Source organism: Acipenser ruthenus, chromosome 23 (assembly GCF_902713425.1).
Source record: "Acipenser ruthenus chromosome 23, fAciRut3.2 maternal haplotype, whole genome shotgun sequence".
NCBI lineage: Eukaryota > Metazoa > Chordata > Actinopteri > Acipenseriformes > Acipenseridae > Acipenser > Acipenser ruthenus.
Genome location: NC_081211.1, coordinates 26129566 through 26273744, shown reverse-complemented (window position 1 = coordinate 26273744; position 144179 = coordinate 26129566). Strand labels below are relative to the sequence as shown.

Below are 144179 nucleotides of genomic sequence, written 5' to 3'. Positions count from 1 at the left end.
AAGAATTCTTAGACATTTTCACTGTTCTTGCCAAGTATTTGACAAATGCTGCCAAATTGTAGTATTACTTTGAGAGCAGCTGAGTGGGTATGGACCATAGTACTCAACAAATGCTTCTAACAAGATCATGTTTTTGGTTGCAGCATTCAACTTTACACATTTAATGTAACACAAAACTGTACTAATCCCTTTGGTTAGGAACAGTACATAAAAGCTCTTCATTCAGGAGAAAATGTAACAATTTGCCATCTCGGAAGAAAAACTAAACAAAAGTAGACTGTGTGGTATTCATCTCAATCACGAGGTACAAAATGTAATTGTGTTTTTGGGTCAGCCAGATGGTATCTACACTGAGAAGATGAATTAGTCTATTAAAAACTTTAATACAGCAAATATTCCAACAGTAATGCAATTTGTAAAGATGCAGGAACCAGGAATGGGGTTATTTGTATCAACAGCCCAGCAGGTTTTCAGGATGTTTCTTGTGATGCTAATAATAAAACAATCACTGATCGTTACATGTCGTAGCGGAGTGGCGGCAGCACTGTTCAGGGCAGCGCAGTCAGAGACAGCAGCTGTGGCACAAGGAGCAGGGGGGCATGGCCCCGGGACTGTGGACTGAGTGTGTTAGTTCTCATGGGTGGTGTTGGGTCTGTTTTCTGTGTCTAATTTACGCATACTTTGTTTCTGATTTCATGTGTGGTTGTCCCCAGCCAGGTCCTCCTGAGCTGTATATAAGAGAGTGGGGGGCCTGGTTGGGGGTGGAGTGTGTTGTTGGTCCCTCACCTGTGTGTATGCTGAATAAAAGTGCCTGTTCATGTCACACACTCCTCGTCCTTTCCTTCAGCACCATAATCCACTGCAATATAAAACAGTAACATACAATTGAGACGCATGGGGGATGTCTGGGGACCGCTCACCTGAGTGCGCATCAATGAATCTGGAGAGACTGTTCAGACTGGGCCCCAGTCTCCAGGGTTCAGTAGCTTAACGAGGCAATTGGCTTGACAGGGGGAACAGAGGTCACCCCCTGATCTTTAGTCCTTCTGACCAGTAAGTGGACATTTGAAACATCTGAAATATTTTGAGTTGTGTTAGTAGCTGTAATGGTACCACGTCATTACAATGATCTGTAATTGCAGTCTCTATTGATTCAACTAAGGTGAAGGTGTTATTTAATTGCACATCACTTCTTCATCATACCTCAGTGTACTGCTTATCAAATCTGAATTATATCTAATTTCACTTGGAGAGCAGTATAGATTTCAAATGTGGTATTGGGCTGGTCTATATTGGACCAAGGAATAGCTGGTGTGATTGAATGCGACAGAAAGAGAAATATTACAGTTGCTATCAGAATAAGACGAAACAATACAATCTAGAAAGGAAAGGGATTCTTACAAAAGCCCAGAAAGCAGAGAACCTGCAGAAACGCAGAATAGGGAGAAGCCAGTACAAGAAATGAAGAAAGAGGATATTTGACTGGACTTGAATATAAACCATGAAGAGAAGAAGAGAGGAAATCCACCAGGCATGAACTTAAAGATCAATGAACTGAACAAAATGAAAGTGAATCATAAGAACATGCATGATCCCACGGAGAAACCTAGAAACAAAATGGATAAGACGACATCACTCCATTGTTATAGAGTGGTGAGAGATTGAAAAGTGTCAACTTCAAAAGCTACAATGGCATTTAGATAATAGCAGAAGTGAACTACAAAGTATGTCTTTCTGCATTTGACAGATAAAAGGGTCCCTAAGGGAAAGCCAGACAGGCTTCTGGGAAGTCTATACAGCACACCACTTTGCTTGGTTTGGGTGGCCGTCTGTGAAAACAACACATGCACAGAACATCAGCGTAGAGCCCAATTCAATTAACATTTGCTGGGGAAAGTCAATTTTAATTCAAGCACTACCTATTTGTTTGCATTTGCTTAATCCTGCTGCTTTCCTGGATTCAACGTATCATTTTTGCCTTTCTGATTTTTATTGCTTGCTGATATTTCCTTTAAAATGAAAAAAATGCGATATCCATTTGAAATAAACTTCAATTCAAAATACGGTGCACATTTATTCAAACCCAGCACTTGGCAAACAGGTATGTCTCTTGCAAGCTATCGTCTTGATATTTTTCAGGATTTAACCTTGAACACACCGTTCTTCCAAAATAGCTGGCTCAACACAGGGTACATCTTAGAAGTCATTTTGTTGGGCCAGTAGGGAAATGTGTTTAAAATGCTAGCAATCAGTAGTTCCCTTCAGTGAACAGAGGCTGTCTGTTGGGGAAAAAAAAAACACAACCAAAAACTCCTATCACCTTGTGACAAAGCTGGTGTAAACACTCTCCTCATCTTCTGTTCCCTTGTGCTCCCATTGATTTCTAGATCTTATTGTGGCTCAATATTAAATCATCTAATGCTCTGCAGTGAATTTGTTATAGTGCTTGTTACACTCTGTCTTTGTTCAACAGAATACCTCCTATAATAGAAGCCTTTGTGCACCAGGGACCTGAACACAATCAAAGCTTTTTTTCTCTCTTCTGTTTAAGCTCATTGTTTGTAGTCGTTTGTTGAATTGATGGAAAAGGCCATTTCTTTACAAAAGTCACTCTTGCTCTTCTTCTTGGACATCAAATTGACTTTTTTTTTTTAAATAATAAATGCATTAATTCTATAGAGGTAATGTTAGTGTTCTCAGTCTTTTGGTTAGGCCTATCTAAACATACTTTGAAAATATGGATCTTAAGAGTTGCCAGTTTTTTGGCACAGAACTAGTGTAATATGTAACCCACTCTAGGGTGTGTGATAAGACCATTCGTACTGCACGCCCCAGGTATATTTGTGGGGCACAATATGAAGAATAGTCTCTTTGTTGTTAAGATCCAACGCAACCGCTCTCCACCTCGATTTTAGATTCTGCAGGTCTGCTAAATTTGCTCCCTCTTTTGTATCTGTCTTGAAATTGTGAAAGGCTCTTATACAGCAAATTATAGAACACAGCAATGTTCTGTATACCTAACCGTGAATTGTCAAATCATGAAATAACATCAGAGCTCTGTAAAATGATAAAAATTGATGGTAGAGCAAGATAGAGTAATTCATCATAGTTATATGTTTTTATTCCCTATACAATCTGAAAGGGAAAGCTTATCAATCAATATTTCTGCATTATAGGCTTCTTCGAATACAGTTAGCACTCTTTTTTATGTAGCGTCCACTGAAAGAAAATCTATTTACATAATGTTATATACTGTTGGTCAACTGTATGTTAATGCAACATGCCTGTATATAGAATGCAATATATTTCTTGTTTCATACATATATGGTATGTACAGTACTGTATGTCATTCCATATTAAATGGATGTTGCAATGGATGTATGCAAGGTGTAATAAACATACACTATCCTATATGAGGCATGCATGCCTGTTCAATATGGGAATGACTGCATGACTGAATGCCCAAACATAAAAAGACTAATAAATGTCAGACTCAAGCATTACAGCAGATTTATTGAAATTCACTGTTTCCTGAAAGCCTTATAAATGGAATGACTATAGAGACTGGGGTCACATGGTTGTGTGACCCCCTGAAACAGGACAGCAGTGTCAGCTCTTATTCGTTCCACTTCAATACCACCAGGCTACTGCAAATTACCTGATAAGGGAAACAGGCTCTTTCCAGTCCATGCCTCTGCATGTCATTGCTCAGAAAAATACATGTGTGTGTATGTATATATATATATATATATATATATATATATATATATATATATATATATATATATATATATACATATACACATAAAGAAGAATCAATCTGCAGTTTATTAAATAAGCAACGAATGAAACCATACAGTAGTTCATCTACTCTCAGAAGTAAAGCTAGGGCAGGACGAGTCGGTGGGCAGATGAGTAAAATAGAGAAGGCCAGTGGCAGGGGCATTGGTCTGTCAGTAGGAGGCACTCTAGACCAAAGCTCCAATAATGCCCCAGCATCGCTGTAGGCTACACTGTGCTGTAAAAGATGCTGTCTGTCAACTGACGAGCCAAACTCCTGTCTACTGTAAGGAAACTAAATGTAGTTAGATGTCCTTCTCCCATTGCTGTTAGGTCAGATGCATGCTTACTTTAAAGGTTTTGCTGCTTGACTGACTGTTCCTTACAATTAGGTCTGTTACATACTTTAAGCGTTCTTTCAGTGCTCAAGCATTCTCTACTAATATAATTGCAGATATCCACCGGGGACATGCTCATTCTGTCTCTTTCGATCTCATACACTTCATGCTGTGTTAGTGATTGTGGGCCCTATTCATTAAACTTTAACTTTGTTTATTAAGGGCACGTTCAAACCTGCTTCTGAGGGTCTGTGCAAATCCAACACTTAATAGGAATAATGGGGATGTTTAAAACGGATAAATAGTGGAATATTCCTGTACAACCCAGCTGTGCCAGCAATGCTGATCTTCCCCTGCCAAACACAGCTTGTAATTAGTGAATAAGTGAAACTCAGAGTACTTCTAAGTATGAGAGACATATCCCAGCAAATCCAGTGAGTGAGTGTCTCAGAGTTTGACAGACCACTCTGTCCATTCTGTAGTCTGGTTTCTGTTTTTCTCTGCATTTTACAGGGATTTGAAACAAGCTATTAAGGTATTTTATAAATGCACAGAATAGCCTACCAGGTGAAGTGGATGGGACAAATGGCCTTTTCTTGTTCTTATGTTGGTTAATATTGCACAGCCAGCTATATTGCAATGCTGTCACAAGACAGCATTGTCTCATAATCACTCAAAGAGGTCCGTAGAGCTTTTACCTGCCGGCTCTCCCTTTTCCAGAAAACACATTACCAAGCATGTTTATAGATTACATTTACAAACATGGTTAAAAGGTTAAACGCTTTAAAACCATGAATGCTGATGAGGCCGACTCTGTGGCACTGTGGTTAAGAAGCTCACTTGCAGTGTGCAGGGTCGCCTGTTCACGCCCAGCCTCAGCCCTGTTACATATATTGAGATATATGATGAAGAGAGCAGTCGATTGATATCACAGGAATTACTGAGGAATGAGACTCATTTATTTTAGGAACTTTGCGGTCTCAATTTGAGCAGTCTTGCTTGTTAAAGAAAAACAATGACAATGCATTGTAAAGGAACGTCACAAATCACATTTGGATGATTTACTTTGGAGGATCATGCATCTCTGCACTACGTGTGTACTTGCATGTGGCGTATGCACTAAAGAAACACAGTGTGGTCAAGAACAAAAGGCCAGGCGCTCGGCTACTAACTCATTGTCTGACCTGCGGAGGGAGGTCATCTGATCTTCTTGTACCTCTGTCCCATCCAGCTGAACAATGAGTAGAAGCAGGGCCTTGCTGGGAAAGGTAAACTGCTCCTCAGGTGACCTTTTCTGGGTAAGCGATTCCTAAATAGGTCATTTTCTGAGAATGCTCCTGTAGACTTCCGATTTCACTTTAGGAAAAGACTTTCAAAACCACAGTCTTTCCCTCTTACCATCTACTTCACTGGGCCTGATTCAAAAACTTGCACACAATTATAATAATAATAATAATAATAATAATAATAATAATAATAATAATAATAATAATAATAATAATATTTTACTGTACAATTGCCAGCTGCAGTCTTTAATTTTAACTGAAAGCATGCTTTGACTGTTCACCTCTATAGACCATCAAATACATTAAGCTACCTCTTCCACTTATTGGAAATTGCCTTCCTCCAAGCGAATAAAATTGCCATTGCTTTATAAATAGACCTTCATAACCCCTTGTTATCCCCTTTCAAGTACTTCTGGTCCTTCACAATTAGACAGAAACCATTATAAAGCACTACATTAGCATGATTGTGGCAAGGTGGGACTATTACCCCGAGACAAAGCTTCATGATGCTCAGTCTAAGGTCCAAATTCAATTACATTTTTAGTTGGGAGGGAATCATCTTGGAAAAAATACAGATTAATTTTATTAATGGTGGATATGCAGGGTACATTTTGATTAAAGTAATGCATTATCAATGATAAGAAAATGTAATCTAAATAAATATCTTTTGCTGAGTTTTATTGCGTTCATGTATAGATTTTGGTCTGATTGCAAATGACAGAATAAGCATAAATATCACAATTTCTATTTACTCCTCCAACAGATTGGCTCCTTTAACCCATCTGAAAAGCTCTGCCATTTGTAAGCACAATAATACACTCAAAATGCCATGTGAATTTTCCATCAAAACCCTACCTTGAAGAGCGGTGAACAAAATGTGTGCGCTAAAGATCACATATAGCTGGGAGATACATTCCCATTCCATAGCCACCCTGCAATCGATTTCACATCAGAAATCCTATCTGTCGAAAAAGAAAGACACACACAGCAACCTCGGTCACACCTATGTCAAACCACACAGCATTCAGAGATTTCATGCAGGCACATTTTGAAAGACTGATAACTTTCTAGGGTAGGAAATACTGCTAGCCTCCACAACTGCAATATCAAAATAAAAATAAAAATGATTACATTATATGCTGCCCCAGATTCCCTAGAAGGTATTCACCACATTACTGTACCTTGTACCATCATGAACAAGCAAAATAAAAAAAGCAGACATTGTAAACCTTTGTGCTTTGTATATGTTTAGCATTAACATTGTATCACTGTACCTCATCTCTCTTGTTTACTCCCTAATAACATCTCCCTTTCAACACCCATCTGACAAATGCTTCTATACTGTATCGCTCAGGAGATTGTGAACATACATGTACAAGAGTCTTCATACCATAACAAAAGAGTTATATCTAATAATGGAAGCCAAAATAAAACACACACACATTAATCCAATCTATCCTACCAACACAGATTAAACACCAAATTGAACAATGGTATTGTATTCGCAAATACGACAGGAGATTAGGTATTTGCTTTTGTGCATCCCACACTGCAGCAGAAATGTGAGCCTTGACTGGTACAAAACACATTTGAATACATACTATGGAAGAGGGCATGGTCGGGGTTAGGGTTAGAGGAGGGCATGTTCAGAGCAGGTGTATGGGTTACAGTCAGTTTGTGTGTGTGTGTTTTTAAAAAAGAGACCATTTCTGTTGAGTATTTACATGACATCCCCATGAATGAAAGCAGAGGAAAATGGAGCAGTGAATTACAGAGACTGTATAAATAATGACAGTGATCTTTAAAATCAAATATCAGTCCATCCACACTTCTGTGATGCCATTGCATTATCATTTTAATATTCTCTCCATTTGTAACTCCCAATTCCCTTTCTATATTCTTGAAATATTCTTGAGCCCTTTACGTTTCCAGAGCTTGTTACCCCCTCTATCTTTATTGTCACCAATTTTAAAGTGTTTGGTGAAGAAAGGGTTATGTTGCCCACAGCTCTAACATTACACAGTGTCACTCAGCCCCCAGTCTTCTACACCTTTCCTCCCCTTTCTGACACATTCTAAATGATGTTAACTTATTACTACCCATTGGGTATTACTATGTTTGCCCAAGTTGCGTATGAGCCAACAAGCTTTGCTATTCATCACATAGTGGCACTAAGCCTCCTGGTATTTTATAGTAATTTCTGCGGAAGATCTGGAGACTGGAAGTAAGAAAAAAAAAAGTGAAATGGAGAGCAGAAAAGGTTAATTGGTTTGGTTGACCATCTGTTTTTAAATCGTAGCAGTGCCATGAATTATCAAAGTGGGTGCTGCATAAAAAATAGCACCTACAAGGATTAAATAAATCAATTGGAGGGATAAGAGGTAACCTGCAGATTGTGTTAATGGAGCAGGAGTTCAAGTAACAAGCCTCAATGAGAATAATTAAGTGAACTGCAACTACAAAACACACACACACACACACATACTAGAAACAGTGAACTAGAATAGGGGTTCTGGAGCTCAATCTGCAGATTGCTTACCTGCGTGTCCTTTCTTCCAGGTGCATGAATGGGACAGGGAGCCTGAGCCACTGTCAGGGGCAGCTTTTGAACAAAGCTGAACATTAACTCCAGAAAGTGTGAAATCAACAGATATGAGAACCAATGATCTACACCACTATATAAAATCAGCAAGTCATACATTCCAAGTGGATGAAGAATGTGTAGCCAAACACGTGGCTAAAAAAAAATGGAGTATGGTATTGTAGTAGTGAAGGAGTCCCATGAGGTTTTGCACATTTTTACAAAGTAGAATTATTTTTTTTAATGTACTTTAGACAACAAAGCCAGCCTACAATCACTCTAGTGGTTGATAGGCAAACATCCATTGCCCCCTCACATCACACTCCAGCGTGTGCTTCATTCCGGTGGAAATATATGTTAACATATATTGACACATTGAAGTGAAAACTATTGCCCCTTGAAAAGTAATCTCGAGTGAACAACAGTGTCCCACTTATATATAGTACACTTTGGTGTTTTTGCTAGAGCCGTAAAATGGCATTCAGTTGAGGAGGCTGACATTGCTTGTGAATCAGTGTTTTGATTTTCAGAGTGGGTGTGCGAGCGAAAGAGAGACAATTATTTCAGTCAGGAAACTCATGCAATAGATTATTTAGTAAAATATAGACTAGACAACACTACTGCGTTATATTTACACTACCCCGCCAGAACCACACTGATTTGCTTAATTAATGCACCATTGCCATTCGACTTTGACCTTTTCCCCCCAATCTTACACACTTCCATTCTCTGAGATACGAGTGTAAAGTTCCGTCATTTGTTCAATGCTTTTGTGATTAAATTAGCTGTGCTCCCAATTTGTCAAGTTAGCATACTATTGTAACTGTGGTATAATATGGGAATAAAAAATGCAGTTTAATGAACAACACAAGATCCTCATGATAATTAAGGAGTTCAGATTAATTGCAGGCAAACTTTATTTTGCATAGATAACTAAAAACACAATACAGGAATGAGCATAAATCACACAACAGAATAACATATACGTAAAGTAGTAGGCTAAGCACATTTTAGGTTAAAAAACATATGCGGTGCAGTGCAATGTGAGACAGTTGGGTTCCTAATTACTGGTACATAGACTTGCTTTAAACAATGCTGGACGGTTGCTGTGCAGTGTTATTCAGAAGTTTTAAAAATTATAACACTTTTTTTTTTAATATAATTTTTTTTTTTTAATAAATGTAAATATTGTGTGTAACTGTGACAGGCAAAATGATTCTTGGTGATACATCTCCCTGCCAACCTGTGAGGGCGCTGTGTAAAGGGAACAGAGTACCCTGGACTGGATGGCCAGACAATTCATTCCCAGGGTTGGTCATCTAGGAAAGGGGCGGTGCTCCGGTGCACTAACTCATCGACCCGGAAGGGAAACAATGTGGCAGCCGCAGATTGGAGGAGCTGTTGCACTCGTTAACCAAGGGGTCATGATTAATGTTACAAAAGGGGACGGAGCGAAGTGATCTGTTCCTTTGTAATGGTTAAAGCAAAACCAAAAGGAGACCTGTGTTGTGAACCGTGAGTGTTTTGTTTGTTTTGTTTGTCGTGTCTAAAGTGTACTTGTTTGTTATTTAGACGGCTAACACGATCCGGAGCTGTCGCCAAAGGCCAGCCCTTAACCCGGACAACACTGCACTATTTCACAGAGAACTGTAGCGCTCACTGTGTTTGTGTTTTGTGTTACGTGTGGGTGTTTAGGAAACTGGACTGTTTATTATTTCGGGACCAAACCCATGGATTACAATAAAGTAATACACACCGCTGTATTGCTTCTCATTATCATTGTTTATTCTTTACCGCTGTATTTGGGTCATCAGACCAATTGGATTGTAAAAATAAACATCATTGCACCTGGATTATCGTTGTCTGTCTGTTCATTAATCACTGCTGCATTCATGCACCAGCACACTGTTAACCACTTTGCCACAGTAACCCACCACTGTTGTCACCTTAGGCACCCCCCACCTCCACCCCACCCCCACCTTACTGTATCATAGCTGGAGCTAACAAATATAAACCGCTTTACAGTATCAAAGGTCTCCATCACTGATTGGGGCTATTGATTGAATACACTTAGCATTAGAGGCACCACTGGGAGTCGAGACAGTCTACTTAATATTGATCCACATGACTGTAAATTTACAGATTTGCTGCGCATTGAGGCAGCCCGCCCACGACATGCAGTACATTATCAAAACAGGAGCATTGTAAATGAACTCCTCGGAGTGAGAATCACGATGCTGTGTTGAACACATGCTCTGATTGTTATCAGCCTCTTCAATGCAACATTATCATAGGTTAGCCTTGCACTGGTATGTGCCAGTAGGTACCTACAAGCACTTGTCTAAGGACGGCATCTCACATTCAGATATAGTATTGTAATCAGCCCTCATCTATATTTAAATTAAGAATGTGCAGTTGTTTGTCCTGATAGGCTCCGACGATGGATTGCAGTTGTTTTAAGACTTATTTTGTGCTGCTAAAGTAGTCACATCAATTTATTACCACCAACAGGAACAGAGTTATAAAGGGGTGGTGTTTAGATGAGCCCCTTTTTCGATCATTAAAATAAAATTAACAACAAACATGAACATCACTGTTTCACTGGAGTATGTTGCCATTGGAAAGACAGTGTTTTGTGGCTCACTAATACTGTATTATGTGCCTTTCTTGTATAGATTATCTCTTTAGATGCAACAACAACAATAACAAAAATGAATTTAAAACATGTGGCATCATAAAACTGGTAGCTGAAAAAATCCTTCATGTTTCTGGTTGAATGTGAAAATGTCAGATAATCTAAAATATTAATCCACAGTAGGTCATAGTAGGTCACCATGTAAAATAAACACGGCCCATAACTTTAGAAAAAAAAAAAAATTGTTTGTATTTTGATGGATAATTTATCAGACATTTCATAAGCCAATCTTTTCTCATGGGCTCATACATCACCTTTGTTTGGGAGTATTGGAAAATAAAATACCACCAACTCTGGACTTATCGATTGAATGATAATGCGGTAAACAAGCAAAGCATTATTGGAGCTTTCAGATAGCCAGCTATACCTGTAAATGCATCCGCAAAGCGCAGTTATTATATTATATAAGTCTGAGAATGCTTACTGAACTACAGCTAGTGTTCCCAAAGAAGACCCAGGTTTGATATCCTTTCTGATTCCTGTCACTCTCTAAAGTCTCTCCAATTCCCCAGACAACTAAAATGTAGAAACTGGCTGTGTGTTTGGGATCAGTCATCTCATGTACAGTTGTATAAATACATTTCTAAACATAAAACTCTACACTAACCTGTATATGAAAGACAAGCAGTAGGTCATTCACATTTAAAGAAAAAAGGTGAATCAGACTTCAGATAATAATGCCTTCAGATGAGTTTCAGGGCAGGCTTTTGTAATTTTAAGAGTGCTGGTTCTAGAACAGAAGACAAACATTGTGGGACTTACAAACTGTGCAACAAAATGTACAAGGCATCCCAAGAGATCACCATATAACACTTAATTATACATATTATTATTTCCATGCAATGAGATGCACCGTCAGTCTGGATCTCATGATATAAAATAGCTAAGAACCTGCAAACTCTGTGAAACTAAACCTTACATGCATTTTTATTTTAAGGCTTTCTCTCTGTGTTTTTGCTGAACACTGAGTCACGCTCTGAAATGACTGAAACAGTAAAAAAAGCCAGCCTGTTCTCATCCAGTTATCTTTTCATTCATGACATTTTCTATAAATAGAGAAAGAAAAAGTTTTATGGACACTACGGATTGCTTAAAATGCTAAGGGTAGACAACAACTGGAGTATTTAAAATGCACATTATCAAATATAAATAACAGTCAGATACCATTAAGGCCCTTTTTTGAATTAGATAGATTGAGCTATTAAAAAGGGGACGTAATTAAGTGTCTTCTCCTGTTCTCTCAAGACTCAGCAATAAATTTAAACGAGGAACAATTTCTTTTGTCCATTACATTAAATTACCTTCTTCATTCCCGAGAAGCGTCCTAAAATAAAATTAAAAAAAAGTAAAACCTTTTTTTTTTATTTAAAATGTATACATGACATGACGTTCTGTAGATTGTGCGGGTTGATTCTATGGTAATATTAAAGCAGGTTGATTCTATGGTAGTATTAAAGCAGGTTGATTCTATGGTAGTATTAAAGCAGGTTGATTCTATGGTAGTATAACCCACCCCCCAACCCCCCCTCCCCAAATGTGCAAAATATATATATATATATATATATATATATATATATATATATATATATATATATATATATATATATATATATATATATATATATGTGTGTGTGTGTGTGTGTGTTCGTTTTTTGTACATGTTCTTTCAAAGGGGAAAGTAAATCACAACATTAGTTAAATGTAGTTTGCTTAAGCATTCAGTAAACAATAGTCAAGCATTACATTTCTGCTAGACACGAAGCACTCAGTTTTCCAATCATATTAACGTTTGTTCCTCTAACTATAAAAGCCTGTAAGTTCAGTGCAGGCATCTGTTTATAGCTTTCTGTGCAAGTGTAGCAAATAAAAATAAAGCACAAAAAAGGGAAACGCTGGAAATCCATCACTAGCTGATTGCTATATTTTCTACAATGTTGTGTGTGTGTGTTCTGGGAATGTTCTATGTAACTATAGAAATGTTCCTCTCAGGAGCACTATAATATAAAGCTCTGTATATGAAAGCTATATATTCTTTACATGCTATGGCATTGTGAAATGCTTAGGTTGCTAAAGCCAGTTACATATGTAATAAGTCAACTTACAGCAGAGGCCTGTTTGTCAAGATAACCCTGGGTCTTCCACCCAGGACAGACGGGCAAGCTATCCTGTGCAGTGGCTTCTTTTTGGAGTGTGATGGGAAGCAATCACAGAATTCAGTATTTTGAAGACATTACTGCACTGTTGCACTGTCTGCTCTGTTTAGTGTTCTAGGCAGGACCTGACTGTAAGCTTTGCAGGATGTCCAGATTGATCATCACCATGTAATCAAGAGGAAGCCATGGCAACCCAGATGGGAAGATTAATCACAATAATCAATAACAGAAATGATAAGTACAAGGCCCATGCCAAGGCGGTCGTAAAACAGCCAGAAAAGCAATGAGAAGTTCCTTTATAGGAGCTAATTTCATATAGCTCGGATTGGTTATTCAAATAAAGATTAGGCTAAATTATGGGATACATGAACAAAATGAGTTGTGCTTTTTTTTTTTTAACTGAGTCCACGTCATATTGGAAGGATGTGTGAGGATACTAATCCGTCCTTATTAGGGTCACAGCCCATATGTAGAGGGAGAAGCCCTGTTGATTTCAGTTGTTAATGGATGTTGAAAACCAGGTGAAATATCTGAGGTGACATTTCCATGGGCACACACCTGTTTCTGCCTCTCCACTAACATCTGCATTACTGTAGCACTGACAGGTGGGAGGGAACAATGAAACTCTGATTCTACAGACTTGATCTGTACGACATTGAAAGCCACTCTTGCTCAGTTTTAAACAATGTGAGTTTTAAAAGGTGAAAAAATAAAGAGTCAGCTCTGTTTTTGTTTTCCAAACATCAAAGCTTGACTAGCGATCCATTAGCGTTTGTATTTGGCTGTTTTGCTGCTTTGCTGCTCAGCTGGGGCTGGTAAATTGGAGCAGAGTCAGATAATGAGAGAGAGAGAAAATCATTTTAAAGACAAATTTCCCAGGCTTGTATACAATGTCCTCTCCGCTCGAGTTTTAAAAACCTAATAAAAACAAACAATCATTAATTAGAAACCATTCAGGCAAAGCATTGGAAATGCTCCCTTTTTGGAGAAGAGCGAGGTTATGTTATTGATTGTTATCCGTTTCTTTAACGTAAGAATTTTTTGCTGTGCTGAAAGCAATTTACATTTTTTTACTCTCCAAAGAATTAGGTAACACTTTACATTATGAGTTTCTAATTACTGTGTATTTACATAGTAGTTACATAGTAATTACATGTGTACTTACACATAATTAAAATGTTATTATGCATTGTTACGATGTACTTAACATGTCAATATTTTTGCATGATGTATATAAGTACACAATTGTATCAGAAAAGGGTAAGGGTTAGGTTTAGAGTTAGAGTTAATGCACATTATCAAATATGAATATCAGTCAGCTGTCATTAAGGCCTGTTTTTGAATTGGATAGATTTGGGCTATTTAAAGGGGAAAGTAATTGAGTATCTTCTCCTGTTCTCTCAAGACTCAGCAATAAATTTAAACGAGGAACGATTTCTTTCTGTCCATTACATTTAATTACCTTCTTCATTCCCTTATATACTGTTTCAAGGTTCAATGAGCTTTCAATATATTCACATCTGTGTTTTATGGCTTTTAAGAGAATGCATCTAAACTTAGTTTAAAAAAAAAATGACACATACACACACACACATATGGTAAAATGAGTTAAAACAAATACACTCAAATATAACGTTTGTCTCTTTTTGGTTGTAAATAATTGAATATATTAAATGCATAGAAATATAACTATTGAGAGAATGCACTGCCCTAACTTATCCAGATGATATTTCACTTGTTAAGGGTGATCCGTCCTGGAATGCAATTTACAAACTGAAATACCCTTAGAAGCAAACAAACAAAGAAGCTGCACTGAATAAGCTGTTCAACGAGTGTCCTCTGTACTTCTATTTACAGCTTAATGAGAGCATGGAGGCGTATTCCAAAATAAAGTGTATCAATTAAAGAACTGAATTAGAATGTGCAACCCTTCTTTCATGAAAAAGAGGGGTTCAAATATAATCCAGTACTTTGGTACAAATTAAAAGCAATACAAACGAAATGTCAATAAAAGAGAGAAAGAGAATGAAGGTGCCATATACACCACGACAATAACAACATAGAAAACTACAACCTCTTTGTGCATGTTGGGCTTAATTCAATTACCGTGTTTAATACTAGAGGGATAACACATTGATGTGGAATTAAAACTGCAATGCTAACTCTTCACTGAGGTAGACGGCATTGTCTTCAGTGTTTCAAGGTTAAGATGTGGGGAATTCAAGACTCAAGACTGTTAAAGGACTGCCATCTACTGTCACATTATGGTATTGAAGTTCCTTGCTACTGGATTGAGAGTATCAGATATTTAAATGAAAGTATTGAAAGTGCTTAGTGATATAAAGTAAATGATTCTCAGAAAAATGACTACAGCTGTTTTCTTTAACAATATCAAACTTATTTTAATCCACCAAATACTTTTTTACTCTGCAAATATTGAGATTCTAGAGGAAACGTGTTTCTGTGATGGTTGCAAAAGCGACAGACAGTGGGTAATAATGCTTGAGCGAACAGAGAACATTTTTCCAGAGTCAGATGAAAATCTGAAGCGTATTGTTCTGTGATGAATAATCACAACAATCCAGGGCCATGCCAGACTCAATGAGAAAAGACCACTCATGTATTACACTGTCCGTGTTGAAGAGTCATTACGAAAAAGATACCATTGTGTTAAACCTCATGAATTATTTAGATTTGCTTAAGCACTCAGAATAAGCCAACTCAAACTGATTAAAGCTGCTGCTATTAATTCTATATTACAAACATAATTGCTACATTCTACAGTATACACTGTATATAAGCATAACTGTTACATTTAATAGGCACAGTGGCACAGATTCAAGCAGAATAGCAACTATTTACTATTACAAATATCTAACATGTCTGGACACTACACGTTCTTGTCACTTTGGAGTAAATGGTGCTGTGAATTTCTCCAGCAAGATGCTGCTGTGAGCATATCTTGGTGTATCGGCCCCCTGAAAGCCATCAGTCTAATGCAGCCACATTACATTGTAAATTTAAACTACTTGTATTAATTAAGAAAGTCACACCGTACGTTCTTCCAGTCCATTTAGCTAATTGATAATCTCACTGTATCACATTCTCTTAGGTGTGTTAACCAGATGACTTTATCATTCCCAGGGTGAAAGCAAGACTTTGCAATGTCTAGTTCATTCATCCAAGAGTTTTTTTTTTCTTTTTACTAATAGCAGTTTATATTTGTTTTGCTTTAGAGAATAAATTACCTTTACAAGACATTTCTCATCCATTTTTTCCCCCCATTAGTTTTTCACAACTATGTACTAAAGCGATGCTTCATAAAGCGCATAGATCAATCAATAAAATTCAGCTATCTCATTTATTACATTCTTTTCAGAGCTAACTATAAAAATGTTCTTACCAATTTTTTAAAAAATGCTATTTTCCACTGTGTTCTGTATTGTAGATCTGTATTCTGGGCTAATGTTTGCTTAAGATGCCTCTAAAATAGCATGCAATAATGTTGAGTAGCTAATTTTAGTCATATATTCAGATTAAGCTGTTTAAACCAGACTTGTCAGTTATAATGAATTAGTGTCTCTTTTGTAGCAGTTTGGACAGGAACACTCTAGCAACTAGCACACCCAAGCTGCTTAGATATAGTGAGAATGACACCTTATTAAAATCCACAACTATTTTCAGTCATTGAATCTTGTAGCCTGGGAATTGCTGGTATTAAAACAAAACAAAGCCCTATCCACAGCACAAGTTGAATCATCATATAGATCTTTACTCTGCCTCTCGGTCCTTCTTTCTTTTCTTTAAGCAGTTTCTTAAATTGTCACTTGTTTTAACGAGCATCTGTGCAGCCATCTGCAGGCTATGTAAATTCACACTATGAATATTCAATCTTACTTTAATATAAGAATATTTTCACGCATTTTCACACTTTAAAGAAGGTAGTTTGTAAAGAAAATAAATTTACATGTGATTATTTTTCCTGTCGCTTAACAGGCAGATGTTAGATTGAAGCCTAACCCATTTTAAATGATTTAAGAGCTCAGACTACGAGATGAATACAAAAAAAAGCATTTGCACTAAATGGATACATTTCCACACATTTTATGCTTAAGGACTTCTGAGCAGTAAGGTTAAATGATTATAGGTGTGGAAAAGAAGGGATGGACCGCTGGCAAATCTTAAGTCTTTAAGTGTCAAAATATTGTCAATAAAGAGCTGATCAGCTGGCTCAGTATCATACATGCTATTAATCATTAAACTATCACAATGTAGGAAGATTGAATTAATCTGTGACTGATTAATCGTCAATGCCTGTTTATCTACTGACATTATATTCACAAATTTATAACACTAAAATATTTCCTAAAATATTGTCTCCGTATATCCTTGTTTTATAGTAATAAAAGGGGCACTTATTCATCTGATGTTGTTCTTCAGTTTAAATCTTTAAAGAATGTTATAAATACAGATGAAGATAGTAGTGAAGCTTTTCTCTAATGCCATTCCTGAATTCTGTAGCAATATCCCTGAAGGAATTGTACACTTGGCAGGACTGTGGATAGGTCTGCCTTCAAACTTTAATAGATAAACATTTACAGTAAAGGTATTATTTCTTCTTTGCTACAGGATTATCTACTAGTATTTACTTTTTAAGATTTAAGCTATTACAGAGGTCAGTAGAAGACAGATTAACTCAAAGCAATGCGAAGAAGTTAATGTCCCCAGTGATGTTTATTATCTGCCTTCACTGTTGTTTCTGGGCCTTGTAAAATATGCATTTACATTTCTTATTTAATCGAGGAACATCATGGAAGCATCTTCCTTCTGGGAAAGGATGAAAAAGTGAGTGTTTCAGCAGCTAGGAACCTTTATATTTCTTATCTGAAACCAAAGCTTTTTTTCCCCATCAAATATGTTGGTCTTTTGGAAGCTTGGCAGCTTTGCTCTGTAGAGATTGAATAATCAATGGATCTCACATCCAAGTTTTCAACTTCAGAATCGCTAATGATTCCTGACAACTGAGCCAATAAAAGCCATGCAGGTGATTCCCTGCTTCATAGACAGCTAGCTGCGCTTGTCAGTATTCAGGAAATATGAATTGCTAAGGACAGACCAGATCCACAGGAACAGATCCTCCATGGCGGTAAAATAAACTGGCACCTTCAAAGCAACCCTTTGGGTCAATAGCTCAGAGGTGTGGACACACTTCTAATCAGATCCATTAGTGAAAATCTATCTTAGAAATGAGATGTGGCTATTCCCTTATCATCTGACAAGCAGAGCCCTTCTCTCCTGACATCACCAGACCTTATGGGCCTTCTCTGGAGATTTACACCAACCAGTGTGTGCGACTGAGGGTTATCTTGTGTGCCAGGAGTGCTTCCCATTCCTGTAGACAGGGGCTCAGCTGAAAGCTTGATGTGTGCTGCTTAGATAAGTCTGACCGAATGCATATAGAGGTGTCTTGTTGTTTCATATACAGCTCGCAAATCTCGCAGTCTTTGCAGAGGCACAAAGAGTCCGATTTGAGGAATATTTTCTTTCTTTCTGTCTTATTTGACCCCCGTTTTTCAATCCAATTTCTACTCAAATTAAAATGTTGGAGGACTGAAGATCAGCCAGCAACCTGTGTTCCAACCATTGAACCAATCTACCTCCTTTCAGCCGCTAAGCCTAAATAATAGATATTACTAACCATGAATTCTCCGCCTAGACTCGTCAGGTGCCTGACTAGTAAGGGTCGCTGAAGGTGAACTATCCCCATTGGATTTTCACCCCTAACCCAATACAAAACAATGCAGCCCTTCCTGTGAGTCCCCAGTCCAGATGGGCAACTCAGAGAAGACAAAACCTGAACCACTGGGGACGCCCTATATCACTGTATATGTGTACAATTCATGTATTCCATTTTACTTAGCATAGTAACCAATTAGGCCATTCCTACACAAATACAACACCACATAGTGCCAATAAGTACAATAATAAAGGCACTGGTACAAAACCATTTTTTATCTTGGCTTTCTTAGGCTTTGTTCCTCACAACAAGTTATCTTCAGTCAGACACATATAATACAAGTTGCAGATTAATTTGCATTTAAATTCAAGCAAGCAAGTCTAGGCTTGAAATAAACATTAGTCAACAACAGTGCAATGAAAAATAACCTGTTCATTTTTTTTTTCTCCCAGGTTGTATGATAAGGCTCTACTGGTTGTGTTAGATGGATAGATAGAACAAAATACAAAAATAATTTCAAACCCAGCTATGTGAGAAAAATGCCTAATATCTGCAAATACGTGTTTAGTGTAGCTGTGGTTTCTTTATTCTTGCGTTTAAGAATACAGTTCTGAATCTCAATGGTAAATTCCAGTAGGCAATCTGCTGATACACCCAACAAACTTGATAGACTACAGCATGGAAATCAAAGGAGCTAGGAACTGCAGACAGCTTACACATTAGCCTGTCATTGTTTTAATACACACTCAAGAACAAATGAAATAGCTTGTTCTTAATCTTGCATGTGCATATCAGAAATATATATATATATATATATATATATATATATATATATATATATATATGCTGTAATCTGTTTTTAATTAATTGTGCAAGCCTAATTCCTAATGTCAGTATTTGTCACTGTATGTACCATATAGTTTCAAGCTTATATTCTGGAGGTCATGAGTTTGAAGTCTCCAGTCATTTAGTAACACCTTCTCAAATAATTAAAAAAAAAGTTTGGTTTTAAGTTATTAGATGATGTGTTTTTATTTATTATCCTGCTGATATTCCACACCACCCATGGCAGAAATTACACATTTCTTCCTGTTAACACTTTTCTCCATGCAGAGCTGACATTTCCAAGCTGGGCTTCAGGTGTTGTTAGAGAAGGTGTTGATTCTATTGTGCATTTCCCTGCTCTCTTTCCAATCACTGAGGTGTCGAAGCTGGTTTCCAGACTAATAAAAAGTTCATATGAATTTGAAAAAGATACTGCAGGTGTATTAACCCGAAAAAACAACTTAAGAATGTAAGGATAGTGAAGAGAAATCAGCATCAGCTGCTATATAATTTATATGCCAGTCTGAAAAATAAATTGATGAAAATGTTCCTTATACAGGGATACATTTCTAAAGTCCTGGAAAACATTATGTTCCCCATTGTCTGGGTAGCCTACACTTTCCCTTTGCTAGAGTCATGTAGCAGGGCAGAGGCTGGGTGTGAATCAGCAACTCTGCACACTGCAAGAGAGTGTCTTAAACACAATGCTAAAGAGGCAGGGCAGAATCTGTAACAGCAGTGTATGACACAACCCTGCCTGTTACACGCTTACCCCCTTTAACCTCAGAGATCGGCTGATACACTGCCGTTACGGATTCTGTCTTGTCCCCAGTCACTGAAATGAGATGAACCCACGAATGCAGACGAGCCTGGCTCTTTTGTATTGTGGTTAAGGTGCTTGCTTGCGGTGCGCGGGGGTTGCCAGTTCATGCCCAGCCTCCATCCTGTTACAGTACCATTTCCCATTATCCACGTAACTTGCACTTTCCCTATGATAGAAAATGCTTCCCCATTACCCAGGTAATTTACACTTTCTCTGTGCTAAAGCAATCTTTCACTTTATCTTTAACACTTGCACTTTTCCTTTACCTGGGTGACCTGCATTTCCCAAGGTAATTACTGTGATATCCCAGAAAACTAATACCAGGAGATCATTGAAAGTCATTTCAGACTAGTATCAGTATACTCATTACCATGGAGATTACAAACAGAACATTCTGGGAAATACCTGGAGTATAAATGTAATTAGCTGTTTATATTGTACATTGATGTGCACAGAAAATAAATCGGATTTGAACTCTACTGCACTCACTATCCAGAGCATGCTGGGACAGTAGCTGCTATAGAATTACATAACATTATATTCATTTGAATTATGCATGAACTGGGAATAAGAATAAAAGCATTAATGCTGTGATTAAACTCCTGTCAGAACTGGTTTGTAGCAGATCATTTTACTTATTTGTATTTATTTTATAGCCTAATAACTCATTTAATGTTGTATTCCCACTGGCCATTTCTTTAAAAGAAGTTGCATTAGCAGCTTTAAATATTCACACACACTCCTTTCTTTTGCGGGGGAGGAGCGTGCTCCTCTTTCCACCAGCAATCAATTAGCTTTCTGATGCTATGTTAGCAGCTCTGCTGTGTGCATCACTGAAGTCAACAGCAGAATAAATAAATGCAGACAAAAGCAAATTGAAAAAAGAGAGAGAAAGAACACTCTGCAGGTGTTCTCTTCCTGTATTTATTCCATTAGCACTTCACCCTAATAACATTTTTTTTTAATCCCAATTACTATTGTAGAAAACTCAAGCAGCTTTTGTATCCAGGGCTTTCAGATTACGATATCAAAGAAAGAACTTTTTTGCAGTTCAAACAAACAGGCTTACATAGACCCTTACGGTCTGGCAAGGAGAATTAAAAAAATTGTCAATGTGTAAACTAAGAAGGGCTGTAAACCCCATATTATATAACTTTGTGGCTTGTTTAAGAAGTCTGTTACAATTCTGAGACGTAATTGGTTTGTTAGCACCCAGGTTAAAGCTTGTTCTGTAATCTGATGATAAACTCATTTCTTGCATTTGTGTATTGATGAAACTAATTAAAGCGAATGCCCATAACAAACAAACAAAACATTCATCAACCAGCCATCAATACTGTTAAAGTCCAACAATAGAACAAATGCTCACCTCGTCCACAGTGCGGCCAAGGACTGCAGCACTGCATTGTATTAGAGCATGCAATCCGCTGCAGCAGGGGGATTAGTAATAACTTCAAAAGGAGTGGACCCAGCATGGTGCCTGGGGGGCTCCTCATCTCTCACATATATTCCCCCATGGTATCTTGTATTATACAAGTGGAGCTTTGACTCCAGCCTTTTTGAAGAGGCAGCCATGTGATCAACCAAATCAAAAGCCTCCTATGCTGTTTCTTGAATTATTACACTCTAGTAAGACGGTCTGCTTTGTGGAATGCTTTGTTTTAAAAAGCAACGGGGTAAAGAGAAAGAATGTGATCATTTACCGTTTGATATCTGGAAAAAAAAACTAAATAAGAACAAGCTTTAAAAAGCCTATAGCCTAGTCAACTCTTAAAATGCATTTCCACATTGTAAACTAAAGTCCACAAGATCATTTCTTATGCAATGTCATGTTAAAACATGTCTACTGGACTATGTTTAGGAGTTAATTGTTACATTTTCAGTATGTAACAAACCAAACTTTGACTCTTTTTTCTTTTCCTAATCCATTTGCTAGAGTCTCTGCGTACTTTCACACGGAGCCCGGGATCATGTCAGCAGCATTAGTGCTATACTTGACATTCAAGTCGCTCCGAAGCCCTTTAAAATTCTCCCTGTGTCTTAATCTGGCATTAGTATTCCATCAGCTGTCCCATGACAGAGCCTGAAAAAAAGATATTGAGCTTCAATGAGAGCTTTTGGAAAAGTCGCATTACACTTTAATTTGTCGCAAATGCTCCTGAAATGAAATCAAACAGATGCATTGGAAATCAAGAACATATTGATAACTTTCTCGTAATGCAATCACTTCTTATTTCTAATGCAATGACAAGTTGTTAAGATGCACTCTTAGTATGCACTCTCCTCCTTGTATTATTTTAAGACACTGTGAGTGTTTTAGTGTCATTTGTGTGTGTGACATGTTATTTGGAGGGTAGTGGGTGGTTACATACCAATCATTTTGCTCCAGTTTTTCTACCCATTTCGGTTGTGGCCGTGCAAACCCATTTACCAATCAGGACTGAAGGTCAAGGGGCTCCATTCCTGCTTTGTTGTAGAAGCAGCAGGAACAAAGTGTTTATTGATTCATTTTAGTATTGTTTTAAATCTGAACCGTGGAAAGTAATGCAGTTAGAAACAAGAGATGATTCTCGTTCTAATAAGCGGATCTAGAATCCCCCCCCCCCCAGTTCAATTCCAACACACACTGTTTGATGTATTTATTTGTGTTTTGTGTTTGGGTATTACTGCAGAAGTAGAAGAAAACACTGGATCATTTACATGTTCTCAGCCTGGTGTATAGCTACCCCCACCCGGGAAGCTGTCTAGGTGGAGAGATGTTGATTCCATGCTCAGCAGCATTTCAGAAGCAATTTCACAAATTTGAGAATCCAGGATGGCTTTGGACGAAATACAATTCAATCTGTGAACACTCCTAGTAAATGGATTTGATCACATAGGGTCTCCCACTGAGATGGGTGTGCTACTATCGAATGCTGCCGGGGCTTTAGAAGTTGTAAAATGTTTTGTTTTAAATAGCGAGCTATATGTTATTATCCCACACATGATGGCGTGAGAGGATTTCAAATACAAACTGTTTCCAAAGCAAAACTGTGGAAAACACATTAAAAACATGTTGAATAAATAAATAAAACAAATACCGGGAAGAAAAAATAAATAAAGCATAAGGGATGCCTTGAATTAATTCTGTGTGAATTACTTGTGTTTCCTTGCTGTAGGCTGGGTATTATCTTCAGGATGGTTAAACAACGAATGGTTTAAACACCCTTTTAATTCTGTCATTTGAAGCTGTTTACTGTTGAAATGCATTGAATATCACATCCTTAACACCACCACTGCAGCAGATTTATAAAACTCCTTAATTACAAATTCAGATAACTCAATCCTTAACAGACAAACTCACAACACCAAGCACCAAGCAACGGTTTTCTGGCTCCCTGGAGTCACACAGCACAAAGTAAACAAACTAATTACGCAGACGTTCACTGTGCTTCTGGGATGTGGAGTGAGAAGAGGAACAGTGTGTTAATCAGAATGAATGGATCCAGGTCATCACTGAACCTGCCCCAGATGAGCGTGCTTCAGTTCCCAATGAATGTCTAGACTGGCTCTGTCTGGGTCAGTGATAGAGGACTTCCTTTCTGTGAGTGTCTTTCAGTGCTGGACTCACAAACAGGCCATGAAAACAGACTGGAGTAAAATATGAAATAAGGATCAACAGCAAGTCACAGTGCTTTCATAGCGCTGTCAACCCACACCTAGCCTTAAAATCCATTCAGAGCCAGTTGCTTGCTTCAATACATTCATGTGCAGCAGGTTCCATACTTCCTGTATGAAATGTATTGTAGGTTCCATAGGTACAAATGTAAACTTATAAATAATGTCCAAGCCTTTTTGAAATGAGAAAAGCTACTTTAATTTATGTAACTAGATTCCGTTTCTTAGCCAGCAACACATAATGTTCTGCATATGACAAATTCTGGCTTGTGAGGCTGGATTTTCAAAAATAATAATACAGATGTTCTATTGTTTTATAGTGACACAGAGTCTGATACCCATCCAGAAGGTATTAAAGTAAGTATGTAATGCACAGCTAGATTCTATTGCCCTGAAAGTGATTTTCCATTTGGATTCTTTTCCTCCTACTGGCAGTCATTAACAAGAACACTATAATAACGATGGGCATGCAGGCCCCACAGATATATCAAGATTTAAAAACCGTCCCCTGTAACACAGCATATTAATGGAAGTAATGATCGGAGAGCCTCCATTTCACTTGGTATGTTGAGAGAACTGCTTACTCAGACAGTGGCATCTGTCAACCATCTAGCATAGCTGGAAAGGTCACAAACATGATGCTGAAGAAATGCGTTTTTTTGAGTATGGAAATACATTAAAAACCTGGTGCTCTGAGTACTGAATAGCTGAAGCCTGTTGCCATGTGTTTTGTAAGAATGGGAATGTTGACATTTTTTCTGATGCATTTGTTATGTGTATTTGTTATTAGTAAATATTAATATGCCTTTAAATATAAATATGCCTTTTTGAAGTTTCCAAGTAAAAGCATAGCAAAGTGCAATAAAGCATAGGTTTGTAAAGCCCAGAGAGGTACGGTAAAGCATATTAAAAATGGTGGCAAGCCAATGTAAACTATGCTAAATGTGGTAAAAGCAGGTATAACAAGTGAAAAGCATGGGAACACTGCAAGATTGCTGTGCAGATTTAAAGTGTTGTTTCAGAGACATATCCCCGGAGGGACTGGCCCTCCAGGTGTTTAAAAGAAATCATGACTGAACTAATTTATATCTAAATGGAATGTGGAATGTTGCCATGGAATGTGAACCGGTGACCATGCACTACCAAGTCAGCTTCTTCACAACTATGCAAAAGAGCCAGGCTTGTGTGTGGTTCTAGAGCTTTTAACCTCATCTCACCAACAGCGGTCGTCCCAATCCAGAACAGCGGGGTGTGGGGTAAAATAGAAAAAAACTAAATGTAACACAAAAAACTAGCTAAAGATATGGCACATTGAACTAATGACTTGTGTTCCCATAGTGAGAGCCCTTTAAATACCAGCAATAAAGAAGCTTTTTCAGAACCCTGGCCACAGACACAATGGCTGTACAGACTGTTCACTTACAGTACAGTATTCCTTGTCTTTAAAACTAACAATAAAATGGAACTGTTTTTAATTAAATCAATACAGCTATACATGTAATAAAGCCTGTCAGCTTAAGAAAAATGAAAATGCAGATGTGGATTTTATAGCCGAGGAAACCACTTGCTATCCCTCCGGATCCCAATTGTCTCATTAAGGTCTTAGTTAAAACTTCAGGGTATCAGTAGTGCTCCATGTTCCAGCTAATTGCCTCACTCCTCAGAACTACATTAACGATTTAGGTGAAGCATAGCCTGCTGCTAGTGTTGGCAAGGGATTAGCGAATTAGTATTAAAAAAAATAACAAGATGTTCTTACAGTTAATTGTATCTGCATGCACTGTGATGAATTACTCCAGCAAGAGCTGGGCTTCTGCGCGCTGGCTTAGCTGAGGAGTGTGCAAATGAACTGCATCCTTTTTCTTTACGCTATTCCATAGACAGTTAGATCAAGTCATCAGATTGTAGCGTGCAAGGCTGCCACAGTCCTGCTGTGCATCACTGTACTGAATCTCCTGGGTGGTATAGTGCGAGTTAACATGATTAAAGTGCCTAGATTTTAAGAGCCTGAAGATAGTTGCACTGAGTGTATTGAGCATGCCAATACAATTTATTCTAGTCTGTTTATGTAAGTATGTAAAGCACAGCCTATACATTATATATGCATCCCATTTCAGGTTGTTTGCCATTATTTTTAGTTGACAACCCACCAATTCGTTTCAGGTATTTGTAACCATAAATGATATTCAATGCATGTATTCAGAAACTGGATGCTTTCCTCAAAAAGCAAACTGGCACATACAATGCATTGCTTTGCATTTCTGTGGTATCATTTGCGTAGAATATTGCTTTTATTGCCTGTATTCATATTAAACACATTACAACTAAAACCCACAGAATTAGTGTACAAGTAAACTCAAGTAGAAAAGGGAGCATTTGGGCTTCAATTGGCACCCAATACCAGAGCTTTTGTTATACTATTTTGTAAGCATTCACTGCCCTCTACTTGTCAGTTAAAGTAGCGCAACTAGTTTATGTATAAATGAATGTTCTGTTTAAGTTAATTATCATTAGTGTTTTATGATAATTACTTGACAGTGATATTGTACACATATATGTCAAGTTGTCAGTACATTTCTCATGTAAATAGTTTGAGTGAATTGAATTAACCTTTTTTTATTAATTCTAGTAGCAATGTATTCAACTGAAGTACAGTAATAATTGAACCCTTAAAGTCCTGAATTATTTTTGTCGTGCTGAAGAATAAACTATTTGATTGAGTAGACATACACTGAGTCTACATATATTTATACACACTACCTCAGACTGGGACCTAGTATTCCTGTGAGATTCAAATGTGATTTCTGACAGCATATGTTAACATACAGTGCTAAGATAAGGAGTGGAAAAAAAGGACTGAAAGGGTTCAAATAGTTTACATCAACCAGAACAAACATAGCCTTCAGCTCTTCATGTCTTTCACACTACAGACCGTTTGCCTAATTTTATAACTTTTCTGAAAGCTTTTTTTTCTCTAGTACTACTGTATGTATTCAAAAGACTTCAGTGGTATGAACTACAGCAGCTTTAGGGTTACTTATTTGGCCAGGGGGATACAACATTGTTGTGCATCACACAGGGCCAAGTTAGACGTATTTATGCTGTATTTTAAAGTATTGAAAGGGTGGAATGTCGCATAACAAGATTTACAGGACAGGCTACAGATCAATCACCTAAAGAGCAATTTCAGTGGCATGCAGTTTATTTTTATGACAAAGAAAACAATTAACCAACATTATAATGACTGCTCAGGGTCAAACAGGTGCTTCACATTTAGAAAAATCAAAGCTTCGAAACGGCAGTCTCTGTAGACTGTTCCTACTTTGCTAGAGCTGCACATTTTATAAGCAGACGATTATAAAATGTAAGCAGTGCTAATTAACTTAAATTAATTGTTTATGCTTATCATCACTTCCCCCACCCACCCTCTTAAGACAAGAGATCTGGGTTGCATGTTCCGCCTCGTGGAAAAGTCTCCATTAGCCTGCTGATGTTTGAATGTACACCTCAATCTGCTTCTTCTTGTACTATTTAACATTCTATTATGTGAAACCTACAGCTCTGATTAAACAATTATGCACCCACTCTTAAAATCAAAGAGGACTCGACAGTCCTAGTCTGGCAAAGAGATTAGGGATCCCGAGAGCTGCCTCTCCACCCTCCTCTTATCTATTCTCATTCTTTACAGATTTGAAACAAATAACAGATTCTGTTCCAGCCCCATGTAAAACACGAGATGGGTGCTCTCTTCTTTGTATTTGTTTTACATGGTCTGCATGTACTGGTAACTGTGAAATTCGATTGAGTTGGTCTCCAAAACCCTAGGTGAACTATTCTAATCTATTTTATTATAATACATGAACAAATAATTAATTATATTAACACCATAAGACTATTGAGTATGCATTGTAATATCTGACATCTATCAATTCAAGTATATAGTATCTTTCATGTTATATCTGTCTAGGTGGACAAAATGGGTTGACCAAACTTATCATCCATCAGTGTCTGCAATTCGCACACAATCCTGAAAAAATACCTATTTTGTTCTACTGCATGTAGTATCTGTTAAACCCCTTATACTAGCAGCCTAGGGATCCGCATAGGTGGTGGCTTCGTGTTCAACTTGGTTTAAGAATTGTCATCCTCCAATAAACCTGCTACCTAGTTACATCAACCACTTTTACTTGCCACAAAGAGAAACAACAAGTCATAAATAAAGCATTGATTATATTTATTTGAAAAGAAAACACAGCTTTAAGATGTACTGTAACACATTTAAAGTCTCATTTACAAGTGTGCTTTTGTCAATATATTTTTAACAATTTAAACATTTCTTTTGAAAAGACTGCCCATTAAATCTGCTTTGAAACCTATACTGCAGTACCATGCACCACAAGTTTCATACTCATGCTAATTAACTAGAAAATATTGTTTTAATTTGTATTTACAACTTGTAGAAATACTATAACTTACACTACACCGTGCTTCAAATCTGCATTATGTACAATTGTCTTACATTTTCCACAATTTGAGCAGAACACAAGCATTAAATGGTTGTGTTATAAATAGAAAGTACATCATGAAAAAGAAAAAAAAAACAATGTACAGAAAATAGGAACTGTACTGATTACATATAATAAGTCATTGATAAGATGTTTAAATTTGTTTGCTAAGGCTGACTTAAAAAAAAAAAAGTATTCCAATATGGCCACAAATCACCTTGGCAAAAAAAATAAAAAAACATATTTATATAAAAACCAAAACATGTTTCCTACAATCCCAACAAAGTCCTCACATTAAAATGATATATATCTGTACCTCCAGAGGCATTACTCCACTGCTTTACCTTCACACCTTCATTTAATTACACTAGATCTCTATTGCTTTCTTATTTTATAGAACAGAAACATACAAACCCAAAATCCAAGTGTACTATACTACATAACGCCTTTACAACACTTCACTAATAAGGCAAACTGGAGTACTTTTTTATTCGATTATAATGTTAAATCTGGAAACGGTATTTAGAATTGTCTAACTGAATCTCACATAGATGTAGAGAAAAACAGATGTGTTTGACTTGGCAAAATGTTCTCGTTGCAACTCTAGTTGTAAAATTTGGAAGCCAATTGAAGCATTTGATATGCATATTATTCCGATTTATTTTGACGATAAAGAATCAATATTATACAGAAACAGGAATTCCATATTGCAAGCTATACATTTAGTAGTAACCGAGGTACATAGAGAGCTCAGTTTAAGAACTAAAAAGTAGTCAACTTTAACATCAATGTGTACTATTTAAAATTAGACCTCTCAGGTGCTTTTAACAGCTCCTGTCAAGTACAATGTAATAAATTAGCAACACCTTTAATTAAAGCAGTTTTTCACACTAAAAGAGAGCATTACAAGTTTGTCCAGCTGGTTCAGAAAATGTAATCATTTGTCATTTTGAGTGATGGCATGGCATCTTGAACATTCTGGTCCAGCCTGTGATATTCCACGCTCCTTGAGCATAAGCCATCTTTCCATCGTCTACTTTGAGCCAACAGCACAATCTGCAAAAGAAATAACATTTTTTCATATATCACTTCAGAGGATGCAAGGAAAACCATGACCTCAGACCATTCTGTCAAGTCTTACCTTTCTCTTGTTATGGTAAGTAATGTACACAATGGCAACCAGGAAGGCAATGATCACCAGGTGGAAAAAAAAGTGAGAGTCTTCGTCTTCAGAAGAGTAAATGGTGGTGTCCTTGATGTGGACTGCAATCTCAGGCAGGTCACTGCCTTTGTCCACGTCTTCAATAAGCTCACTCTTGGCATTTACGTCATTCATCTTGCCTATCTGCTCCTGGTCAATGGGCGACTGCAAACCCAGATAATCCTCTTCATAAACGTCAATATCTATGATGGTGGTGGGAGAACTGTCTTCGTAACCAGGCCGCGTTGGTAATAAGTTATCTTCCTTCAAAATCTTTGCTTCGGTTGCAGTAAGGATAGTGGTGAGGAGAACTGGGGGTTTCTTGGGTTTTGGTTTGGCAGTTGTTGTAGTGGTGGTGGTGGTGGTAGTCCTCCTAGTTGTTGTAGTGGTAATAGTAGTGCTCTTAGCTGTTGTAGGAGCTGCCACAGACGTAACTGGTGGTGGTGCTGGTGTTGTGGTGGTTATCTTTTTGTCTGTATTTGTAGCTTTTGCTGCTGGCTTGTTGTCTTTAGGTGTTATGCTTTGAGTTTTGTTGGTCACTGTTGATATATTTAAGGGTTTTTCTTTGTCTATGTTATCTGTTTTCAATGGCGGAGAGTTCACAGTCTTCAAATCAGTTTTGACAGTTTCATTTTTAGTTGCAACTTCAGGGATAATTGCCTTTACCGACACATTTTTTGGAGAGGAAGCTATTACGTTTGATGCTGTGAGAGAAAAAAAATATATATTCAAATGTTATAAACACAAATATCAGTGCCAAAGTGTGTCACGATTTGTTCAGAAAGCAACAAAACCTGGAATTTAAAAAACGAGCTATTAAAAACATAACAGATCTTAAATGCAACATACTTTTACTGTAGAATAAATATGGGGCAACAGATTCTTATTTATCCAAGCCCAGAAAAAAAAAGGCTGACCATTTCAATGAACCATTGACATGCAGGTCTAAAAGTAATTACGTTTGCTCATATATATATATATATATATATATATATATATATATATATATATATATATATATATATATATATATATATATACACACACTCTTACTGCTAAATTCTCCCGAGGTCAACAGTTTATATCAATGAAATGATTCACACTGAGGACACATATTAGACGCTGGAAAATGATTAAGACTGGCTGTTACAGAGCAGCACACTGCATGAGTTCTGGCTTTCAACAGGGCCATTCACATGTGAAATGGTACAGGCTATAAATGAAACACAACTAATTCTAGCTATTTCTGCAAAGACGTTTGTTGCTTGTTCATGGAATAGTTTTCGATGCTGTGACGATGAACATTTAAATGTGGAATAAAAGTGATCGATAAAAACAACCACAGCATAAAGCATGTTATTACCTACATTAGAACTAAAAGAAATCTATTTTTATGCGCTTTAAAAAAAACATAAAATGCAAATCACATTATGTAGTTCAATCCAAATAGCTCTTGGTAAAACCTTTATTTCAATCAGGTCACTAAAGCTGTTTGTTTTCAAGGAAGCGCACCTTCGTTAAGTATATGGAAAACTACAATGTGGCATGTAGTTCAATATATTTAACGTAATATTATTCTGCAGATTTCATTCGACTTTATGAAGCAAAATTAGTTATTTCTATAGTGATGCTAAACCTGTACTCATATCTGTACACACTGTTTCTAGACAAGCCCTGTCTGCTGTCATGAATAACCTGTTCTTGAACAACATTCTCCAATTCTGAAACATTTACACGTCTTTGATGTTTAGTACCATTACAGACAAGTCCAACATTAAGATCTGTATTACTTAAAAAAAATAAATAAATAAATAATAATAAAAAAAAAAAAAAAATGTAAGGTCCTGTTTAGAAATAGTTTGTTGTTACGGTAGTGTTCCAGCAGTATGACGAAACAAAACTGTTAATGTTGTTCGTACCAGAAAATTGAAACTAAAGTTTACTGCACTTGTTTGATTTATTCAACAAACGTGTCGGATACCGTATGTATAGTAATAATATAATACCACCGCTGAGAGAGATACGTGTCTTTTATTCAAATTAACAAAAGGACATAACCTGAAAACGGAATTTTGTAATTTCAATATTGCAGTACTTCCTATACCGAGCTGCATCACAGTACGGCCCCACCCCCTCGGGCAGAGTTCGTGGTTAATTTTCCTCAGTATTATTTTGACCTAGTGTGATTTATTGTTCAACCCTTAATTAATTAATCAATTCACTTACTATCGTTCGTTGAGCTCGAAGGAAGTAACAACGAAAATAGCAAAAATACAGAGAGACAAGTCAGACGACACTCCATTTTCCTACAGGCAGCCATCTTCCAAACGGCGAAAGCAGTGGGCGCGGTTAAAATCCACTGATTCACCCAGTGACGAAACAAATGACGTAAGACTGAAGGTATACGTGTCGTCACGCCTCCTGGCTTTTTTTTCATCAAAGGGATCGCAAATATATTGTATTTTGTTAACTATTAACTGAGCGCAGCAGGGATTCGAGTAAATGCATGCACATGGATTAGGGAGTGGTTAACAAGTTGAAAACATAAAGTACTGAATGGAGGGGAAACCTCAAAATGGAGCGAGGTATCCAGTGGAGTACCACAGGGATCAGTATTAGGTCCTCTGCCTTTGTTAAATTTTCAGACGACACAAAAATAGGAGGGTGGCAAACACCGTTGCAGCAGCAAAGGTCATTCAAAATGATCAGAACTGGGCAGACACATGGCAAATGACATTTAATATAGAAAAAGTGTAAGGTACTGCACGCCAGGCAATAAAAATGTGCATTATAAATACCGTATGGGAGATACTGAAATTGAAGAAGGAATCTATGAAAAAGACCTAGGAGTTTATGTTGACTCAGAAATATCTCCATCAAGACAATGTGGGGAAGCTATAAAAAGGCCAACAAAATGCTCGGATATATAGTGAAAGATGTTGAATTTAAGTGAATTTAAATCAAGGGAAGTAATGTTAAAACTTTAGAATGCATTAGTTAGACCTCATCTAGAATATTGTGTTCAGTGTTCAGCAAACGAGCAAGATGGGCTGAATGGCCTCCTCTTGTTTGTAAGCTTTCTTATGTTCTAATGTAATATGTAACCAGTCACGTGTGTAACCTTATGCACCAGAAAATCCAGATTTGAGATCCATTAAAATATGTGGTGAAATTACAACACATAGCTAACAGTTGACTATGAAAAAAAAAAAAAAAAACATTACAAGTGGACATTATATATATATATAAGGCAGGGGGGACTTGGTGAATCTGCAAGGAGGATTAAGACAGCATTTTGCTGAGGCATGCTGCTGTTCTATCCTGGCTGCTTCTGATTGGTCACAAACTCCTCAGGTAGTTGGTCAATATTCCGTATATTCCCTTTGATTCTATCAGATGAGAAAATGCTGAACTTTAAGTTGTTCCAAAAAATGGAACAAATCAGCTGGAGTCGGAGCTTTCTGCTGCTATGCTTCTCGTTTGTGGAACTCTATTCCGGTTGACATTAGGCAGGTTGAAACAATGGATTCTTTTCAGTCGTAATTGAAAACATTCTTATTAAATGTGCTTTTATGTAACTCAGTGTAACTCTAGTGTATTGTATATATGAGCTATCTTGTTTTTTTTTTAAATTTTGTACAGTGCGAAGGGCGTTGTATAAAAATACATTTGCACTGTGTATTGATTAGAGTTGACAGGAACACATCATTCTTGTTTTCAACACCCACGGGCACAAAAGGTAACCAGTTTTGTATGTACTCTGTTATGAAGACATATTTTGCATAGGGCAGCACACCTTGAAAGAAACAACCCTGGAAGCCTACAACGCAATGAAACAAGTCCTGTGAAAACCTGAAATACAGCGTTATATAATACCGATATAATTGTTATGAATGATAACTACTTTAGCTTGAAGCCAATTGAATTGACTCACAGTGATTTCCATTTAAATGTGTTGCCTCTGCGAGAAGCCAATTTCAACAGAATACTGCTAATTGCAATTTTGATCAATGAAGTGTTGTAATTGATTAAAAGGGGATTGGAACTGGGAATCGATTTTGAAAAGGAATTGACAAATGGAATTAGAATTGAAAAAAGGACTTGATCACAACCCTGCACAGAAATAACTACATACACTGAACACATGAAACCTATGAAAGGACAACATATACATGTGAAACCGATGCCATCTAGTGGTTCGTTTAGACTACAGCACTACTGTATAGCAAATGTTAAAAGGCTGCATGGTCAGAACCACCCACAGCCCTTTATTGCAATTTATATTCTACTTTGATGAGTATGCTTATATTTCAAAAAAGCAACCACAGACAATGTAAAGATAAAGTTATTTATTTTCAGGGTTTTGCAGTACTGTCAAGTAGAGCGTGTTGTGTACCTATTATACACCAACAATGGAAAATTACCATACATTTCCTATTGAAAGGTTGATGGTTATAGGGTCAGTTACAATGATCCTTCCCTTCTTATGGCTCTCTCAACAGCATGTTTCCCTTGTATCCTGGGGAATAGGACAAGCGTGCCTATAATACCATGATAGACCTCCGAGTACCAAAAAAGAGAAGATTTACATAAAAATATTACACACACGATTACTATTGAAACAAATGCATGAAATGTACACCACAATTTAGTGCCTTTTAAAACTACAGTTGCATAAAGTTAAGGACAACTAAACCTACCAACAACAGATAGTTTGAAATAAACAATTCCCACCTTATTCATGTTTTTTGCTTTTGAATTCAAATGGTAGCATTAAACAGCAGCCATCAAGCCCTCATGCTGTTCCAACAGGCCGCAAGAGTGTAACGTGACATTTATGCACAGCAGCGCCACCTACTGGCTAGAACGCAGCAGTTTCTTTGTTTTGTTTGCCAAAATATGTATTCTTTCAAGTTGAAGCCAAAAATATATACATGTTTCTTTGGGTGTTTTTTTTTTTTTTTTACCCCAGTTCTTTGCAATATGATATGAAAAATAAAATAGTGTTCACAAAATAAGATAAAATAAAAACAAAACACAGCAACTGTGATGCATTTGAAAAAATCTAGATTCCTCTGAACTGTGTTTCTAGCAGAGCTTACAAGGGTTAAGAAACGGTCCTGTATCGTTAAGGTTCAGTTGTCCTTTTACAATTGAGGATCATCAGTAACAGGATTGACAGTACAATAATACTTGCATCCCACATGGTACACATACAAGGTCAAACACCAGGTTGTGAAGGTAGCTATTCATTAAAATATTTGGAAGGTAATGATTGTGCACGGAGAGTGCCTATGCTTCAAACTCCAGTCCTAGACCCAGTTTATGGCCACCAGCATTGACATTTTTACCATCAAGAAGAGCTGAGAGTGTCAGTTTAATACCTGCAGGAAATAAGAGAAATTCATCAGGGTGGTTTAAAGCTTTCAAAATGCAAGCTTTGCTAAGTTTAATTTGAATAAACCCTTGAAAAATGTACGTAACCTGGCCTGTACATAAAATGCTTTACAGAGGAAAATAAAAAATAAAAGTTATGTTCTGGATGTTTACTGTAGCAAAGCCCACTGCTCAAACTCTCACCTGGCTTTAGGGTTTGAGTGTATCCTAATCCAATTAGACTGGAGTTGTTCACTTTGGCCTGTAAATAAAAAATATATTACATTTGTTTTTAAGACATTGAAATCACAAATACACAGTCTACTAAAGAATAGAAAATTCACATTGGGAATATATCGCTTCATTAAACACAATGGAATGCACCTTTGAAAAACAGGTTAATGCATGGTGACCCTTCACTTTTGGGGAACCACTTATAAAACATCTCAAATGTTTTGATTATTCTTAACAAGGAATACCAGTTTATTACAATATATAATTAAAGCTTCATGACATATTGAACAGGAAAGGTTTCTTATAAAATGCCTGTTACAGGAACACTGTACCGCTATGCAATGTTATTGTTATTAACTGCCTAGTAATGTTTAAAACAACCTTAATACAAGTTAATTAATTAATTATTGATGGCTTATTACAGCTATATTCTCATGTATGATCATCAGGAACACTTTACCTAAAAGAGGTTAAGGGAAAAAACACACATTACAATTCGAAAATACATTTTTTTAAAAAATGCTTTTGTTGATTTGGAGTAAATAGCTTTGGGATTCTTGCCCTAGCAGTGTCTGGTACCTACCGAGAACGATGCATCAGCGTCGATCTGATATTTAGCTGCAATTCCGAAGCGGGTGTTGCTGTTTCCAGCAGTCCACGCCAGATTGACAGCCGTTTCCAGATTGTCATTCACCTTCTGATAAATGGAGCCTCCGAACTCTGTCCCATCATTCCTGCAGTGAAGAACCCACATTAAACAACTGAGATCCAGCAGCACTAGTCCTGGACATCATGGTTACAGTGCACTACTAGAACAAGTGGTACTACATGGCTATATGTGTGTGTGAGAGGTGAAGAGAACTACCCGAGGCTGAAAGCCTGGGTCTTATTCACCATTTAAAGTGTCAATATAATCCACACAGACACACTCGGGGGTCCTACATTTTTAGAATATTTGTTACAAAATCAAAACAGAAATGTCTCTAACAAAAACAAACTTTTATTTGTAGTCATTTGGCCTTTAAAATCACAATATTTAGGTTTGTTTACAATATGTTTGAAAGGGAATGTCGCTGTTTTTAACTGGCTTCCCTAAGGTGTGATGTTTCAAGCAGGTGACGAGAACCATCCCAATACTGAGAATAAAGGGTGGTAGAAAGATGATGTCAGAATAGGGTTTGTGATGTCACAGCTTACGGCACGTAAAATGTGTGCTCCCATTGGTAGAAGCACCTAAGCAATCTATAATTCCCTTTAAAGGATTAGCATTTCACATAAGCCTACAGCAACATGGGGTTTCCACATCACCAAGCTTTACTGCTACAGTATTATGGCTCGTGGAGCCAGCAGGTTTACACTGGGGGAACTTTCACTTGCTTGTGGTCAAACAGAACATGTATATGAACCAAAATCAATACACAATTTGACAACAATAGCTGCTTTGAACCATTAGGTACTTAACTCAGAAATGATTCGTTTGGGGGTTGAGGTATAACTTCCACTTGTCAAAGATTTAAATGAAGACACACATGTATGTGCTTGAGGACCTGCAGTGCTTGTGGGCTTTTCAAGTTTACAAGGTTCAGGTGTTTATTTCTGTGAAAGCTTGACTAATGAACGACTAATGAGAATTTGTATATGCCTTTATAATGTGGGGGGGGAAGGATACACATGCAATTGGAGATTATTAAAACAAAGCACCCCCCCTTAACACTGGATATTAAAAGATCTGAATGGATTGGCAAGCAAGCTTTAGTATGTTTTTACACAAACACCCCTTCTAGTTCAAGTATCATCTTGGTTGATTCATGTTACTGCACATTACTGATTGCCAATGTGACTGTATTTATCCATGCGTATGTTTGTAACACTATGCCTAGTACTGTCGCTCTTCCTTTCTCCCCCGCTGGTACACTTACACATTTGTGTGAAGCTGGAACTCGTCTGTCTTGTAGCCGACTGCGAAGTTGCTCTGTGTGACCCTGGATTTCCCTGCCTCAAAGGTCATCTGGTAGCCAGCGAGCCAGCCCTCGTAGCCGAAGACCGCCGCTCCGCGCACAGAGGGCCCGGCGATGTCAAAGTCCACGTCACAGCCGACGTTGATATGCTCCCTTTTGTAACCGGTCTTAATCTTACCACTCTTTTTCCTGTGTCAAAAGAATAAAACCCATGGCTTACGTGCTTGAACACAAACCATTGCTTTTTAAACTATATCAAGTCACTTCGGCTTGGAAAACAAATCCAATAGAAATGGCACATTGACAGATTGAGTCATTAAAAAAAAAATTAAATTAAAATGTTGGCTCGGGTTATCTATGAAGCTGCCTCACTATACATTTGTACATAAATTCAATTTTTAAAAAGTATTCCACCAGTACTTTTTGTAACCAGGTAAAATATCTATAATGCTGTCTTTAAAACTGCTTACCCAGTGTTTGGTGAAAATGAAGAATCGAAAGTCAGCTTCAGTCCTTTGGCAAGCTGAACAGAAAGGAAATCCAAGTTTTGCATGTAAGGGTTTGTATTTATTTCAGACAGACTACATTTCAAAGTGAATGTCCTCTCTGCGTTCAGTTACCTGGTCTTCGATGGTTATCTCTGTGCCCAAGGTGTTGTCTGTGTTCCACTTCTCTGTGAATGCCAGGCCGTGCTCCGCCCACTTGTACTTGGTTTCAAGGCTGCCCGCCACTTTGCTGGTCTCTGTGTTTGCAGACCCCGAGCTTGTGAATTCCTAAAGTCATTTGGATTTGAAAAGAGAAGCTTATGAATCCCCTGCATTTATCCCCGACTGCAGTAATACAATCCTAAAACCTACCTCTATACGCACCAGTAAACAGTTTATAATTGCTGATGGAACCCTTTCTTTAACCATGCAACACTGCAGACTGGGATATAGTGGCCTCAGGCTTTCCCATATTGAACATTCACATTAATATTCATAAGAGATACATGCTGAGTACACACGTAATACTTTATATAGTAAATGTAACAGTTTGATTCTACAGTAGCACCTAAGCATTAGGCAAGATTAGGATCCTGCATAATGCTTAGGTGCTGAAAGTTCTAATCTTCAGTGTTCTATAAATCATTAGCCAAAATATTTGTCTACTAGAATTAGGGGTCATTTTTAATCAACCGTACACTCCGCAAGGATTAGCCACCAGTGGATTTTATTGGTGCTATTCACATCACCAATAAAATAGTGTCTGATGGTATGTATGACATTAGTAAAAGCAGACCAACCTACCAGTCCATTTTCTGACTTTGTTTTCAAATCAAGCTTGATCAGGCCAAAACCTTTAAGAAAATAAAAGAATATTGAATATTAAAACACCCTGGCATCTCACAAGAATTAAGACATGGACTCCGCGAAGGGGTTGCTAATCGATACTGACATCTTCAAAACAACTTGTTCAAGCAGCCTCCTTATCTTTTTATTATTTACTCTAAAATCTAGTACTGATTATGTGCGCTGTAATGTGTTAAAAAGTAGTATACAGTCTTTCAAAGCCATAATAATAGAAATGAAAAGCACATTTGGGAAAAATATATGAAAATCAAGATATTTACCATATCCCTTAGTGAACACATCTCTGGCTGACTTGCCAAGATCAATATAAGTTGGTGGGACTGCCATTATCTGAAAACAAGCAAGCACATTTATTAAAATTGGAAACTAACAAGGGTAGGATTTCCAAATGAATCACCGTTCTGATGCACTATTGTTAGGTGCTGTATTATCAGGTATTGTGTATCCAATATTTTAGTTTATTAAACTCTACAAAAGTTACTGCATCAGTGTTTAACTATTTTATCTCCCAGGCAACCAGCCATTATCTAGCTGTCTTTACAAGCAATACATTCACATAGAGAGGCTACATTTTATAAAATAGATTTCACAGCAGCCTTTTGCTGGGTGTGCCTGAAGAAACTGATGTTGTGAATCAACATTCTCCAAGCTGGTTCATGGAACTCATGACTGTTATGACCAGGGATAAATGCTGCAGACACTTTTAATCCTGGTGTCCCACACACTGCTCCAAGAAGACTTTGTGCAGTACAATAAACTGGATTGAGTGCACCAGAACAGCGAGGCATTCCCAACCATCACAAGAGCAGTATAAACTTCTATTACTGCTGATGAACAGATTTAAACTGGTGAGAGGCGTATTATCCCATTGCCAGGGTACTGAAGCAAGCAACTCCCTCAACCTTCATACTTACAGTCACTACAAAATCTACAAAATCCTACAAAATTAGTAGGTTTTTTGATGCAGTAAACTGTGTGAAGCTGGAACGTTTTATTCCCATCCTTGCAAACTAAATTCCAATTTTAAAAAGTATTATTATTATTATTATTATTATTATTATTATTATTATTATTAATACTAATAATTGTAAAATAAACTGGATCAATCAGCTGCCACAGATAATGTCTTTTTAAAATATTTGAATTTAGAACTATGTGATTTTCCTCCTCTGGCCAATTACTTCATCAAAAAAAAAAAGTCAAAATACTTCATAACACTGATGTGTTTGACTGCAACAGAGTGTGACCAGTTGTTTTTGTCTTGGTTCAAAGACTGCAAGGTTTGTAGAGAATTATATCCAGCAGTGTTTTATCGCATAGTCCTCCCTCCCTCCCTGCTCCTTAGTTACAGACAGCGGCTTACCAAAACTGCTGTCAGTGACAGTTTACCTGAACTGACACTAAATTGCCAAGGCATTTCGAGATAGTGTAAGTGGAGCAAAAATAGGGCACACACAGAACATGCCTATCATTTAGGAATCAGGCTCTTGTCAGTGCTTTGTTAAACACGGACAGAAAAAATAAATTACCCACAACCTGCAGAATAATTACATTTGGTTGGTGGAGGTATCCAATGATGGGAAAGCAGATTCTAAGACAAGCACCACAGGTTATTAAGGACCCTGCTATTGGAAACTGTGTCATCATTTTGTATGACTGACAAATTTAACCAGTCCCGCCTTATCTTGTATGTTTGCGTATGCCATCAGCACCTCACCGGACTCCAAGGTCCCAGTCTGAGATAGCGTGGAAATAAATGTGTAAAAAAAATGTTGTCTTGTTCTCATGTATACTCAGTAAAGGAGTTTCCTTTTTCAATTATATAGCTTCATTTTGACAAAAATAATTTAGGAATGAAAGAGTTAAAAAAAAAAAAAAATGTTTTAACAACCTCAGCAATTTCACAGGAACACACCACAGTTTAAAATATTTTGCCTCTACATACACAAGCACGAATTCATTTAAAATGTTGCTTCTGACCGATATAACAGAGCCTAACGTAGGAGTAGGAATCTAGGAAACATCGCGATCCCAATCTGATCTTCAGCTGACAGACTCAAAGTATCCCACTCCTTATTTTCACTGCAAGCCAAATTGTGTTTCAAAGGCAAACAAACGAATGCAAAAATATGAGCAATATCAGGCATGTATAATTCATGGCAGTGGCGTGTGTGTGTGTGTGTGTGTGTGTAGTTTCTCAAGGAGTGCCACTTCCATAATAAATTCCCAGAGGGGGGGAAGAGCTAGTCCCAAGCAGCCTTTAGCATAGAGGATACAAAGATAACCCTGGTGATGCTCCAACCTTGATGGATAGCTCCTCACATAGTAAACACAATGATAACAAATCAAATCCCTGTACTAACAGGCAGAGAGCTTGTCTCCATTTCTTCTCCCTGTTAAACTGTAGCCATGCACACACCCACCTTCCTCTAGTCATAGGGTCTTGTGGAAATGCGACTGAACATATATACATATGAGATTACCTAAGACTGTTTTTTTTTTTTTTTTTTTTTTTGTAAGCCGTGAAACAGCAAGATTTTAATAATAAGCATTGATATAACAATGCCGTGCAGTTCACCCCTGAAGATAAATGATGCAGGCAGTACCTAACCTTTTTCAATGTACAGAGGTCACGTCAGACCAGTGTTGCACTCGTGCAATACTAGTGTCAGTCTGTGTCACTGTCATGCCTGTCGTATTGTATTTTAGAGGTCATCTCGGTTCATTTTAAAAAAAAGAGACACACATTAGAACCGCCGCAGATCTGCCGTATTATTAAAATTAGCTGGTTTCCAAATACGCTGGTTACCGTAGATTATTATTAATATACCCTAGTTAATAGTCCGCATTTGATTTGTAGAAGTGTACAGTACTGCTAGCAATACACGAAAGAAAAACGAGCTTGCATTTTATATATGTACAGGCAACGGTTTGAAAAACAACACTGTACAAATCTAATGAACGGAATAAAATTTTCGTGCTGTCCACGCGTGGATACATATATGACTGCACAACACAGGTAAGTATTGCTTGGTCTCCGTCTCATTCTCTTGTCAGCATCTTCTTCAACACGTTTTTTTTCCGCTTGTAGCAACGTGGGTGCCTGATATTGCGGTAGCTAGAACAGTGACATATTTAATTGTTGTAATGACACAAGACTACTAGGAATTACACCACCACTGCGCCGCGGCCTTAGCCGCTGCACTGCAGCATCAGTAACTTGCGGGGAAATGTACCTCCGTTTCCTGGCATTCGCGTGTTTTAACACGTCTGTGCTTCGTCAAGATCGACATACCACAGATTGTGGGGGTGTAGTTCAGGTATTTTAACGGCCATTAAGTATATTTCCCACTTACCTTCAGCGCAGCTGTAAGATCTCGCTGGCAAGAGTCCTGTCAAGCACAGATGGGGATGAAAAGGGGGGAGGTGACTGCCTGACTGTCATCGAAACGCATACGTGCAGGGGCGGAGGAAGCAAGCGCACACCTCTCAAAGACAGTTAAAAAAAACATGCAGGATGATGAGGTACCAACGTGTTTGACTCGCAAATGACAATCCGACACCAGACACAACCCGGTTCCCTGTGTTTAAACACAAGCTTAATTTTACTTTCCACAGAGTATGCGTTATGTCAATGTGATTGGCACGTCATTTTTTCACTCGGCGGGGAATACCCAGACCGCGACCTCATGGTGTGCTGTTGTAACTTCAAGGCTGGGTAGTGTCGATGACCTTGGAAAAAAAAAAATGAAATCACAGTATAAAATGCGGATGGTTTTTCAGCAGGCCTGACAGCTTATGTAGTTTGTTTATGTGGTGCAACCTTCCAGTGCTGCCCATAGCACTTGTCTGTTTAGCTGTTATCCCACACAATCTGCGATGACCGCAATGACCTCAGGGAAATGTAGCCCCCAAAAACATCAGAACATTTTAACACACACACACACACACACACACACACACATATATATATATATATATATGAAGTGAACGCCTTGTTGCGGATAGTAGTTTGGAGCTGTCAGTGGTGCTTTCTGAGAGTAGGTCTGATACTACAAATATTCATACTGTTTGACATGTATTTATTTTTTTACATGGGTCCCTGTTTATGAAACTTGTGCTATTTGTTTTCTGACGGTCCATAGTGGGCAGGCGTTTTCTGTTCCTCATGTGCACACTGTTCCTATGCAGATGCCTGACTATGTATGTCACCATTCTTCCTGTCTCTGGAGTGTGCATCAAAGGTCAGAGAGTTTTAATTGCACTGTGGCATAGAATAACAAAACTAAATTGCATTTTTTTTTTTTTTGACTAGTTACTGTTACAGTTTTATTTTTAGCAACTTGACAGCTGATGTGAGTTCCAGATAAAATGACTGAAATTCTAGTCCAGAGGCTTTTTATGTTTTAAACTGTCAATTTTCTTGAACCTTTAACAGCCTCTGTTGACGGCTTTGCAGCCGTTCAGTAGCACTTCTTTCTTATGAGTGCCTTTCCACAATGGCATAGTGTTACATTCACACATAGTTCTTGTCTCATTGCCTCTGTGAGTCGACAGCCTCAAGTGGTCTTCTGAAGTGTTTTGTCAACTTCTGTTAACAGAGTTCAGGCCTCCTGTATACAGCTTGGGTGTCGAATTTGTTTCCTCTGAACTTCCATCTTGTTAACAATGGGTATCACGTCACGCAAAACATTCGCGTTGCACTCAGAAAACAGGGGCAATGTTTACTGTACGAAGCAGGACGCCTGCATTGACAGATAAACCGAAGATCAGCATGCTAATTCTCTACCTTCTCATTGGACTTTGCATTGCCAAACCTTGGCATGGTGTGATCAGGTTAGGATTGAATGTGTGGGCAAGTTCACGTGGCGCCTTCTGACCTATCACAAGCTCATACGCACTAAACTTTGTAATAAAGTATCCATATATCTATACATTTAGCCCATAGGTTACACCCTTCCCTTGTCCAGTGGAGCACTTCCCTTCTAATAATTCTCTCATGATTGTAATTCTAAATTGACTGAATGATGTGTAAAGAGGAGACGTGTGAAGCTAACAGTTTTTTCTTCAAATGTCTTTTCATTACAAAGGTAATTGGAAAGCCTGCAGTTTTATTGAGACGGACTTGAAACTGATGGCTGGTGGGGGTTTGTCAATAACAGGGTCTCATAAAATGTGTGGAGATTATCGGCACAGTGGACACACAGTTATATTTACTATGAGCTGCCTCTTTATCACTGAATGTAAGTGGCATACAGTGCATACACCCTGTACTCATACACAGAATAAGAGTCTGATTCATTAGAATACCATCAAAAACAAACAACTAAAGTTTTTAATTCTAGTGGGACATTCATTATGAAATTCTGAATATAAAAGTAATTATTTATAAATGTTCCGTGATGTGTTTCAAATTTGAAAAAAAATCTTTAAAATCATTGACAGCAGTTTGTTTGTATTTAAAAAAAAAAAAAACTTTTGTGCAAATTACACAGTAAAGGCTTTCAAATCTCATGTATTGTCTCATGTATTGTATTTTCTGGTATTCATTGTGAGACGAGTTAATACCGTTTTATTTATTTGTTTTAGATTCTCCAAAGAAATTCTGGATTTACCATTGGATTTGTATGTTTGTGTCACAGGGGTGATTGGCATTCTGTCTGCACATGGTCACGACACCACTGACGTAGCTGTAGTGCCTTATACGACAACACGATTAATCAGGTAATGGCAAATAATCAGGTAAGTTAAGCTAATAAACAGTTATTCTTCCTTTCTACTACCAACATTACATTTTGACCCCCTTTAGTAACTGATAAACAGGGTAATCCACAACAATTCAGCACCCACTTTCTTCTGGTGTCAATTCAAGTTTTTTTCTCTCATTTATTTTTAAAAGAAAGAAATATAATACAATAAAGTTAAATGGCAAGAAATACATACGAAACACAACCTTCTGTTTATTTCATAACATGATAATCACAATTTGGTACTCAAAGGGTTAAAAAAAAAAGCACTAGTTCATTTAGGTGTTTTCCACACTGCTGTAATAAACAGTGTTCCACTGAATCTGTTTCGCGTGTGTCAGTTTAGCTTTGAAGCATTGATCACCAACCAGAACTCATTTCTGATTAATCATGTTTTTTTTTTTACCCAAGGATGTGAAGATAGCTTCTCCCAGTAACTTACCTGTCCCGGGTGTGGTGGTTTAAAATATTTCAGTTTCTGGAGGAGTATGTACAAGGTGTTGGGAGGCACCAGGATTGGAATGAAGTACATGAATGAAATAACAATAAATAAACAGAGAAAAAGAACCCTGACTTGCATTTTAGAAAAACAAGACCACCCAAGGACACATTCTGAGGAGTAGAGAAGCTGTAGATGGAAGGTATTTCAATAACCACTGATCAACCTGTATCAAGCAGAAGCACAGTGAAGGTATACAGTATATAAATACAGAAATACCTACTGTATAAAATACAACAAGCCACTATATTTAGAAAAATATCAAATGCTAAAAGTTTATTATTTTTTATATTTAAATTATTTTCTTTAAAAACCATAGCTTTGTTTTGTACATGTCTTTTTTTTTTTTTTTTTTTTTTTTAGTACTTCAAGGCTTTTGTTTTTAGCTGCGAAATGAACATATTTGTACAGTTTCTACATACACATTGTGAATCAGGCTTAATTTTTGTATTTGTTTTTTTATTAAGAAAAAAATTATGGTATCCATCCAATTTGTTAATCATATTCACCGTTGATCAAATCACTCAATTGACTGCTACTTCTCATCAGGATACAAGCACGTGGGAGCAGTTTCTACAGTGTGAAAATGGTAAAGAAGATTTGCATGATTTACTATATTTCTTGTTAACGGTAACGTGTTGTTTCTACAGAATTGCAGGGATGTGGTAAAATGTTCATTTGAAACTAAGCCAAACCCCTTAACTTCCTTTAATATACTATGCACAGAGTGTTACACATCTGATGTCTGTGTAACACTTGCATTTGTGGACTGCTGTCATTAAATGTTCCTAAACTTAAAAAAGGCAAAGGTTCAGGATTCAAAACCAAGACAGACATCATAGACATTTCTGTAATTGACCTTGACTGGTAAGTTCATTTTCTTTAACTACTGTAAAGTGTAATGGCTTGAAGAGTGGGACAAATAATCCTTGTGCTGTACTGTGATAGAAGTGCCAGAAGATGGCGCTATTACCAGCATAATTGTCCATATCCTTTAACATGAGAAGATGATGGTGAAATACTTTTCACATTTGCATAACAGTGTATTTGGGACAATAGGAACGTATTATTTAAAATATATATATTTGATGAATTAACATTAGTGTTCCAGTTATTTATAACACATTTGCTACATTTGATATATATATATATATATATATATATATATATATATATATATATATATATATATATATATATATATATATATATATATAATTAATAATATTGGAAAGTAGTTTTTGATTAACATTACCTGGTGAATGTGATTTTGTTGATGTATCCCTAAATAACAAGGTGTATTCCAAATTTAATATATAAATTATTGAGAGAAAATTGTGAAAAGTTGCAAACTCACAGGAATGAACTACTTGATTATAATAGTTTTGAGGCATTTAGGTATACTTCATAATTCAGAAAAAAAATGAAAAAAAAATATTTCCAAAAGCACCGATTGTAGCTTTTAGAAGGGATGCAAATTTAGCTGACATTTGAGTCCACAGTAAACATAAAGGGGTCATAGAAGGGACATTGCAACCTGTAAAAGCACATGTAAAGTGTGGAATTATGTTGGTAAAGATAAAAGTGAAATCGCAAATAAAGAAAATAAATATTCAGTCTCACAAAAATCTGTCATGTAAGGATAGCAATCTGGTATATTTTACATAAAATGTAATAAAATAAAATATGCAGGAGAGACAGGTACATTATTATATAAAAGAATACAGGACCACTTATCAAATATATATAAAAAAAAATGAACCAATAGTTCAGCACTTTACAAGGAACAGTAGATCATTACATCATTGAATGACATCACAATTAGATTTAAAGAGAAATAAATGTGTGGTTACCATGGCATCAAAAAGCCTATAAATACCATGTTTTCAAAAATGCTGGGATGTCGGCTCTTTGAGCAAAAACCTTGATATATATATATATATTAATACCAATCAAATCAATGCAAACCTGGATGTATCCAGATGAGTGAATTGAGAACAAATTCTCATTTACAAAGACGGCCTGGCAAGAGGCTCACACCACCCACAGCAAACAACAAGAAACGCAATATATTAAACTAGCAATTCAACTAAAATAGAATTTGCATTCAATAAACACATTCTTTGCGACAGGATCTTCCTCTTCTGAAATGTTCTCTTTCACTGCAAAAGAGTTTTTCTTTTTTATTGGGGAATTTACCCTTCACTTTACCTGTTTCGGTTGGGGGGTCAAATCTCTTGTGAGAAAACAGTAACCCAAAAAAACAGTTCTTTCTTCTTTTTTTGTTTGGGGGGGGGGGGGGGGGCATACATCTTTTCTGCAAAAGGACAGATAGAAAAGCCTTTTCATTCAGGGCCTTTTGTGTATTCTGAAGTTAACTTAAAAATCATGGTGCACATCACACCTCTGTAGGGACAACCAGGGCATTTAATATATCTGAAAATTAGGAAGGGCCAGAGCATGATTCATTTTACTGCAGTACCAATGCTGAAGATGACTGTATGCAAACCTCACCCTTCATTTCAATGAGAAAGCTTTATAGATGCAGTGTTATATAAGGGAACCCGCTCTTAAACACGTGACTGATTTACCAGTTAAAATGCAGTGCAAGCAGCACCCAGTCCAGGAATTGTATTATATAAATGAACCCTCTCTTAAACACGTGACTGATTTGCCAGTTAAAATGCAGTGCAAGTAGCACCCAGTCTGGGAACTGTGGTTCGTAAAATGGTTACTTCTTGATCAACTCTAAATAATTCAATAGAATTATTACCAGGTTAGTTAGTTGCTTCCGTCTTATATTTCATTCTTGCTGTTATCCAGCCTTAACTATTTCCTGTTTATATGAGCTATTTTAAGCATAAAACAGGGGTACTTTTGTATTGTATTAAGGATTATTTGCTTATTTTTCATAAAATTAACAAACCTTGTAGAATACGCCACAAATATATCTTATTATACACTGACTAATGGTATACAGCTTTATACTACCACTACCACTACTACTACTACTACTACTACTACTACTACTACTACTACAACTACTACTACTACTTCTACTACTACTACTAATAATAATAATAATAATAATAATAATAATAATAATAATAATAATAAACCATTCAGTTCTGTTTCATTCCACATTCCATTGTTTACTGGTAAAAGAACAGCAGATGATCCTTTCATTTATCGTTACAGTGTTCATTACTGTAGACTATTATAATACTACCATTATTTTGTGTCTATCTATCTATCTATCTATCTATCTATCTATCTATCTATCTATCTATATATATATATATATATATATATATATATATATATATATATATATATATATACATGCACACAGCTGGCTTAATCAAAGGGTACAATTTAATTAACCCTGTTTATTTTTATTACTCTTTGATTTGTTTATTGCATTAATTTACATTTCTTAAAATGGATCAAAGTAAATTGAATTAGACCCAAAGACATTTACCCAGTAGTTGTAAAGGTAATAGTTAGTATACTGATTTTAAAAAAGGGTTTTCACCAAATTGTGTCATCTTCGATGAACTTGCACTATACATGTTTGTAAAATGTGTGTGTGTGTGTGTTTTTTTTTTGTTTTTTTTTTAATTCCAGTAACTAGTACGTTTTCAACTTATTAATATACAGATAACATGGATGCTTATTGATCTGTGTGGTTGAGATGTGATGGAAACTCTATAAATAGGGTCTTCTATGTGAAGAATGTAAGGCTGTCTATTAAAAGATATGTTATTTCCAATAATCTGGACTGGGTTTTGCTTACAAACAAGCAATGACAGAAAGCAGCCATTTTGTAGTGCAGCCTCAGAAAGCCTACCATTAGCATGTATTAAGCTGAGATTGCCTAATTTTTAGGGCATCCAAAATATCACAACATTTGTTTCTGTTCTTGATTATCAGATACAATTTTTCTTATTCGCAATTTGCCAGTTACCTTACCAGTTATTTGCAATTATGTAACAAATTAATACTATTTAATTACATTTGACAGAATAATACAGAAAAATATGATCAATTATGTTTTTAAGTGGCATTAAAACTATACATAGTATTGGAAGTTATAAGTACTGGTGATGTACTTTTAACCATTAATCAAATCGTTCTACTGTTGTGTAATTGCAGAGTGTTTTATTTTGTTTATGAGGTTAAAATAGAATTCTTAACTTATTTTTAACATGCTGTAGATCTGAACAGAAGCTTCTTTGTAGGGCTGAAAGCTTTAGGAGTTGTGAAAAATATATAATTCTAAAAGCCAAGGGGACAAAAAAAATATAGAGACAATATCAAGGGCTCATTTGCCAAACCATTTTATAATTCTGCTCCCCTCTGATGCATGTTCACAATAGAGAACAATCGCACCATATCAGTAAAAAATGTGAAGTCTAGATATGGATACAGGAATTGTCTTTTGTTGTTGTTGATTGTGGTGCATGGAGTATTCCTTTCTATCTTCAGGTGCTGCAGTCTCAGGCTTTTATCCCATTATGGACCTGGTTTTAGCCAATGAGCTAGTTATTTATATGTAACCATGTCATTTATAAGAAACGTTCTTTACAACATGACATGAAGCTTTACACAAATGTGTCATTAAAATATTGTTATTTCTTTGTAATAAACATGAAAAAAACATATTAAAAAAACATTTAATAACACAATAATTGCATGTTTAAACTAAAGGCAGCATGCATACAGTTCATGTTGTATCATTTGAGAATTAATATTCCCATTTTCAAGGCAAGCTAACACACAGTTAGCACACCCAAGCAAACAACTATAGCAAAAGAAAATGTCCATAATCTAAAGCAGAATCAACACAGTAATTAAAGTATGGGCCCCATTCAAAAAATAATTAGTTCATTGACAAATGATGTATATTTTTCAATGTCTCTTTTTTATCTACATATATATATATACAAATATGTACACACACACACACAAATATGTATCTTTATGACATCACAACCTCTTTCAATTCAATAACCTATAATCAGTATTGTCTGCACATTTCATCCCTTTCTGGCAGTTCTAGGAAATGCTGTCCTCATGTATCTTCAACGTGGGGTGATTTATTCCCTTTAAAAAAAAAATACTTCGGAATGAGGTTTATGAAAGAGCGGGTCCTTATTTTTTCGACTGGCAAGATGTTCTACTTTTAAAACTTTTGAGATGAAAAAAACATGTGGTAAAACTACTGTATATTATTATTATTTTTATTATTTTTAATCAAAATGTTCCTAGTGCCTCAAACTGTGATTAATAACTGGAAATACACCATTTGATTCAGGATCTACAGAGTTATTTTTCTAAACATTACAGGAACTTTTTCAAGACTTTCCACCTGAAATGTAGCTGGGTCTGTCTTCCTGTGGTAAAGTGAGTGGGCTCAGCACTGTGTCAGCTCATCAGCTACCTGCTGTAGAATGTCACTGCTCCTCGTTTCAGTAAGTGTCTCATAGATCTTCTGAAACTTCCAGTAAGCTTGTTTCCCCCTCAAACAAAACATATTTTGGAATTTATCTTGATCTCAGGAACTGTCTTTGTGACATAGGAGATAATGTGTAATATTTTACACATTTCTTTTTTGTTGTTGTTCAACAACACTGACTGACTGCGAATGCATTTTAAAATCATAGTCCAAATCCAAAGTCAAACCTTTACATATATATTACAGGTACTGTATACATATTTTAACTCTTTGAGGTACAAGGGACATATGTGTCCCACAAATAAAATGATGCTAACTTTCTTATTTTTGCAACGAGGTGAACGAAACAGAATTGGGGCAACTTGACCACCTGGACCTCTTTCTCTATACCCATCCAATAGCTCCACTTGTTGACCATGATGGTTTAATTACAATTATATTGACTGGGAAGCACAGCACTGATTCTTACTCTTAAACTGCTAAGCATGATCGACTTATTTCCAGATATTGTATCAAAATAAACTTTTTATTTTTTTTGCCGGAAATGTTAATCATTCTTTCGACAAAACATCAGAAACTCTTAACCTTGTTACAAAACAAGGCAGGCAATGGAATATAGAACGATATTCTTATTTCTTGCTAAATGTGGAAAAGTTCAACTTTCGTTCATAACAATAGAAAACCATCTGAAGCATCCTGTTTCCCACACAGTATTTGTTCACTTAATGAAACTCTGAATTCCAGATCGATTATGCGTTCTCATTAATGGTTGTGGTTGTGATTCAAACGCAGCGATAGTGAATAGCAGTTGCACATCTTGAGTATGCAATTCCCCCTAAACAAATCTAAATAAGTACAAATGAACATACGGTGAACTGCAGGGGGTGTCGGTGACACCCTGCAAGGGTCCGCTTGAGCCTATTGGTCATCTGGCTTGTACTGGCCACAGTAATGTGGTGGGGCCAAGCAAGCCTTGTTGGTTTTAACTCCCGAGGCCAATGCTTTACTTTGATTGCATGCAGTTTTTTTATTATTATTTATAACAATAATTCAAAGGGAATGGCAGTAGTAATGGTATGCCTTGATTAATAACATGCATTATCCTATTTTATTCTGTACTTAGGGAACTGAAATAAACTGAAGACATAGGGTACAATAGTGCCCAATTAATATGAGTTACACTGTATTACAGTATACTACATACCTAACCAGTATTAGTACCTGACTCTGGCAAACTTATGTTATCTCCGTCATATATACCACGACTGACGTAACACATGAAAGTGTCCATAGACGTGTTGTGAAGTATATTTGTTCTCTTCTTCAATTCTTTTCACCTGAGACATTACAAAAGTTGTTGACACTATAGGAAAAAAAGCATGTTTCCTGTCTGAACTTTGGTAGGTACTGGAAGATATGAGTAATGTCTAACCTTGGTCGTTTTGAAAGGCGGCCTGTGGTCAAGGGTTTCTCACATTATTTGTGTAGATCAAACTTTGAATCATTTTCACTCTACCTTGTTTAAAAAAAAAAATTTCAGAGAGTGCAAGATCCTTATCGGAATGCAAAGGTTGTTATGAAATATACATGTATGAAGAAGATTGAAAAAGGAGGGGGAGGGTGGGGGGGGGGGAGATCAAAATGATAGAGATGTATTTGATGTCACCTGCTTCACGTGCAGTTAGTGTGGTATAGATGCCACAGAGATACACATAGAAGGACATGCTGGTTGTGCAAAAGTATACCGTTGTAAAAAGAAAAAAAGCATAGATTATTGTGGAGGTCCAAGCTGAATATGAAGATACAGCTATGTTTATTTTGCTGTTTAAAAAGTTGTTGCTTGTCTGTTGTTTCCATTTTTACAATGACATGGATTCACGCTAGGTCTGTGCTTTGTATGCTGTGCAGTATTTACATAGGGGTACTATAATCATTACTTATATTAAATTGCATTTCCTACTCTCGACCCCAGTTCATCTTCTAGTACAGCGTACTTAAGAGTTCTTTGCAAAATGATCCACGCGTTTATAATGCTTCATATAGTTAAGGCTCCTCTTTAGAAAAAACAAAATTCGAGGTCTAAATAAAATAGAACATTGTCTTAGACATACAAATTCCTGTTTAACTGAATATGGCCCTACGTGAATCTGTGCAGACACATGCAGAGAGGCACCACTTGTGATGCAAATTAGGGACACTTGAGAGACACCAGCCCATTGAAAGATTGAAGATAGTGCACAGAAAATACAGGGACCAGTCTTACACCCTAAAGACTGCCAGGGACTGTCCCTTTAAAGCAGAAACCAGGTACAGGTACTCAGAGTCATTACATATTTAGACACATTCATAAATTACTGTGCCAAAAATGTGCTGGTTTTGCTCAATGAATTTACTGGGATGCCTATGAGTCCCTTATAGAGTTAAACAGAATTCAAGAGAGGAACTCTGATCCTCCCATTGGGATGAACTAAATAACTGATATAGTGCCGAATGATTATTAAGAAGGTACTTGGTCATTATCGTCTGCTGATAGCAAAGCAAGGTGCACTTAAAAACGGATTGGCTGGGATCCCCTAGGATGCCCTGAGGACTGTTATCAGAAAGAAGGGAGTGTGGCATGCAGTGCAGCAACCCCTGAAACAAGACCCTGAGAGCTAGACTGGAGCAACAAGAGGCTGATACAGCAAAGCATGTGGCTCAGCCACTTCAAACCCGCAATCCTAACCCATGCTGAATATGCAATCCACAAACCTGGCTCTTGTCTTAACATGGGCTTCAGGCAGATTCACTTCAAAGAGCAGTGGAAAGAAGGATCACTCGCTTACTTGCTGAAATGCACAGTGTCTCATTCTATATCGGTTTGGGATATACAATGGATTACACTGATACAAATGGTATAGATGCTCATGACTCCTTTAAATCATAGATCTGCAATGTAAGGCCCATGAAACCATGGCAACCCAAAGAAAAGGCAAGCCTGGAGGTTGATAGAGTCAAGTAAAGAAACCATTTTGAACATATGGTTATAAATTATATAGATAAAAACTTGAATAGGAAAGACAAAACGTTTTACATGGTAGGCCTATATAAAGGAGGGTGTTTTGGGATACACCCCAAATGCTGCAAAGTTTATTAATCACACTTTTTCCACATCTGGCACGTGACTTTTAAATGTTTAAATTCTCTCATCCTGGTGGATAAGGGAACAGTGATGCCCTGTGCTTCATGGTTAGGACTCCAGGGCATTGTATCGAGAAAGTAAGAGCACCTCACCGATCTGTTTAAATGTTCAGAAAACAACGTGTCTTTAAACTAGGGAGGGAGGGCCAGTGTAATTGAAAGAGGATGGATAAAAGAAACTAGAGCGACATTTAGAGACTGTAATCAACATTCACGCACTGGTTCATGACCTGAGGAAGGACAAGACTTACATCAAAGGACACTTTCTGAAGCCCGCAAACCTACTGTGGTTTATAGATGTTGGTATATAAAAATTTGACATTGTTGGATTCAGGCACATGACATGTCACACTCCATGTGCCTGAAATCATGTTGTCTGAGATATAAATATACACAAATTTAAAAAACAATAAAATAAATAAAACAATTCTGTTAAAGTTAAAGAATCTCTTACATTTATTAATAACCAAGTTATTTATTGTAATTTTTTTTTAAAAGTATTAGCTGCATGTGTATATAAAAAGCACTAGCTTTTGAGACCAGAAACCTACTGCAAAAGATAGTAATCTCTGGCCATGCACATTCTTATCTCGGATTGAGTCTGTACTCTCCTACAGTAGGACAGAAGGAGGTCAGAGCATTGTTAAACGCAAGCCAGCTTGAAGAAGAACCGTCAATGGACTGCCTGTGACGTGAGGAGGTGAACCATCAGGGTATGGGAAGCTGCTGTGCCAAACATACAGCACAGCTACAGCAGCACTGCTTTCAAAAGCAGCTGAAATGTACAAAACCTGGATTAAATCCCAATGATGGTTCCACCATAACCAGTAGCAGCCATTACTGCTGTTACAGCACCAAGAATTGAATTGAGTTCCTCTATGCATTTTCTCCTGAGAGCACTACTGAGAATATATCAACTGCACAAGCAGAATGCAGATATCCAATAAAAAGCACCATTGTTTAAAAAAAAAAAAATGTATGTATAGTGTTTCATGGAAATTCAATTCAATTATTTTCATGACATACAATACTATTATATCTCTGATAAAGTGGATAAATATTAGGACTGAAGGTTTAAAGACAGGTGTTCTTTAGATCATTATAATAGTGTGTTCTGGTTAATTTACTGTCTCTTAATGTCTTTGTATGTTTCAGACAATTTTGGTTCGGGGGGTGTTGAATGAACTAGATTCTTTGTCAATCTTTTCAATTTCAGTCTCCAGTAAAATGCATGAATGTGCACAGATTCATTTGAATGTGCATCATTTAGAGATGATCCTGCTTGCTACGTGAGGGCTGGTTTGCTTGTATATTAAACTCAAGGGCTATAAATGTACTAATTATGATAATAACATTGTTCTATGCATCGTATCTGGAATTTGTTCTCATATAAAGAGACCAGGTGCACTTCATCTCTTTGTAGTTTCTGAATTTTAACCAGTCTACTGGCCTCGATTGTGCACGAGTGGGGTACGATTTCCTGTTCAGCATGTTTATTCATACACTCAAAGTATAGTTGAAGTAAATAAAATGTTGCATGGCAACAATAGGCTGCTTGCTTTTCAACTGCCATTGCACAATTGTTATCTATGTTTTTTTAATTGTTGGTTTCCCTTGGTGATGTGTGGAGGGAAATGGTATTAAGCAAACTAAAAGGATTTTTGCAACCTAAGTGTAAGGTATGGAAGATTACAGTTTGCAAAACTACTACAAATATCATTTGTTGCTAAAATTCTATTTACCAGGTCACCCCAGTTGCAAAACAATATGTGGTTTGCCTAAACCCAATGGACAACTGAAGGATCTGTTCCTTACTAACGAGTACCATGTGTACATTTTTCATCAAGAAATGCTATTGAATGGAATTTGATCGTTTTTCGTGAAATAGATTGAATTCAATCCTCCAGGCTTTTAATTCCCTTGGTATTCAATAAATATCCAGTTTTTACAAAGTTAAATAGTGAAGTACTTTCTGTCTTTTTGATATAGCTCTCGTTACATTGCACATGACAATTTGCACTTCAAAGTGTCACACTGTATTAATAAGGTTTATGTGGACGTGGGTCCAAACTTTTATATCGGCAACACAGCTTTCTACCAGCGATCTTCTTATTGCTTTACTATTGGTGTATTCTGAGGACTAAAGTGTTTTTGTTTTGCTATGAACTTGTTGAAAGGTGCACCTGGGACAAGGGTTTCGCAATTATGTGTAGCTAATGGGATTTGCAACATTTATTTTCCATTTAAAGGTAGTATTCTCAAATGATGCTGGTAAGTAATGAAAAACGTGTTTTTTTCTATTGAGTAATACCTGTGGATATTCCCACTTCTACCTTACAACTGTCTGCATTTTACTCACTCCATGAGTAATATACTATAAATAGATCCCATTGTATTAAGAATAAGAGTTTGTCTATGATTCAATCTTTCATATGGCTGCTTTCTAATAACAGCTCAAAGTGTCTTTATTGTACATGCTGTAGGTGTAACTCATTGAGAAAGGCCATGTACATTCCCAGTGTTTGCTGTGTCAGATCGTGCATATCTGGATATACAGAATGACAGGGTGGTGTGTCTTTTTTAAAATGAGTTGTAGTACAGATTTTAGATATTGACGACTGGTGTCAATCTGTATTTTGTACAATGCGAGCACCCTTCGGTTACTGCAGGATGCCAGGGTTTAGTCTACCTGTCATATAATTACCTGTGAAAATGACCCTATTCATGGAAGGGACTGGCGGACGCTTGGGCAGTCGTCCATTTTAACAGGCAGCTCTTCCATTCTCCGGTGTTCTTCTGGTGAGCTTGTGACGCTTTCCCAATTGAAAATATCCCAGGGTAGCCTTGAGGACAGCTCACCACAAACAAAAAATATTACAAAGAGCATTCTTTCCAGATGACATCAACTAATTACCCTCTCCTTATATCTCTGTATACAAGTCTGGGGACAGAACCAACAGCTATAAATGTAGGGTCAGTGTTATTTTGACTTTTAATGACAATTCAAATTCAAATAATTTTATGAAAAAAAGATAAATAATACATTATTTGAATTATGGTACACATTTAGTGTAAACATATGCACGCATGTATTTGCGGATTATTATCTAAAAAAAACTTGACAAATACTATATATATATATATATATATATAAACTTAAAGACTGTTAACAAGCGCTATCTGCAGGATCATTCAAATCTGACAGGACTTGGTAGTGACATCGACTCCCTTTTCAATACCCAGGACTTCATTACAGTGACAGAGGGACACTCCATTACTTTCAAATGGGTTCTATAAATAACTCTGGCAGAGACCTGTCTTTCTAACTGTAAACAATGAAACAATGAAAGACATATTTGAACATGTGTGAATACACAGGGGAATAGAAAGTGATATCTACAGTATTTCAAGTGTCATTTTAAAACATTGAAATAGTAATGTGTAAATAAAAACACCACCCAGTTCTCACCTCTTGAGTGGAAAATCATCCCTTTGACACCAAATTAAAAACAAAACAAAAAAATAACTTTGTTTATGTGCAGCTCTGCCACATAAAAAAACATGTGGTTGAACAACGCCGTTATCAACTGGAAACTTTCGAATGCCATGTGCTGTAGGTAAGAGAATGGCAAGTATTGACAGTTCAGAGTTTAAAAATATAACTTCCTGTTAATGATTCAAAAAAACGCAAAACTGCTCTGAAGCAACAAGACTTGCTTTTAAAAAATACACGAGCAGCGCATTGAATACCCAAGCCACAATACTGTAGGCCAGATTAAGATAACAAAAGGTGTGTAGCGTTGTTTTTCCACTAAAACTTCTGTTCCAGTCGTACTGTAAACCCTTATCACCAGAAGCAATTAAGTTTGATCTCACATGACTAATATGTTTCCAGTTATGTAATGTTTTTCTGAACTTAAAATGGATCCATAATAAAAAAAAAAACTGTGGGAGTAACTTCTCCTTATTCGTTACAATTACGTTTCCAAAGGAAACGCATCAGAAGGGACATCTTTCCTTAAACACAAAGGGCATTTACATGACAGCCACATGACTATAATGAGCTGTTTCAAAGTGTAGTTAATCATGACAAATGTACTGTAAAATAAGCAAATAGTATATATCAAGAATATAGAGTATACCAGTATACTGCTGATAATAATAGCACAAACAGAGAGGCAGGTTTTTCAGGGATATGTGGATATTTTGCAGAGATTGATATGCACCCTAGAAGTTTGTATTTGACTGTGTTGACAACGTGATGCTTTCAGGTTTTTAGGGCTTCAGCTGTAAAAGTGTTACCACATTGAATGCTGACTGAGTCACAGGAGCATGGTTCGAATCCCATTTGCACTGATTGGCTGTGGCCCGCAGGGAGCAGTATATTGCCATGAGCTAAAGTGGAAGAATTAACTTGTATTGTCAATTGTGTATTTTGAACACAGGAATTCAAAATTGATTTAATAAAAATAAAAAAAGACAATATTCACCCTTAACACACTTTCTAAAATGTGTGTCTTAAAATTCCTACTGCTGCCCTTAATTTTGCGCTGATATCATTCAAAGAAAAGGAAATTGCCCATTGCTAATATGTTAATGTTCCTATAGCTGATGACAACACTGGAAAGCACAATGTCAGTGATGTGGCTTCCCAGAAACAGGATCAGCTGTGGAGGTTGAAGAGAGACAGATACTGGGTAGAAAGTCTGAATGCTGTGAATGGAAACATTTCCTTTTGTTGTGGTTTCGTCTGACACTACGTTCGGAGGCTGGTGGCGGGTGATCTTAGCCCACTAGCACAGGGAACAAGTCAAACAGAAGAGTTTTCTTGTGTATGTTAACTCTTGGGATGCATAGCATGGTCCCAACCTCAATCTTTTTAGCACAAAACACAGTATGGATCTATGAAATCACAAAATGATACATTTTTAAAACCTTGCATATAATAATGGGCCATGATTAATTTGCATGGTAATATGGGACTTTCCCATGCCTATAATATGTGTTTACCATGCACTTAATGTGGTTTACTGTGCTTTACCATGTTTTCATTAACCTTTACCACACTGCTACCATTGTATACAGCAGGCACCTTTTATAAGGTATTAAACCATATGAAGGGCTTTCAGGACATTTCACTGCTGAACAATAAAACCTCAAACTTGCTAACCCAATCGGTATTGGAAATGTATGCAAGTCTTAAATGCCTGTAACTGTGAAAGTTCAATCTCAGTCCTTTCATGTACTGTATGTGCACCTTTAACCGGAGGGATAATCAAAAGCAAACAAACAAAAACAATGCACAACTGAAGCCAGGAGCGCTGTCCCGGCGTTTGAGCTCCAGATCATGTACAGCAGCCAGGAACCCTGTTTCAGGTTGAAGGTGCTGACGGAAACGTTCAAGTTCTACAGTAACCCTAACCCATACCTGGTCAGTTAAGCTTGGGCTCAGTATGAGTATGTGGGTCTTATGCCAGTTTTTACTATCAACTTTGAGCACACGGGGTTCCAGTATACACTACGTATAACAATTTTAAAGCAGCTGTGTTTGTGGAACTTGTACTTCCATGTTTACCCTGAGATGACCTCTAAATCACAAGCAGGCCACATCATTTTTGTAGTTTGTTGTGACACAATGGATTTCATGAAATCACAACCAGCTCAAAATCAACTTTATACAATTCTGTGTTTCCTAGTCAGGACGAGATGAGTTTCATACTTTTTATTTTAATGTCTTTATTAATTTGTCACCAACGATAGAATAAATGTTGTTTATTAATTAAAGCTACATAACCAGAAATGGCAAAATAGCAAAGGTAAGTCAACTTTATTATTATTATTATTATTATTATTATTATTATTAATAATAATATTCTTTAATTTGATACTACTGTGAATGAGAGAGAATGGGCATGGATTTATCGAAGGGGGTCAATTTATTTATACTTATTTGGTCATTGCTTAAAAAAACTAAACAGTAAACCTTTATATTAAGTTTCTTGTATTACAATGTAACAATACAACATGCTTTATTACAAAATCAAACATGTGGGCAGCAGATGCTAACTTCTGTTGTAATTACACTGTATTTACACATGTATATTTACAATGTAATAACCATGAGATAACCATAAGACACATAATTACCTCTTGACTACACGGCTTGCTCCACTCTTTAAAACGTGTGGTTATTGGTTCGCATTTATCCCTTGCCTTTCCATTCAGTTCAATAGGCTAACATGCCAAGCCATTACAGCACCTTTCAAGAATGTGTCAAATTGTTTTAGCATTTACAAATCAGCAACACCAATTAAACAATAATGGAGTGAAGATGATAAACAACTTAAAGAGTTAATAAAAAGTAAATCATAGTAAGGGACCAACATTGATGGTTAAGAAACAAGGACACTTACCAACTTTTAAATCTAGCACACATTACTAAAGATATGTGACTTAAATGTTAATTCAAAGTAAAAAGAGCAAATTCACAATAATTCATAATTCTTAATAGTGTCCAAAAACCTTGCAGTTTTATTAAAAAGGTTTAATTGAAACGTTATCAGGGGGTTGAATATTCAACTCAATTCTACACTGTTTGTGCAGTATGAGTTTCCTGTCCGTGATGCCATTTATGTGTCTGCACATGTTCCATTTCTCAGAAGCAGCAACACATACATGTGCACATGGCAGTCACTTTATAACGGTAATTTCTAAACACTAAAATCCGTTTAATTCCACAGTTAGCTCAACAGCTGGTATGATTTTGTGGCCCGGGTAGGTGTACCTCACAATCGAAATGTCAGGTGACGTTGGCTGCTGTTTCCTGGCTGACTGGAAACCATGTGACTCCTGTCATGTGATCAAGTAAAGAGGCAGCCCCTCTCAGGCTTATAGTCTGGAAGATATTTCTGAGAAAGGTACCAATGAAGAAATACACATTATTAACTAGAATTTGTAATTTTAGAATAAATAAAATCAGATAATGTACAATATGGAAGAATAACCTGTTTATAAGCTAATAAAGAAGGTATGATGAACTAAAACCTGATTTAGTTTTCTAACCCTTTCTACAGTAACATTTTAAAAGAAGCCATTAAAATGTTCCCCCTTTTCAATGACATGATCATAGTGATCTCCCCTAGTGATCTGGTGTTTGCTGAACACGTTCTGTTTTGCTGATAGCTTCTTATTAGTTTATAAATAGGTCACTATATAGTAATTAACCATTAACAAAAATACACAGCGTTTGTTAACATGTTAGTAAGCTAGTTGTTATGAAACTAAACTAGGGTCCCTTAAAATATAACATGCCAAATATATATATATATATTAGCTCAAAGTACAGTACAGAAATGTTCATTAATGATCAACAAAATGAGAATACGTTAAAAAAAAATCATGTAAAGCTGGTACATTCGTATCTCAGAGAACGGGAAATTAAAACAAGGTCATCATCCAGATAAAGCTGAAGCACTAACGGATAACGACATAGAACGTCTGTTACTTTGTTTAGCAGTGTGGTGGTTGCACAGAGCCAATCGTCTGGCTTACCCTGCAATCATTATAAACGAAGTTATAACCTGTGAACAATTGGGTTTCCACGTTCCTTGATACTGTTGCAAAGTTCAGGCACCAAGTGGAGAGGTGTACTCTCTACAGGGGACGAGCAGTGTAAAGAAGGGTGCGGGTTGTGTGGAGTGGGGGTATTGAGTGTTATATACCACAGTTGAGGCACTACAGTAAATGGCTGCCCTCCAAAGCCGTGTGTCATGTGTTAGTATCTGACCCTACCATGGTGAGCTTCTCAAAACGGAAATACCAACCTTTGAATGCTTTTAAAGGAATGTTAGAGTTTTACAAAAGTTATCTTAGGTGTGTAATGGGTTATGGACACTGTGAGAATCCACTTACGAGTGGGACATGGTTTATATAGAGTTTCCACATGTATTAACCATATTAAAAAATCTAAATATACAGACACATGCTATAAATACTTTGAAAACCATCAGAGCGTGATTTTAATAAATATTTACCCAAACTGACTGCGAGGTGTTGCTATCATGCCATTTATTTTGCTCTCATGATGTGCCAGCAGTTTATTTGTTATGGATTACTTTAATGTCACACTGTGCGGTAAAGCCATAAAAAATGATAAGAGCAAAGACACCATTTATCTCATATATCCATTTCAAAGTGATTGCACTGAGGTTGCAGATATCTACCGGTATAACTATAATTATATGCTTATTATCTGCCCTTGTTGAAAAATGAAATTACACACACACACAGCATCCGCTGCCTTTCCACTGAAACAAAAATGTATTTCTTTATGTACTGCCTTTTATATTCTTTAAGTAGCATTACTGAGTCGTTTTGTTGACTTTTTCTTCCTTTAATAAAAGACGACACAAGTTTCTTTTGAGAAAAAGGTCCTTATTCACAAACGTTATGGATTGTTTTAAGGAAGATTGTTTTTTAAGGACTGTTATTTGAAGCATGTCTATAAACATTGTCTCCAGGTAAAGAATGAGATAAATATAAATATATATAAAGGTTTCGTGAACTGGCTTTAAAAACACAGTCCTTAAAAAACAGTCTTTACTTCATTTTGAATTATTAAACCAAGCCCAGAGAATTTTTTTTTTTTTTTTTTTTTTTTTTTTTTTAATTACCGTTTACAGATTATTGTAATGATGTCTGATTACATCAACAGGTGGAAGTTTTAACAGGTACTTTTTCCTTCATAAGCCAGAGCTTCAGGCTTGATATCAAATGTAAGGTCTAAACAGGTGCAGCTGCTGTGTTGTGAATGTCAGTGTACCCACAAGGTAGATAAGCATCCTTTACTGCTCGCTTGGTAATGCTGAAATCCGAAGTAGACTGCGTTGTGTCTCAGAGGGTGCTTATCTTGAATGGCCCAGTAATGCTGCCTAAGTGCTTTTGCCTACCAGTCAAAAAGCTGATTTGCCGAGCTTCTGTTTCTCCTGGTATTCTTATTACTTAATACCTTTGGCAGACATGGTTGCTGTACTCGCTGTGCAACACCCTCCCAGCCTGTGTGCTGAGTCAAAAGGAATTAGAGGCAAATTCTGGGCAGCAGACCTGAGCTGAGTTCTCACTGCTGCTGGTGATCCTGCCAGTCGATTTGCATTTCATGCTTTGTCTAATTCTGTAATGGACAGCAGTAGGAAGCAGTAGCATTTCCAGCACACATGTCCAACACAGCTCACTAAGGATGCTTTCAGAAGAGCTGGTTTTAATAATGCTGTGCGTGCGTGCGTGCGTGAGTGCGTGCGTGCGTGTGTGTGTTGATTTATTTAAACATTTAATTCTTAAAGTACAGATGTGGAACAGATTTATTTTAATATTGCTTGACCCTTGATCCTTGTTTCAACTCCAGGACAATTAATCCAACCAGGTTCTTATTCATTTTGGGTTAACCCATACATTTCTCTTTGAAAAGATCTGAACAAAAAGCTGCAGTTCATGAAACATTTTTCAGATGTTTCAGGGTGGGTTTATTAGTTTATATTGTTTTTTTAAAGCACTGTTTGATATAAGAGGATGTTGTGTGGAGCCATTCTCAAAGTTTATTCTTCACAGAAACACTGAGGGTTAGATTCTCAAAGCTGTTTATTCCAAATTGTTATTAGCGCTTTTTTTTTTTTGTAATGAAAAAGCAAACGATTCTAAAACAAATTTACAAACAGCTTAAGACTACAAACAAGCACTTAAATAAAATGGCTATGTTGTTTATTTCTGGTTTGTTAACTTTATTGGGTGTGTTTTCCTTTCTGTAATATATATGCTAACAAAGGGCACTGGTAGGTTTGTATAAGCCTGATTTAAAACCTTTAAACAATGAATTATGTAAATACTTTTAAAAGTCTGTTTTATAGTAAGGTATTTAAGGTAAGTTTGATACTCCTAAAACAGATGCTGGTTTTGTTAGCAAAACTTTCATGACTATAAAACTTTCATAAACTCATGAGTTAAAGCTTTGTAGAGACCATAGTATTTATTTCAGTCTTAATTAACATAACATTATATATATATATATAAAATATAATTTTTTGTGAATGTATCTTCCAAGCCATTTAATAGAGATTTTTTTTATCTGATGAAACTACCTGTATGACTAATTAATTGTCTATTTCTAGAAAATAAAAGATCAAATTAAAACAGGAATGAATCAAAAAATTAAGATATACTGTTTTGATATTATTGGTTTCTACTTAAAAAGAAACAGACACAGAGTAATAAAGCAAGAATTATTATTACTGAGCCTAAAAGAAATGTGGGCTGAAACATAAAGTTTGCTGAACCATAAAGCTTTACTTATATACTTTTTTTATATAACTAAGTGGGCACTAAAATTAGATCTTAACAATCTTGTAGCTATATAAATTACTCAGATTTTTTGATGCATGTGAAGATTACTGGTAACATTGTGCAAAAAAAAATGTAGTTATTTCATCACTTACACATCACAATTTTACCAACAAAAAGCCCCTTATTTATTCTTGACCACTGGGTAGAAATCCCCATTGGCTGGTGAATATTGAAACCATGAGGTCTTCAACAGATCTAGATAGAATAGAACTCAAGATGAAGGTTCACAGAGTTTAAAGGAAGATACAAGAAAGGAAAATAAACTGATTGCATTTAAATAAGAATTGTTCACTTGTGTTATAACATAGTAACAACTGGGTAATTGCAAACAGTTCTGACACGCCCATGGTAATGACTGGTTGAGTCTGTGCCATAGAGTTACCATGAAGATACTCCATGTAACAAGATGTTCACAAGGCAAGTATGTTATTACACAGTAACCATTGGTAAATACCAATTTATTACCATGTAATAATATGGTCATTTACACCCTTTGAGCTAAGGTGATACCAACACATTATTATTATTATTATTATTATTATTATTATTATTATTATTATTATTATAATAATAATAATAATAATAATAATAATAATAATAATAATAATAATAATAATAATAATAATAATAATAATAATAATAATGTATTTTGCCTGGGTCATCAACAATCTGCAAACACTTGTCTCTATCATGTTAAATATTTCAGCTGCCCTTCGAGTGCAATCAACTGACAGATGCGGACTGTGAGGTATCTAAAACTTGGTTTTGCAATTTTTAGCCCAACTACAGTAGTTGTTCTACAAAGCTGATTAGCTTGAGAGAAACACGCATTTGTCTTCAGTAAATATTTTTTTTAAGAAAATACTTATTTCAAACGAGAATGAATAGTGAATACATTTGTTTAACAAGATGTTACATCATAGCGATTTATAGTGTGTTTTACGAAGTGCAGACACAGTGATTACTAGATCCAATCCCTTGTTTCTTCTGGCAAGCTATAAATAAACATAAGCTTTACTACAAACGGAAATGTCCTGGACCCTGACACTGAAAATTGTTGGATTTGAAATGTTCAGCAGCAGGAGATGAGAGTTTTCTTGTGTGTGTTTTTAATGAGTTTATATATGAAAGGAGAGAACTGGAGAACTTGCATTTTAATTGCACTTGTTTTTGTTGTTGTTGCTGATGTCAATATACTTCACTGTGTTGTCAGTATCCTTTTGAAGGCAGTAGCCAAAAGGTTTGTCTGCTTGAATTATTTTCAAATAGGTTTACTATTCAAGCCTTTGCACAATCCATACAGTTTGGAAAACAAATCTCCTGCTGTAGTGATATTGTGCTCCACAAGTCAACATTTCCATTCTGTCATTAGAGATGATGGGAGCTTTAGCAACAGCATGCAAGAATGGGTGGTGATAATTCCTATGAATGCTGATGACTTATGAGCACAATGAACAATGGTTTCCTCTCTTTTGCACAAACTGAAACAGTAACTTTGATTGAATTGCTGGAATCTACAAACAAAAACGTGTCATTTCTGAGGTTTGATTTTTTTTCTACTTCCTTTATATATATATTGCATACACTTAATAACCATAACACTGCTTTTCTATATTTTGCTAAATTATTACCATATGGGTTGTTGGGATTTCTGTTCATATAAACCATTTTCCCTTTAAAAGTCGGTGAAGCATAAGATGTTAGCTAAAAAAAACTTTTTTTCTACTCTTAAATTAATCTTAAAGAGTAAGTAGCGGGGTTCGGAAAAATATAGTGTTACACGGCCGCAAATGTTGCTACAGCGGTTTAAATAACGTACCTGTAATTTTTTATTTTCATTGTTAACATCCTGACAACTTTTTACACTTATAACTTTAAGCTCTTTTCAAAATGTCTGCTCTAGTGCACTGATAGTGTAAGGGTATATTGTCCATATTGTCAAACAGGTAACACAGCATGATGTGGTACGGAACAGAAAAGCCTAGAGCACTTGTTGTTATGGGGTTTTTTTATATTATCCTGCGGTGATTAGAGGACAGATCGCAAATGCCTGTGCACTAGAGCGGCCATTTAAAAAAATAATTTAAAGTTATAAGTGTAAAAAGTTGTCAAGATGTTAACAATGAAAAGAATAATTACAGCTACGTTATTTAAACAGTTGTAGCAACACAGAGGGATGCATAACGCTATATTATTTGGAACCCCGCTACTTCTAAAGCAGTCTTGCCGTATGGTTATAAATTGCCGTTTTTTTCCACCAGTTCAACCTCCGTCCTAACCTTAGTCAAACCCCTTTAGACAAGTCAAACTGAAACCAACCGGCATATTTAGAACAGGAATAGCTAGACCCCGTTTTTTAGTCATTGAACCCGCAGCTGTATCTCCTCTCACAGGAGCACTCTCAAATACAGACTAATGTGCGGTCGCTTTCTTGACCGCCACATTGCAAGTGAGAGTCCACAGAATTAGAGTTTTGAGTTTTCACACGTTGTTTTATTTCCAATGGTTTTGTAACCGCAGCTGGTAAAAAAAAAAAGAAAAAAAGAAGAAAAAGAAAGTACTTCCCTGATGACTGTTGTTTTGTTGTTTTGAAAGTGGCACAGCACTCCGTCAGAGTAAACAATACAACAACAGCCTGCTTTTGAAATTCAGATTACTTCTGATAACAAGGATTTTTCTGTCAAGTTTTCGAGCAGTTCTTACAGGAGCATGCCTCCACTCATCCAATATGTGCAAATGTAAACCCAAACAGATGTATGGACTGACTGTGTTGATGACATTTGGTCTGTATTGATGTGATCTACAGTGATGGCCAAAGGTTTTGCATCACCCTATAGAATTAACACATTTTGCTTCATAAATTGGAATGAAATACTGTACTACTATTATGGCTTCCAGTAGTCTTTTACAATATAATTTTGTAGTTTCTTTGATTACATGATGTTAAACAAAATATCTAAATGATGTTCATATAGGTTTTTTTTTTTCTCAATACTAAAATTCAAGGTGATGTTTGGCTGTTGTCTTAGGGGCTGCCCTGATCTGAACATTTTCAATTAAAATGCAATCCCTTTGCCTAAAGACTACAGTAGCTGCAGCACTGGATGTACCAGTAAGCCTTTCACAGTTTTTAAAACATGTGATCAGACTACTCTACACTGATTATACATCCTTGACAGAGTGATTGAAAAATCCAGTTATGAATACCCAACCCCAAAAGGGAGATCTACCTTCATTTCTCTGTAACAGAACTATCTTCAAATTCTTCCTACTTTCAGTGTAAAAAAAGCACCGCTTGAGCTGAGCATTTAAAAGCCGCGCTGTAGTTCCCCTGTGTATTGCAAAGCATTCTCAGGCTGATTCAATCTATGATCACACAGACAGGGCTGCTTGTAGAGAAGTGAAAGGTGCAGGGTCACAGAAAAGGAAAACAGCACCTCTAGTTTTAAGGTACTTCTGCAACTTCACAGCTTTCGAGGCAGTTGTTGTGCAGCAGCATGAAACCAAAATCAAGCCATGTGCAAGTTAGCAAACAGGCCGGGACCCGTTCACACCTTCATACACTGTCATCTTTAACAGAAGTCAAACCCAGATCTTGAGAATGGTTTTACACCTCCCTTTATGATTTACTGAGCTCAAAGGTAACGTTGTAACTACCCAGCAAGCCCACACACTTATAAGAGATTTTTTTTTTTTTTTTTTTTTTTTACAAATTTAACACCTAACCCCATTTTATTTTTAAGTTTAGTTTATGAGATGCAAAAAAAAAGAGCATAACTACAGGAAAGATACATATTTAGGTTCACATTTATACTGTTTTGTTCATAATTCATTGTTAAATAATATTTATTTCTGCATAAACAAAGTCCAGTTGGCAACCCTTAATTTAATGGGTATTTACTTTAGACAATATTGACTATTTTTAAATTAAGAACAAGCTTCTTAGTTATTTGAAGGGAGCTATTGTTAGGCGAGAGAATATATGCCTTGCTTTCTGTTACTTTCTTGGGCTGTCTGTTTCATTTATTTAGTTTAATTTCAAACTAAAATAGATGTTTTGGTTCTTTAGAGATACGCATCTGGGAAATGTACCATGCCTGTTTGGGAATTGTACAGTCATTGTTTTCGTCAACACAGCTAGATATTATTGCTCACAGGGAGGTATGTTTGATTATGTTAATGTCACATATAGGAAATGGAAACCCAGGGCAGATTCTTGCAACAGAAACTCATCACTTTTACACCCCCATATAAAAGGACAAATAAAACGATCCTAAAACGAATGCATTTATCACAAAATGTATTTGTATAAGAGGGAAATAGTTTGACATTTCTTATTATGGAGAACGTACTGCGTGTAACAAACCTTGTTTTTCTCAGTTCAACACATCACTGGATTCATTCATGTAATTTTTATATATAATATATATATATATATATATATATATATATATATATATATATATATATATATATATATATATATATATATATATATATATATATATATTATTGAGGTAGTAAATATTTAATAGAGATTTGAAAAGAAGTTAACATTCCCTCACCCCTAAACTGCTTGTCAGAAACCAATCGAGAGCCATTTGAATGCCCGCTTACTAAAGGTAATTCAGAGATTTGAAATATCAACACCATCAAAACATAATACATTTCAGTAGGGACTCAACAAAACCCAGCTGAAGTGTTTTGCAATATCTCTGCACGATTTATTTTCCAAACACTGATGCATCCTGAAACTCTGCAGCCTCCACCAGTGCCACATCACTCATCCACTGGAATAAATTATCTTGGAATCCCTGCTCAACCATAAGCTAAAAACTCCACCCGACATCCAACCACTAGAAAGGGCTTGTGCTGAGGGCTCTTAGAATTCAAATTCCACAAGCCTAAGTACTGGGTAGGTCATTCGGTTTAAAAAAACGGTTATGTTTTCCAAATGTCCTCCGAAACAGAAAACCTGTATTCTGTTTTTAATGAGACCTTCCGTTGCTGTTCCTGTGGGTGGTTCTATTCCAGACTACAGCAGCCCTGTAGAAAACTACTGTTCATATTCAAGACCAAGTCAAGAAAAAAAAAAATGTTTATTTCAACAAAGGTGATTTCTTTCTTTCTTTTTAAATTTCAAAATCTTGTATTTATTTGTGCAAGTTGGTCAGACATACTGTGGTTTTATACTTCATAATAAATGAGCTGAAGATATCACCCTATTTCATTTGTCTTATCTTTAAAGTACATCACCTCGACTAAAGTATGTCTTTAACCAGGCTTAAATTCTAGTTTTAAAATATATTTCTTCTTGTGGATGTCTGTAGACCTGTTTTCTTACAGAATGACTAGCAGCAGCACAACTTATTGATTATGTCAGTTTGTGTCAAGTGGTCCAACTCATGACAGTGAAGTCTAGTCTTGCCCTTATAAAAACCAGGACATTGAGCTCTACACACTTAGAGCTCTACACACTTGGAGCTCTACATGCTTAGATAACCCTGTGTAATTTGTGGGGGGGGGGGGGGGGTAACAACTACATTAAAGTGGCATTGTACAGTTACTTCTTAACACATTATGTTTTGTGTCGTGACCAACACAAAACATAATGTGTTAAGAACATTCAGATTCTGCCTAATACTTCTGCAATAATAGTGTCCGATCTTTAGCCACAAATTGTAATTTGTAATTTTGCAATAGTTAAATAAATAAAAGAACAGAGCAGAACATTGTTAGATAGGCTTGTGATGTGGTCACTTATTTAGAACAAATGTGTCTCCCATTGCTGCATAAAGTGCAGTCCAGTGTATCTGTGACCCTCAGCAAGTTCCCAAGATCTTCAGATATGCTCAAGCCACACTGAGTTCCACCACATGCTCAAACTGAACTTGTTTCTCCCTGATTTCCTGTCACATGGCTTCCAGGCATGCCCATATAAGGTACCGCAAAGGAATGCAATCAAAGGGGGCCTCTGAGATCAGCCTTGAGCTACCAGTGGCTGTGGTCAGAGACTGGAGCAATGTGAGCAGGCTTCTGAGAGGTACAGTGTGTCAGTAACTACTCGAGCCTCATCTCCTTACGTCACCCAAATACCCAGCAAACAGAAAGCAGGCTGTTTCATTAAAGACCATGGGGACACTGCTTCAGAAACAGCCAGGAAGAATCATAAAGGGATGTCAGCTACAGTATGAAAACATCCCCCTTATAAAAGCAGACCAGGGTATGAGCATAGCAAAGTATCCAAAAGCACTGGGGTGTATGGCAAAGCGTCTGCAAAAGACCAAGGTACAGTACATAATCTAAGCATGGGAAACGCTTTGTAAACAGTTAGAAGTAACTTGTGTGCCAAAAACACAATCATTGCATTTTTCAAAACGTTACAAAGCCAAATGCGTTATGAAGCTTGAATGCTGTTTAAAGTGAGAGGGGAAATAAAGGAATGGCAAATGCAGAACAAATTAAAACCAAATCAATTGTGACTTTGAAGATTTAATAGCAATTTAATGACATACATATGAGGCAATCTTGCTTAATTAAGCAGTATTTGGAAGTGTTTATGTAAGCAGAGAGAAGACCTTTTTGATTTGTCGTTTCACTCTATGTAAGCTTAAGGAGGCTGTCTGTGATGTTGCAGATGTCTTGGCATGAGATGTATTCTGTCCACTTAAAAGTAAAGCCATGAATATTGAAGGATATTATTTGAAATATAGGGTTCAAAGGATATATATGTTTAAAACAAGAGCTTGATTGTATAGAAAGATCCTGAGACTTTTGATGCTTATTTATAGCAATGTTAATTGATCTAAACTTTCTGATGATAAACATGATTGTTCCAAACTCAACGCCTCAACTTAATGAGATATTATACATCTGAAGAATTAGCATTCCACAATGTCAATTAACACACTTTAATAACTTTAATTTAAATACAATGAATATGTTATTTGCACTGACCCTGATCTAATGGCCTTAATGGATCCTGAAAACATGAAGGAATTTTTAAACACTTTTTGGCAGCATTAAACTTTAAAACAGCTTCCTACTAAATTGTGCTTAATTCTTAATGCTGAGGGTCTTGCTATTTCAGCGCAGCCCAAAGTGGATTGTTGTGGACTTTTGTAGAAAAATAGATCCTAGTCCACCAGAAGGGGGACACAACCCCCTTGAGACAATTGCTGACATCACTGAGTCAGACAGACAGAAAAGGGGACAGAACTCAATTGGCTGCTGAAGACAAATGACTACTCATCAAAGTGTTTTTACTGTATTGCTAACCAGAAACATGATCTGGGATTACAGTTAATAAGATCGGACGATCGCTTAGTTTAACTGAACTTTAATGTAGGTTTTACTGCAGTGCTTCTACAAATGTTTTAATCTAATTGGCTATCACTATGTTGTTTTAATACAAACAGTCCTTATCAATTATTTACTCTACACCCCAACACTTAACAGGTCAGCGATGTTCGGTTTATCAAAGATGTTTTTATCTGGCTGTTTGTTCATTTGTTTTGGACTGGCTCTGATGATTATTCTTTCTCAGACAGAGCCGTTTGTTCTGTGGAGATGCTGCCTGGTATTCCTCTGAACTGACTCTGTAGTAAACACAGGGGCTGGCTGGGAGAGGAGGAGGAGGAGGAGGAGGAGGAGAAGGAGGAGGAGGAGGAGGAGGAAGGGAGGGGGGAAAGCTGGCAGAAAGTCTGTGAGGGGTCCAGAAAGATTAGAAAGTAATGAATCAATGCCTATTAATGCACGCTCTCAACTAGATTTCTATTGGATAACTCAAAACACAACTGATACAGTCAAAAGAGAAATATAAACATCTTTCAAAAACCTTAAAGTAAAATTACTTTAGTATTTCAAAGGGAGTTATTATTCAATTTAGTTCCAACAGCAAACACAAATGCAACCAACTTTTATTGCACCTTCAAAGACCGTTAATAAAATAATCTAAATGTCTGATGAATGATCAAAGACATGCAGTGAAAAAACTAAATCCAAGACATATTTATTTATTTTTTATTTAACTATTTTTGTATCATATGTTTTTCAAGCCAGTCTGAACTGCATCCCACTCACAGATCAGGAGGACTGAAGATTAACCTGTGACCTCCGATCCTGGTGCTGCCAAGGCAAGCGCTTTTCTTCACCCGCCAAACCTAAGCAATTCAGCTCATCTGTACCCCTCCTACCAGGATGAGCTTTATTCATATCAAGTTGAACTTGTTCCAGACACCTGGTAAAAGTTAAAAACATGAGCAACCAAGTGCTAAAGGAGTTTTCAAAAAAGATTATTATATTGAATTAAAAATGACATTTAGAGTTATTTTTAGTGAACAGTGTGGATTTCCATCCATACATGTCAAAAATAAAATGAAATAGATGTGATGGTTAGTGCTACTGCTGGCAAGAAGACACTCATCTATCAATCCCCTACCTCTCCAGCAGGGGTCTCTGTGGGAGGGTTGTACCTGGCTTTGTGTACATGGATAAAAAGAGCAGCAATTAAAAAACAACATGCATCATTTCATCTTGCATTCAACACACACACACAAACTATGACGAGATTTAGTTGAACATAAAAGCAGCTCGTTGAATGGTAAAAATGCACACTAGACTAGACAAACACTGTTCTTCCTACTGAATTAACCTGCAACGCACCGCACCCTTTTGAATACAGTATGTTTTCAACATAGCGTGTCTTTAAAAATAGCAAGCACACTTAACCACAGTTGCCTGAGGCAAAGGAAGGAGAGATGATGTTTTTGTGAATTTTTTTTGTGTAGAAGGAGCTAGGAGTGAATGACTTGGCTCAACTTCAAAGGCTCTCGCAGTCTCTGCATTAACGAGGACCTTTGTTTCCTGGATCACAGATTACAACAGGTTTTCAATTTATTGCCAAGGTTTAATCTCCATCTGGGAGGGCAGAATAATCTCAGTTAAAGGCTTTCTTCTCATGCAAACCCACATAGGATACAATTAGTATCAAGAAGTACAAAATGAGCTGCAGCTGAAGGAGAGCCAGCTCTGATAGGCTCACGGGCCCACTCACAAGCTTCTCTGTGTGTTGTGAACAAACCACACAGGGAGCTTCTCAACACTATTGCATTGGTTCAGCATTCTGGAAATAAAGCACACTGGCTTTATTCTTATATGAACATGTCAAGTAAAAAACGACTTCAGAGACAACCAGGATTGTAATAAAAGGCCCCAAATGTATATGCACTATACTATAAACCATTAAACCTGTTGTGGTTCAAACCTTTAGACTGCTTCTTTGTTGCCATTCTGAGTGTAAGACCTACACAGTGCAGTTGCTGCTATAGGTTCCAATGAGGACTTGACTTCCAGTACTGTTCGGAATAGTGGAACCATTCTACTCCAGTGACACAGGCAAACAGTGCAGCTCAGCAGGTCCTGTTCCTAACATCACTAGGCAAGATAAACTCTCTGTCCTCTCAGGGTATATCACCCCCAATCTAGTTTAGGAATTCCTAATGCTATTATGCCAATACTTTATTTTAAGTATCCCTTGCTAGGCATCTGTAAACATGCTTTAAAGGTGTTAACAGATATTGTCATATGTTAAAGGACAGCATTTGAATGACAATGGGAATGTTAAAGTTGGATTGCATGGGTCTGGAAGTCTATAACAGCTTTTACTGTATTTAAAAAGAAGAGGAAACATTACGACTTTGATGTCCTATAATAACCAGTTGTGACATGCTCCTGTTCATAGGTGTGCCTGCCCTAACTATCAGCCCCTGTTTAAAAACATGTATTGGGGATGAGATTTACAACCACAGGGACTTCCTAGACATTCTTCTTTCAATAAGTATGGTGCCAGGTGACTTCGCCTGTCATTTGTTCAAAATACAATGTATCAAAAATATCATATTTGAGTACCAATCCTGGAATCAAAATACAATCAAAAAACATACAGAGAATCAAAATGTATTGTTGCTCTGGTACAATGATTGAACTTATTTTAATAAGCCCCACATATCCAAATTCTTATCAGATTAATACTTTTCCACTTAAATAGTGCTCCTCCCCTTTTAGCATTTATTTGTAATAAGTATACAGTATACACATATTCCTCTGCTTTACTTCTGCATGGTATTCCTGGTATTGCTCCAGAAAAACAGTTTGCTGTCTGAGGGAATGAGCCTATCAGAGCTATAATAATAATAATAATAATAATAATAATAATAATAATAATAATAATAATAATAATAAAACATGTTTGAAAGGCTTGAGTTAGGAGCTATTTCCTTCAATGAAATGCAGAGTCTCACCACACATGTGGCTCAGCTCTCTCAGAGTATAGCTTGGGTTATTCAGTGAGAAGAACTTCAGTCACAATTCTCCTGCAGCAGACACATGCGATGTAGCATGAGCATAAAACAGAAACTTTGAAAAATGTGTCAAAAGATTTTTAAAAAATGAGATGCTTTAAAGAAATATTTTGAACGTTACTGAGTTTTGATTTTCTATTCAGCCACCCTTTTGGTACACTGTGGTATAAATAACAATCAATGAACATCAATGGAGTAGTTCTATAACTACTTAATATAATGTGCATCTGGAAGGTCATTTTAAACTGTAAAATGGGGCTGATTGTTATTATATTTGGTTTGGCTGGATATTTATTCAGAGAAAAATAAGTCATTTTTTTGTAACCCCAATATTCTAAGGGTTACATTTCCATCTCGTACACGTGTGGTTCACTAAATTAATAATACTACTCAACTGCCTTGCCTCTGGTAACAGTCAAGGCTAAATGACATTCTAAAGTTATAATAATACATTGTTAACTTCAATAAATTGCAGGATAGCCCAGGAAAAAAAGGAACTGAAACATTATTGTCAAAACATATACTCTAACTGAACTGTTAGCAGTGTTTATTGTAGCAATTATAGGTAACAGCAATATTGTATACTGGCACTGTCATTGTATATCAGCCATAATATAACCACAGGAGTAAGTTATCATGAAATAAATACACTCCTGGATATTTTAAAGCCCCACTATATATAGTGATAATGCTTTAGCCCTGTCTTATAGTTATTTGAGCCAGTCAGACAGAATATGGGATAAATTATCTGTTTAATCTGAGGTTGACATGGTACTGTATAGAAACTCATAAAAATAATGAGATTATCTTTCACTCCCAAGTTATTTTTCTTTTTATAAATATTGTTTTACAAATAGCTTTTCTTGTTTTGAAGAGTTTGTTTAAATTATTATTAGGGCTGGAATATATATATATATATATATATATATATATATATATATATATATATATATATATATATATATATATATATATATTAATTAAGTAGTCACTTGTATGTAATTAGGAATTCTTGAAAGCATTGCTGTAACCATGTGGCTAATATGAGAAACACTGTGTACAGTACTGTTCAAGAACATTCAGAAGGGGGCTGTGGGAGAAATACAGTATTTATCGGAAGCACAGCTTTAAAAGAGCAAATACATTCAAATAAGTCACTTTTATACTGTAATGTTTTGTAGAACACTCTTGTATTGTAGCCTCTAACACAGGTATGTGTATCTGAGTTAACAGAATAAACTTCTAGTGTGTGGATTGTTATTTCTGTAAGCGTTTGAATAGCAGGAATACCATAATAAGCAATGCAAGATATGTATAAAAAAAATAATAACTTTGTCTATGGCTGTATGTACAGGGTGTGCATATATTTGTTAATATTTTTTATTATTTTTATTATATGTAATCTATTCATTCAAGGCATCACTTACCTTTCACTTTATGATGGACACAAGTTTGTGCTAGTTTCTTCAGCATCTCTCATGGCAGAAAAAAATGCTTGTTAATCTTTTTCTTTTTTTTTCTTTTTTTTAAATACCAGTAGTTGTATAACTTATTGTAATTTTTTTTTGTTTATAATAAAACACAATTAGTCTGGTAATATCTGATGATTGAGGACATTTCTGATAAATATCATTATGATTATACTGTATATATAATTTGCGAAAAAATATTTATTTTTTTCTTTTACAGAAATGTAAAACTACATGAAATGCTGCAGTTTTACAGTAAGTTCTAACTATTACAGTAAAATTTGCCAGTTTACAATATTTATTCCCATAAATTCAGACATTTATTGAAAAAAAAACATATTCTGTAGAGTATGGTTATGATAAATATGTAGTTTGAATTGTTCCTATTGAAAAGAGCAGAGTCTGTGTTTAAAGCTACCTGTGTCGCCATTATTCTGCAATATAACCATTCTTTAATGGTTATTTTAAAGCATGATGATTTAAAGTTTACATTTTAAACAGTAAACAAGCGGAGGGGATTAAAACGCTTGCCAGTGGGAATGGTGCCCATTAAATACACTTGATTCCAAATAAGTAGTTGCTGGTGTTGGCGGCATCTGAAAAGGTTATTTTTTGAGTTTCCTGTCCCTAAGGCAAAACAGAAAGTAATAATTTACTGAAATCTTACGTCATGTCTGCAATTACTGAAACAGATAAGAGATAAAGACATAAGGCTGAGTGAAAGAATGAGTCATGCAGTCAAAACAGAAGATCCAGTCAGACTCAGATAATAGAAATTAATACATTAAAATAACTCAATTAAATAATTAAACACCAGAAAAAGAAAAGAAAAAAAATACAGTTGGCCAACACATTCGCAAATATATATGATTATAATGTAAAGTAAACTGAAGACGATCGAAAGAAAGAAAGAAAGAAAGAAAGAAAGAAAGAAAGAAAGAAAGAACATGGGTAAACAGCTGTCTATATTTAATGAAGACGAATCAACAAGCAGTTTAAAAAACTCATTTATAATTTAGATTTGCATATATTCATGTCCTAGTTGTAATCTTTGTATTGATCTGCATGAAACGATAGTGTATAAATATTCGGCTGTATGCAAATATTCGACACATTTTCTGTTTGCATTTCATTTTATTTACCAGCTGTGACTTGTCATTTTAATTCAGGGCAACCGAATGATAGATACAATGAAAGAGCACAACCGTTTTTAAATGGAAACTTACAGTAATGTCGACTAGAATAGAAACCACCATTACTGTTCACTTTAGACAGCCAGCCTCTGGGTCTCAAACAAACACAACGAAGTTAAGGACAGAACTCAAATTGTAAAATACTAAAGGCTGACCTAACCATTCATTTAAAAGCAACTAATTATTATTATTATTATTATTATTATTATTATTATTATTATTATTATTATTATTATTATTATTATTATTGTTGTTGTTGTTGTTGTTGTTGTTGATGATGATAATGTTTTGTTACGGCACGTTTTGTTTCAATGGCTCAGGAGTGGTCAAAGGGTAGAGGGGATGGTCCTCCACGCACTCACGCACGAACGTTGTAACCGTTCTTTGAAGTCAGCATTGGCCTGTAATAACAGTAAATGTGCTGGCCAACAGACGTCAGCTTTATAATGTCAACCCAATGTAAATGTGCCCTTTTGTGCCTGTTCGCCACTATTTACATGTAAAGATATTATAAAAATAATAATAATAATGATAATATTAAAAAAATAACAATGGAAAGACTCGAGTTCTGCAAGACTAACGTTAATGTTAAAGGCAAGCAGAATAAATAAATAAAATATATCTCTTTTTTTCGGTTTGAGATTGATGCAATCTATAAAATAATAATAATAATCAAATGGAGTGTTGTCATAGTGGCAAAGAGCCTTCTGAGTTAAATTGAATCCAACACATTGATAGACTGCACATGTTACCTTTTTTAAAACTGCAAAATCTGCAACTTTGAATCAAAGACTATTTCAAAACGGGTCCAGGACTCTTAATTTGTTGTTGCAATTCACAAATCCAGCATTAGCGGTTTGCATACTTCTTGGAAGTTTTTAAACTCATGAATATTACAAACTACGAGCAAAAAAAAAAACTGAAAAAAGAAGCGGTGTCTCTTTAAGAGCAGAACCTTTGCTGGAACAATTGTACAACCCCCAACAAAGTCATTGAATCTGTCAATCACCAGGCGGTGCTCTTTGATGTTTGGAGCTCTCGCCTTGTCTCGCAGCGCAAATGTATTATTTGTTGCTGCTGTGCTGCGTTACTTTCACTGTGCGGAGCCACTTCTGAGCTTAACAACTTTAGGTTTGTTTTTCTTTATTTTGTTATTTTATTTTTTCGTTTGCCTGATCTGTGTGCATTAAGAGAAAAAAGACCCAAAAGTTTCGGTGTCAGGCTTTCTTCAAAAGCAAGCTATTGTATTTGTTTCTTAGCAAAAATGCCACAGTTAAATAGTGGTGGAGGAGATGATCTGGGAGCTAACGATGAAATGATTGCCTTCAAAGATGAAGGGGAGCAAGAGGAAAAAATCCAAGAAAACGCGTTAACCGAGAGGGACTTGGCAGATCTTAAGTCTTCTTTGGTGAATGAATCCGAGATCAGTCAGAATGCCGGTGCTGTAGCGGACCATGGGGTGAGGAATCATTTCTGCGCTGTTATCGTTTTTAATTTGATGAGATTGCCTTCTTTCATCTCTCTTCCTTGTTAAAGTTTGTACCGATGTTTTCATTAAAAAAAAGTTTTATTATCCGCCCGGATTTCACAGGCAATCCGGCGTGCACATGCAGAAGAAGAGAGAGCCTACACAGACAAACTTGCCCGGGATCACCTGGAAGACCGTGAGTCTGCAACACTTTTCTTTCATACAGGTGTTGTTAGGATGCGTATCACACACATACAGTAGGCTTCGGTAAATGCAGTGGTTTTCAGGACTCGCTTTCCAGCGGGCCAGCGCCGCTGCAACCCGGCTACACGATTATGAATACTGATATTGTCAAGTAAACAGTTGGGAATAACAAATGATTTAAAATCAAGACTTTAAGGTCACATGTGACTAAAACTAGAAAGGGTTAGCATGCCTAAGTACTGTATACCCAGGTATTGCCATGGACTTGTGAAAAGGAATTTATTTGATTAAGAATTTAAATTGAAAAATATTAAAGCCATTTAGATTACTCGAACTATTTTGTTATTATTATTATTATTATTATTATTATTATTATTATTATTATTACTAAATGTTAATGCTTTTTCACAATTGTGCTTGCATTTGATTCATAGTGTATACTAGGATAGACATGGTGCTAGGATACACAATCTAGCAATAATAGGTCAAATGCTTTACTCTAGGGTTCAATGGGATGTCTGGGGGGGGGGGGGGGCGGTCAGTGGTCTTGTCATGATAAAGGAACTCTGTTTTCAATCTTTCCACCGTGATTAACAGATACGCATAGCTGCAATGACTGCTATTTTCTTTAATTGTACATTTTTTTTATTTTCACCTACTAAGCTCTATCATTTTATATAAATAGGAGTGTGCGCTGAAAATCCACCACCACAACTGGTACAAATAAACCACAAACAGTGCTACATAGAGAAAGACCAAAACAAAAGACATACTAATAAAAAGCAACTAACCAAGCAGAAGTTACTGGTGTTCTGCAGTGCCAGAGGGAAGGAGAATGGTGGAGGAGTCTTGCTTTGTTCTGGCCCGCTCAGTACCACACAGAGCACAGTTTATTAAATGTGGTTCCGCCCTCTGAGTGACAGGGAGACACTTGACTTGTTGAGTACACCTTGTTTAACTTTCCCAAGTTAGGATCCAAATACACCTCGAAACAAGAGCACCAGAGCGGCTGTTTTGTGTGTGTGTGTGCGCGCATGTTTTACTTTTAATAAACAGGTATGTGCCAATGGATGTGAAACACACAGATGTCGCCAGTAAAAATAAAAATGATAACGCATGTTTAACATTAAAATAATATGACATATAGTCAAATGCAACAAATTGTTCTGAAGGTCCATTTTTTAAGCGCATTATTGTACATATGTTGACTTTCTGTTGTATTTCTAAAGTGTCAAAACGTCAAGATGGGGGAATGTATAAAGGACCTGCGTATTCTGGATATCCGTTCCTGATGCTGCCTGATCCGTACCTTCAGAATGGACCTATGTCTCCATCGGTGAGTCTGTCTGTTTTCCCACATACTATTTTCAGTACTGAAAAAAGCAAGATTTTCAGAGGGAATTCTTGTTAAAATGTGTATTTAAGGTCCCCCCACGGAGCTGAATAAGCTTTTGTGACTTGCAAAAAAAAAAGAAAAAAAAAAGTTGCATTTTATTTGCTGCATTGAATTGGTTTGAATGGATGCAAGTGCTGTTTTGGTGGTACATTTTAACATATGTTTAAGATCGGCTTATCTGTAAGGTGTGACAGTTACTGTATATATCAGCCTAAAAAACAAAATGCATTCACATCATTTAGACCTGAACCTAATACATTAAAGTGTTGAATGGATTTAAATACACATTGTCTGGTTCACATGGTAGTGTTTTTTCATAAACTTGCTTTGTTTAGAGAATGAGGCTTTACTACTACTAAGGCTTAGTCAAGTAAAACAAACAACTTTCTCTATGGGGTGAGAAAGATTATTTTACCTGAGATTTGCTCTTCTTGTCCAGCTATATTATTAAAGTGCACTGCATTTTCTCGTGCAGTGATTAGCCATAAAACAAGCACATCATTCTTTGACCAACCAACTACAAAAGTACTTCGCTTTCAACTATAAAAATATTTTACATGAAAATAAAAACTTTCCACTGCTGAAACTGTAGCATTATTAGCAAGGGCTAAGGGTTGTATTGTTGCCGGATGTTGGGCCTACATCACCCGGGCACATTGACATTGTGGAGCTGTATACTGCAATCAGACCCTTAAACACAGAGAGTCATACCAATTGCTGCTGCGTTTATTTCAACAAAATTTCATTACTGTGGTTATATATTTACAAAATATCTTTGAAATATTAGATGTTAAACAGTCAAAAGGTGAATATTGTTTGCAACTAATAAGACTTGAAAAGTGGAAATGACTACCCCCAGAAGCTCAGTATTATCGCACATGTTGTAAAGTTCCACTGATGTTCTATCTGAAGGACAGGCAGCGTTACCATGGTTCTAATGCGTTTGAGACTTCCACTCGTGATTTACTAATTCTGCCCCTTTAATCGTATCACAGTGCTCCCCTTGGAAGAACACTGTATGTAAACAGAGTCTAACATCCTGGTACAAAACACAAATACAGTGGATGCATTTTATTATTTTACTGTCTGGATGTCAAAGTGGTTCTATGTAACATCTCCAGTAACTAATTGATTGCCTCGTATTTATCAGCACTAGTAAATACAAACAATCACAGTGCAAGCAAGAAAGCAAATTATATTACATAATACCACACTAGACCTTACACACAGTACTGTAATCACAAACGAGGATTGGCAATTTGTCAGATTATAGGTCAGAAAACATCTCATTGCGTCTGTTTGAGGAATATTAGATTTTCTGAACTGAAAACCTTTCTAAAATGGTCCTAATATACCACAGTGTGTTCAAATCTAAAGAAGAGGGGGTTTGTTCCTGTTTATTTTTGTACGGCAAAATGGCGATGAAAGGTGTACAATGTGAAAGGAAATATATACCCAGCCCACTATAAAGAAAGCTATAAAGGACTAATTGGTTCCTGCTACAAGCCACTAGGAGGTTTTTATGTTCTTTAAATTAATACAACTGAAGTTCATTCGATTAGAGCAATGTATACCGGAGAGGAACAATACAACCACTCAGAGGTTTGTTACCTTAAATATCTTATTAATCATTTATAATTTTATATATATATATATATATATATATATAGATATATAGATATATAGATATATATAGATATATATAGATATAGATATAGATATATATATATATATATATATATATATATATATATATATATATATATAGATAGATAGATAGATAGATAGATAGATAGATAGATAGATAGATAAAATGTTTTCATTCAGTTCTTAAGTGGCATTAACTTACATCTGGATGCTGGACACAAAGTTAAAAAGTTTATATATATATCTATATATATTCCAATGAATATTAAAGAGGTACTACAATATTATTATGTTGTAAGAATGTGTTTAGATTGCAAGGTTATAGAAGCTTGGTTGGTAACTTGGTGCATATGGGAGCAGTACGTATTGAGTATGTGAAGAAGAATTGTTCAAACAAGGTGTACAGATACTCGAATGCTTCTAATCATGAGGGTAAAGTAGACTGTTCTTGTGTGTTCTGTCTTTGGATGCTGCTTGCTTTGCTGGTGTTTCTTTGTAATTAATAAGCAGCTTTACTTAATACCCTCTACATTAAAGGGAAGTGTAGAGAGATTCAAGCAGAAGGGATGGGTGTCTAGGAGAGAAATCCCAGTGGTTTGAAAGGTATTTCATTCATGTATCAGCAGGGTTTACAGGGAACTTGGATATTTCCAATGAGCAAACCTATCATTGTTTTATTATTATTATTATTATTATTCTGTTGCTGTAAAAATAATGTCCTTAAAGAATAACACCCAATATTTTGAATATAAATATTTTAACTGTACTTCCTTTCATGTACTTTCATGTAAAAACAGCATTTAAGTTGTCAGATTAAATCTTCTGTCTATAGCAGACAAACAAGTAACTTTACAAGATTTATTTTTGTGATTATGCCACTTGTATATTAACTGCAAAAAATCTAAGAAAGTGTGATTGTCATTTAAGGTCATTGCTATTTAAAAGTGAATTAATTTAACTAAATACATTATCTTAAAAAAGAATCTTCAAGATACAGTATATGAACATTTATAGTTAAAGTTACAGTGACAGATTTCTTAGTATAAAATGCTGTCTATTTGACTGTTGTGTTTTTAAATCACATTTAGGATTTAATTCCCTTTAACCTTATGTTCATGCATATTACTGAAAGGTAGTTTGAGTACCCTTAAATTAGTATTTTAAATAAGCATTCCTGCATATTGCTACAGTGGTAGCTAGCAACTTAAGAAAAGTGTTTAAAAAATAAATAAATTAATTAAATCTAAGGTAATAAGCTTCTTCTGATGGAGCATTTTTAATGTGAAACAATAAACACATATATATTAAAACTGTTATCAGAGGGAGAACGACAGGCAGAAAGGGCTGGTAAATGAAGTTCTAGTCAGAACAGACTGGCTGTGCATCACGTTCATATTCTGAAACTAAAAGAAAATATCTTCTGTCATATTGTTTGGCATGCTTCTTGTTTTCAGATAGGGGTTTGAAATGTACAGGATTAGCATTCATCAAACTCAACAAATACCTCAAACTTGTCAGAGGCAAATCAGCAAAGCAAAATGAATAGAAATGCCTTCTCATAATAGCACTTTTGTTGCTGCTGTACACGGCTCGTTAGCATTTTCAATAAGTTGAAATGTTGAGGTAGCAAGTGTCAGCCTGGGAGTTCAGAGGTCTCTCCTCATCCCTGCCAGTCGTCCCCTGAGGGATTAAGAAGATGCCCATGGCTGGTTTGGCTAGAGAAGGGGGCTCTCAATCTAATCAGCACAGAACAAAAGGACAGGGCTGGGGAATATGCACTCCATTCAGAGGATCTTCTCAAACTCTGTTGGATAACATACAACCAGATATGTATCCGACAGACCTTGAAAGACTTTTTATTAAAAATAAGATTCTAGGGGATTTTTTTTAAAAAAAATTGTTTTTAAGATTGCTTGTGATGCTTGGCTGGAACTGGTGAAACTAATTACCCACGTCTTATATCAGTTTATGAAATAAAGGATTCCGTCTATTTAACTTGTTCGTTATTTCAATACGAAGATTGCCAAGTGCACCACTTTAGTTTAAGCATTTTTGTTAACCATTCTCTGTGAGTTTTACTACTGAAGCACAATGAGTTGTTTGCTCAAAGCAACCAATAATTTCAATGAGTCTCCTGCTCCTCTGTTTTTTTTTTTTTTTTTGACCAGCAGGCTGAGTTGTCTACACCTAGAGAGCGGAGGACTCCTTTATCTCTCTCTGTCTAAAAGAAGGGAATGTTTAGATAATCAGGCACAAAATTTGAAGGATGAGGTTGACACAAGGAGCCTCTGTGATTGTTAAATAAAGAAAAAAGTGACCCACCCCCACTGAGAGGGAGGGAGACGGGTCATTCACACCCATTCAGGTGATCCTTTGCCACCTACTGTACTTAACACTTTAAGTACTCAGCTTGGGGGGTGAAAATCAGTCAGTTAGGCTGTAGTTGCAAGAGCAGATCAGAAAGTCTGCTTAGGAAAGCTGCAAGAATATATATATATATATATATATATATATATATATATATATATATATATATATATATATATATATAATGTTGTTTTTGTTTTTAGTTTTTTTATTTTATGTTCTAGAAAACATACTTGTTCCAAAGAGCAAACTCAATGTTTCCTATCTGAAAGCAATCTTATACAGTTTGAGAATGAAGACAAGCAACCCCCAGGTAACAGAAGAGCTGAAGAGAGCGTGTATGCTTCTGCTCTGGGGGTTTGGGTTTTCACTATGAGCTCCCTTACTGCAATGCAGTCTGACAGCGAGGAGATTCATCCCACCTTCTTGTCCCTCAGATCACCCAGTTCACAAGCTTGTTTCAAGCTGGAACTGGCTCTAAAATGGATCCCAGTTCAGCAGCGCATGCTGGGTAGATGACCAAACAAACAAGGACTTTTGCAGAACTGCGTGGTATTCGAATTTCCCTCGTTTTGTTGTTGAGGAATCATTTAATTATGGATGTTTGTCAAATTACTCATCCCTTGTCGTTTAACTGTTGCACCAGGCTAGCTAACCCTTGAGTGTTTGTCATCTCTCTAGATCAAGGGCCCTGTTATGTTTAGAGAAATGGATTATGCTTTCCCGGATCACACGTCCCTGTTTCGCATTGTGAAGTACTGTTAACACTGGCTTGTTAAACCAACCCTAAGTCTGTGGGTAAACAATGGCAGGCAGACCAGCTTAGACCTTTTAATCCTCAGAGACCTGCTAAAAGTATCTGAATTGACCTTCCCCAAGCCTGATAATTATAAGCAGCTTTCTCTGGATTGCTATGGGAAAGGGAAAGATGCTTGTTTATATTGTGGGAGATTGTTCTCCATTCTGTAGGGTATGTTTCCTTCAAACACTCCAAAATTCACACCAAAAAAGTATGTAGATACAGTTTGACATGACAGTTTAGGAGAATAGCCTATATTTCAATTAACCCTTATAAAACATGACATGGGGGGGTTGTTTCCCAACGTACTGCATAGTAACTGGGAAAGGGGGAAGTGAAAAAAGGGACAAGAGGAAATGACAAAGTCAGCTGGGTTCTATTCAAATAGAGATGATAAGAATGGGACCCAAGCAGCTACTATCTAAAGTCCCTGCTCTGATGTGTGTCTCACACGCAGGAGTATACATTGCACCTTGTTAAAGGTTCTCGGGTTAAAAAGGCCAGTTATGGGTTTTAGTTAACGACACTCTGGTTTAGAGTCATTTGCATCGTACCAAATGCAAGACATACTTTCTCTTTCTAATGCCTCCTTAAACATAATGTCTGAGCCACACTGATGGCCACAAATAATAACAATTCCAATGCAGTTTGTTGACTCTCAAAATCACAGTTTTAGCGCATAATGGGCTTTATTATTTATTTATTTATTTATTGCCATACTGGCACATAGATCTTTTAGGAAATAGCTGTTTATTATTTTTATTTTATTTTCTGATTTGTTTTTTTTGTAAAGCTGTTTTTTGTTGTTGTTTTTTAAATGCACATGGAGTGGCTTGTGGCCATTGACCCATGGCTGGCTTGTGTGGGTCACCAGTTACATCTGCGTAATTCTATAGTTCTGGCACTTAGGTGTTGAAAACATTTCCCTTTGTTTCTACCACATATATAGTTTGCCTCAGAGACAGGACTGGACCCCTATTTATTCCCAGCTGCCGATTTCTCAGTCCTGAGTTAATGAACCACAAGCAGGGAATCACCTGGATTAACCAGAAAGATGCCTTGCGGTTGCTTCTGTTCAAAACCACTGCCTGCACGACGCATAGAATTACACGATTTGTCAAAGCGATTCTTCTGCAAAAATATACATGCTGTCAGATGCATTGGTGCAAGATGCACTGTGTATGTCCTTCTGTTTCATTTATCTTGCCACCGTATTAAAAGATTAAATAATTAAGGCACAGCTAAATCAAAAATGAAAATGTTGCACTGGTTTATTAAAATATTTTAAAATGACAGACTTCACAAGGCAAAAACATTTTCTCATCCAGGTAAGCACCCAACCTTCCACAAGACACTTAATTTTGCACCTGAGTTAAAGATGAGTCATTCTAAGATTGGGGGTCACAACCAAGAGGTTTTCATTTCGCTAAGGATGCAGACCTATTGCATGAACAGGAAATGCACTAAAGCATATACTATTGCTCATCAGTTGCAATATTCTGTGATTTTCACAGTGCTGCTGCCACAGTATTATTTTTATTAGCATCAGACTATATAGCTTTTTTTTTTATAGACGAATCTGCCTTATGATTATTGGAGGCCTTAACATACAGGTGGTTTTAATATGCAATAAACATAATAAAAAAGATAGTGTCTGTAGCAAGTCTTCCAGAGGAAGGTGTTCTTTGTGTTTACGTTGAAACCTGGCCCCTAAGTGAACGAGAAGTACATGCTGCCTCACCCAGTCTTAAAGTTTAGAGCTCTAGCGTAGTTCAGAAGCTTTGTGTTTTGCGATTGCTGCCGATTTCAAAATAGTCACATTTTCTACAAAATGTTAATGTGCTCCTTGTAGAAGCACTTTTTTTTCTTGGAAATGTTTGGCTGCAGCAAAGGAAAGTGCCATTCTGTGCATGTTCAAAGCAAATTGCTGCAGTGTTTTAAATAGCTTTTATGACTTCAGCCGCTCTCCACTGCCTGCAAATGAAGGTTTTCCAGTACGTCTGCTTCACAGATGTCACTGCAGTGCAGCGGAATCCCAGTTGTGCTGCACGTTGTAAGTCTCTTCTGTTTAATCAGTAGACTACCTCCTGGTCCAATGTCATCCAACCCATGCCTTTGCACTATACTGGGATACTTGTCCCATTTGGTTCCCTTTTTTTTTCACGTTTCAACTCGGCACATTCGGAAGTCTGAGCGAAATAGGAAATAGCTTGATCCTGAAGTGTGAAGTTCAAAAGTGGCTGCCACAGTTTGCACTTGGGATCATAGCACTGCTGTGTGAACAGAGCTTTTCACAGCCCTCAGGACCAGCTGCTGAGATCTCCCAGCTGTCAGTTTACAGAATAGCTGGATGCATGTGAGGTAACACCAGGCAGGGAAGTGGGCTGTTGTTCCTTCGCAGTGATGTTATCTTATTCCTTAAACTGAAGTAGTAACGTTATACCTGTGTATCCGTCTGTGTGTGCGCCTGTGTGTCTGTGTTGGCGTGGCAGTATCTGCGCCTGTTCAGAGGCTGTTAAAAGCTTTCTTGTTTTTATTTGCTTAGTTTGTATGCGAGTCTGCAGGGCAAAATAGCGTTCTGTTTTCAGTCTTGTGCAACCGTTGCAGTGAGTTCATTACTATAATTCAAATGTGACATATTGATGACAGAGATACTCTAAATCAAATGTTCTCCTGTAAGGTCACATGACAAACTAATGACGCATTCAAGCGTTTTACCTGCCGGTCTGAAAGTGTGTGTCAGAGTGTCTGGCACAGGGAATGAGCAATTCAGGGGAAAATACAGATGCCTATATGAAACAAGAGTGCGCTATGAAGTGTAAAGACAGGGAGTAGAGCTGATTCCGCCTGTTCATTGTTAAAGAAAGTACTGCAGGTAAATTACAGTCCTGTGCAGAGTCAGAATAAATCACTAAAATCCCACTCTGTTATGTGGTAGACGCATATGTGCATGGGACAGTCCTATGATTATTGTCCCTTCCAAAATCCTACTTCTGTAGGAGGTATGAATTGTATGAGCAGGTAGCAAAAAAAAAAAAAAGTCTGAAAGCACGTACAGTTAGGCAGTCCCATTGTCCTTTAGTGAGCATCTAGATCTTTTAATCTTTAACATTTGGAAGGAATAGAGGGAATCAGAATCTTATGGAGCCTCGTTGATTCCAGAACAGTTACACTTTAACATTAACGCCGAAGGATTATCTTGAGGTGCTGTCCTGTTACATATATTTAATTGGTTTCAGAATGGAGGCTTTTTAAATCATGGTTTGCAATGCATTTCTGCCATAGTGTCTTGCCTGTGTTGACAATCCTGAAAGCACTGTGACTCCAATAAAAAGTTAAAAGAGTATTTGGTTGGAGAAAAATAACTCAAACTAATGTGTCAGGAATTTCAATGTTCTGTAATGTGTGCACTGACTCATTGATTTAATAAATATAAAATCATAACCCTTGTCTTTATACTAACTCTAATTCACATGAATAGCCACTTGGAGGCAAAATCAACAACATTCGTGTGCCGGGTAATGCATTTATCTTCTTTTATATATTTATTTACTTCTCTATATATCTATGGTTTTTTAATTTTTATAAACATGAAAGGCCCTCACCTTGCTTTTGGTTTTAAAAAACAAAACAGTCAGGCAGTTAACAGTAGATGCCATGTCCCAGAGTGAGAGAATTCAAGAATATGTGCCTCTTTTTTCCATCGTGGTTACAGCATTATTCTGTTAATTCTCTGATTCTGAATGCACCCTGCTGTGAGATCAGTATCTGCTACACAATTGGATAAGTCTGGCAGGTAGTCAGGCATCACAGCGGTCACCTCACACCCATGTGTTTTGGCCCTGTTAGCCTGAAAAGGCTCCAGAAGGTCTACACACTTTGATCAGAGGGGGTGGGAGGCAAACATGGTGATGTTTCCATCTATTCAAATGAAAGGGACCCTAATAAAAGTCTACCACTATTTTTTTATGGTATTTTGATAGTTTTACCAGGCTTTTCCCATGGTTACACTATGCATTTACCATGGTTTTCCATGTTTATTAATATTACTATACCTCCCTGTTCTTTACAAAGCTTGCCTATGTTTTACCATGGTTTTACCATGCTTTATTACACTTTTCTGTGCTTTTCCTATGGTAATTATAAGGGGAAGCATGGCTGAACATGTAATCACCTCTTTTTGTCATACTTGTATGATTTGTCAACACCAAACATAAGTAGAACTTAAGAAGTTGATAAGGTGTGTCTATTTAAAATAGTGTCCCTTAGTTATAAAAACCTGAAATAAACTAGATTAGCAGCTTGTGCCCCCGATTCACTATGGGTATGATGAGGGCACATCAGCGTTTCTCAATTTACATGTGTGTCGTTGTTCCACTTCAACTCAGAGCCAACTTATTATTATTATTATTATTATTATTATTATTATTATTATTATTATTATTATTATTATTATTATCACAATGATAAGTTGTGTACAAAAGAAAGCAATTTCCATTTCCCACTATGCTTTTTGCCTGTGATAAGGTAGGGAAGTGGAACTTTGGGAAGGACAATGGGTTTTATAACACTACTGTTTTTTAAACAAGTAGTGTGGGATCCCTAGAGAAGATTGGATTTCGGTTTTGCTTTGCATATATATATATATATATATATATATATATATATATATATATATATATATATATATAAACAGCTCAGATATTTATGAGTTTGGAGTGGCTGTGCAGCCATGTTTAAAGAGTGAGCTAAGCGACTCACAAGGGACAAAGCCTTGAGTAATTTCCTCATGAGTGAATTATTTGATGCTAATTCCACTCCGAATCATAATGTCATTGTGTTTTTCCAGCATGTATGGAGTTCATTTTGTTGTGTTTGTTGCTTTGTTTCCCTCCCCCCTCCCACTTATGCTCTTTGGTTTGAGGAGGGAATTTTGTTTACATATGGCACTGAGTGTTTAGCTTAAGCTGATGCACCATTGGAAACTTGCAGTACTATTTCAATGCACGCATGCTCACATAGGCATGGTATATGGGAGTATAGGGTTACTATTCCACTTTGTATCTGGACAGATCTGGACAGATCAATGCGGGAAAACTCGTGAAACATTATTTCACAGATCGAGAAATGAAAAAGAACTTTGTTTTTACCGTGCACTGCGTCAGTTGGGATCCTTCGTACCGTTCTCTTGGAAGTCAGAGGAAAACGCTGTGAGATGCTTATTGAAATCAATGGTAGCGTGCCTGTGATCAAACAGTGGGACACAGCAATCAGCAGTTCAAGCAAGCCTAGCTTTTCATTGGTTAAATAAGAGCCTTCCAAACTCCACCACACAAATATCATGGAATGTGGTTTCCAGTGTGGGTTTTCCCCCATGATCCTCTGGAGCCAACTGGAAACCATTTCTCTTCTAAAAATAGGGCTTTGCTTCTGGGATCAAGAACAAGGTCTTTGTAGATATCAAACGGGGGGGGTTAGGATGAAAGTCATTAACATTCTGCCATTTCATTCGATTCAGATGGGGATTTCATTCTGATGCCTGTCTGAAAGAAGCCAATTGGGTTGGGAGAAATAAAGTTAACTAAACCATTGTGGGGTTACTACTTCAAGACCCCCACGGTCTCTGTCTTAGCTTGAAAATGTTACCTTGTTTCATGTTTTATGTCTCTGTGATTCCCACTAGCTGTAAAATGTCATAACGAAGATCACTTTGCTTGCTTACCTGCTGGTAATGTACTTCAACTAGATTTACTGGGACCACACCACAAGATTGTTTTTATAAAGCAGATATCCACAACAAAATATGTGGTGGTCTAGGTGTTGATTGATTCAGAGGTTGTTTGTTAAAGCTCAGCCCAGGCTTCCTGCACGCTCTCTCTCAGCCTCACATCTCATAAAAAATCTGTAGGCAGCAAGTGTGTAGCCTGGACCTGTTTCTGTGCAACTCAGTATATATTAGTTACTTGTAGGCAGCCAGAAAGAGAAAGTGTGGTTGATGAAGCACCGGTCGCTGTTTCCGTGAAGAACATTTTCAGCAATAAACAAAGACAACTGAGGACAGCGAGATTGATACAGGTTGCGCGGTATCAACAACAACAACAACAACAGAAACTCAGCAACCTGCTCTCTATCCGCGTGTGCCAGCAGTGGCCATACCAAATGAATGCTTCTAATAAACATCCTGTGGGGTTTGTGAGTCTTGCAACCAGGGCAGACATCATGTGTGAAATACTGTAGTGAGAAAAGGTTAAATTAAGATTGGATCTCATTGATGGTGTGGTTTGTGAGACCGGTACTGTATCTGAGCTGCGCTAGTGTGTGTGTGTGTGTGTGTGTGTGTGTGTAAAGGAAGTTAACACCCCCCCCCACACACACACACACACACAAACTCAGTTAGCAGCGTTATCTGTTTTGATGTGGATGGAGTAAACAGGGCATAATAAAGCGTTGAGGAAGGGAGTCTGCAGTAAACAATAAGAAACTTGTAACCACATGCACACCTGGCACATCTCCGGAGAAACGTTTGTAAACAGTCACAAAGATCTGCAAAAGAATTACCATTTCGCAGCTCTACTGTCATTTGTGATCATAGTATTATCATTTTTTTGCGTAGGTGGGGTGGTGCTACATATATTTAAACAGACCAAATTTGGTACCCATGTATTTCTACTTGCTGATGTCTATATTTTTAAATACAGTGCTCCCCCTTTATAACACTACAGTTGGGAGCCATATTTACAAGACCATGTTATTTGTGTCCCGCTAGTGTAATGGCATTATGGGACAAATGGGAGCCATGACCTTGTAACTGGTTTTGAAGAATAAAGGGCTGCCTTATAAAAACTGTATACAACCCCCCTTTGCACACATGCACATATCTTGATCTCTTGAGCATGTTAATGATGAATGTTTTACAGAACATTGTGATGAGAAACCGCCTATTATATATGTATATATGTTACTCCTTCCCAAGTTGGCGCCAACTCAGGGCAAGTCCCTTTAACAGCTGTTTGTTTTTATACCCTCAGTACACAAGAAGGTGTTGACACAGGCTGACTCAGCCTAGTCTCACAACACAAGTCTTACATGAGTACTGGAAGGGAAGGCCGGCTGCCTGTCTCGTCTGGAAGTGTGTGTGTGTCGGGGGTGGGGGTAATCCTGCTCAGCAAAAAAAATATCTCTACGGTGCGGGTGAATGGAGTTGCATGCTCAATCCCATAATTTGGCCACTGGCAGTGTAATCCCTAGACCTAGTGTGCAGTGCCGTAAAGCTCCATTTGTGCCGGCTGACTCACACGGAGTGCTAGTTGCTATGCGGCCATCTTCTCTCCATCAGGAGCACTTCCTGTACGGAGCGCAGCAATTAATCAGGCCAGGAGGATGTGGAAATCAAGACCTTCCAAGACAATTGCCTCCACCGCTTATAAAGCTGGACTTCTAAAGCCTAGAGCAGATATCAAACGTCTATTTTGTTGGTGATTTAAATGTAAGTTTCGTTAAAAATAAATAAATAAATAAATAAATAAAAACGTAAAAATTGTTTACCTTTAGCCATTGACGCCAAAATACGATAAAGCTTGATAGCTCAGGCTAGTGCTAAACCGATGCAGCAGCTGCTGATGCGGCTTCCAGAGAGTAAGATCCATTGCTTCTGTTACTCCGAACACAGCCTCTCTGTTCTCAAAGGATTTCGTCTAGTCCTGGCTGGAGATTAAAAAGAGGGAATTGTTTCGTCACTGCAGTGTGTGTCCGCATTATTTCTTTTTTCTTTTCATGATCCATATTTTCCACAACTTGATTCTCAGAAGAAGGGTTCCACCCTGTTTGGAGGGTTCTGAAGCAAACGTATCAAATTGGAATTATCAATAAATATTGCGGTTCATGGAAGCCAGAGGTCTGTATGAGATGAAGAAAAAACTCTTCCCAGTGTTATTTTTTGTATTTTATTTTTAAAAATATGGGCTCATATCAAATGGTATGGGCCACCAACGTGGTGATGTCACTGAGTTTTCATCATACTGTGAAAAATACAACCTGGACTGTAGGGATGTATAGGCCTGAATCATAAGCAAGCTCATGTGCTGATGAATATGTGTTGTCACTCTTCAGTTGCAATAGCGAGAGAGCACTGGGAAATGTTTATAATTGCTTGCTTTTCAAAATGTGTTTCAGATTATAGAGTTCAAACAGTCTCATATAATTACTAATTGAATGTTCTGTATATGTTTCATTCGTTTTATGTGGTTTGGTAAATTCAGCTTGTATAGAATGATAGATGGTTTGCCATGTACAACAAGGCTGTGCTTTCATAGAGGAATTCTGATGGCATCGTAGACCACTTGAGCGAAGGACCCTGAAGTCACCAGAATCGTGAGATGAAAACTCACCAAAATAATAAGTTCAACAAGGCAGGCTTCAGCAGAATTTATCATGTAATGTTGGCAAAAGCAGATTCTTATAGGGTGTGTAGGGCCTCTCTTCTGATTGTGCCAAGTACATACTTTGAACCATCTATTCTTTTTTTATTCTTTTTTTACAAAGTCCACCAGCAACGATTTGAATGTGATTCAGTTCACGGGACCTGTTTACCACTGAGAAATGCTTTTTAAACCTGTTTTTTTTTTTTTTTTTTGTATGGTCCACTTGTCATTTTTGGAAATGGATTTAACCATGCTGCAGGCCTGTTTACTTCTGTAAAACAGGACATGTTTAAATTGGCAAGAGCAACGGTGGTTGGCATAGGGCAACTTTTTAGTTTGTATGGATTTCCATAAGCAATAGTCCTTAACCATATACAATAGTTGTGAAAGGTGCCTTACTAACAGATAGACTACTGCTCTAGTGATTTGTTTATTTTACTGATTTACTGACAATTTTTCTCTTGAGATCTTAAAGACCATGGGACTTTGGAGGCCTAATACTCATTCACTCGCTCACTGCCAAGTCTAGCTTTTATTTTTAATTTTGTTACAAGAATGTTGCATATCTGCAGATCAGTATGTGTTTTGGAGGGTCTTCTCTGCAGCTCATAACTGTTTTGCTCTGTTAGTACAGTTATATGAGGTTAAACCAGTTGTGGTTTACCATGGAAAATAGAGATACGGTATTTCTTGTCACCTGAGCGGCAGAGTGCTAAAACTGTAGCAGGGGGAGGCTGCTAGATGGAAACTGTAATTGTTTTGGTCTTAATTCAGTGTTATTTGACAATAACAAGCAGCATTAGGAAGAGTAACTTGGGTCTGGGTTTAAAGTATTAAATGGTTTGCACACATATTAAGTCATGTAAAAGCAAAAACAGATTTTGAAAAAGTTCACTGTGTTTTTACAAGTATTTCATGTAAGAATATAAGGCTTAATGCCCTTGACAATGTGCTCAACAGAGAGCTAGGGGTTTGCAATGCTTTTGCATGGCCATCCCAGCCTGATCAAGTGTATTCTCGGTTATCTATTGAGGATCTTGTGAAGCACTGGAATATGTAACCCTAATGTATATTACAATGGGTAGATACATGTTTTTAATCTGGGTTAAAGCAGTGAAGTAGAAAGAGATCAAACATAACTCTTTGTCTTGCTGTAATAAGACAAAAAAACACACACACACACACACACAAACACTGCAAGAGCAGCTCTTAGCTGGAAGGATCAGATTTGGGAAGATGGGAGCCAAAGAGTAATTATAATATGAGGTCAGTCCAGCCGCTCAGGCAGAAGATGTGGTTTCTAGGAGGCGACGTTTGCATGTGTGACCACATATTTACATTACAAATGAACGAAAACAATTCGCCAGACCACAAGACAAATAAGGGGTATTGTTCAGGGCTCCATGTGGGCGATTGAACTGAATCTAGCCATAACCAGAGCAGGAACGGGGCCTACTCATTTCGTCCTATTTTAGGCAAATGAGAAATGCGCGTGTCACTATATTTTGGGGTGAAAATTACATGGCAACTGGTTCAACTGTGTCATTTGTAGAGATGATCAATCACTCAATACCACTCTCTGCTTGTTCTTCTGGCAGCTTCCCCACATCACTGGCTGGAACTGTTTTCTTAAAGGCCTCTAAATGGAGGTTATAACTTACCCATGTGCGTCCCTGTTGTCAGCTTTATTAACATTGAGTGACCTTCACTTGTTACATTACATTAATTCAGGATATGTACATCTTGTACACACCAATTGATGCATTAAACCCTTGTTTAGCACTCCTAAGGGCTTTTCTGGCTTGAAGACTAGATACCAGTCAGTGCTTCAGTACCAGACAGTAGACGTGACTACACAGTTGTCCTGGGTGTTTTATTTCTCTCTCACACAGAGTTCTTCACAGTTCTTATTCCTCTCTGTGGATGTGCTGTTCTGAAAGCCCAGTCTTTGTGAGATCCTGTCCCTGAGATGTTTATTTCAGAGTTGAGATCTCAAGAGCTTCTTCTGCTCACAGGAAGCACAGGATGTAAGGTTATCTTAAAGCAGCGCGGCTCTACCCACACTGCCTGCAGCACACGGCTGGGGGCCATGTGGTGGAGCTCGAGCCGCAGAAAATAAACCCGAGAGCCGTTAGTCTTCGCTGTACCTGAGCGGCGAGCACTTTCCTTTACAACCGACACTGACACACAGAGCGGAGCCTGACACGTTTCTTTGCTTTTTTTTTATTTCTTATATCTAAAAGAGAGTATTTCTAATAATGTGCAATATTTCAGACAGGGGGTTTCGTATCTGTGAAATTAAGATATTAACCTGTGTAGGGTCCAAACCTCTTTATTTAAACTGTGTTCAGTGAACTTGAGGCTTATTCCCCAAGATTGACCACCATAAATCCCTTTATCCTAGTGACATAAATGTGGTACTTGTAAACCCCAACAATTAAAAGAGCTCTCTGATCAATTCGGTGGTATATGATTCCTGTTACACTGTAGCCTGGCACTAAAGCTGGGTCCAATTGACCAAGGAGCTCAGACACTGTCACCTGAAGCCATACACACACACACACACACACACACACACACACACACACACCATCCTAGATGCAAATATTCTTATTTTCCAGGAAGTCGCTATTTTCAAATACAGCCCTGTTGTAAAGAAGGAGCAATGCTGATGAGAAAGAGTTTAATGGTAACATTTCAAGAGACAGGGGAGAGTGCTTTGAGATAAAAACAACAGTGTGCTGCTCATCAAATCAATAGAAACATCAATGGAAACATCTATCGGAGATTAAAGGGAAGGAAATTCAGGCGCTCTCTACTAATAACATACAAGAGAGATAAATGGGTAGCTTTAATAGATCTGAAGAGCACAGCATTAATAGCTTGGGCTCTATGGGAGATGGTTGTCTCATTCCATTTTTTATTTTATTAAAAACATTAGTTTAACTTGCATGTTGGGAGGCAGAAGTAGGCTTTCTTTAGCCACAGCTGTGGCTCTAGAAGTAATAGGTTCTTTTTATGCTTCAGTATTTTATTTACTGAAAGGATCGCTGTTTATGTAAATATTAATTAAAATGTGGTTACACTGAAAGGCATTAGAACTGTAATTATGATCCTTTCTCTGTCTTTCATTTTTAATTGCAAAATTCTTTCCTGCAGCAGACAGACATGGGAGCTTTGGTTTGCATTTCCACGTCTGTAGTCTATAAACACCCCAACATATTCCAATTAGCTGCTCCCCAGTAGCTTAAAAAAGAGAGATGGTAGTTCAGTATCCTGTGGCTACCTAAATATTAAACAGACTACACAAATAACGACTGTGCAGTGTGAGCAAATCTGTTTTTTAATGCAACATTATTACGCTCAGCAGTAGACACTGATCTCTGTTGGTGCTGGTTTCCAGACTACAGTCTGAACATCAGCCTTGAAAACCAGGGTGATGTGGCTTTCTGCTGTTATGCTCCAAAGTTGTGGATCCCTCTGGCGAGTAGTGTTCGTGAATCAAACTTTTGCATTGTTGTTAATTCAAGGTTGTGCTTACATGGACCACACCTTGTAATTTGGAATCAGAGACATCTGATTTGTGCTGTCTTTGGTGTTCTGTCACACAACATGCTGTGTTCATTAGAAATGAAAGGTCTTGACATATGTAAAATAAGACTGATTAACATGCTGGCACCCAGCAGACGATCAGTTTTTTGCCATTTTCTTATTTATATTTAGTTGGTTGCCTGTCTTTAAGGGGAAAAAATACTTCTTAGTGGTACTTTTGAACTGCTTTCGAAAAGACTGGCCCAGCTGTTCTATACCAGACACCTGTTACAAGAAAGATTTGCTGGGTCTTCTTTGTTTTGCCCCCTGCTGAATAAAATGTGACACCTTTTGCTGCTATAAAAAAAGAAAGTGAAACGTGTTTTAGATCAAAGGAAGGGCACTGGTGTAAACTTGTAGCACTTTTGGAACCAATATCCTCTTTGATTTCTTGTTATCGCACCTGACAGCTGCTGGAGCGACCACCTGCGTACACAGAGATGACAGAGGGGCCGAGCTGGCAAGACTGTAGCGCTGTGGAAGAGGCTGGGTGCTGTAGGAAAAGACAAAAGGCCATCCATTGTTTTGGATGTCTTACTTGAAAACCGTCCCAGTTAGCTTTAGCATCCCCGGTTAACCTCTAGTATACAAAAGAGGTTCGCTAGGTTCCAGTTTCCCAGAATGCATTGCTCACTGTTATCCAGATTTTTTTTGGAAAGCTTAATTTCTTTGTGGGCTTTTCAGCAAAGGGGAGGAGGATTTTATGAGTTTTCAGTCTTCCCTGTCATTACTCTTGTGATGAAAGGTAAGGTTGAAGGTTATCAGTAGAGAAAAGCCAGTAGCACGAGTCTTGCTAACTAGACATACACATCAAGCTGGATATCTTTAAGCTACTGTAGAACTGTGAGACCTGGTTAACATAAGCTAGTATCAGCTTGAAGTATGTGATGTGTTGAGTGTTCTTTAATGTAAATCTTATCCTTTTTATGTACATAAGGTATTCACTTAGTCACATAACACAGTAGATTTATTATTGTACATTTACATTAACCTCAAGGTGTTAGGAACAAAAAGCTAAGTTAAAAGTGTTTTTAGTATATTTTGTTTACAACAAGAATGAAGTGGATTTTATATCTGGCTCTATTATTTACGAAATGTAATCAATTGATCTAGAAAATAACATTGCACTGCTGACCGGATGTGTTGATGTGAAACATCAAACTGACAGCCTTTGAGCAGCAAGCTGATTAGCCAAACAGCTACTCAAGTTTACTCTCATAAAGCAAGTCTCTTTGAACGCCTTCTTGGCATTGTTAGATACGTATTAAGCAATTTGCGACTTAATAATGAGAAAGGCCTCTTAGTGGTATAGGGCAGAGGTCCAAGTCTGTTTCCTCTGGTAGCTAAGCTGGTGTTCTGGAATAAACACACACACAGAGCAGCAGCAGCTTGGGAAAGTTTGTTTTTGTCAGCAGCTCTCCCAATAGGAGATTCCATTGCAGGAGTACAGGCCCAGCCTGCTTTTCAGTTGATCAGGACTGTAACCATGGGAACTGCATAGCTGCTTCCAGTCTTGGGCTGCTCCGAGGGCTGTTGCGGCCCAGCCCAGCAGGTGGTAAGAAGCCAGCTGTGTGGGGCATCTCTGCTGTAATAACTTTAGCCAGAGGGGTAAAGTGAATTAATCAAAAGGAATAAATTATTACATGAAAGGAGTGGTTTTTTTTGGTTTTCTCTGCAGTTTTTTTCCCATTCCTCGTTGAACTGAGCTGCCATGTCCTTATTCGTTTGAACACTTCCCATTTTGAGTAAATCTGTCCATTGCCAGTAAAATAAACAAATTACATTTGATTCCAATCCCTTGTACATTGTAGTCTACCTTGGGTAAAACAGTCACCAGAATCAGAACAAGAAAGAATTGAAATGTTATAAAAAAAAACAGAATTTCCCACGCTATCTAGTCGGAATAATGACCAGTTGGCATGTGTAAGGAAATGCCCGCAGTAATTGGAAAACAGTAGTTTGTAAGCTGATTTATGGAATGTTGATTTTCACATTTAAAAGCTTGTGGCAAAGTTACTGAGACAATGTATCTGTCCGTACCCCCCAACATAAAAGAAAACTAAACAAAAAAAATATTCCAGCTGGTAACAAAACAAATTTTGAGGACGTAACTACAATTACGATGTAGTGCTATGAGATTAACAAAAGCAGAATCTAGTGTCTTATGAAAGTAATTTGTGTTGTTTTACTTGAAATCAGTCCTGGTTAGCTTTGGTATCGTCAGTAGGGTCCAGGTTCCTAGAAAACAGTGATCAGAATTTCTTTGTGGGCATTTCAGCTTAAAGGAGGGAGGAGGATTTAAGGAGTTTTCAGTCTTCCCTGTCATTAGTCTTGTGATGAAAGGTAAGGCCAAAGGTTATCAAGAGAGAAAAGCCAGCAGTCTTGCTCAAGCAGGGTATCTTCTAGCTACTGTAGAACCATGAGACCTGGTTAATGTATAAGCTAGTATCAGTGATGGCTTACTGTTGCTTGTTCTAGAATGTAACATAGGGTATCCACTTAGTCAGATAAATTCACAGAAGTGGAATTTAGCAGACAATCTTATTGAACTAATTTAACTTCACGATTGTTAGCTCTGTGTGACCTCTGAACTGTGATATTTTTCAAAGAGTGAAAGCCATGCATATCAAGGGACCAGTCAAGGGCTGTCAGTGAGATATTCATTTGATAAGAATCAATATTTCAAGTTTCTTCCACTAACTGGGGCACGTCATTGACAACCAACAAGACCTGTTGGTAGTCTTGGCACTCCAACTTGCCCTTTACCTCCAGAATATTTCTTTAACTGGGAAGCCTGCCCATTTCGTCCTAGTGAAAAAGTAGCTATGTTTGTTTGTTTTATAGCTATGGCACACATACCTGACTCTCGGAACGGAAAATCTGGCATGTATTCGGCCTGGAATGAGCAATCAAAGAGTTGCTTCACTTGTCTATTTTGAAACCTGAGATATGTGGCCTCCAGAGCAGTTCAAGTTTGTTGAATGTTGGGGATTTGGATAAACATCTTCATATCTTTGAAAGTGAGAAATGAGGAATGCTTTTGCTCGACTTCCGTCTTCAGGGTGTCTACGAGTCTGCAGTTCCCTGGAGAGTCGCCTTGCTTTTTGTCTGAAAAAAGAAGCAGTTTTATCTCAGGAGACAAGATTGTTAGCAAAAAGAAGACAAGAAAAAGATAACACAAGAATTAAATTGTAGCTATGACCCCACATGACCTCACTCCACTCCTACTAAGCAGATAACTTTGTTTTGCAGGTTACATTAATGTATCTTTAGCCTAAATGATTTAATAAAACATTGAATAATAATAATAATAATAATAATAATAATAATAATAATAATAATAATAATAATAATAATAATAATTGGCATCAACCTAAATAAAACTGCGTAAACGCTGCGCCTCAAGCCATTATAGAAAACTCCCTAAACAACTTTCCAAGGTATACATCCGGCTTTAATACTTCATTGGTACGCATAGAAATCTGTTGGAAATCAGAATGGAAGACATTGGAACTACTGGAGTAAGTCACCTCACTTCAGTAGGGTCCAGTTTGATGTAATTAGGTGTAGGTGTTATATTTCTTTTACTTTTTACAAACAAAAAAACAGACAGGTAACCTGCAATGGGAGATTTAGCAGATTAAGTTATCCAGTGTAGGTGTAGATTAAATTATCCGAATTTAAAGTAAATCCAACTGACCTTTTGGAGTGGTTTCGCTGATCAACAGCAGCTGAAAGCTGCATTCACATTGCAGTGCCCTTTCTACATGCTTTTCAAAATAGAAGTGTGCAGTAAAGTCAAGGTACCACTCGTTAGAATCCAGTGCTGGGTGAAATAAATATATCAGCAACAAAGCGTATCCACACCCAGGATTTGTTCACCAAAATGTTTTTTACTTTTATTTGGGCAACATCAAGATTGAAAAGTGAACAATTCATATGATATAAAATGGGCCAGACTGACCTACAGTAGGAGGATCTTTCTTTACTTTCAGTTTCCACTTCGAGGGTATTATTATATACATATTCATACTTGTACCCACTTACACAGCAAAGTGTATTAACCAGAGGGTCAACCAACCATTCCATGGTGCAGATGGCTTTTATAACATCCTGGGAGCACAGCAGTCCTACCTACAGTCCCAAGCAGGACTCACCACAGCTCCCTCCTGTCCTGGAATTCCCTTGGGTAGTAGGAGTTTCTCTTTTGTTTGGGTGCGGCAGCAAGCAATGCTGAAACTGGAAAATATTTTCCTTCAAGAGGTATGTCTTCTTCTCTTGAAGCCCTTTGATGTTATTATCTCCATGCCATTTAATAAAGAGCTCTTCAAGTTGTTCCAAAAGCAAGCACTCAAGAAGGTGCACGCCCCCTTCCTCTGGTGCTTCAACAGTTCTGCTGTGGGACACTTGAACTGGGAGTTAGGGCATGGAAATTACCACCAACAGCACTAAGCTGCTGCACCCAATAAACTTACAGCATCCAAAATTAAGAAATCAAACATTTGGGGGGTTTGTGCTGTAAGTAATCTCAGGTTGTTTCTTATTTGTTTTAGAATCCTAATTGCAAATAACAACTTGTAGCTAAAAAGCTTTTGGAATCAGTACTGTTCTGTTGTGCTCAGTCATCTAGTAGTTATGCTCCCTATAAATATATGGAGGTATCACAGTAAATAAAGTTGCAGTGTGTGTTTTATCGGTGTGTGAACAGCTTCTTTGCAGAAACAGCTTATTTCAAATGCTGAGAAAGGCTAAGGAAGCATGCAATGATAGTTGTGTTTCAATTCTACTCTATATTGTGTAGACCCTTTTATGCTCTTGCAAATTAGTGTTGAAAGTACTTCCTATTTGAAGTAATGATTCTGCTGCAGATAGACTACCAACACCTGGGATTTTTGAACCTTGACTAAGACCAGGCGTTCTTAGTGATCTGATTCTTCTGAGGTCACTTTAAAAGCTTACAAAGGATGTTGGGCAGTTATAAGTGCTGTTCAGTTTCAAAATGGCTTATTTCCAGTGGTATACATTAAGTCATTATGTCACGTGTGAACTGTTCTTTCCTTCCCTTGGATAGCTTTGAGCTGCTGGAAAGCCAGTTATTTTCACTCCCTGTTTTAGGAGAGCTTTTAAACAGCTGCTGTTATGTCATCTAGGACTTCACAAATTAATAACTCTAGTCATGTGTGTTTTTCTCAATATTGGATGGAAGCGTTTCGGTCTCATTTAGAACGCCAAGGTGTTTCCCATGTCAGTAAAAATACAGATTTCACCAATAACATTTCCAAAAACTGAAGAGCAGGGGGTTTCATTTTGAATTGTGGCTCGTTTTTTTTTTTTCGTTTACTCCGCAGAGTTTGACGTACCAATGGAGAATTTATTTCTGTGGATCTTGCTTATTTTTTTGATGGTGGATGCACAACATTTTGCACTGTGACATAAAATACTTTTCTCACATGTACTGTACTAAACCTGATACCTAATGCTGTTAGTGGGATAAAAAAAAAAAAAAACAGTTCAACAAATCCATCGACAGGTACTGTACATTATTTATACAAGCACATTGAAAGGTTCAATGGTGGTTTATTACCCACATTATTTCGCTGTTCTGTGGCAGCATTTAATATGGTGTTTAAGAGAGGCAGTGTATATGTGTTTCCAATTAGGGCCTATTTGAATGTCAATGTCAGAGTTTCTGATAATACAGCAGTGTGTTCAAGACTTGTCTTTCTGGCCATGAATACTTTAGTAGTATTGGTGTTGTATTTCCCAGGTTATTTGAGACTACTATATCCCTTTGGTCAAATGTTGGGGATGACAGACTTAAACAATTGAACAACTTGAATTTTCACTTTCCTGCTCCCCCTCTTCACGAGAAGGTCCTCGGTTTGATTGGGAGTGAAATTGGGAGTCGCATTTGAGTCACAGAGTTTTTGAACAGTGGGAGTCATGTCACCCGCCTGACAGCATTTGGTTTTCTTTTTAGAAAACTACAAAACAAAAGTTATGTCATGGAAAATGTGCATAACCTTTAATCCACGTGTAGGTGCAGTACAAAAGAAAATGTTGACAATGTGAATTCAAGTAAACAACCTCTCTGATCTTGTACACACATTTAACCTGTCTGTCTTGTTTTAACAGTTTTTAACAATTCTGGTATACAAGTCCATATAAGTCGAAAAAAAGTTGCAGAAGGGATTCTGTTTATTTTCATTACAATTGCAAAAAAAAACCCCCAAAACTATTGTCCTTGTGAGTCTTGTGAATGAGTTAGGCCATCAACTTCTATAAATGCTGCCACCTATCTGCTCTTTTTGGTAACATAGGTATTCTCCCCTACTAGTCATAAAATGTACGTTATACTCGTATATTTAACCCATCTCGTGTGAAAAGTTGTGGGGAATTTAGATATGATCATATACCGGTAAATAACTTTTCATTGGTACCACATTGTTCATAGTACTGCCGCAGTCCTTATAATACAAAAACGATGGCAAAACCCTTTTGAAGACTTGACAAAAAAAAAAAGACGTGTTTAACCAAAATGAAGTCTAAAAAAAGCAGACAGTTAAGCAGATCTTGTGCGTCGTGCACAGAACCATACCTTCGATGCGTGCAAGAGCTATGTGCTGAAGAAACGATTTGAGACTCTGGGGCAAATGGTTTACTGCCTGTTCCGTTGATTCATCCTTCAACGCTTTCTAGCACCGGTTTGTGACCCTAACTTGTGTGTATTACAGCAGGTTTAAATAGAAATAAATCTGGTAATTGACACTCAAAGGCAAGACTGCAGTCTAGTATTTGAAAATAAATTGGCTTATACGTAGATACATAGGGCTTGAAGTTTTACGCTTTTATTTTTGATCACATGACGTTCCTTTGAACTTATTTTGACCCAATTCTGTTTCCTAATTAAACTCAGAAAAAGTTGTTAATTACAAAAAAAGTCACTTGTTTTTACCTTCCTATCTTGACTGAGCCTGATTCTGTTTCGTTTCATTTTTATTTCAAACAGACGTGACAAATTACATTAAGTGCTCATCGCTGATCCTAATTGCATTTCATTCTTGCAGTCACCTAGTTTATCGCTGTGCTTTTGTTATTTTCACTCGTTTAACAGAGTTGTCCTGGCAGATTTTCTTTTCAGCATAAAATACCCAGTACGGAGTGTACACTGATAGCAAGTCCAGCATTTAAAATCTCCTTGATTTGTAGCAAAGAAAAAAAAATCTTAAACCCAGTTTTTAGTGAATAGTTTTCTCTTTATTAGAATGCAGACACATCTTAACAACTACTAATGAACATTTAAAGGGAGGTAGAGATTTGGAAAATAAAAACCGAACAGTTCAAGCCTCACTTGTACCTCACTTTGAAGAGTTGTTGGCAGGGCAGCAGCATGCAGAATGCAGAGAGTCACAGCTGAAACTGGAACCCCTCACACTTGTCAGTTGATATTAACACGCTGCTGTGGGCATTGAAGTGGTAAAATCATTTATATAAGTCCGGAGATATGATGCGGCAAATCAGTTTGCTTAGACTCTGTCTCCCTGGGTGTATTTTACAATGCGTTCAAAATTGGATCGATTTTCATGCTGCCTTAAGTGAAGTATGCATATGAATGCATATTCATGTAGGAAAAAATGAAAAATCTATAATAACAGATAGCAATAGTGCACCACATTTACCTGCACCTGCCTCAGCTTTAAATGCCTCAAAAGCTTTGAAGCCTGTAATGAACAGAGGCAAGCAGAACACATGGATTCTTCACATGGACTAGAGCAGTGGCCGTTCAGAGGTGTGCGCTGGGTTATATGTTTAAGGACGGGTTGATGAGAGAAGAGTGCTTAGACTGAGCAACAGAAGAAAACAAATTGCCTGTTTTTTAAGCTAGTCATTTATATCTGTTATAATAACAAGGTGTGCTGAAGAGTCTGTTCATATAATAGCTATCTGAAGTGAATTGACAGATTATGGGTTCACTGCTAAAGATGAGTACTGTTCAGGGCAAGTTGACTGAAGGAAAGGTTAGTCGAACTTGGATACAATGAATCATCATAGGGAACTGACTAATCCAGCAAAAGGAATCAGCCTTAAAATAGACCAGTGGCTTAATTCATTTACATCGGCACAATACGGTGTTGAGCATGTCCGGATGAGCGCTTGTGTGCTTTCCTTTCTCTGTACCCTGCTGCATGCATCTCCTGTGTGTGGGTGTGTAGGTTTCATTTCTAGATTGTGCTTCATACTTCACTGAACGTGCCCAGTGAAGGAAGAGGAAAACCTTATTTTGCCCCCTCCCCCCCCTTGAAAGTAACACTTGTTTGTAAACATAAAACTACACTATTTTAATCACAAGATAACAAGTTTAATCAGCAGTACCTGCAGGATTTCAGTGATTCTGCGATCGCAGAAGTTAAAACAGGATTAAGAGGATAGCGTTACCTGCTGAAACAAAGGAGGATAAAAAACTGAATTACTGGCAGAGGTAGCTCCAAGAATATGAATATGAAGGATCTGCAAATATCAACATGAAAGATATTAGCAGTGTTTAATATTTATTTTCCAAACGTTCAAACTGCTCCGAGGCGCTCTGAGAGCGCGGGACCCTGTGCAGTTACACGGGCTATTCCTCCAACACTGAACGTGCCACCCTGGCCCATGAAGATAATTCAGGGGCTGCAGAAACATAGGTTTAAACTGAAGGAGCTTGAGCTGGATACTCAGCGGTAGCTGTAACATGAAATGAGAGCCCACCACTGTGGAGCCACACGAGAAGAGAGAGTTAAGTGATGAAGACCGAGGAAACCAACACTCTGCTCTTTTCAATCATATAGGAAACCTGCTTTGTCTTTGGTTACAGTAATTCACAATTGCTTTCCATTGCGAGCCAAAAAAACCTAAAACAAGGAACACCCACTTTTTATCGCAATTAACAATTAGTACGTTTCACTGAATGAGATGTGAAAGTAGCCAGGTAATAAGCAACGGGCCCGGTCCCCGCTCCTTTTTTTAATGTAAGTCTTGCAGTCGTTGTCCCCCCCGCAGCGGGATGCCTTGAAACTGAGATGACTAATGCTATGCACTCACGTTATCCCACAGACTGATGCGAAAACCACACCAGAGATCGACACAGTGATGGTGAGATATAGTCAGCTTCGCAGCCCATTCCTCTTACAGTATATGGTTAGTGACAGTGAGGGGCCAAGTCATTTCTGTTCTCGGGCAGGTTGTTTCCAAATTCATCTGAAGGTACTTTATTTTATTTTAGGCTTGCTTGAGGGGTTTTGGGGGGGGGGGGGGGGTAGCATGCAGCTGCAGAAAGTCATTTTTTGCAAGTTAGTTGAAGTTGCCTGAGCCCTTGATTTTTTTATATACCTTTCATGTTTGTAAAAGACCTCAATACTTTGCAAATCATTTTTTGTCATAAAAAATGTTGAATTTGCATTGCACAAATTGTTGCTAAAACGCCGGACCCTAATTTTTATTTGGTTGACCCCGTTTTACCCCAGTTTTAGTGAGAACATCTAATTATTTATTTTACTGAAACGTCGGTGCATTTCTCAATGCCACTAATTTGTATTCAGAAGAGCATGCAATGCATTCAAATATCCTGTAACTACATTCATCAAAAGTGTAAGTGGTCAAGATCCCCCCTTGTTCCGCAGGGTATACAAGGCGATCTTTATTTCCCAGCATGCTTTTCTTTAAGCTACAGTTGACTCTTTTATCTAATGGCACACTCTTCTTCAAACAAACATCAGATAAAAGAGAATACCAATATGCTAATAGATTTCCTTTTATGTCAAATTAGATTTAAGGCGCTGAAAACTGTGGCTGCGTTGTGCTTTAAAAGCCTTACTGTCTAATTGGGAATTTTCTTTGATGCCATACCTACAAAAAAATCAACCTAAGTTTGAAGAAAGTCAGAGCTTTCACACACCTGCTGCCTGTGTGTCTTGAAATTACAGAAAACATAATTATCCCAAGTTGTAAGGGGTGTTTTAATTAGAGGGTAGCTGATAATTATACATTAAATGAGTTAGCTGATTGCTTATTTCATCTCAGAGGGCATACATAATAAGGCATACACATGGAAAACCACTTCAATGACTGTTGATTGCTTTCTGAAAATGACAGGAAGCATTAATATATATATGTGTGTGTGTGTGTGTGTGTGTATCTATCTATCTATCTCTCTATCTATCTATCTATCTATCTATCTATCTATCTATCTATCTATATATATATATATATATATATATATATATATATATATATATATATATATATATATATATATACAGTAGTAAATTCAGAAGACCAAATGGCAATTGCTTTCTAGCTCTTTCAAAAGCAAATCAAATTTAGGATTGCACAGACAGGTGTGGGTCGTGTTTTTTGTGATTGATCTGCATTTGCTGAATGCTCGTTTGTTAACAAATTGACAGACTGCCTAAACCTGATAACGAGTTACCGCTGGCAAAAGCAAAAGACTGCCAAAGTGCATCCAGACGCTTCCTTGAATGGTGGTGAAATGTGCCGAGGAGTCCTTGTGTGGTTAAAATTAAACACACACACAAAAATAACTGGCCTCAAAAGGAATGTTTTTTGAGTTTCTAAACATTCTCTTTGGGTTAAATACGGTGCTTAGCAAAATGACAATAACCCTCCAACCCTCTCTCTAAAACAGTCAGAAGAAAGCTTCATGAACTACAAACATGAATAAATGACTACAAATGAACTGGAGTAAAACAGTCCCCAACAAAACGTTTTGTGAATATGGCCTATAGGCTTCCAATGAACCCCTTTTGTGTCCTTGATACCCCTACAGTTAAGATTGGTCTTTAGTAAAACTTTGTTGTATCCTCAACGCAAAAGCAGCTTCAGAATCTGTCAGTCCGGGTCTGGTGAAGGGGAATGGGAAATCATTAAAAAAAAAAATGGTACTATTAATGAGGTTGCTTTACAGAACTGTACATTTTAAAAAGAAGTATAAAGAAGATCAGAATAATGGTTTTCTTGCACTAACGCTGCGTTCTGTTCTGTTTTTCAGTCCAACAAAGTTTCTGTGGTGCAGCAGTCCCATGGGATGCATCCACTTACCTCCCTCCTCCCCTACAGCAACGATCACTTCAACCCAAACTCACCGCATCTACCTGCAGACATGAGCCAGAAGCCAGGTATGCTGGGATACATGAGAACCAGGGAGGGGGTTGCGATTGCTGTTTATAACCCTGTCTATTTGACTCCTGACGCAGCGTTCACATTCCCTGCAGCCTGCAGATTCATGTGGAGGAGTTTCTGCCTCCTGCTCTTTGTCTTTCTTATGTAGGGATCAATATGGTATTTAAAATGCCATAAAAAAGCAGTATGTTAGTACAGTAAATCTTAAGCCCGGTGTCTCATCACTGTGGCATGTCGTATATCATTCCCAAAAACAAAGGAAAGATTCAATGCCAAAACTAATTTAAGAAACCTGAACAGTAAAAAAAAAAAAAAAAAAAAAAAAGTGTTGGTATTCAATCCAAAACTACTTTCCGCTTGTTTCGTTTGTAAGGCTGTGAGTTGATCTAAAAAAGAGTTGAGATGACACAGAGAAACTGTCGTTATCAAACCAAGGACTTTCTTATGTGTGTGGGTGCAACTGGGACACAGAAATGTCACTGACTATTGGCACTGCTGCTGACTGGCCCAGTTACTTGTGGAAAGAACAGAAAAGTTACGTCCTGTGGCTTTCAGCTTCCTTCCTTTTCTCGCAAGATTTCAGAGTAAAGCCTGGCACTTTAACCCTGCTCTTGGGAGCTTCCAAGAACATCTCAGTCCATGTGCATTTGGTATAGAAACAGCACAACCGAAACACGAAGAGCGATTTTTCTGTTGTTGTTTGTTTCAGCAATGTCGTCACACATCCATGAGATGCTAGGGCTTCGCTCCATCGTATAGTGATCCCCTTTGCTTTCTTAGCCGCAACTTTAAAGCTCTTTGAACACTCACCAGTAACAGAATCAGTCTTCCTCTTTTAGGTCTCTGTAGTCACAATGCTCTTGAAGTGGTTTCTGCTTCTTTCAATGTCCCGTGGGATCTCAAATAGCCACAAAGCATACGGAACCTCTATAGTGGTAGAGCAGCCCCCACAAAACGCTGGAAGCAATTATATTGAAGACCGTTAGTCTCTGAATTCAATTAAAGATAAGAATATACTGCACAACTGTAAGACTCTTATCGATATGATTTTTTTCTGTATTAAAGGCTTGTAACAAAAGTTATAGTTTAGTAATTTTAAAAAAAAACACTCAAGTATAAAGTGTTTACGAGTTACAGTAAAAAAAAAGCAAAAAAAAAAAAAAAAAAAAGGAGAATAGTTTCCTACTGTAATTATATCAGTGTTAGGCCTGCTGTAATTTGTTTTATCAGTAGTCTACTGGATTTCACCACAGTAGTAACACAAACTAGTATACAGAACAACACATTTACTTTAAAATTACCAAAAGAACAGATCTGAACAGAAAACGGTACATTATCAGCAATAGGTGGTCATGCTGTCAATGTGCAGGTGCAGCATGTGTTCAGAAAGCTCAGAGCAGACCGAGCAGATCACATCTTGGTAACAGAGTTGCTGCCCTGCCCTTCTCTTATGTCTTCCTGTATAGTTAACAAGCTGCATTTTCGATTGACAAAACATTGTCCCAAAGGGGCGTACTGAGACACATTGCTCCTAGTCTAGACCTCAGAAGCTGCTGCTGCAGTATTGGCCAGACCTGACTCACAGACAGTGACTCGCAGTGGATGACGGGGTTAATTGTGTAGCCCGTCCAGGTCAGATATGAGCAGGGTGCGCAGTCTTGTGAGCTTGATGAGTACATGGTTACAAATCAAAGGAAGGTTCAACAAAAACCAGCTGTCGTTTTTGGGTTCACAGAAGTAAAAGAAGCATCCCTGTGTATTAGGCTATTTGACTGACCAATAGCTAGGAATAGTCAGGAATAGGAATAGCAAGGCAGTTTTGTTTCCCAAAAGAACACTGTCTGAATGTTTTCATCAAGCCCACTATAAAAAAAAGCTTTTAACTATTTAAAAAAGAAATGAGCCAAACTCCCCCTTTTAAATCAAGCGTTTACCAGATATGACGGAACATATCATAAATGAGTATTAAAAGGGAAAATTAAGAAATAGATATTTAAGGAACCGTACCAGAACACATCACCACAGGGCTGTTGACATACAGTAACTGTCGCTGTAAACAGCAATTACAGTCACACAGCTGTAGGTTTCAGATACAGTACAGGGCAGGATGCAGTCATACTGCCCTCCAGCACATGTGCTGAAGCCTCTTCAGTTTCAGTATTTTTGAAGAAAAAAAAAATAGTCTCGTTTTGTGCCTTTTCCCCACTTAGCATTGTTCATTTAATCTTGCCACAAAGGCAGTATCTTAGACAATCTGGTTCTGATACGTTTTCTGCGTCTGAGTAATGCAGTTCGAGTTTTAGTATTACATGCGGATGAACTGTGCATCCCTTTAAGTTTTCTGTATGCAGCACGCCACTGTATCACACAGATGTTTTTGATGATCCCCTAACTGAATAGCGTAGCAGTACCTGATGTTTAGTTTAATGGCTGTGAAACAACAAAAAGATCTCTACTTTACTGTGCTGTACCATTGCATACGAAAGCACAATGCATGCTAAGCACAGGCAGGCATAGCACTGCAGTACGGTAAAGCGTAGTAAAGACCGTGACGGTGCTGAATTTAGAAAGGAGCACACAGGCTTTCATGCACAAAATAAAGTTAGGGACAGCCTGAAAAACATTAACCTGCGTTAGAAAACGATTCAGTACCGTCAGCCAATCAGCTTCCAGGTCTAGCGGGCGCTAATAGACGGTAGATGCCCTCTGGAACGTCTGAGCTCCGACTGGGAATCAAATTTAAAATCAATCTGCGTGTATACCGGCTTTTTTAAAATGACATTCATACCTACAAAACACTGGGGGAAAAACACGCCTGGCAATTTAATGGCTACCAGCAGTGAAAAATGAACTGCTGGTAGCCATCTACATGAACTGCATTGTGATGTGGATTTTGTGAGTGGTGTGTAACGTGAGAACTGGCACTTTATAATTTTTTTTTTTTTTTGGTGGGGGGGGGGGGGGGTGGACAGTGGGGGGGCTCCACTGAGTTACATTCCTGTTAAACAGCTTCACAGCAATCAGTATCCAGAAACAAGCCCACAGCAATGTCAAATTATAGTCATTTGCCGCATTCTTTTTACAAAGTATATGGTACCTTAAGGCTTTGTTAAGTACTAGGTGCTCACTGCTGACAAATGACTTCCCGTTTAAGATGTCTGAAAGCCTTTTTATTCAGGGTTTTGTCTCGGGACTGCAGAAGTGATTGCATTGGTTTTGTAGGTGATGAAAATCATAATAATAGTACAGTAATCTCTGTGCGAGCAAAAACGGAAAGCGGTGAAAATAATACCCTCTAGTAATATCCTCTAATACATAAAAACGAAGATTTAAAAATCCATTACCAAACTTTTGTAGCTGGGATTGAAGTGGTTGCTTCTATGTTTACGTAAAATAAACAACTTACAATAACTATTTAAATAAATGTTATATATATATATATATATCAAGTGGTAAGAATTTTGCACATGAGCAAAAGCTTGCTAGAAAATCTCCACGATCAACAGGAAGCAGTTTGCTATCATTTGGTATACATTGTATTGGCCTTGTATTTAAGACATCATATTGTAAGGGATTTTTACAGTTTATTTAGCAATGGTATGAAGATTTTAGCTCCTTTCTTCTACTGAAATAAAATGTGTACCTTGCACCACGGATTAGTTTGTAAACAAAAAGGTACTGGATCTTATAATTTAGGAAGACGGGTCGCATTTTTGTTTCTAGATCTAATGTGCTGCCCTTGATTTACAGTAGCTTCCCAGATAGGCTTCAAGATATGCTTGTGGACCGAGGTTTCAGGTCTTATTGTTGGTGGTATGCCCACAGTCGCTCGCCCTGTCTTCATGTTTGAGCGGTACCAGCGGCCGGCTGACTAATCAGATGAACAGGAGTGACAACACGTTTGTGTTTTGAAAAACAAACAGTCATGTTCTTAGGTGTTGCAATACACTCGTCATTCAATTCATGGAGCAGGAAAGTGTGTGTTTTTTTTTTTTTATTGTACATGTCAGGTGGGATCCGGTGCAATCCGGCACAAATTAACCCTTGCCTTGCACACTCTTTAACGCAGTTAGGCAATTTCCAGGATGCGTGGTGGAGATCGTTGAAGAGAATATACCGTGACATTGCCTCTTCTCCTTTTAAAGCCGACGAGGCAACATCAATGGAAATGTAATATTTTAATTGGTTTTGTAATCTCAGTGGGGGGTTCGCTTGCCTTGTTTGAACTCCTAGTTTTATCAGAGTACACGTCCCCCAGGGAAGGAGTCTTCCAAAATGTATTTATATCCTACATTCCTTCAGAAGAAATGCTGGTAAAATTTCTCTCCAGAATAAGATTTCCTTCTACTTTCCTTCTACAATTTCAGAAAGATGTATTACAAATATTACCTTGATATTTTTTTTCCCTTATTTTTTGACACTACATCAAACTTGAAGACACTGGAGGACACACTTCATGCATGGGGACATTAGTTAGTGGTTTGAGGGTACAGTAACCTGGCATTGCCTCTGTCTTGAACTCGTTTGAAGCTTGCTTCAAATGAGAGACCACATTGTTAGTTTTAGTATCTCTGTATCTGTCCCTGACCTCAATCTGCAAACAGCCACTGTTCTGATTGCCCTGTGTAATAGCAGGTTCCCAGTGCGCTAATGAAGGCTCTGCAGACCGGCTCCATTGTGAACTTTCTTGATGTCTCCCCTACAGGCGTTCACAGGCCCCAGTCGCAGGACCTCTCTGGATTCTATTCCCTCCCTCCAGGTGGTGTGGGACAGATCACCCCTCCCATGGGATGGTAAGTGGCAAGCTCTTCCATGCAGACACAGGGGGAGATAGCCAGCCAGCCAGCCAGCCTGCCTGTCCGAGGAGGCTGTTCTCACTCAAACAGAGATAATAAGCAAAGGTCTTCTAATGAGAGAGATCGCAGTGTTTTGTCTACACGCTTCTGTAAACTACTAAATGAAATTCAGCTGTCCAGTTCTTCATCTTGGTCGTGGGTCCATTCCAGGTTTTACTGTGAGCTTGATTAGCCACAGTGTGTCTAGATAACAAGCTTCGATGAGTCTTATTAAACCAGGAATGGAACAAACTGCTACGCAATTGGAGTCTTTTTTTCCCATCCCTGTTGTGTAATACTTTTATATAATAAGTGACAGCAATTCAAATGTAATTAAGTACCACCACATCATTTCCTGTTGAATTGGAACACACGCTCCCCTGAGAAAGGTGTTATAAACATTGCAAAACACTAGAAAATGGACGACTATTTAGAGAAAAGAGAATTGAAGTAAAGATGTTTTCATGATCTTTTCTTATTCTATATGTCAATTTAACTCTTGAGAGTCTTTTTCCTTTCAGGGTATACTACTTCAGTCCCACCACCAAACTAAAACTGCATTATTTTCTCTATCAGCAATACGCATGGTTCAAGGAGCCATTGATCCTGAAGGGTTTATAATAGACATTGGTACTTAATTTAACTTCTCAATTCCCACAAATGTGCATATCGGGGGAGGGAAAATGACTAGAAGAAGATCCAGATGGGAAAGCTGCCAGGGTGGGAGGGGGGGTAGGGGGGGCGGCAGTTCAAATGGGTGAGTCCTAGAGTGGCATACATGTGCAAGACCCTTACTGCTGCTGTTGTTGGTATAGAGGCAGAAATGTATAGCATTGATCCACCCTGCTGCTTACAACTTTCCATATGTTATATCACAATGATTTACTGCTGAAGAGCTCATGAAAGAATGATGCCAGCGTGTTTTATAGATTCAAACCAGAGGGATGTTAAGGCAGATGCACATGCTGTACAGCTTTCGTAAATAAAATATTTGCATTGCGGAAGTTTTTTTTTTTTTGTAATTATTATTATGGTAAAACATCTTCTGGAATATTTGCTTTATAAAAAGCTTTGAGGGTAATTTCCAAGTTCTTTGAAAATTAAAAAAATATGTAGAATTCTCTGTGAGATTTTAGGTTTGTTTGTTAGTTTTCCAAAGTCTTGTTATGGGCACAAGGGAATTATTTTTCTAATGACTGATTACTTGTAGGGCTAATATAACTCAGACTAGCTCTGCTCTTTCACAACTCTTTGTCAATGTTTACCATCATCATACGTCTCAAGTTGAATGCAATATACTGTGGTAAAATCACAGCAAAGTGTAGTAGAACATATTCAAAATAACTGGCAATAACCCATGACAATTATGGTAAAGCATGGTTAACACCGTGGTAAATGCACAGTGCAGTATATGCATGGGAAAAGCAGGTAAACTGCAGAAATACAGTGGTAATTCCTTAATCAGAAAAAAAAAAAAACGACAAGACAACTAAATGCAGTGTGCTGGGATTCGGTTAGGTTAAAGTCAGTTGTATTTATTTATTAACTGAACTGAATGGAAGCTTACCTCCCCCCCCCCCAAGTGCAATGCACCAGCCAGGCTGTGCTTCTCACTTCAGCCATGTGCATCTTAACTGGCCCAATGACTCGCTGATTTGCAAATGAATAGCTCCTGATAAGGGAGCTGCTCCGAATGAATGGGGAGCCAATGACTTCACAGGCCCTGTTCCTTTACCTATTAACATACCCACTTCCCCTGACCTTGAACTGGAGGACATCCCACTGCTGTTCTAGTGGGCTGTTAATACATCAAAGCGCCGTGGTTTTGCTGATAACCTTGAGGCGCGAGACCCGGCCATTGTGTTCGCGGTGTTTGTCCCGTGTTCTCAAGGGATTTCCTTCAGAAAGAGGCTCAGCAGCAATCAGCCTTTGAGGTGTTGTTGTCTCGTGCTTGTCTTTAGTAGTAGTATTTGTCTCAAGGAGTCTAAGAAGCTGGTGGTGTTGCAATGTTATTTCATTTTTTTATTTGTTTATTGGTTTATATTAAGCAATACAATTAGATTCAGATCCATACTTCTTAATCAGAGGGGTGACCATCAATGGGCACTGGCTCTTACCTGGCAGTAAATCTATATTAGCGACTTACGAAAGGTTGAAGTGATATGAAGGGGCCAAACCGAAGTGTCCACCGTGGTGGTTATCAAGACTATCAACTTCTCTATTTATCCACGAAGGACCGCATAAGATAACAAAAGGCAGTGATGTGTATCATCAAAACTAGCGAACTTGGCTGATGTAGCTGCTTTATCCAGTAGCTTGACCGATTCTCTCTTACCCCAATCGCAGGCAAAGTCAGCCTGTTTATCCGATCGCTCCCTGCGGATTCAGGCAGCCGTACTCCTCAGGGCTCCCTGCCGGCTCTTCCTTCTCCAGGTAGGTATGGGCTGAGCCGGGCTGGGGTACCAGCCGCCCCCCTGCCTCGCTGATGCTTACGCCTGCCCCGTTGCAAGCGGCTTCCCGTGGTGCTCACTGTCATGACTGTCCTTCAGGAGTGACGCTGCCTTGCTTTCCGTGTGCCTGTTTTTTTTTTGGTTTGTTTTGCTTTGTTTTGAAGAATTCTTTGCAATGCAGAACGGGAAGACGTTTTTTCTATTCCACACAATTAAGAGGGTCTTATTTCCTGACGTCTGTTGAATTCAGTGATCACTAGGTTTAAATAATAATGGGCAATGTGGTCTTTCAGAAGGGATGTCATGAATAAACCAAAATACTAAAGAAAGGAAAATTGTGCATTGTATAGAGAACGCACAGCTACTCCTAATTTATGAATGCTGTGCTTGGTTAGGTTAGCGCATCAAGCATTAGCTACCCTCGCTATAACAGTATCATTTTAGATAAAATGGCTTTATGCCAGTATTTATAGTGGATTATTAGAAGATCATAGTTATTCATTTTAAAATCGCTTCGCCTCGTCTGTTAAATTGCTCATCTGTGCTTCAGCTCAACAAGTTGGATTGTAGCTTTGTCTGTGAACTGAGAATATTGTAAAACTCAAGTGCTTAGTATCATGTGCATAAATGCTTTCCTCTTAAAATTGGGTTGATTTTAGTCTATGTGCTATCAGTTTTTCTAATTACAAAAACCATGTCATTCAATGTACCTATTTTCTATTCTTCAATGGTGGTCTTCGGTTTTATACAGGTATGCAATGTTAAAGTTGAATTAAACAATGACTCCACTGGGTTTTTTGGTGGTTTTTTTTTTTGCAGTGTAAATAGAGCGCCACCTGGTGCCAGAAGAAAAGTAGTTTCAGTGTTCAGATTTATTTGACGGCTTTGGCATACCAGTCCTAGCGTGTATTTTTTTTTTGGTACATTTAAGCATTGTTTCTAATTAAAAAAAAATAAAAAATGAAAGGCAAGTCTTCTCAAGTTTTTATCTGAGTATCAGTAACTGAGGGTCTTGGAATTCATCATAATTTCTGTTCTTTTTTTCCAGGTTTCCTCACTCACTGATGCTGGGTCCTCCAGGCATGCACTCTACAGGGATCCCTCACCCAGCAATAGTGCCCCCTTCGGGCAAACATGAGCATGACCAGTATGACAGAAACATGTATGTGTATGTATGACCCAATAGCAACAAACCGACTGGGAGTCCTGCTATGTTATTCTCTGATACTGTGATACTCTGTACCTTTCCTGAAAAGATATGTTTATTAGCTACTGTGCTATTAGAACAACTATTTTATTAATATCATTTGTATGTATTTTATTGTTTTAAATATGATTCATTTACAGCAAAAAATGAATGAAACCAGAATATCAAATTTCAAAATAATCAAAATTAGTCAAACAATTCAACATAATGAAATGTAAGTGTATTTTATTGCTGCAGGAGAGGGTTTAAAGCACGTCCTCAATATTAAAACACGTGTCCCAGGTTGGCAGGTTAACTCTGTGTGTGTGTGTGTGTGTGTGTGTGTTTTAAATAGGAAGCAACATCAGGAGCCAAAGAGGGAGAAGGAGCCCAAGAAGCCGGTGATCAAGAAGCCCCTGAATGCGTTCATGCTGTACATGAAGGAGATGCGTGCCAAGGTGATAGCAGAGTGCACCCTGAAGGAGAGCGCCGCTATCAACCAGATCTTGGGGAGAAGGGTGAGTGACCCGATAAGCCAACAAAAACAACATAACAGAATTGCATTTGCAGTACAGTGAGGTAGCGGAATCAGTGAGACCCCTTCTTATTTCCTCCACCTCCAGTGCCTCTTGCGTGTGCATTTCTTGAATTCTCTCTTTTTTTGTCTCTTTACAGTGGCATGCCCTTACCAGAGAAGAACAAGCCAAGTACTATGAGCTGGCCAGGAAAGAAAGGCAGCTCCACATGCAGCTGTACCCAAGCTGGTCAGCCAGAGACAACTATGTAAGTGAATCACATCTGTTCACTCGGAATCCAATAGCTGATCTATGCATTGTGTCGAGTCTTTCGTCTCAGTCTTTGTTTTGTGTTCTTTTTTTTTTTTTTTAAGGAAGCATGCATATCAATTCCAAGCCCCCATATAAAAGAGGGCTTTTTATTAGGACATGCAAAAGGATAAATATTATTGTACATACCTTGTATATTATTTCTACATGCAACTTATCGCAGTTAAGGCTTGTTTAGTTGAGTATTCATTGCTGTAATTAGTCAAAACTGGCTCCATCTGTAATGATTACAATTGGGTGTATTGTAACTCCTATAATTCTGTTGTGGCCTCCAGCAACAGGGTCGTTTTCATACCAGCATGAGTAGATATGGCAGATTTAGAATACTTGAACAACAGATACATCCTGCATGACGCTGGTCAGAGTCTGGGCTCCTTTGGGTTATTGCTGTCCAAATCTGTACCCTGCTGTTTGCATTATAGACCTAAATTCTTTAAGTATCGTGGAATCTGAGAGCTATTTAAGACTTTAATAGCATGACTATTTTGGATGATTTAAAGAAGCTGAAAGTTGATATTGCCCTCTTGCAGGAAACGAACCTTAAAGGGGGATCGGGGGAAAAGAATAAAGCAGATTGGGTAGGGCAAATATTTTACACAACTTACTCTACTAACAGCAGTGGGCTTGCTATTCCACTCTCTCTAGGCATCTGGATTTTAGAGAAGGCAGCATTACATGGGATCGCTGTGTATTACAGTACATGGAGGCTTTTCATTGTAGATACTATCAGTAAACACTTCAGTACACTCAATATGGGTATCCAGGTAAGGGGGTAGGTTGACAAGGGCAGGGTACAGACACCCCTAAAGTCAGACACATATTTGGATGGGCATCCTCAGTAAGCATGGTGCAGAAATGGAAAAATGTGTGCTGAGAGGAAAGAGCACAATAACTTTTCCCGTTAATCATTACAGTGCACTCCTACATAACATCATCCTTTCTTAAAAACCAATTTGATGACCTGTATCCACTAAATTACACTTTTTTCATATGCACTTTAACGCACAGCAAGTGTCGGTGCTTTCAGATGCCTTTTGCAATTGTATAATAGTACAAGACTATGGTGATGGCTTTGCATTGTGATTGTGCGGTCTTTTTTTATTTTTTTTCAACTTTCGGTGATTAGTTCAGTCTGGTTATAAGGTATACCCGTGATTCAAATTTGGTGCATGGACTTCAATGTATTTATTGGGGAGTGTTGGAAAATGTTTTTGAAAAATGCTTGTGATTCATTGACCCAAATGCTGGAATTAAAAAGAACACAAAAATTAACTTCTATGTTGCTTAAAAGCATGACATTTTATCAATGCAACTTCACCTATGGAACTCTGTCTTTTAATATGGTGTTTTATACTGACTTCTAGTTACAGTAATTGATCAATTAATAAACAAATAGAAAACAAAGGCTGTTTACAAAAATAACTGTTAACAAGGGCATTATTTAAAATATATATATATCAAGCTAATTAAAATGTGCATAAAACAGGGCAGATAAGTTGTCATGCAGGCAATAAAATTGCTCTTATCAAGCCCAAGCTGCTGACTTTCTCTTCATGCAAATCTGTTTGTACTCCTCCCTCTGATTTACTGAAGAGACTGTGTAAACAAGCAAGGCGTTAGATTGCATTGTGTTTGGAGTGTGAACAGTCAAGTGTGTGATCACAGCTCGTGTATTTTTAGTTTCAACACATATACTGGCACCTACATATTTTTGGCAGACACCAAACAAGCCGCAAAGAAATAAGGACCCTTTTCAAATATCTGTTCCCATTTATATTAGAAATCTTAAAATGTATTATCTTTTGTTATTAGTTTAAATATATAATATTCTTTAATGGCTGCTCAGTTTTCTTAGCCTCCTCCTTTAAGCGAAAGGGAGATCGAAATCTAGGTCACATATCCCAGTCATGTGATCCGCTATCAGACAGGAAGTACAGTTCCTCCCACGATGTATATACGCTTGCTGTGGTTTGGATCTTTCCACCTTCACTCAAGCCACAAAGACTCATTTAAAAAGTCGGAGGTGAAACCTAAAACGGCTGCTAATCCTTTCTCTAGTCCCGATTTGACTACTTTCAACATGTATAGTACAGTGGCCCTTTAATTACTCTGCCAGAGTGGCTCACTTCTATGATGCCTGTAACAATATACCGTAGTTTGAGATTGTCTACAGTTCCTGTTTTTTATGCATATGGCTTATCCTGATTCTTCACACTTGATCTGTACAGTATATATAAAAAGTTCCAGTGCATGCTTTTGTTTAGAAATGTTCCAGTCCCTTCATGCTTCTGTGCAGTTTTAATGTCTCCTCGTTAATGTGTCCCTTCTATATTAGTCCTTATATTACATGGATGTATGACCTGCTTATTTCAATCTCTCTTCTGCTATGGTGATCAGAGGTTTAGCCTCAATGCCTCTTGAGTTCTCTGTTCTTTCACTGTTGGTGTATGTGTGTGTCTGTGTATGTGTGTAATAATATATAAATTAAATGTACCTAAAAAGGTTTTTTTGGCAAGTCCAATTGATGCATGTCAACTCAAGAGTTCAGTGTAGCCTCAGGAGTTTAAATCATCAATCAAGTGGACTTGGTCACCATTCATCATCTGTGAAGAACAAATAAGAGCAGATTTAATGGAATCTCAGGAAACCAGCTTGACAGCTGTGAATGCAATACAGTGCAACCTCATTATAACTCTAGCGGAGAGCCATAGCTAAGAGACTGCTGTACTTGTGCTCTGCCTTATAACTATAATGCAAGGGCAGCTGAACTAGCATTATGGGAATAACCATATATCAGTTTTTACACTATGAAGAGCTACCTGATAACAAGGTTGCACTGTGTGATTGACAAAGAATCCTAGTACTTTGAAGTAAGCAGGTCATCTGCATGTTCATCTCATGTGTTTTTTTTATTTTCTCTTATTTTAGGGCAAGAAGAAAAGAAGAAAAAGAGAGAAGCAGCCAGACTCCAACTTAGGTAAAGCAATACCATAAACTACACCGGGGGCTTCTCTCCAAAATGTAACGTAACTACAATTAATGAGATGCAAACACTGAAGGTGCGTGGCAAAAAATGTGCTAATCTGGCAGTACTTTTTTTTGATTGGCAGACCAAAAAATTATCTTGGAGCTAAACATGTTAATATTAATGATTATGTTGGGTTATTATGTGATTGCAACTGCATTAGATCATAATTACTACTGCCAGCTATTTAATTATATCATTTTATTGTACTTCCATTTAAAACTATTTACCGATATTTAAAATCTATAAAACCAGGAATCTGAAATCTATACAAAAGCTGCAACTATATGCAATCACTTTGCTGAAGTGGGTGTTTTACATACTATAAGATGTAGCGTACTCTAGCTATTAAACATTAAGCTCATTAAACATGATCAACAGTTAGTACTTGCTTACGTGTTTGTCTTCAGATATAGGGTGTGTTAAGAAAGTGACCCGCTCAGAGCAGCTCAGTGAAAGAACCCACTTAACGGCATGCTCCGTTCTACTCCTCCTGAGTAGCTCAGAGTGCTCTGAGACACTCAGTTACTTAACACACCCATAGTGTAGTGTTGCAATCACAGTTGTATGCCAACAGAGAGGCGGAACGTTGCCCTGCTCTAGAAGTAGCTGTGTTTGGTTGGGTTAGTAAGTGTCGGGAATGATTCAAACAGTACAACATGACTGTTATTGGCAATCTCCTTTAACCCTTGAAAACGGAGGTGCACCTTCCTCATCTGATGGACCAAAGCGGTCCTAAGAACCTGTTAAATAATTGTCTCCTTCTTCTTCTGAATAAAGCAGCTGTGTTTTCAACGCTTCAATAACAAGACGCTAACATTTTATTTTTTAATCTGCGTTCTATTTTTCCCTCTGTTCTGTCCCTCCTCCTCCTCCTTCTCCCTCAACCCCGCTGTCCACTGCGCATGCTGTCTTGTGCTCAGACCCTGGCTCTCCTAAGAAATGCCGAGCTCGCTTCGGCCTCAATCAACAAACGGACTGGTGCGGCCCCTGCAGGTCGGTATCACAACCTCTCAGTGTGCTGCTGCTGCTGCTGGCAATGCTTTCTCTCTGCTGTGCTCTGCATGACTCTGTTACTAACATTACAGAACTACAACTAATGGCCAAACGTTTTGCATCACCTATCATTTTAGGATTGAGACCATTAAAAAAAAATATATATGAACATAATTTAGGTCTTTTATTTACATAATGTAATCAAAGAAACTACACTCATTTTTTTTTTTTTCGTTAAGTATATGGAAAACTACAAAGCACTATGTAATTCACTATGTTAACGTAACATTATTCAGCAGGTTTCATTCGACTTTATGAAATAAAATTCTGTAGGGTGATGATGCAAAACATTTGGCCATAGCTGTAGGCTGGACAGTGCAAAAGAAACTAAGCTGGATAAGGACCTCAAAAAAACAAAAGCAAATGCAAACTGCATTGTGGTTACCATTGCACCCATTTGTAGTTCTTATTGTTCATCTTTTGAACACAATGTCGCTTTTGCCTAGTAATTCAGCTGTTGTTTTTACAGAGAAAATCTGTATTTCCAGCGGCTGTCAGAACTGTCTAGAACACACTCTGCCACCCTTCTTCAAAACATTTAAAAAAAACAAACAATTAAAGTGCATTTTCAAAAATGTTTTGCAATCATTTGATCTCAAACACAGCGGGACTTTGAAATCATTGTAAATAAATAAATAAATAAATAAATAAATAAAAGGGGGAAAAAAGGACCACTAACTTCGATATGGAGAGACGCAGTGTAAGTATGTAAGTGTTGTTCAGTGTTGTCTTGAAAGTTGCCAGTACGGTACTTTGAAATGTACAAAGATTTGATCTATGCAAGGTGCGCTGTGTCACAGATTAACATTTAGGATAACTATTATGACTGTCTGAAGACCAGAAGGGTCATGTCTTTTTATTTTTAACAGATCTGTAGTACTGCTCTGTGAAAAAAGAAAGCAAACAAATTAAAAACATTGCAGAAAATTCCAAGTATGATGTTTATCTCATATGCAAACAATAATTATATATATATTACATCTGTTTTGGTTGGTAATGGCAGTAATGTTATGAGGAATGTAATTGAAAGCATTCCTTTGTCATTCTAACCACCTTGTGTATTGTGTGTGGGTGAAATCCTGTATGACGTTTTTGTTCTTTTCTTTTATCAACATGTTGATAAAAACCCAGCTTCATCTTCATCCCCTCGTATTGCATTGTGGCTGACAAATTTTGCTTTAGATGTCTCTTTCTTATAAGTTTGTATAATTCTGATCTTCCTAGGTAATGTTTTTAAAAGATAATAAACTCACAAAAAAGCTTGCTTTCTGCACTTTGACATTTGTTATGCAAATCTCCATTCACTTTTCAATCAATGCGGTCGAGCCTCTGCATACCACTGTAAACTTTTGATGGTTAAATATGACCTTTTAAGTATGATGAAAATAAAATGCTTCGCTACATGTCAGTTCCCCTTATCAAACAACTTTCCCAGGTCTTTTTGGACTTTACCTCGAATGGTAGTGATTCAAATCTGAACTTACTGATATAGTCTGCCGCGTCTAACCGTGTCATAGTTCTTCTTTTTTATTGTTTGGAAGATTTCCAAAAGAGCAGTGGTTACTGTGTCTGTTAATAAAACGAGTTTCTGGACTGCCCTCTAGTGTAAGCTTGTTAAAATTGAAATAACACATTAGTAATATGGAGCCCAACAAAATGTCCTTGTGGTTAGTACCTATAATCTACTTTTCCATTGAGCAATGTTGCCATGCGTTCATGTTAAACTTAATGCTGAATTGGAATGGGCAGTTCTTTGTAAAACTGTTGGGGCAGGTGTTTAGTATACAGCATGACTGCATGAACACGTTTTTAATAAGGTCTAATGATTTAGACATTCAATTGGGAAAACATAAAAAAAAACCACAGCACATACAACCCTGTTAAAAATGAATCATGAGAAGAAACTATCAAACTATTTCAGACCAGAAAGCCCACTCCCCTTGTTCTTCAATGGCGAATGCTAAATCACTCCACACTGGTGACACTGAATCCACCCTTTATTTACAGATAACTCTCTTGACTGTTCCTAGGAGGAAAAAGAAGTGCATTCGCTACCTTCAAGGAGGAGGGTGCGCCAGCCCCGATTCTTCCGATGGAAGTGCTATAGACTCTCCCCTCTCTCCCACTGACGCCCGCCCTCATCTACATCAAACTCCCGAAGACCTTGCTGGCTCCGCAGACTCATTCCTAAGAGAACAGACCCCCTTCGACCTTTCAGCTAACACCAAGCCCACTGGACTGTCAGTACCAAGTTCACTGGACACACGACTTCGCTTGCCAACGACACGCCAGCCTTCATCATCATCATCATCATCAGTGTACAGTGCCACTATCACACAAACATAGTGTCGCATACAAGAATATAAAAACTGATGCATTAATGAGACTTGCAGGGTACTGAAAATACCTTCCACCAGCATTTTACCATGACAAGAGTAACAAGAAAACCGCCAGCTGCTCAAAGTGTGTTCTGCTTTCTTTACCTGCCTTTGTTTTTGCCCTTGATGCCAAGGAAATGATGCTTGCTCTAACCGTTTCTGGGGCTGTAAGTTTGTCACTGTGTATTAACTGTTAAAATGATAAAACACACAACATTTTGGAATAAATCTACAATCTGCCACTCTGGAAGACAGCTGAGAACAACGTTAAGTCATCTGTATACTGGCATGTTGCATGAATCTCACTAGCTATGCTTTTGCCTACTACTTGCTTTAGAAATGGTACAATCCTGTTAAAGACTGCTATTCGTTACTGAAATGTTTACTGACATTTTAAAAAGGCCTGCTTGTTAACAATATTCATGTTGGTTAGAAACATGCAGGTTCCTTCTGAAGAAATTGGCAAATCCAACCTCAACTGGATTCAGTTGCAATTTCCAAAGATTCTTTGTTTAAACATATCAGATGGGTGTTTTTGTTTTTTTAACTTGAAGCACAAGATTGTACAGTCTGTATTCAATTCTTAATTTGCCAGTAGTTACTCTGCCACATTTATGAAATTATATGAAGTAGGGTAAGGATTTTATGTTGAGGATATTGGGTCATTCCTGATTTTGATAATATCAAGTTTAAAGCACATTGTACTGCATTTTGCAGTACTACAAAATTGATTTGTTAATGTAACTAAGTCAATTGTTGTTTTTTTTTTGGGGGGGGGGGGGGGGTTGGTGCAAAGGCACTTACACGACTCAAGGAAGGTTGAAGAGCTTATGAAATGCACAAAGGTAAAGAAAGCAGCTCTTTAAATTTAATATATTTCTGAAAATGAACATTTTAAAAAATCAGGGTAGCCTAAGTGTTCAGGACCTCAAAGTAAGAAAATAAATAAAACAAAAAATATAAAATATATAAAAACAAAAAAAAAATAAAAAAAAATACTTCTAAACCATTAACTAGTCTAAAAAAAGCAATTTATATCCATGCTTATATTGCAAAAGAATCAGCGTGCTGCTCTACATACAATATCTGCATACTGCAGTCCTAGCCCGGAAGTATATTTTATATAAAAAATGCTCAACGGTCTATACTAGAAGTCAAACTAGCTTGTGCTTTCTGCAGTCTTACTAGCAATTATTAGGTAGAAAAATGGTAATTGTTACTCAGTTTATGGTGTTGAAATTGTGCACTACATTTGCTGGCGTTTTGTGGTTGTGGATAAAAGTGATCTCCATTTCCAAAGTGACATCCATTATGAGATATATTTTTCAGCAGTGCTTCAGTAAAACTGAAGATTGTTGAGTTAAAAAGGTCTCTCAAAGAATAACCAAATGGGTACTGTATGTCTTACGTGGACCTTGGTCAAAATTTGACCCTTTTGATGCTTTAAATGTTTAACACTTTTATATGTAATTGTTTTGTAAAAAAAGAAAAAAAAAATATAAAAATGTTTGCTTTGCTTGTAATGTTTCACAGTCTTGTAGAATTTACAGCTTGTTTTTAAGGTTGTGTTCAACATGTAATTGTCGGTAAGACAAAACAGAAACAGAATCTTAGACGTGACTGTAAACAAAGTGTTGCTGCCAAGAAAAACAGAACAGGTCAATTATTCACATCTGCAAGAAAAAAACAAACTGCTTTTACACCAGTGACAGAAAATGGATAACTTCTCGCTCAATTGTGACTTCTGCCTCACTCTACCAAAAAGAAAAAGATAGCTTTATTCTGTCAGTTAAAATATTTTGTACTCAGTTTTGATAATGGATCTCGCTTCTGAGTACATAAAGCTTATTGTGATCTGTTCTACTCCACTCCAGCTGATGGTGCTGTGATATTAGAATCTACTTTTTACAGTGAAATGCTAAAAATATTACTGTAGGCTTTGGAGTTGCCTGAATAAAAAGCCTTATTAAAGTACATACCAAAAACTTTTTTTTTTCCCCACGTTCTTAGACACCTGATACAATGTCTCAAGTAGCTGGTTTCACAAATACTTTACCATATATATAAATGCAAAAAATAAATCTTTTTTTTTTTTTCTCAAAATTGGATTATTTTGACTTGAAACTTTTTTTTTTTGTTTGTTTTTTGTCTCGGATCTAATTGAGAAAGGTGTTGTGCCATTAATCATCACATTCATGAATGTAGAACTCAGAAATATCAAGCCTAAAAATGTAAACCACTTCATGCATGTAGCAATGATATAGTGTACAGAACATGGATACAAATATTAAATTTGTTTGATTTTACCTTGGAGTGGAGTTTGTTTTATTTGTTCATTAAGAAACCCATCACGGATATTTAAAAATGTATTTTAACCAATAACAAAACTTACGCCAAAACTCAATTTCACATCTTCTATTCAAATAATTAAAAAGTATTTATTTATTGGGTCATTTAAGCTAGAGTGGTCCAAAGGGGTCCTGGTTCTCCACCCCTGTTGTCAATGAATTATTCTTAGCAAGCCCGAAACAGGCTGAAATAATATTTGTATACTGTAGGTCACCCCCGACATACACAATTAAGGGGTATTTCTGCAAAATACAGACACATCAGAAATGTGTACAGGCTTTGGTATACATTATTCAGTAAATTCAAAACATTTTACTTTACAAATCTGTACTGGCCACAGCTGAGTATAAGGGCCCACAAGAGTGCTCCATCAGAGAAGGGTTTTAGTTTCACTTTGTAGGCACAGGCACTAAAGCATTTTATGGTACCGGGACAACTTTCAGCTGGACATGTTGAATAAGAACAGAACACCTCATTCAAAGAAGAAAAAGTAGTTGTTTTGTTTTTATTTTATTATATTGCAATTGTCAGAAACTGGACAGCATACAGATGGATTTGCAAGTGGTTTTATTTACAATGTTTAGCTACCTAAAAGCTGTGGTACACACACACAAAATGAAGTTTCCTGTAAAATGCTAAACATGAACCTCATGTTTAAAAATGGCAACAAGAAAAAAAAAAGTTTGGGCCTTCAAAGGTTCATAATCTTCATTTTCCATTATAAAGAAAACAGTAAAAGAAACCCAGATACATGTGTGAAAACAAAAAGGGAACAATGAGGAGGGGGTGAATAATAAACATTTAAATTATTTGCACCAAACAAGCAATGGGAATTATCATGCTGTGAATGCACAAGTGATTTGCTGCTCTATTTTTACTGCAATAATTATGAACAGCGCAGTGCAACCAGTATTTGGAACGATCCTTACAGCGTGTCAGTGTTAGCAGGTAGAAACTCATTTTTCTTCACACCACTGGTTCTCTTTGCGTACCTAAAATAATAAAAATGTAAAGTTAAGGCTTGAAAGTGCAGCTGTTCACCATGTAATTACAGCAGATCATCCTTTATACAACAATTGTTGAGATCTAGCATCAAATAACTTTATACGTTCAATTCTGCTGTGTGATTTATTTTTCTTTAAATGGATCTCACTTTGGAACCTATCCTTGCATTCATTCTTAATGTTTTGCAGATTACACTGCATTGCCCTTGCTCCCCAGCTCATAGATTATTCATCAATCCTTATTTGTGCAACAGTAATGGTATATCCTTATCTAAACTGCAGAAGTATCCCTATATCAATATAGCAGGCCCCCCAAAGCATTTCAGATTACATTTCTACCTTATAACAAGTAGTGTATGACAGAAGCAAGTCTTCCTTACCTGTGCTTCCTCTTCCTCGGTAAAGTCATTTTTTATATTGAAAGTCTTCCGAATCTCTTCTGGAGTTTTGCCTTTGATCATATTCGCAACTGTCTTACAAGTGACATCTAGAAGGCCCTTGATGTCCAAATAGTTTGCAGCCTGTGTAAAGGAAACAAAAATAAATCAAATCTGAACATAAGACATGTGTACAGCTAAACATAAGATTTAAGGGCTGATCCCTGGGAGAACAAGTGCAGTAGAAATGTTTGCAGGAATGTGGTCAGCCTACATTCTTGTCTTTGTTACACCCAATCTTGTTACAGGAACTTTATTCTATATCATTTAGCACCAGAGTTAGTACTGTCTAGTACCATAAAAAAAAAAATTCATCATCTGTAAATACAAAATGAAGGATCAATGTCATGAAAGTAGAGCACAATATGTACATGTAAAAATGAAAGTGTGACAAATACACAGACATGCGCCCCCTTATGTCCCCAGAACACTCACTGTACAAGTACACAGTCTGAGAAGGGGTAACACCTACTCCAAGGAATAAGCTAGCTGCACAATTTCTGTCAGGAGCTTGAGAGATCTTAACACCTGTGGTCTTACTCTTCAGTTGGTAAATACAGCCAGTAAAGTGATATGTCACAAGTACTTCTAATCACACAAGTCTTTAGATATGGTATAAATTAGTTTTACAGACCCCCTTCCTTTGCTGACTGATAAATGAACAGGTCACAAAAGGTCAATCCCAACTGAATTGACCTGGTAGGCTAATGTTACATCTAGGAATTCTGTGCAGCAAGAAACACTTGACGGAGTAGGATAGAGTAACTATTGCACAAGTAGACAACTGGGCCAACCCATAAGGTCCTCATGATAAACAACTTGAAATCAGTCAAGTTGGTCCTCATTTTCTTGAGCATTTAAGTTTGTTACTATTGTGAAAGTTGAAGTAAAGAGTTACCTACCAAAATTAGTTCAAAAAGAGTCCCCTGGTCTACTTTGAGGAACTCCTGATCCCAGACAGGGATGTCGTCTGTTCTCTTCTCTTTGTTTTCATCATCCTCAGGAGGAGGGGGGTCATCCTTGTGATGAGTGCACCACTGGATTACCTAGAACAGTATGAAATGCAGACCATTTGAAAACTGAAGGATTAAGGGAGTAGGGTCCATGCAGCACAGCTCTTCCAAATGTATTCTAAGATTTTCAGTGTTTTACACTTCATTGCACAAGTTACAGAAAAGCTACAGAACAAAATAATTAATTTCCCGTCATGGATACAAAAGAAGGTTGACATAACATGAAGATTATTTCAATTACAACTCACTGATAGCGTATGTCCCTAACTTCTTGTATTTTACAAACTCATTGCATTGGGAAGCACAAAATGAAAGAGAAAGGAAAGAGAAAGTGAGAGAGAAAGGAATCAATATAATCTGCAGAATAAAAAGCTCTAAGGGCTTCAGTCTTTAGCAAGCAACTTTACCTTTTTAAGAATAGCTGCATTAACATTGGGAAGAGGAACAGGATCATCATCACCTTCGTCATCCATTCCTAAATCTGGATGTATGAAACATAACAAGTTATAAAAATAAATAAATAAATAAAATAAAGCACAGCTTTCCCTGCTGTTAGAGAATGTCAGTATTCTGTACTTTCCCTGGACTGTAGCACTGAAAAGTTAATACAATTAAAATAATATCTTACTCTAAATTCCTTGACAAATGATTTAGAACTAGGAAGGTGTACAGTGTGAATTTCTGCTAAATTGTTTTACACCTCATTCCTTAGTCACTATATGTAAAATTCAAACATATTACCTTCCAGCATAGTCTTAATTGTTACAGACTGTTTTGCAATTTCAACATCAACTTCAAAAATCTCTCCATCAGAACTCTGTAGTTTAATGGTGGGCATCTGGAATGAAATGGTATACAAATGTTTTAATCTCACTATTTTCACAATTGGCAAGCCGTATTGATAGTGATTCTGGTAGTTTACATCTTCAAGCATTCCCGAAGTAAAACGGTAAAAAAAAAAAAAAAAAAAAAAAAACAGCCCCAAAAATATGAATTTTTTTCACCAAAGTTAAAATCCCAAACATCGTAAACTGTCTCCATTTAAGACACAGTGAAAAGAATATTAAAGCAATTTGATACAATTGACTGGAAATTGTACAAAAAAACCCCTCTGTACAGTAGTAAGTTAAATGTAATACAGTACATTTGTTAAAATGTTTAATATAGGGGAGATGTTTCTACACAGCTAAGCATCTCATCTGAATTAAAAAAGGGAAAGAGAAAACTCCAAGTTTCCCATGTTTAAGGGAAGGGTATCGGACCCAGAAATCTTAATCCACTGAAACATTAGATCAAACGTCCAAACCAGAATCTTGTAAAATCAGATAATTCCATGCTCAACGACTATGCATTATTCTACAATGCTTACACCCTGCAAACACAACCTGTCACGTCCGTGATTCACTTATTTATATATCTTTATATCTGGATCCCAAGAGCTATAAAGCGACCAAGAAGACGACCTCCGGGAAGATGGCAAAATGAAATCAGGAAACACGCTGGAGCAACGTGGATGAGGGATGCAGCAGACAGGCTTTTGTGACAGAATCGTGGGGGGGCCTTCATCCAGCAGTGGATTGAAAAAGGCTGAAGATGATGATGATGAGATAGAGATATATATATATATATATATATACACATATACACACACACACAAACCATTGTGACAGGCAGGGACGTAAGAGTTAATGACTACAGATGCAAAAAACGATAAACATGAATGAACTTATGTCAAATACTATTTAAAAAATATTGTAAATTATTTGATTATCTAATTATGTGTTACTATTACTGTTCTATTAATATACAATACGCTTAATAGCATTTCTGAACAAGCTAGTAATATTGTAAACATGGTGGCGACTTTCTTTTTCCTGCTGTCATCGCTCTTAAAATATCCACTGATCCGACGGGATAAGGCCTGCAGGACACTCATAGAAAACAATTCTATTTATTTATTACCCCATTTAACGTACAAACTAATTTTTTGCCGTGCCTTTTTAGTGTTACGGCGGTTGTTTTGTTTACTTGTATACCACCGATTTAGAAAAAAATTATATAAACAAAACACTCAGTCATAAGGAAGGCCTCTCCTAGCAACCACACTCGAGAAATCGAAACATTTCGTTTTTAAACAAAGAAGGGAGAAAAGGTTGATTACACATAACGCAAAGTCCAAACGGCAATCATTTTAACCAGTTCATATATTTCAAAAACAGTTTAAAGTAATACTTACAGCGAATAAACAATTACTTCACAGATATAAGCAAATACGACGTGTGTCCCAGTAGCACAAACTGCAAATATTCCGTTGCTTTTTGTAACTGCACCACGGCGACGCCACGGTAGGGCGGCACTTGTAGTGCCTGTTTTGTTTTTTTCTACTTTCTGCCGTCAGTTTTCCAGTTTATTAAGGAAATACATATTTTTACGTTATTTTGCATTTTAATTGGCGCAATTTCACATTTAAACGTTAAAGTCCATGTTTAATTATATATCACTTAGGTGTTTTGCACAGGCAGAGTTGAGTGCGTCACATATTATTATTGCAAGGGGAGGTGGAGGAAGATGTGGGCTGTTGTGCTTTATGCAAAGATTTTTATAGTGCAGCTATCATCGCGATTTACTTTATTGTTTTTTAGCTGATATTAACAGGGATATGGGGTTTTAGAATCGGCCCAGAAAACAGTCTTCATGTGCTCTGTTAAATATATAATCAGCAGCAATATATTGTCAGATTGTCGATCATAAGTTGTACTCAATGACATTATGGATTGTCCAAAAAACTGGACAGACAGTCCAACAATTTAAGTATTTTACTAATATATATTATTATTTTCTAGTAAATACTGATGTTCAGGTGCAATTTTTTTAATATAATTTAAGAGTCTTACAGTATACAAAATAAATCACAATTGAAGCAGGATTTCTAAGAAAACTTCAACAATAAACCTGACGATCGTGTGGTGCATTGCAACATCTGTTTTGCCTAAGTTGGATGATGCGGTAAACAATGTTTTTGTTATCGCAATGTATGTATCGTGTGCATTTGATGGATCTAATGATCTGTTTAGTGAAAATTACAGAGACATGCATTTTGGGAATGTTATTTTATTTGCATCACTAGTAGAAGTAATGGTCAAGATAAGCAAATATGAGTAATGGTCTTTCTGCTGTTATTTTTCAGACATTTTAAGCAAACTAACACAAAACAATACTTAACCAGTTAAAATATAAAACTAGAATTTCGGTCTTGAGAAAGACAAATGCAGAATCAATGGGATGAACATAAGTTAGTGACATTTATTTTCAGGTAGGCGATGTCAATCCTCCTACAGGTTTGTCGTTCAATAAAAAAGTAATTTGAAAAAGTACGCAAAACCAACTTAAACTCCTGTTTTTTTTTCTTCTTCAAATTACCGATTCAAATGCGATAAAATATGTATGGTTACATCCTCTTACCAGCCACTAAACCTCAGAAAGCACCCTTATCTAAAGCAAACCCAATCATTTATTCCCTTTGGTAATTCAGGTTTCACTGTATTGCGTATGTGAAAGCAGGCTGAATTGTTAAACCTAAACAGCAAACAAAATAAAATGAAGTACTGCTTTAATTACATGTAAAAACATTTCTTGAGGCAGCTGTCAGATCCCTGTCAGATTAAAGTGTTCACCCCAGCTGTAATTGGTACAGAATTAAATAAAAGATTTCTACTACTACTTCTATTGGCCTTCTATCATTGACCTTTCATGCCTGAAGTCAGTGGTTTAGATCCCACCTTCTTTGCCAGAAGTCAGAGCTCATCCAGTGTGGTCACAATTTATGCTTAGACAGTAGCCTTTGTAAACGTAAATATTTTACTGTATTGTACAGTTTACAATGAAGGTGGTGCAAAATATCCCTAACTTAAAATCATGGAGATTCACAAGAGGTTTAGTATTGCATATGTACTAGAAATACATAAATGTATTCTACCAAAAAAAAATATTATCTGAAAACTGTTGGATAAGTCTAGCCCATTCCTTTGGGATTGACAAGTTTCGGCATCAAAGAAAAAAAAAATTATTTAATCTGTGCTAGTTTGTAAATTGCTCGATTCCTTCAAAACTTGATTGCATGACTTTGGCAGCTTGCAAATGCCATTTAGATAATTGAAGCCAGATTGTCTTGAGTGCGGAATAGATGTTATAATTAGCTGTACTTCTCACCAGTCCTTGTTTACTGAGCTTTGCATCCTGAAATCAAATACAGTGCTCTGAATGGGTCATCTTCCGTAGTAGTAAAAATAAATCCGCTCAACACAAGAACCACAAGCTGAAGTTACATCTTGACATATGCACCAATGCACAAACATGTTAATGTTAACCCAAGTGGCATCTTGTTTCACACCATTTTTATAATCCATCACATCAGCATTTGGCATTGAATCAGTGTATACCTGAACACCCCCCCCCCCCCCCCCCCAAAAAAAAAAACAACTGCACATGAAATTTTCAGAAGGAACAACTTCAGTCTTTAATATTATTCACCTAGAGCCTTCAATACAGACATAAACCCATCAAAAAGTGTTAGTGTTTCCATTTAAACAATGGCATTCAGCTTTCTCTCCAAAACAAGTAAACCAGACATGTTTAAGCACTTGGTTCACAAGTTTATTATGGGAAGAAATGCAGGACATCTCTGAAGCAGAATTTCAGAAGACAGACAGAGTGGAAAGTTATTCTAATCAAGTATGAACCCTGTAACAAAACAATGAAAAAAATAAAAACCGAACAAAAAACACAGGAAGAGTGCAGACAAAAATCAGGATTAAAATGAACAGAATTTCCTGAAAAATAAAAAATACGATTTAAGTATTCACACAAGTAAAGGAGGCCTTGGTATGTATTGGTTTTAAAATGTTCTTTAAGCTCCAATAATTGTTTACTGCTATCTTGTATCTACAGTCATGCTGAGTAAAGCTATAGCTATATGGAAAGTTATCATTTTTACTTTGTTTTTTTCAATCTCTAGACAAAGCAAAAGTAACTACAAACTGTAATAGGCCAGAAACGGTGGCTTGTTGACCTGGCGATAAAAACAAAACAAAGTTCTTAGAACATCATGCACGGAGGAATTGGTGCAGTCTTAAATGATCATGGTCTTCTCAGACTGAGGCTTTTGGATTTCAAGTATGGCACACCTTTTGGTCCTTGTACAGCGAGTTTGAATGTTTAAATAAGGTTGGTTAACTGGACAATTTGAAGTTACTGTTGCTCTTCACCCATCTCGTTTAGGCAGACTGTATAATTCTGGCAATACTGTACAGATTTTAAGATTCGGTTTTACAGGAAGTAATCAGGAGTGCGACGTGTCACATGGGGCTCTCCTCTGCGAGGTGCAGGGTCAAACTGCAAGCTGTAGAGCAGGAGAGAGAGGGGGAATAAAAAGAGGAGTTAACTCTTGGGGAAAAGGTGAATGGTTCAAGGCATTGGAGACTAAGAATGTACAGAACAGACAGCAGCAATGTGAACTATCTCATTTTATTTATTTATTTATTTTTTTAAAGGCGAGGGTGTTGCACTAAACTTAAAAAAAAAAAAAGAATTGCAAGTCAATCTGCTATATAAAAGACAATATTTTCTGCAAAAAGCTAATGTGCGATCTCTTCACAACACTTTCCCTTAAGCTTTTACTTTTGTTTGTTTCTCAAAAGCACACTACCAGAATGAACAACAAGCATTTAACAACTAGATCGCGGTTGTGAAAAAAACATATATACTGGGGTAATTCCAAGGTATTCATCAATCTGCAACAGTGTACAACTGTATCATTTAGAAGAATACTAAAGCCCTGAGATGGACTAAGTTTTTTTTTTTTTTTTTTTTTTATTATTTTGGTGGCTTTGATTTGATATAGTACAGCTGTTAGACAGACAAACAGTGAAATGATGACCCTATTTCCTTTGTATAACTCAATGATTGCATGATGAACCAGGATTTGACCAATTCAATTTCCTTGCAAATATTCCATCTGCAGTATCAAAGCAAAGTGTTTTTATTGCCTTCTTTGAACTTGCTGCTGAAGATATTTTTTGCACACTTGTTAATGTGTATTTTAGCAGCTTGTTTAAGATTAAACACAGAGTATATTGAATATTCCAGACACTACTTTAGGCACTGTAGTAATTGTATGCTGCAGTACTTACAAGGAGTATTTAAGAGTGTCATCAAGTTCCATTATGGCAGCCTGGTTGCCGCAGCGATAACAGTAATTTGGTGCACTGAAAATGGTTACCACATTGCGATCATGACACCAGTTGTACCCCTGCAAAACAGTGCATCTGTTAGTCTATGCAATGCAGACAAGTACTAAAAAATGATTTGCACAATTTAAGATAACTGGAATATGGGAAATCAATTTTGTAATTTAAATTCATAGCTCTCTGACCCATTTTGCTCCACAAGTAAAACAAATCTTTGTAAAAAGATTCCCAATGTTTCCTTACCTCCATTACCAGCTGATGAGCTCGTGAGACCAAGGTAAGGCCATTGGCATGATTAAAAGTTTCAGAAATATCCTGACCAAAGGTGTAACCAGCACCTCGCGGAGAGATTCCCCAACCACCACGGTCATCTGGATCTGACCACAGTAAGTCGCACATTGGACCCTAAAAAAGAAAAATAAATCAAGTTAGATTTTTTTTTGGTTTATGATTAACATTAACCTAAAGACAGATGCATTTATTATACCTAGTAATCACAGCTTTTCTGACCACAGTACTCCATTTATTGAGGAACAATGAAGTTAAACTGAATGTACCTCATGTGGAACTTCCTGTAAACGATCAAGGGCTCTGATGTGATCCAGTGTATCTATAGACGGTGACAGCCCTCCATGGAGACAGAAAATCTATATTAAAAAAAATAAATATGCAAGTCAGCATTGCATCAGGAACATTAAACCAGATTATTCAATGAACAAATCAATGATACCTTAAACTGGCACCTACCGCATTGATCCTCAACATTCCCCACTCTTACTAAATAATGCTGTATAGAAACCGTGTCCATGTCACAAAATAAAACGCCTGTCACTCGTCTTTCTAGCAGTTTCATTATGCTTCATATGTCTTCTCTACATGAGCCGCAAACACAAACTGAATGAATCAACTCCAAACTTTTAATATCTTAACCAATCAGATTTCCATTAGTTAAGCATCCATCAAGTTCATTTAAACTGTAGGTAAACAAGTATACTCAAACACACTAGTTAAATAGAGAAACAGATTTTTAAACAGGCTAAAAATTATTAAATATGTGAATTCTTACCTGACCGTCTACCAAGGCAGTTAGAGGAAGATAATCAAAGAGGTCTGTGAAGTATTTCCAAACGTTTGCGTTGCCGTATTTCCTTAAACACTCATCATAAAAACCATATACTTGTGTGATCTGTCGGCTTTCATGATTCCCTCGAAGGATTGTGATGCGTTCACGATATCGAACCTGAAAAATAAAACGCCACTTCAGGAAAGAGGACCACAAGCTTTTATTTACATGATCATTGTTGTCGTATAGCTAAGCATGAATCAGTGTTCGTATACAACAGTTTCCTTACGAGCAAGCTAAATAAAGGTTTTTACGAGTATGTTACCTCCAGTAAGTATTAAAGAACCCTGGTGTGAGTAAAAAGAAAAAACCTTCTCTAACTTAGCCTTAGTAAAGCACGCTCAAGATAATAATGACAAATTATTAAGTACCTTAAGAGCTACAAGCAATGTGACTGTTTCCACAGAATAATACCCTCTGTCAACATAGTCGCCCATGAAAAGGTAGTTTGTGTCTGGTGATTTGCCTCCGATTCTGAATAGTTCCATAAGGTCATGAAACTGCCCATGGACGTCTCCACAGACTGTGACTGGACACCGCACCTCCTGGACATTTGATTCTTTCGTTAAGATTTCTTTAGCCTAAAAATCAAACAAAATAGCAATTACAAAAAGAACCAATGTTGATTAATATGCACTTTACCTAATAGTGGTGATGTAATTTAAAATGTCCTGCAAAACACTAATGTGAATGTAAGATACAGTTTAATTACAGTCTGGTCCATAATCTGGAAAACAAATCGCACATCTATAATGTGACAGACTGATTAGGTCAGTATTTCCAGATCGTGACAGGACACATTTTTGCCAGAGGAGTTTAAGACAGTTTAGGATAACTAAACAATATCCATAACCAAATGAGACAGAGGAAACACAGAATAAAGTTAATCGTCCAGAAAATCTAAATGACACCTACAATATCAGTCATACAGTTGGAAGTCAAGGACGACAGCACAGTTTGAGCAATTTTTAAAAGTACTGACCAAACAAAATGGTTTGATGTCCCGGCTAATTGTATCTCAACACAGGATCTAATGGCAGGGAGGGAAAGACTTATTTTTTTATTTTTATTTAGGGGTAAATACCCTAAGCCTTCCTTACAGGATTCAACACCAAATAAAAGGAATAACCCTCCATTCAGTCATTTAGAAAATTCTGAAAATCTGTATTATAATGAAGTCTCGTGTTAAATGCGTGGCCACTTTAGGGATTCTAGAGTGACATCTGAAAAATCAATAGGGAGTCGCAACAAGTGCACTTTGCAATTTGTAAAACAAACTGACATGGGTGAGTGCACACTGAGCACAAACTGTTGAGCAAGTAAACTACGCTGTATAAAAGAAAGTAACATTTTGATTGGGGTATAAATCGTTTGTTTCAAATGTACAGAAGTTTAGTAAGTGTTATGTAGTTTGCCTTTAGAATGCCATTCCGGTTGGTGTAAACCTATTCCCCTGCATGTTACTGTAGGTATTTGTCAACATGGCTAGCTATCCAACAACACCCGCAGGTAAATGTGGGTCTGCATGCCTTCAGTTTTATGCAATGCTCCTAACCTGTACTGACAAAACCTCATGGGAGAAGAAGCCCCTTTGCAGGCTAGTATTACACGGCTGCTTCTGAAAAGCAGACCGCCGTGTTAAACACAAAATGACGTATCAAAAGGTATAATGTAAAATACAACCACAACCCTGTAGACAAAACTCTTCTGTGTCACTGCACACTTTCCAGGGTTACCATTCTGGGAAGATCACATAACCATTCTACAATAAACTGTTCCATTGTGTGCCTATAAATTATAGTTATACAGGGTTTGTGTATTACTAGACTCTACTCTCACCAGTAGGTTTACTATGTGTGATTAATCTTGATTTAAAAAAAAAATTAAAAAACACAAACATGTTTAACCTGTTCATTTCTTTCAGGAAATGTCCCAGACTGATGCTCAACTGCTAAGCATAATTTGTTACACAATAAGTTATCAATACTATGGGATGACCATAAAGAAAGCCGTTTCCTAAAAGATTAATATGTGGGAGAACCAAGCAAAGTTGTGTTTATTTATAAACTGGCCGATTTCTAAAATGCTGACCAACTGTGGTCTCCTGACCTACAATCATGCTGTGTGTGCTCAACAGCAAGTGAAAATGACTAAGTTTGATATGCTCTCAAATCTATTAGTCATCACAATAGTTCAATTACTTTTTCGCTGATTTGCAAGTCAGAAATCTTACTTAGCCTGTGTATTCCATTGAACTTTTTAAAAGACACACTTTTTGAAGGATTTTTAACTAAACAGGGCAAATGAAAATCAATATGCAGACAAATACTAACAAAAACTAATTGACTGTAGTTTATGAATGTTAGTGCAAGGAAGTTTGATTTTCTTAAACAAAACAGACCTATAAATAGATATTTTCAAACACGTCTATAGGCTTATTTACACCAGGCAGTGTGTTTAGATCGAAAACAGCTAAGGATATGTATGACCTGGGCACACCCCTTGCCTCTCACGAATACAGTATATTGTTCCTCGACTCACTTAACAAAAAAAATGTTTGTTGTTTTATTGTAATAAAAGTTGTCAAACAATCCAGTTAGGTCTTCAATTTACAGTATGCGTAAGTACCGGTCTTTTACATAAAGGATTCAATCAAAGAAAATTAGTTAACTATTTTACAGGTGAGGCAATATAAAAAAAATGAATTAAAATATATAAAATAATGAAACAAAAATGTATGACTATTTAAAAAAAATAAAATAACCCTGCAGTATATGCCGTAATGTATTTTGCTTTTTTTAACTTCGGTTGTGAATGGAGAGGCGCCATTTTAGGATTCTTGGTGGAAAAAATGCCAATGGAAATGATTGAGAAGGGGGCGCAGTCAATTGTTAAAACATAAATAGCTGCACACACAGTGCAGAAGTAACTCTCCAAGATTTACGAACCCTTTAGGCAGTGAGTTAACCGTCAGCCCTATGCAAACGCGTATACTGCATTATTTTATGTTAAAAAGCAGTCTTACAATCGCCCTAGAATATTCTGACATATTAATATGTAATGAACGCAAAACGGAATGCTGGGAATGCGGGCAATGCGTAAGCGAAAAGGTGAATGCAAGATTTCAAACGAGTAACAATGATTTATCATTCATACATTACAAACCGTTACCCATGGCAATTCATTCCGCCATCTTAAATATTATAAGCCGGTGTGCAGTGCAATACAAAAAGGATCCGGCAGCACGTCCAATCCATTTCGATTACCGGTACACACACAGAAACCCGTTAAAAATAGACCTGTCTTAGCTTATTTTTTAAAATTTATTTACCTTTTCGCAGAGCGTTTTGACTTGACTTTCGGTTAGCTGCTTGCATTCGTTGAGTTGCTCGACCCATTGATCTATTTCCTTCGTGAACGCCTTTTCGTCCATTTCTGATTGTTAATAAACAGATAATTTAAAAGAAAAAAAAATACCCCCACGGAACAGAGTATACGCTACACAAACTCCCCGACTCCGTGCTATCTAATAGCCCTACAAATGCCAGTCCCAAAGAGCAGGAATTATTACAAAAATGTAAAGAAAAATGGGTGAGAAATGCGAAGACGTCAGCCTCCTCTGTCCCTGCCTCTCCGGCTGTGCCTAATGGCGGCTCTGACGTCACTCGCTCGGTGTTGATCACTTACTTCCTGTTCTAAGAGGAAGCAAACAAAACACAACCTACCATAGATAAAAACGGAGCGAATTGGGATGTGTGTGTGCAGTTTATATTTGAAATTACATGTAAAGACTTGGAAAAACCAGTATTTTTTTTAATTTAACATATCCTGTGCAAAAACTTTCTTCAACGATTTATCATAACGTACGGTAAATTAATGTGAAAAAAAATACATAGTGTTTTATATTATGTTTTTTTCCTCCCTTTTTTTTGTTTGAAACTAGTGACACATGTTGTTCTCGTTGTAATATTTATTCCTTCCTGTTTTTTGTTTGCAACTAGTGACACATGTTGTTCTCGTTGTAATATGAAACAACTAATGCAAAACCTGAATAACTTTCAATGTAAAAAAAATAAAATAAAAAATAGCCACAGAAACTGGCACAGGAAGGTGAAAACAACCCGATTAAAAGCAAAGTCTATACCACACAAGTATGATGACCGACTGCATTGTGCGGCAGAACCCGATACTGGATTGATTACAACAGCACGTTTGATGGTAGTATTGCATAACTTAATTGGTGGGAGTTCCCATAAGTAATTCGTGATTACATTCCTATAGCCGGGGCGTGCTACATCTTGGCAAACATTATTATTATTATTATTATTATTATTATTTAGCAGGGTGTGTGAACTATGCATCAGCTGCAGAGTCACTTACAACAACGTCTCACCCGAAAGACAGAGCGCAAGGAGGTTAAGTGATTTGCTCAAGGTCACACAGCGAGTCAGTGAGTGAGCCGGGATTTGAACCCCCTTTATTTTTTTTAACCACCAGACCACTCAGCCTCCTTGCACAGCCCAGCCAAACAGCTACAGAAAATGCCATGCCCTGTGTAAAGGTATCTGGAAATAATTATGTTATTACATTTCCATCAATTCATTTTCATTCCATTGGGTTTATAAAAAGAAAAACTAAGTCAAATTCATTACAAAACACAATATTGTATGCTCTCTAAATTCCGTGAAAGTTAAAGGGCTACACCATTACTTTATACCCATAATGTATTCATTTTATTATTATTATTATTATTATTATTATTATTATTATTATTATTATTATTATTATTATTATTGTAAAAAAGAGAAGAAAGTATTTACACAATAGATATAAACACTTAAGAAGTTTATCTGTTTACATTAAATCCCCAGCACATCACTGACTGGTTATGAAGAACCAACATGATATATTTGCGTGTTTTTAGAGCTTTAAAAGAAAAAAAAGGTTGGTCCACAATGGATACTCAGAAGAGGATGTTTGGTCTGTAAAATGCATGCCAAAGTAAATTGCCCGTTTTGATGGGTATAGTATTTTCTGTGAGACTTTTATTTGGGAGTCAGGCGGGTCTTGTTGTTGGGGATAGTCGTTGAATCTGCAGAAATCTGAAACACAAGCAAACGGCAGTTTAGTGTGCCTGGGTTAAATTCAATAAAGAGAAGTAGATACAATAAAACTAAATAAACACAATTTCACCCACAATGTGTGACCTGTGGTTTGTGATGTCACAGGCTCCAACTTCTGAATCATTTTAACCCTTTAAATGCAGATCCTTTCCAACTAGATCTCTAGTATTCTGGTGTCTGAAATCATCGTCATTCTGCCTGTATTACAGTTTATTTACAGTTAACTTCCCAGTCAGTGTTGTTTCATGGAGCAACAGAATTATACCTCCTTTCCTGTGTTTACTGACAACTTATAGTTGTCCTTGGAATCTTTGTAAATGTTTTGTGGTAGATTAAAGCAGTATGTGTTTATTAAGAAGACCACTACTGGATACAAGCAATCTAAAAAAAGACCAAACAATACCTGTGGTTTCCCTTGATTTTGATCAAATGGTACAAGAGAAGGGATTTTGGACTCTTCTGGTTTCCTTGACTCCTTCCTTAGACTTTTAATCTGTTTAGCTGGTGTGGCAATAATAAAGAAATGTATATTCAATTTAGCAAGGTTTTGCAGACACTAGACATTTTTTTTGGTATTTATTTCTCATTGTTGTTAGCCTTGGCCAAGGCTGAGTATCCTGGTTACATAATCATGTGCATAATCACCGTGTAATTTGACATAATAACACAATGAATCTGCCTTCCCAGACTGGTTAAGGGCAGGCGATCTGCAGATCAAACAGATGGCACAAGTACAAACACAGGAGCGGACAAACTTTATTGAGCATGAAGAAAACAGGTCTGTTTGCTAGAAGGTTGCTTTTAAAGAAGGTATAAGTGAAGGATGTTAATATATAACTGTGATTCTCGTGCTAATTTTAGTCAGATTTTAACACAGTGTTGGCTCACCAAACCACATTGGTGAAATTAGATTTGGATACGGCTGCTGTTAATACAGCTGTTAATGCCTTCTGCCTGCATCTTCACATGGACGTGCAGTATGTAAAAATGACATGCCAAGATTATTAGCTAATTCTGTACACTTATAATCCTGTTGACCTGTTTTGTTGCTACTGTGTTTCTAGGATATTTATTCCTGTTAATAAGACATGCTCGTCTCATCTGTGCTGAAGATGATCACTGTTAGGTTACTGGTGGAAATTTAAAATGAGTGATATCAAATACAGCACACTAAAAACAATAAACACTATAAATTATAATTACTGGTGGAGCTAATTTAATTTGAGCACTCACTACTGGACATATTTTTTTTCATAAACGTAAGTATTGTTTCATCAAAGCTAAAAGTACTGGTAAATGAATAAAGTATCACATCAAAGGTTTGGCAATTATTAGCAGTTCAAAAAAATAATCTAAAGTGAAGGATACAAATATTAAAATACTGGGGCCTTTGAGGTTATTATACACTCTTAGAAAGGTTTTGTCATGAATAAAATTTTTTAAAAATCACTTAGATTGATGATAAAATAAGAAGGAATCATTCAGCAAATTCTTTTTAAACGTCTGGTGATTAATATGATGACGATGATGATGATGATGATGAACAAGCTTAATAATTGTACACTGTTTATTTATATATATTATGTTATGTAGCATAAATAAATAAAAGCAACCTTCTACTTTATATTTCCTAAGGTCACATAATAAAAAGATGTGATTGTAAGAAGTGATCTGCTGACTGCTACAGTGGTGCCAGGTATTTGTTTCACTGCAGAGACCTGAATGCATACTGTAGGGGGTAGTTAGGTGTGTGGCAATATCATCCCGAAAGAATATCCCTAGCAACACGTGTAGATGTCACACCATTCTACATCATCATCCACCTCCATGGAAACAGCTATACCCAACAATGAAGTCACTGTTACGAGTAGAAATCAAATGACAATGCAATCAAATGACTGCTTGCTTAATCGTTCCAGGAAAGAATGACCAGGCTTAATCCAAAAACGTAACAGCACCTACAATGTGTGTCCCAGAAACATTACACCACTCTAATCCCTAGCACTCTGTAAAACATGGGACATCACTTGTGACTTTACTAACCCCATGCAATACTAAAATATACTGCATCTCACCCAATCTTATTCAATGCAATGTCTTTCTTACAACCACCACTACAAGGACTGAAAATTGAACCTGCAATCGTAAGTCTTCAAATGTCTTCGACGACGGCTTTAAAGCATACAAATACGCGATGGACTGTAAGAGCAAGACCTGGAGAGACAGCAGCAGCTGTGGTTCTTACATTACCTTCTGCACACTTTAGCTCCATCTGCTGGCCCAAGATGGGAAGTTCAGGAAAGCGCACTTCAATCTTGTCAGGCTTCATTTTCTTTTTATTCGTGTTCAGCAGCTCTCCATGTGGGCCATATGTGTCATACTGGGTGTAATAAGAAAGCAGTATATCATTCTCTGACTGTTAAACAATGGAACTGGTTTGAATAGAACTAAAGAGACTAAAGACACTTTTGTTTCAAATTATAATGCACCTTGTCGTCACACAATCCCAGGTTTATTTATTCAGCACTTCAATCCAAGACTTCCAACAGTCAACCACAAATAAGCTGTACTATAAGGAGAGCCTTGCTGTTGAAGACCTTAGGTGAAAGTTTTGTGTAGGGATGCTGTCCATTACATTTTAAATCAATTAAAGCTACAATAGCAGCATATGCCATCTAGAAATCAAGCGGCAATCATCTAAAAATGTTTAGCATATTTTAACTATTTAACTATGTTTAACTATTTTTCCTGTTCTAATAGCAACTGTTTATTTTATTGCCCAGTAAAATCACTGTACAATCTTACCGCTTCTTGTTTGTTTCTTATTTCATGCAGATGGTACAAGTAGCCCTAGATGGGAATCGAAACAACATTTTACTACAGAAACTTAAACCTGAGCACTACAGAAACTTAAACCTGAGTACTACAGAAACTTAAACCTGATTACTACAGAAACTTAAACCTGATTACTACAGAAACTTAAACCTGAGCACTACAGAAACTTAAACCTGAGTACTCTTCTTCAGCTTCTCATATAATATATAAGAACTTAAGAAATGTATTTTCGTTTAGCATGTCTGAATTCAGCATCATTGAATGTTTAATGGTTATGAATGATAATGCAGCACGATTGGAAACGACTGCAATAGAAGAACAGAATGTATGAATTGGGGCCCGGGTGTGCTTGCAGGTTTACGATTTATTTGTGACCAATCGTGCAGTAGATCTATTGGACTGGGC

At 37.1% G+C, this 144179-nt stretch overlaps 6 protein-coding genes across 21 annotated transcripts in view; 1 reads left to right on the top strand and 5 right to left on the bottom strand.

Annotated features, from left to right (window-relative positions):
- Positions 1-28092: 28092 nt before the first annotated feature.
- On the bottom strand, positions 28093-31952 carry LOC117413016 (keratinocyte-associated transmembrane protein 2-like). The gene is made up of 3 exons (XM_034021712.3): positions 31808-31952; positions 29522-30285; positions 28093-29436 (listed from the first exon to the last, which is right to left on the bottom strand). Exons 1-3 carry the CDS (start codon positions 31899-31901, stop codon positions 29305-29307), a joined length of 990 nt encoding a protein of 329 aa, XP_033877603.3. The 5' UTR covers positions 31902-31952; the 3' UTR covers positions 28093-29304.
- A 1963-nt stretch (positions 31953-33915) lies between these two features.
- LOC117412959 (voltage-dependent anion-selective channel protein 1) lies at positions 33916-42004 on the bottom strand. Its single transcript, XM_034021621.3, has 9 exons — positions 41858-42004; positions 38762-38831; positions 38439-38488; positions 37770-37922; positions 37620-37672; positions 37111-37338; positions 35775-35925; positions 35162-35219; positions 33916-34965 (listed from the first exon to the last, which is right to left on the bottom strand). The coding sequence occupies exons 2-9, from the start codon at positions 38826-38828 to the stop codon at positions 34874-34876; spliced, it is 852 nt and encodes a 283-aa protein (XP_033877512.2). The 5' UTR covers positions 38829-38831; positions 41858-42004; the 3' UTR covers positions 33916-34873.
- A 35796-nt stretch (positions 42005-77800) lies between these two features.
- On the top strand, positions 77801-125951 carry LOC117413262 (transcription factor 7-like 2). 16 transcript variants are annotated; one of them, XM_034022173.3, is made up of 13 exons: positions 77801-78259; positions 78392-78464; positions 79702-79808; positions 107740-107866; positions 112576-112663; positions 115052-115138; positions 116204-116317; positions 116697-116859; positions 117017-117124; positions 117717-117764; positions 120115-120163; positions 121135-121207; positions 123298-125951. In XM_034022173.3, the coding sequence occupies exons 1-13, from the start codon at positions 78065-78067 to the stop codon at positions 123611-123613; spliced, it is 1548 nt and encodes a 515-aa protein (XP_033878064.3). In that variant the 5' UTR covers positions 77801-78064; the 3' UTR covers positions 123614-125951. The 16 variants fall into 16 exon arrangements, with proteins under 16 accessions (XP_033878064.3, XP_033878063.3, XP_033878067.3 ...); XM_034022172.3 differs by having other exon boundaries at positions 77802-78259; positions 116204-116323; XM_034022179.3 differs by having other exon boundaries at positions 77803-78259; positions 116204-116323; positions 123275-123410.
- Positions 125952-126469: 518 nt separating this feature from the next.
- On the bottom strand, positions 126470-130824 carry LOC117431303 (S-phase kinase-associated protein 1). Its single transcript, XM_034052100.3, has 6 exons — positions 130685-130824; positions 129190-129286; positions 128856-128929; positions 128338-128481; positions 127379-127519; positions 126470-126986 (listed from the first exon to the last, which is right to left on the bottom strand). The coding sequence occupies exons 2-6, from the start codon at positions 129284-129286 to the stop codon at positions 126951-126953; spliced, it is 492 nt and encodes a 163-aa protein (XP_033907991.1). The 5' UTR covers positions 130685-130824; the 3' UTR covers positions 126470-126950.
- A 2115-nt stretch (positions 130825-132939) lies between these two features.
- On the bottom strand, positions 132940-139552 carry LOC117413387 (serine/threonine-protein phosphatase 2A catalytic subunit alpha isoform). Its single transcript, XM_034022519.3, has 7 exons — positions 139148-139552; positions 136188-136397; positions 135760-135933; positions 135251-135340; positions 134937-135098; positions 134637-134755; positions 132940-133846 (listed from the first exon to the last, which is right to left on the bottom strand). Exons 1-7 carry the CDS (start codon positions 139247-139249, stop codon positions 133774-133776), a joined length of 930 nt encoding a protein of 309 aa, XP_033878410.1. The 5' UTR covers positions 139250-139552; the 3' UTR covers positions 132940-133773.
- Positions 139553-142717: 3165 nt separating this feature from the next.
- LOC131699606 (cyclin-dependent kinase-like 3) overlaps positions 142718-144179 on the bottom strand; it is an 8058-nt gene continuing 6596 nt past the window's right edge. Inside the window, exons 10-11 of the mRNA XM_058996716.1 lie at positions 143190-143319; positions 142718-142776 (exon numbers count right to left, since the gene is read on the bottom strand). Of these exons, the coding sequence (XP_058852699.1) occupies positions 142718-142776; positions 143190-143319 (189 nt within the window). The remainder of the gene's footprint in view (positions 142777-143189; positions 143320-144179) is intronic.

Excerpts from the sequence above, each read along its gene's own strand:
- LOC117413262 (XM_034022172.3), top strand. The coding sequence starts at position 78,065 with ATGCCACAGTTAAATAGTGGTGGAGGAGATGATCTGGGAGCTAACGAT. Across the intron at positions 116,324-116,696 it reads TATGACAGAAACATGTATGT|GAAGCAACATCAGGAGCCAA; the intron begins GTATGTATGACC and ends TGTTTTAAATAG. Across the intron at positions 121,208-123,297 it reads GACTGGTGCGGCCCCTGCAG|GAGGAAAAAGAAGTGCATTC; the intron begins GTCGGTATCACA and ends GACTGTTCCTAG.
- LOC117413016 (XM_034021712.3), bottom strand. The coding sequence starts at position 31,901 with ATGGCTGCCTGTAGGAAAATGGAGTGTCGTCTGACTTGTCTCTCTGTA. Across the intron at positions 30,286-31,807 it reads TTCGAGCTCAACGAACGATA|CATCAAACGTAATAGCTTCC; the intron begins GTAAGTGAATTG and ends TTTCTCTCACAG. Across the intron at positions 29,437-29,521 it reads CTTACCATAACAAGAGAAAG|ATTGTGCTGTTGGCTCAAAG; the intron begins GTAAGACTTGAC and ends TTTCTTTTGCAG.
- LOC117431303 (XM_034052100.3), bottom strand. The coding sequence starts at position 129,286 with ATGCCCACCATTAAACTACAGAGTTCTGATGGAGAGATTTTTGAAGTT. Across the intron at positions 128,482-128,855 it reads ATGCAGCTATTCTTAAAAAG|GTAATCCAGTGGTGCACTCA; the intron begins GTAAAGTTGCTT and ends ATACTGTTCTAG. Across the intron at positions 126,987-127,378 it reads CCGAGGAAGAGGAAGCACAG|GTACGCAAAGAGAACCAGTG; the intron begins GTAAGGAAGACT and ends TTATTATTTTAG.
- LOC117413387 (XM_034022519.3), bottom strand. The coding sequence starts at position 139,249 with ATGGACGAAAAGGCGTTCACGAAGGAAATAGATCAATGGGTCGAGCAA. Across the intron at positions 135,341-135,759 it reads CTGCCTTGGTAGACGGTCAG|ATTTTCTGTCTCCATGGAGG; the intron begins GTAAGAATTCAC and ends TTTTTAATATAG. Across the intron at positions 135,099-135,250 it reads TACAGGAAGTTCCACATGAG|GGTCCAATGTGCGACTTACT; the intron begins GTACATTCAGTT and ends TTTCTTTTTTAG.
- LOC117412959 (XM_034021621.3), bottom strand. The coding sequence starts at position 38,828 with ATGGCAGTCCCACCAACTTATATTGATCTTGGCAAGTCAGCCAGAGAT. Across the intron at positions 38,489-38,761 it reads TGTGTTCACTAAGGGATATG|GTTTTGGCCTGATCAAGCTT; the intron begins GTAAATATCTTG and ends ATTTTCTTAAAG. Across the intron at positions 37,673-37,769 it reads AGATAACCATCGAAGACCAG|CTTGCCAAAGGACTGAAGCT; the intron begins GTAACTGAACGC and ends CTTTCTGTTCAG.